This window comes from Phocoena sinus, chromosome 16 (genome assembly GCF_008692025.1).
Source record: "Phocoena sinus isolate mPhoSin1 chromosome 16, mPhoSin1.pri, whole genome shotgun sequence".
NCBI classification, from domain to species: Eukaryota; Metazoa; Chordata; class Mammalia; order Artiodactyla; family Phocoenidae; genus Phocoena; species Phocoena sinus.
Genome location: NC_045778.1, coordinates 38,577,401 through 38,687,348, shown reverse-complemented (window position 1 = coordinate 38,687,348; position 109,948 = coordinate 38,577,401). Strand labels below are relative to the sequence as shown.

The following is a 109,948-nucleotide window of genomic DNA, read 5'->3' as shown; positions in this document are numbered from 1 at the left end:
GGCCCAGCCCTGGCTGCTCAGCTAGAGTGGAGGCGGAGCTGGGGATGGGGAAGCATGGGGGTGAGTCCTGGTGTCTGACCTCTCTGCTGCTCTTTGGGGAGGGCTGGGAGTGGAGGGAGAATCTTTCCACTGCCCCCCAGCAGGGTGTTATCGCATGGGAGACCTCCTGGCCATTCTCTGCCTCAGCTGCAGTTCCGGTGACAATGCACAGCCTGTAGCAAGGGCTGAGTGCATGGTCCCTCTGATAGGGAGCCCTGAAGTGTCCTGGGAGGTGAGGGTGGGGGCACTGGAGGTGGCAGGCACTGGCACTCCAAGGCCCTTGAGAGGCTGTTGAATTAATCCAGAGGGAGGGTGGGAAAGAGATGGTGTCCCTGGAGAAAAGCCAGGCTTCAGGGAAGCCCAGAGGTGGAGGGCGTGTTTGAGGAAAGTGTAACTTGGAGGAGTCCTCCATAGAGCCAGGTGGTGAAGGAAGGGCTACGGTGAGCTGATGACGTGTGACTTTGTTTTTTTTTTTTAACATCTTTATTGGAGTATAATTGCTTTACAATGGTGTGTTAGTTTCTGCTTTATAACAAAGTGAATCAGTTATACATATACATATGTTCCCATATCTCTTCCCTCTTGTGTCTCCCTCCCTCCCACCCTCCCTATCCCACCCCTCTAGGTGGTCACAAAGCACCGAGCTGATCTCCCTGTGCTACGCGGCTGCTTCCCACTAGCTATCTATTTTACGTTTGGTAGTAAGGAAACCATAAACAAGACCAAAAGACAGACCTCAGAATGGGAGAAAATATTGGCAAATGAAGCAACTGACAAAGGATTAATCTCCAAAATTTACAAGCAGCTCATGCAGCTCAATAACAAAAAAAACAAACAGTCCAATCCAAAAATGACGTGTGACTTTGAGAAGAGAAGCAGGAGGGGAGAGGGTTAATGGCATCTACCCTCAGCTGGGACTCTTAATGTGCCAAGACACAGCCCAAGTGTCCTGAGCCGTGACCTTAGCGCAGGGAAACTGCCCTCTATCCCCATAGTCACTGGTTGTCCAGACTTCCCTTTAGCTTATCCAGGGACAAGCCTTCACTGAGATTGTCCCCAGGGCCTCTCGGCCTGGGAGATCTGTGTCCTTCTGTCTTAGAGCCTGTGGCTCTCACTCCTTGATTCCTGAGCTCCTCCTACCCTGCTCAAGACCACTGGGGCTGGAAGCCTGCGTCAGCAGAGAGCTGGCCGCCGGCCCTTAGAAGGGAGCTGGTCAGGACCAGGCCCGAGCAGAACCGAAAGCTGCCAGGGTGAAGCCTGTGTGGGTCTATCTTGGTGAAAATCAGAGATCGCACCTCATTGGTGGAGACTACCACCCACAGCAGCCAGCCCCAGGTTAGGAGATGTGCATCCCAGCTTCACTCACTGGGCAGGGCTGTGTCCTCCACAGCCAGATCAGAGTGGAGGAACCCAGCCGGTCTATGAATGGCTCATTCAGGAGGCCTGGAAACCCCAGGAGACACAGGAGCTGCTGAGAAGTCTCCATGCCTCCCAGGATTCTGAGTAACGCAGGCATCAGGTCCTGTGGAACTGGACAAGCAGGTTCTGCCCTTGACTGATGGAGACACGAGTGACACAGTGAATCCTTCGGGAGGCCTTCCCTTTTAATCGGTTCTTCAGCGAGAGAAGTGGAGTGAGACAATCAGCTGGGCGGGGGGCGAGGGGAGAAGCTACCGAGCAGAGTTGGTTTGGCCTTGCTCTGAGGACCCAAGCCAGGGGGTTGCTGTGGCTCAGAGAACCAGTCTGCGTCTCCAACCCAGGTGCAGAGCCCCAGGTGAGGGTTATCAGACACATCATCCCGAATGATCTTATCTTTGTAGTTTCTAAGGAAACAGGACCCCAGGTCCACCTCTTGGAGAAGACCCCTGTACACAGCCTTGCTTTGTCTTAGCTGTGTCAAACACTGCTTCATCTAGATGTGTTCCTATGCTCCGCCCTTCCCCCAAACTCTCCAGTAGCCCTGCCACTCCTCTGATTGGACACCCACAGTTCCCTACCCACGGCGGGCAGTCTCCCTGTTTGCAGCAAGTTAACTAACAATTTTGTTGGGCTATGGTGGTGCATCCCTAGCAGTCTTTGTCACACGGGCTTTTTTTGTTTTAAGATTTTTATGTGGACCATTTTTAAAGTCTTTATTGAATTTGTTACAATATTACTTCTGTTTTATGTTTTGGTTTTTTGGCCTGGAGGCATGTGTGGTCTTAGCTCCCCGACCACACCCTGCATTGGAAGGGGAAGTCTTAACCACGGGACCTCCAGGGAAGGCCCCACATGGGCTTTGTTATCACTGATTAACAGTGAGGTGTCAAAGCCCTTTCCCACATGCAGTTTCACTCAACCCGCACTAAAGACGGGCAAGGTAGATGTTATTACCTGCTCCATTTAACAGATGGAGGAGAAGAGGCTCGTGTTGGTGACCATAGGGTGCAAGATCTCATGGTGCCAAGATGCAAAGCCAGGTCTGCTGACTAGGGACCAGGCCCTCCCCCCGGGAAGGCCTCCAAGGGTGATGGTTTCAGCTTGGCACAGCTGTGAGTGCCCCGGGGCATGGAGCCCCTCTGCTGTAGCCCTCAGGTGTGAAGGCCATAGCCTGGGCTTCGTGTACACATCTGTATTTCCAATTTCTCTCAAAAAACTAGAAAGTTTGATGACTCAGGTCCCTCTTTTCCACCGGGCAGCAGCCCACTGAGACAAGTAGCAGCATTCCTGTACAGGTAGGCCATGCGGTCCCCTGCCTCTCACAGGCCCCATCTGGCTACTGTATAAACTTCTGTTAGTCTCCGGCATCCTGTAAGCATTTGAGCTTGTCGTCTTCGCTCCTAACAAATGTCTCTGACAAAATGGGCATTGGTCTTTGTTTACATACCTCCCGGCACAGGAAGCTCATTACTTCCTGTGGGAAAGGAAGACTATCTCCATGTGCAGAGAGCCTAGCAGGTATTACATACCATGCTAGACACTGCTTGACAGGACAGTGAACCTGTGAGCAATGCAATTTTAGCTCCATTTCACAGATTAGAAATTGAGGCTTGGCAAGACTTGGTGATTTGTGCATACCCTGCAGAAAGCGGGGGTGCCGAGCCTGGGACGGGTCTGTCTTCTTCCGGAGCCCCTGCTCTTTCAGCTGCTGCACCCAGACCTTGTTCCAAGGCTCTGTGGGCAATATCATCTCCATCTCATCACCTCACTCCACTCATTGCTCGTGCGATACCCTCATGGGGTGTGACTGTGAGTGCTGCCCAGGCTTTCATAGGAGAAACCAGGGCTGACCTGGTGAAAGAAGAGGGCCAGGTCTGGGTGTTCCCTCTAGCTTACCAACCGGGAAACTATGGAAAGAGGGAGTTCCAGGTGGTACAACATCTGAACTCCAGCACCCGGGCCGGGGGTTGGGGGGAGGGTGGGACCCAGGAATGCAGATCCTGCTTCCTGGGGTTGATCACAGGGTTCTTTTCCAAGAGGAGAACCAGGACAAACGGGGAAGATGCTACCTGCAGGTAATCAGTGTGAGAAGCATTGAGGCAGGAGATGGAGGTTAAGCTGGGCAGCCGCAGTACCCAGGCCAGGAGGACAAGGGGATGAGAGTGGCCAGCCTGGGAGCTATTGTAGACACAGGGCTGTGACCCACCCATCCCTTTGCCAGAGCTGGAGACAAGGTTTAAAGCGGCAGGCTTCCAAGTCTGACATAGAGTTAGCCACATTTTATTTCTTTCAAAAATAAGCCGTTTATTGGCTAGGCAGAAGCTGTTTGGTGAAATAAAGAAACATGTAATCAATTCCTACAGCAGTGCCTGCTAATTTCAGAGAAAACTGACCAGGGCTTGGCTGCAGGGTGTCCTGAGCAGGTACAAGAATCATCTGGAAGGCTTGGTAAAATGCAGAGTCCTGGACCCCATCACCAGCAGTTTCTGATTCAGTGGGTTTGGGATTTGTATTTCTAAAGAGATCTCAGCAGGGCTTTGCTCTGGCCTGAAATTATCTTATATGTTTGCTAAACAGGTTGCTGGTCGAGAGTCTGCACTGGCCTGGATGATTCCATTACTGGTCTTTGCTGCCACCGTCTGGTCGCTCTTGAGAATGACATGTTCTCCCTCTGACGGTATCAACATTCAGTTTTGGGCAACAAAAGGTCTCAATAGAAGATGGGAACGTTCTGACCTCTATCTCCTTCTCTGGGGCAACGTTGTGTGTCTACAGTGACAGCTATAAAACATTTCCTTAGTCCTATTTGGGGTATAAAGAGACAAATCTCCCCCAATTTATTTATTAAGGCATATATCAAAAGATTAAGCAGGCAGGATTTTAAAAAATGACTTATTCGTATCTTTATTATATATAATTGACTCAAACTGGTCCATAAACAAAACAAGCAGGATTTTTTTAAAGAAAGAGGATTTCATTATATGTGGAATCTTTAAAAAAGATACAAATTAGGGCTTCCCTGGTGGCGCAGTGGTTGAGAGTCCGCCTGCCGATGCAGGGGACACGGGTTCGTGCCCCGGTCTGGGAGGATCCCACATGCCGCGGAGCGGCTGGGCCCGTGAGCCATGGCCGCTGAGCCTGCGCGTCCGGAGCCTGTCCTCCGCAACGGGAGAGGCCACAACAGTGAGAGGCCCGCGTAACGCATAAAAAAAAAAAAAAAAAAAAAAAAAAAAAGATACAAATTAACTTATATACAAAACAGAAATAGACCCACAGACATAGAAAATGAACTTATGGTTACCAAAGGGGAAAGCGGGGGATAAATTAGGAGTTTTATATATATGTATATATGTGTGTGTGTGTGTGTGTGTGTGTGTGTACACACACACACATATATATATGTGTGTGTGTACACACACACACACTCACATATATATAGATAGATAGATAACCAACAAGGACATACTGTATAGCAGAGGGAACTATATTCAATGTTTTGTAATAACCTCTAAGGGAAAAGAATATATATATTATATATATGCATGTATGTATAACTGAATCACTTTGCTGTACATCTGAAACTAACACAACATTGTAAATCAACTATACTTCAATTAAAAAAAGAAAGAGGCTTTCAAACACCTGCTTGAGGCAGAAGATAGATGTCCTCTCTCAGAGCAGATTCCTAGACCACTTTTCTTTTGGAAGACACATAGAGGTCTTGGTGTGCTTGCTGAGGGGCAAGGAGACAGTTCATCTGTCCCCAGGAGAGGGAGAATAACTTACCACCTATGTTCAGCAGTACCGGCCACATCCAAGGCATTTCCCCAGGATCTCTCATAGCACGAAGCATCGTTATTTCATTCGGGCTTGGGGAAATGCTAACATCCAATACCAAACTATCTAGTGATTGAAATTTGACCTTGGTTTGCCTAACTTCTAATTCCCCCGAACTCTTTGATTTCTGGCAGTGGGCACATCATTTTCTGTAGGTATTTCAGATTGAGGATAAAGGGCAGCGTCCTGGGTTACACTAAACAAAGTAAAACAGATTTGGGTTTGGAGGGTTTTGTTATTATTACTGCATTGTATTTTACTGCAGAACTTCTTGGAAATTTTCATGAGCCTATCCAGTGTCTTCCAAACTTTTACCACTCAGCCTTTTTACTCCTCCTGAGGATCATTTTAAGGGATTAAAGTTGAAGAAGTGCTGGTGTGTTTAAAAAATGGCTTGGGATCAAAGCAGCCAGCAAGCCAATCATCTCAGTGAGTATTTGCTCTGGGACACTTCTTTGCTCCAAGGTTTCTGGAAGGTGACCTGACCTTTTCCTCTTTGACCCATGACCATGCATAGATCATTCCCTGCCCAGGATTCAGGTCCCTGGGGAAAGTGTGACCCTGTGGGAGGTCAGAGGTCAGGCCTCAATGGACAAATCACTTGATGGATGTATTAGTCAGGGTTCTTCAGAAAGATAGAACCAGTAGGATGTGTATATATACAGAGAGGGAAAGAGAGATTAATTTTAAGGAATTGGCTCATGTGATTGTGGTGGTGTGGCTGAGTCTCCTGCCCCTGCTTTCTGCCTTGAGAAGGTCAACTGGCAGGTCCAAATCTACAGGGCAGGCTGGCAGGCTGGAGAGCAAGGGGAGAGTTGATGTTGCAGCTTGAGTCCAAAGACTGGAGGCAGAATTCCTTCTTCCCTGGGGGACCTTGATCTTTTTCTCTGAAGACCTTCAATCCACTGATGAGACCCACCCACAGAATGGAGGGTAATCCTCTTTACTCAAAAGTCTACTGACCTGGATGCTAAGCTCATCTGAAAAATACCTTCAAAGCAACATCTAGACAGTGGTTTGACCACACATCTGGGCACCATAGCGTAGCCAAGTTGACACATAAAATTAACCATCACAAGGGGCCGTGGGGAAGTGAGTCTCCCAAATGTGGCGGTCAGATTGGGTCAGGGAAACAGGGCTTTTTTGTCTTTGCCTGAAAGTATCTTTTACCTTCACTAACATTCTGTGAGCCAGGCACTGAGCCACGTGCTTGTATCAACACAAGTGTGATACACTGTCTCGTCACACAGTCCTGCCATTTAGTGAGATCGACAAGATGGATGGTACTGGTCACGCACCATCTTCCCTCCGTCCATTCTTGCCATGGTTAGCCATGGGCAGAGTGAACCTCTCTGCCCCCCTGGAGTGGGGTTTGGCCGTGTGACTTGCTTTGGCCGGTGGAACTGTGATCAGAGGCTTTGGTGTACTTGTGTGATGCGATTTAGAATCTTGCGCTTCTGCCCTATGCCTCAAGAAAGTCGTGCCCCAGTCGTGCTGGTCCCAGCCTGGAGCCACCCTCCGCCAATCCCAGGTGAGTTGCTCACCGTGCAGAGAGAGAAATAAATGCTTTTCGCTGTAAGCTACTGAGCTGGGGTTGTTTGTGTGCAGAAGGGCTGTGATGGGAGGTGACAGTGCAAACCCTACTCTCCACTGGTCCTTGGAGATATGACAGGAAGCACTGTCAGTACTGACCGAGAGCCTGTCCCTCTAGGACTACCCCTGCTGCTTCTCCCAGGTCTCACCCAGGAGGCAGGCATAGCTTGCTTCTTCCCATAGATCCCACAGACTCATCTGGATTCTTACACGTACTTCAGGATCAGCCTGGGGACAACCTGCATGACCAGTCTCTTTGAGACCCACCCAAATTTACACTCTCATTGTCCCTCCAATCCCCCACCCTCAAATCCCCTCTCCTGATAGCCTAGGGAATGGTTTTTCCAATTGGTGGGAGACAGGTGGCAGAGCAAGGTGGGTGGTATCACTATTCTCATTCAACAGTTTTTTCTCCCAAATCCATGGTCTATGCCGCCGAAGGGCCTTCTTAGCTTTGAAATTCAAAGCCAGGAGAGGGTCCCTTTTTATAATCTTCTTGTGGCCATCCCTCCTTCTGTGAGGCTAAGGCACACAGTGGGCAAGGGGAGGCAGGAATAGTCAGGGAAGAATGTAATCCTCCTTAGGGCCTCACAACACCTGACTTCCTAGGCCCCAGGGGCTCCCACCTACACCCCCTGGTGGTGCTCAAACTCATGGCTGTTGCCATGAGCTCCCTTGAACCGGTGCTATCCCACTATAACCCCGCTCCCACTCTCTGACCAGGAACTCCAATTACTTGGGCTCACCTTTTCTCTTCTTGTTTCATCTGCTTTTCATTCACTTAGATCAGTACCCCTCCCTTTTCTTCCAGTTGCTCCCTTAGTTGGAAGCCCTTCCCATGGTGGCTGAGGTGGGTCAGATAGGCTGAACTACAAGGGTGCTGGCAAGTTTGAGGGAGCACACAGATAATCTGTGAACATTCAATATTTATGTCATTAGGATAAATGGTAGGGGCTGAGCGAGCGTGTAGGCAGGGATTTTAATTAGGAGGCTACTGCAGAAGTCCAGACAAGATATGGTGACTTGTACCAGGGTAGTAGTGGTGGAGATAGAGAGGAGATTAGATTCAATATATGTTTTGAAAGTAGAGAGTACTTGTTGTTGGATTGGAATTAAAGATGATTCCTTGGGTTTTAGCCCAAGACATTGGAAGAAGTGTCGTTGCATTTACTGAGATGGGGAAGCCTGAGAGAGGGACTAGTTGTGTATGTGAGTAGGAGGAAATCAAGATATTTGTTTTGAACTTTTAAATTGGAAATGCAGATAGGATATTATCGTGGTGCTGTTGAGTAGAAAGTGAATATATATGTTTGGGGCTCAGGGGACAGGTCAGCCTGGAGGAAAAAATCAGGGAGTCATCAGCATTTAGATGGTGTTTAAAGAGACAGGATTAGATGAGATCATATTGAAAATGAAAGTAGACTGAAAAGAGAAGATTGTTAAGATGGGACTCTTGTGCGCTCCAACATTTAGAAGTCAAAAGAGGATAGGAGACGACAAAAATGCAGCCAAAATTTGTCTAGAATTTGTCAATTTCACCTAAGTTGTGAATTTATTGGCATAAAGTTGTTCATGATATTCTCTTATTGTCCTTTTAATATGTGTAGAATTTTTAGTGGTATCGCCTCTCTCATTTCTGACATTGGCAATTTGTGTCTATTTTTTTTCTGATCAGTTTGGCTAGAAGATTATCGAGTTCGTTGGTCTTCTCAGGGAACCAGATTTTGATTTCATTGATTTTCTATCCTTTTTTTGTTTTTCAGTCACATTGATTTCTTCATTGATCTTATTTCCCTTTTTTTTTGCTTTGGCTTTAATATGATCTTCTTTTTCACTGTTGTGGCCTCTCCTGTTGCAGAGCACAGGCTCTGGACGTGCAGGCTCAGCGGCCATGGCTCACGGGCCCAGCCGCTCCGCGGCATGTGGGATCTTCCCGGACCAGGGCATGAACCCGTGTCCCCTGCATCGGCAGGCGGACTCTCAACCACTGCGCCACCAGGGAAACCCCTCTAGTTTCTTAAGGTGGAAACTGAGGTCATTGATTTGAGACTTTCTTCTTTTCTAATGTTTAGTGCTACAATGTTCCCCCCTCAGTACTGCTTTAGTGGCATCCCACAAATTTGGATATATATATATATATATATATATATATATATATATATATATATATTTATATTTAAATAATGATACCTTCATTTTTATTTTATTTTTAAAATTTAATTAATTAATTTTTGGCTGCATTGGGTCTTCATTGTTGCACACGGGCTTTCTTTAGCTGCGCCGAGCGGGGGCTACTCTTGGTTGCAGTGCACGGGCTTTTCATTGTGGTGGCTTCTCTTGTTGCAGAACACAGGCTCTAAGCACATGGACTTCAGTAGTTGTGGTGTGTGGGCCCAGTAGTTATGGCTCTCGGGCTCAGTAGTTGTGGCTCACGGGCTCTAGAGCGCAGGCTCAGTAGTTGTGGCGCACAGGTTTAGTTGCTCCACAGCATGTGGGATCTTCCCGGACCAGGGCTTGAACCCATGTCCCCTGCATTGGCAGGTGGATTTTTTTTTTTTTTTTTTTTCCCGATACGCGGGCCTCTCACTGTTGTGGCCTCTCCCGTTGCGGAGCAACAGGCTCCGGACGTGCAGGCTCAGCAGCCATTGTTCACAGACCCAGCCGCTCTGCGGCATGTGGGATCTTCCTGGACCGGGGCACGAACCAGTGTCCCCTGCATCGGCAGGCGGACTCTCAACCACTGCGCCACCATGGAAGCCCGGCAGGCGGATCCTTAACCACTGTGCCACCAGGGAAGCCCTATATTGTGTTTTAATTTTCATTCAAGTCAAGATAATTTCTGACTTCCTTTTGGATTTGTTCTTTGACCCATGGATCACTTAGAAGTATATTATTTAATTTCCAAATATTTGGGTATTTTCCAGATATCTTTCTGTTATTGACTCCTAATTTAATTCCATTGTGTCACAGAACACACTTTGTATGACTGGAATATTTTTTAATTTATTGAGACATTTTATAGCCTGGAGTATCTTGGTAAATGTTCTATGTGCACTTGAATGTTCTATGTGCACTTGAATGAGTACTTTTTCTGTGGAGCATTCTACAGATGTCAAACAGGTCAAGCCGGTTGAGAATGTTCATATCTGCTATACCTTTGCTGATTTCCTGTGCTCTTGTTTTATCAATTATCGAGAGAGGAGTATTGAAATTTCTGAGTATCGTGTGGATTTGTCTACTTTTCATTACAGTTATATCAGTTTAACTTCATATATTATTAAGTTCTCTTATCGAAGGTCACAGATGTTTATGACTGTTATGTCCTCTTGATAGATTGACCCCTTTATCTTTATGAAATGACCTTTTTCATCCCTGATATTATTTTTTGCTCTGAAATCTTCTTTGTCTGGTGTTGACATAGCCACTGCAGCTTTCTTTGGACTAGTGTTAGCATGGCATATATTTTTTTCCACCCTGATGTTTAACCTATTCCTGTCTTTATATGTAAAGTGGATTTCTTTTAGGCAGCATGTAGTTTTGGTATTGCTTTTTAAATCCAGTCTGACAATCCCTGCCTTTAATTGGATGTTTAAATCATGTACATTTAATATGATTTTTTGATATGGTTAAGTTCAAGTCTATCATCCTATTTGTTTTCTATGTATCCCGTCTGTTCTTTGTTCCCTTTTAACTCTTTTCATGCCTTCTTTGGATTGAATGTTTTCTAAGATTCAATTTTATCCCCTCTGTTGGCCTATTAGCTCTTTGTTTTGTTATTTTAGTAGTTGCTCTAGGGTTTATGGGATATATGTTTAACTTATCACAGTCTACCTTCAAGTGATATTAAACCTTTTCACATACAGAAGTGGTTTTCAACTGGGGGAAATTTTGTCCTTCAGAAGACAGTTGGCATGATCTAGAGACTAGGGGCCTCTAACCGATAAAGGACAGGGGTGCTGCTAAAACTCCTACAATGCACAGAATAGTCCCTCACAATGAAAAATTATCCAGTCCAAAATGTTAATAGTGGTTGAGAAACATTGACATATGGTATAAGAGCCTTATAATAGTATACTTTCTGTCCTAGCCTTTATGCTATTGTTGCCAAACATTTTATCTTTACATATGTTATAAATATTATGACATGTTATCATCATTTTTGTTAAACTGTTATCTTTTAAATTAACTTAAATAATAAAAAATCTTACACATTTACCCATAGAGTTACCATTTCTGGTGTTCTTTGTTTCTTTGTATAGATCCAGATTTCTATATGGTATTATTTTACTTCTCTATGAAGGATTTCCTTTAACATTTCTTGTATTGCTGGTCTGCTCATGATAAATTGTTTCAGCTTTCATATATCAGAAAAAGTACTTATTTCACCTTTGTTTTTGAAAGATGTTTTTGCTGGGTATAGAAATCTAGACAGATTTTTTTTCTGTCTGTACTTTAAAGATGTGGCTCCACTGTGTTCCTTGTTGCACTGTTTCCAAAGAGAAATCTACAGTCATCCTTATCTTTGTTTCTCTGTATATAACATGCCCTTTTCCTCTGGCTGCTTTTTAGATTTTCTCTTTGTCACTGGTTTTGAGCAATTTGATTATGATATGCTTTGGTGTACTTTTCTTCATGTTTCTTGTGCTTTGGCTTTACTAAGTTTCATAGATCTGTGGGTTCATAGCTTTCATCAAGTTTGGAAAAATTTTAGCCATTATTTCTCAAATATTCTCTCCTGCTCCTTCAGGGACTCCAATCACACATGTATTAGGCTGTTTAAAGTTGTTCTGCACCTCACTGATGCTCTTTTCTTTTTAAAATTTATTTTTCTCTCTGTGTTTCACTTTGTATAATTTTTATTACAATGTTTACAAATTCATTCATCTTTTACGCAATGTCTGTTCCTCCATTAATCCCATCCAGGGTAGATTTCATTTCATACGTGGTAGTTTTCACCTCAGGAATTTAACTTGGGTCTTTTTAAAAATAACTGTCTTATCCTCATTGTGGATCATGTTTTCCTGCCTCTTTGAATGCCTGGTAAACGTTGATTGGATGTCAGACATTATGAGTTTACCTTGTTAGATGCTGAATATTTTTTATTATTATAAATCTTCTTGAGTTTTGTTCTGGGATGAAGTTAATTTACTAGGAGACAGGTCGATCCTTTAAGTTTTTATTTATGATTTGTTTGGTGAGTTTGGAGCAGTGCCCAGTCTCGGATTAATAATTTTGCATTATTGAGGCAAGATTTTCCTGAGTATTTCTATTGTTAATTATGAGGTATTCCAGTCTGCCTGGTAGGAGCAGGCACTATTCCAATCACTGTGTGAGCACTGGGCATTGTTCCCCCTAATGGTCTTGGATGGCTCCTTTCCCAGACCTGGGTAATCTCCTTACACAAACATGCTGGTCAGTACTCTGCTAAATACTCAAGAGGGACTCGCTGTAAGTCTCTGTAGTTCTCTCCCCTCTCTGGTACTCTGTCCTTAGAACTCTAGCTGTCTGGTTGCCCCAGACTCTCAGCTCCATGTTCTCAAATCAGAGAGTCTTCTGGGTTCTCTGAGCAATTGTAGGGCTCATCCCTTTTTTTTTTTTTTTTCTATTTCTCAGGAATCCCTGTATTTCCTTGCCTGGTATCCAATGTGTTGAAATTCATTATTTCATATATTTTGACTGCATTTTTGATTGTTCCATGTGGGAGGGTATTTATGGTCCTTATTATTCCCTCTCAAAATCTGGTTTTGTTTTCTTCTGAATTTCTCATCATTTCTGACTTCTTAGCATCAAGCACAGAACCTGCAATAGAGCAAGTGATCAATGAATGCTTACTGGATGGGCAGGTGGGTGGATGCATGGCATATTGTATATAGGCTCGTGAATAATTGGATGACTAAAGGCAGAACATGGTCCAACTGAGCTGCCAGGATCAGCTATCATCAAAAAGAACATAAATAACAAATGTTGGTAAGGATGGGAGAAAATGGAACCCTTGTACATGGTTGGTGCAGCCACTGTGGAAAACAGACAGCATAGAGGTTTCTCAAAAAACTAAAAATAGAATTACCGTATAACCCAGCAATTCCACCCCTGGGTGTACATAAAGAAACCAAAATCGCTAATTTGAAAAGACACATGCACCCGCAATGTTCAAAGCAGCATTATTACAACTGCCAAGATATGGAAGCAACTTAAGTGTCTATCAACAGGTAAAGAAGCTGTTGTATATATATACAGTGGAATACTGCTCAGCCATTAAAAAAATTGAAATTTTGCCACTTGCAGCAACATGGATGGACTTGGAGGGCATTGTGCTAAATGAAATAAGTCAGACAGAGAAAGACAAATACTGTATGATGTCACTTATATGTAGAATCTAAAACATAGAACAAACTAGTAATATAACAAAAAAGAAGCAGACTCACAGATATAGAGAACAAACTAGTGGTTACCAGTGGGGAGAGGGAAGGGGGAGGGGCAAGATAGGGGTAAGGGGTAAGGGATTAAGAAGTACAAATTATTAGGTAGAAAATAAGCTACAAGGATATATTGTACAACACGGGGAGTATAGCCAATATTTTATAATAACTATAAATGATGTATATAACCTTTAAAAATTGTGAATCACTATGTCATACACCTGTAATATACAATATTTTACATCAACTATACTTCAATAAAATTGAAAAAAAACCACAGCAGACTACTCCCTGCTTCTTGAAGTAGTCTCCTTTCTTGGCTTTCATGATGTTCTCTCTTTCCCAATTTTGCTCCCACCTCATTTTCTCAGTCTCCTTCACTGGTTTCTCATGCTTGACTTCTAAAGGTTGGGGTATCCAGAGCCTGGTCCATCTTTCCCACTTACACATTGCCTTGAGGTGCTCTCATCTGATCTCACGACTTCACATTCCATCCAGGTACTACTCCGGACCTCTCTCTTCAACTCGAGGCTCATATAACCAACTGCATACTTGGAATTTCTACTCACATGTCTAAGAGGTCTCTCAAACGTACCCCAGCCAAAACATTCCTCCTGCTTCCTCCCCACCTGTATCTGCTTCTCTCCCAGATGTCCCCATCTCAGCAAGTGGCACCACCAGCCAACTAGTGGCTCCAGCAAAAATTCTTAGACTCATCCTGAATTTCCTCAACCCTCATATCAAATCCATTGGCGAGACCTATCGGGTTTTTTCCAAGGCATATTCCAAATCTGTCCCAGCTCTACTCCACTATTTCCATCCTAATCTTTCTTGGACAATAATAGTCACCCGCTTCTATTCCACCCACCCCCACCCCACTACCACCATCTACTCGTCACATGTAGGCAGACAGTAAAGCTCTGAAAACTGAAATTTTGAATCCTTCTCTTGTGGAAAATCATCCAGTGGTTTTCTTGTTACAATTAGAATAAAAATCAAACAGAGAGGACCCTGTAGCTCCCAAGACCCTCCATGATCCAGCCATGTCTTGGACCCACGTCACCCCTGCTCCCCTTCACTCCCTCCATTCACTGCCCTTCTGCTCCTTGAATATGTGGAATTCACTCTGACCTCAGCCACCTTTCTTCTCTCCTTTCACCTTGCTCTAGAACTTCCCACAGCTGGCTTCCACTGGGTCATCAGGCCTCATCTCAAAGATCGTCTCCTCAGAGTGGCCCTCCCTGACCACACTATCCAAGTCCCTTCCCATCTGTCCAGCCACAGTCCCTCTGTCATATGGATTTCCTGCATGGCATTTACCACTGGCTGATGTTACTGCATTTATTTATTTGGTTACTCATTGATTGTTTGTCTTTCTTTTTCCACTAAAGTGTCAGCTCCAGGACAGCAGAGATTATATCTTTGCTATTTGCTGCTGTATCCTCAGTGCCTAGAACAGTGCAGGCACATAGCAGGCACAGTAAATAATCATTGAGTGAGTGATAGATGAGGAAACCAAGGCTCCAAGATATTAACTCACTTGCCAGGATGCACATCAGTGACTGAGCCAGGACACCAGGCCAGGCAGGTTGCCACATTGCTCCAAAGCTTGTGTCCTCTTGTGCACTCAATGGCTATCATGAGCAAGAGTCCCAGAAACCTTTCCTCTAGTTGCATGCATAGACAGAGGGCATGCCCATGGCTCAGGAAAGACGGCCAGGTCTGATGCCCTTGCTGAGGACTTCCAGGATCAGCTGCTCAGGGGAGGAGGGGGGTTGTGTGCCCAGGATGCCGGATGCTGCAGCTGAGCCTTGTGGAATAAGCCAGGTAGCAGGGCTGGTGGTGCATGCAATGGGCTAGGGTGGGTCGGGTGCCAGCACCAGTGTGCCGTGCTGCTGTCTCTGCAGGGAGGATGCTGCTCCCACAGAACCTGGCTGTGGGCATGTGGAGGGCCTGGCTATTCGTTCAGGAGGCTCTAAGCAGATAGGAACTCTCTAGGGCCCTTTGGGGCATGCTGTCCACCATCTAAACGGAATCAGTCAACAGAAGGAAGGTGGGGTACAACTTTTCGGGTGTTTAAAGAAATCTCTCAAAGCTGGGGCGTATCTGGGGAGTGGCAGGGTCTGGCTTGCCAGGTGACCATGATTCCCTGAGGAAGAGGTTTGGCATTTTGACAGCTAAGGGTAACAAAGGTGGGGACATCTGAGACACTGATGTCCCCACTTTCTAAAAGGGACTGTGACTTATGAGGACAGCAGGTCCTCAGCCTGTTCTTGATTGAGTCTGACGATAATCAGGGCTGGGAAGAGAGGGATGTGAAGAGGTTTTCAGGTGCAAAGAAAGTAAAGGCTGTGTGTGAGCAGGTGTTGATGCATAGCAGAGAGAGGGGCTAATTCTAGGTGAGGGCTGGCCTGCAGGAGCTGGTGACAAATGGGGGCAGAGAATTGGCAGCACGGGTGGACACAAGCCCACTCCAAGCTCTCTTCACCAGGCCTGGAATCTTCTGGAGGTTCTGCCCCATGGACGTCCTGACCTGGCCATTTCCCAATCTCTCAGAAGCTTTTGCTGTACCTCAGGAGATCCTGGTGGATTGTTTGTTTGGATGGAAACACAGCCTCCCTGGGAGCTTCATTTGACAAGAAGGATGGGGGTTCCTGAGGGAAGAAGGTGCACGAGCCCCCAAACCTTCATTTTTCTCCACCCCAGCATCCCACCCCAAGTCTCTACAGAACCAGTCCCATGGCAGGTCAATAAACCCCACTGCAGCCATTTTTCTATCACCTTCTCTCTGCTAGGCCCAACGCGCTGAAGAGCCTCTCACACTGCGCACTTGGGCAGCCCCGTTTCACTTCTTGTGAGAATGCACAGATCTGACAGGACACAACCTTGTGGTTTTCAAGTTTTATGCTGTCAAAGATGACTCATTAGGTCGACGCTACCTTTACTGATTAATCTTACTTATGCACATGTCTTATTTCTCCCTGAAGGCTTGCTGGGAGCATTTATTTCTGCTACACTAGGAACAAAATCGCAGGCAGGTCTCCGGAGCATTGCATAATGCAGACTCTATCTCTTTGGCCCTCCACATTAATTTCCTTCAAATGACACCAGGGGGCCAGTATGTCGCACACACACACACATTTGCTTTGATGAAATTTTTCTTTCATTTCTAATCATTTGTGTAAAAAGCTCTGGTTTGGGTTTGTGTAGACCTTTTGGGCAGGGAATTGATCTCCTCTAAACCTTTTTCAAATTGCTTCCACTTTGGAATCTTGCTGAGCCTGACATTTTCTCTCCTGGACCAAAGGCCTCAACTGTTACCAGTCAGAAAACAACACACACCTCACTGGCTACGATTCCCAACCCTCATCCCCAATATGTATTTTAAAATTTTTAAATTAAAGCTGTGATCCCAAGCCATTAATTGTTTGAGAGGGTTTTGCATACTTTTCTTGAATATTGTTTTGTTAAATTAGGATTTTTCCCGGGACCTTTGTTGATTTTTGTACGTTTGTTCCTCAGTCCCTACATGTATCACTTCCGTATTGACTCAAGCTAGAACAGCCAACTACAAATAAAGTACCACATTTCTTTTTTTAAAAAATTTATTTTATTGAAGTATAATTGATTTACAGTGTTGTGTTTAATTTCTGCTGTACAGCAAAGTGACTCAGTTATACATATATATACACATTCTTTTTCATATTCTTTTCCATTATGGTTTATCACAGGATATTGAATATATTTCCCTGTGCTACACAGTAGGACCTTGTTGTTTATCCATTCTATATATAATAGTTTGCATATGCTAACCCCAAACTCTCAATCCATCCCTTCCCCACCACCCCTTCCCCTTGGCAGCCGCAAGTCTGTTCTCTATGTCTGTGAGTTTGTTTGTTTTGTAGATAAGCTCATTTGTGTCATATTTTAGATTCCACATATAAGTGATATCATATGATATCTGTCATTCTCTTTCTGACTTACTTTGCTTAGGTGATAATCTCTAGGTCCATCCATGTTGCTGAAAAGGGCATGATTTCATTCTTCTTTATGGCTGAGTAGTATTCCATTGTATAGATGTACATCTTCTTTATCCATGCATTTGTCGATGGACATTTAGGTTGTTTCCATGTCTTGGCTACTGTGCATAGTGCTGCTATAAACATAGAGGTGCCTGAGATACATTTTTTTTTTTTTTGCGGTACGCAGGGCTCTCACTGTTGTGGCCTCTCCCGTTGCGGAGCACAGGCTCCGGACGCGCAGGCTCAGTGGCCATGGCTCACGGGCCTAGCCGCTCCGCGGCATGTGGGATCTTCCCGGACCGGGGCACGAACCCGTGTCCCCTGCATCGGCAGGCAGACTCTCAACCACTGCGCCACCAGGGAAGCCCTGAGATACATTTTTTGAGTGGGAAATAGGAAAGTGTAACTTTATGGAAAAATATTCCCACTGGACTCCACAATAGTTACTCTGGTGTGCAAAATAGGCCAAGCTGACAGAGGGAGATAACAGGAGGTGGAGGTAAATGTAAGGAAAGGAAATGTTGGCTAAATCTGGGGGTGGGGTGGGTGCATGTGGATGAGGACGGAGGAGGAGAGGAGGTCCCCTGAGGGGGAGGAGTCAGAAGTGCCTCCCCTGGTCCGGAAGTCCTGGAGGTCTCTTCTCACCATGTGTCAGGTCCCATGGAGCTGGGGAGACAGTCCTGTTCCCAGCCTACTCCTGGGGATTCCAATTCTGTGGTCTGAAGGGGGCCTGGGAATCTCTGTTTAATAAGCGCCTGATGCTGATGTAGGTGTGCCTCGGACCACACTTGGAGAAGCACTGTTCCAAGCTAAGAAGAGGGTGCTAGACCCAGGAAGGCAGAAGGAAACTCCCCAGCAGACCATTCCAGGATCTCACGAGCCAGCCTCCCACCCATTTCATAAACACAAACAGAATCACGTCTGAGGCACCCATTTCTGTAATAAATATTTCTTAACACTCCCTGCACACATGCACACAGTTTTTTGAAATCAGTATAATGCCCTAGCTGACGAAAAGGGAAGCAATTCATAATAAAGTAATATTCATTTCAACATGCAAATGCTTGGGCAGGCCTCCACTCAGGGACAAAATGAATCACGAGATGCCTGTATCTGTGTGTAGAATCACCTTGAAAGTGACCAGCTACAGTGCAGGCTGATGCAGGTTTTATATCAGAGAGGTGGACACTGGGAGGAGGGTTGCATTGGGGATGTGACCTTTAAAATGCTTCTCTCACTTGCATGGTCGTTGCATATCTGGAAAATGCCTTACTAAAACTGTGCAAAAAGGATTTTATGATTAAATGGCACTCAGGCCTAAGCCCAAACAGTCATGGACAGGTTTTTACCTACATGAACTTCTGGGAAAGCATTTGAAAGGCGAGTGGGATACAGAACACTCTCCCTTTTGTATCCTCCACATTGAGAAAGTCAGAATTCCAGACTCCTGCCCACTAACTGCCTACAGTATGGCCCTATCATTGTGTCCACTGCTCCCTTCCATGGGGACCAGGACGTTAAAGCACGCCAAGGCTACACAGAGAATGGACTTCCTGTGTGCTACTCTTTTTTTCTTTTTGGAAGGGCCAGAAAACTGGAACAGTTCCTGTGGAATTAGTTAATAAGATACACCAAAATGGGGATTCCACCTACTTCCAAATTGCACCCCAGTGGAGGAGCTCTCTGTGGCCTTGTTTCGGCTGGCCCTTCACTTCTGCTAAAACACATCACTTGCTGTGTGACATTTTCATTATTTACTGCTCTGAGGCTCAGAGAGCAAAGCGGCCAGGCTGGTCTCCACTCACTCGTTCATTAATTTTAATTAAACCCTCTAATTTTATTTATGCTGCCACAAACTGATGAACAATTTGCCAGCAAAGAGCAGGAAGTCTTAAAAAGCATCTTGAGGAATCTGTGAGTCTCTAAGCACAGCCCTAGCAGAAATGAGGTGGGTTGTGGGTAGATGCTCATGCCAGGCTGGAGGAGATAAGTTTTTAAAGCTTCACCACTTGGCACAACCTTGGAACTGCTGATGGCTCTGAGATCTGCGGTCCCCAAGGGGCTGATGCTTTGAGAGGCAGCGGCTGGACCTCTTTATCTTAAGTGCTTGACAGTCCTTGTAGCTCTGGGAGAGGGGACAGGGCTAGGGGTGGTATTCTGAGTCTGTGGAGGGAGAGGTTAAGGTAGTGGGGCAACAGAGGTCCCAGTTCCCCATCAGTGGGGGAAATGGATGCTGACCCAGCCAATTGCAAAGCAGTCTGGGGACTGCTGTGCTGGACTCAGAGAGCAAAGAGGACTTCCTGCAGCCTGAGGGTGGTGGTGGTGGGAAAGCTTTATGAAAGGACTGGAATTTGAGTTAAATAATGGGGGACTCATACAGTATCACCGTATTGACAACCTAGAGAGAAGAAGGACATGAACAAAGACTCAGATATTTATTCTTCCGCTTTCCAAGGGTCAGACGCATTGCTAGCTCCAAATATGAGGGAGAGAAAAATGAATGAGGATGTTAACAGGCTGAACTGGGAGGTTAATCTTGCAATGTGTGTATATGATTTTCCCCCCTCTAAAACCACTACTATCAACATTGCTGTATTAGGTCCTTCTTCTGTTCCTTAACATGGGGAGGAAAGAAAACTGGGTCTCTTACCAGACAATATTACCAAGGTCACATCTGATAAGTTTAGCCAATATTTTTTTTTTTTTTTTTTTTTTTTTTTTTTTTTGTGGTACGCAGGCCTCTCACTGCTGTGGCCTCTCCCGTTGTGGAGCACAGGCTCCAGACACGCAGGCTCAGCGGCCATGGCTCACGGGCCCAGCCGCTCTGCGGCATGTGGGATCTTCCAGGACCAGGGCACGAACCCGTGTCCCCTGCATCGGCAGGCGGACTCTCAACTACTGTGCCACCAGGGAAGCCGCCAATATTTCTTTGAGAAATGTTTATTCAAGTATTTTGCTTATTTTAATTGGTTTTTTCTTCTTTTTGTTGTTGAGTCAGAAGAGTTCTTTATCCTTTCTGGATACTAGACACTTATCAGATACATGACTCGCAAATCTTTCCTCCCATTCTGTGCGTTGTCTTTTCCCTTTCTAGAGAGTGTCCTTTGATGCACAAAAGTTTCTAATTTTGATAAAGTACAATTGATCTATTTTTTCTTTTATTGCTGTGCTTTTTGTGTCATATCTAAGAATCCATTGCCAAATCCAAGGTTATGAAGATTTACCTCTAAGTATTCTTCTAAGAGCTTTAGTTTTAGCACTTACATTTAGGTTTATGATTCATTTTGAGTTGATTTTTGTATGTGGTAAGAAGTAGATTCCAACTTTATTCTTTTACATGTGAATATCCAGTTTCCCAGCACCACTTGTTGAAGAGACTATTTTTTTCCCATTGAATGATCTTGGCACTAGTGTTGAAAATCAATTGACCACTGGGATTCCCTGGTGGTCCAGTGGTTAAGAATCCGCCTTCCAATGCAGGGGATGCAGGTTCGACCTTGGTCAGGGAACTAAGATCCCACATGCCGCGGGGCAACTAAGCCCGCGTGCCACAACTACTGAGCCACAACTACTGAGCCCACGTGCCACAACTGGACAGTCTGCATGTCGCAATGAAAGATCCCGTGTGCCGCAACTAAGACCCAATGCAGCCAAAAATAATAAATAAATATTAAAAAAATAAAAAAGAAAATCAATTGACCATAGATATGGGGGTTTATTTCTGGACTCTCAATTTTATTTCGTTCATCTATGACTATCCTTATGCAAAAATATTTTTAAAATATAAATTTATCGTGTAACTTCCTTACTTTAAACCATCTGATGGATTCGATTTGCACTTGGAATAAAATCTAAATTCCATACCTAGTTTACAGAGCTCCAGGTAACTGGCCCCTGCCTACCTTGGCTTTAGCCACAGTGGCCCAATTTCTAGTGTTTAAATTTGCCAAGTTTGCATTGCCTTGCTGTTGGGCTGCACCCTGCAGACCTACAAGGCTTGTACTTGCCCAGCTTCAAGACAAAAGAAAGAGCCCAGAATCAGCAACAGGGACATCAATGGTTTAATGGATGGGGGGAGCGTACAGGTCTGAAGCAAGGTCCTGGAGCAACATCCCACTGTGTAGGACGTGGCGGCAGTTTTTGCTCCATGAAGGGGAGATGGGCAGTTACAGGGGGAATTGACATCAGGTTGGCTCATTGGTTACCGGGGAAACTAGCATGCCCCTCACTGCCCCTTTGATAAGAACTATCACCAGCTTGGGCCTGGGGCAAGTATGTAGGAAGGTCAGTCAGTGAGTAGGGTATACAAGCAGGCACTGGTCAAGCAGGGGATGTAGAGGGACCAAGAGAAGAGCCGTCTTGAGTAGCCTGACCATACACTTGTCCTCTCTGCACTACTATTTCTCGTCAGGAATCCTCTCCTGCCTAATCCCCACATGGTAATCTCCTTCCTATCATTCAGATTGCAGCTGAACTGTCTCCTATTCAGATACTACTTCACACTCACTAGAAGGGTGCCCCAGTCAGTTTCCAAGATGTTACCCTATTTTATTTTCCTTAATAGCATCTGTTCATATTTTTGTTTAAAGCATTTGTGGCTTCTCTCCCTCTGACATAAGTCCCATGAGAGCAGGGACTCTACCTTGTTCCCCTCTGTGTCCCCCACATTCAGTGGAGCACCTGGCTCCTAGTGAAACGGAGCAGGACCCTGTGGTCTTTCCCTTCCCGTGTCCTGTGCCTGCCTTTTGCCTGCGGAAAAACTCTAGCCAAAGACTACGCTTAATCAGAGAAGTGAGAAAATGCAGAAGCAAGGAAAAGCAGTCAACCGGGACAAGACAGTATTAGTTTAGTCAGTAAGCAAAGTCAAGGACCGTCAGTTCCTTCTCAAGGGCTACAGATAATATTCTGAGCCGTATCCTGTGAGCTGTCTTGTAGATGCTGAAACCCCACCAGGTGGAAGAAGTTAACTACACGAGGACCAGACCAGCTTAGCCATGGCATAAGCTGCCACAATTCTGAGAACTGGCCTCAAAGAAATGGGAACAAACCGACCCTGGAACTGAAGATTAACTGAAATTAAAACAATCAAAATGATGCTGATCAGACCACCGCATGACCAATTTCAAGGTGACTGTCAGAGCTGACTCTGCTGTTTCTGCATGTAGCCCCCTTTGTCTATAAAAGCTCTTGGCCACTGATTGTCATTGGAGAGGGGGAGTCGGCCTGTGGCCAGGAGTCCGCCCTTGGCGTGCCCCACCCCCGCGCCCCAGGCTGCCGGCATCCAAAATAAAGCAAACTTTCCTTTCCACCAACCTTGGCTGTTTACTAGCTTTTGAGCAGGGGGCAGCCGCACCTCCACTTTTGGTTACAACAGTAGCCACTCAATCAAAGGCATCTGTTGAAATTATTCAAACCCAATGGTTGATGCTCTGCTTCCTCTAGTGGCCATTGGTGTAATAGCATTCTCTGAGAGTTGGCTGCTCAAAGGGAGCTGCACTGACAATGAACAAACAAGTGATTGCCCCACAGCGTACAGCACACTAAGATCATGTCAATCTACTTTCTTTCTACGAATTTAAGCTGCAGTTAGATATCCTGTAAACACGTCCATATCCTCAGGTTATCCTTACAATTGCTAAATTCTTCTTTATATTCATACTCTCAATCAGTTTCCGTTGATATGAATAGACCGCTGATACCTTTTCTTCTCATGTGTTCAGAATCATCACAAGTCCCTTAGAAGTCTCCTTAATGTATAGCTGCAGAGATCAGTTATAATGCTTGTTACTAACAATAAAATTACACTGAAATAGTGGGACCTGCTAAAATCAGGGCACACTGAGATTAACTGGTACCTTCTAAAGTTTGAGTAGGAGATTTGCTTATACATATTTGCTCTCTTCTTTCTATACCAGCTTTGGAGAGCAAGGAGTTTGCTGAAGGTTACCAAAATGCCCCTAAAAGATTAGGGAAAAAGCAAGCAACGCCCAAAATTAATCAGGGAGGGATTTGTGAAAAATCAGGGCAACAACAATGTTGGACAGAATATATGAAACAATGAGATTAAGAGAGACAGAGGCACAGAACGCTGTTACAGAGGCATGCCCAAAAAGTAAGGAGACCGTTCCTCATTCCTATTTTATACTCCCCCACTGTACATACCCGTGTACATGCACACATATATACATATAGCTACATTTTTCAATGGAATCATATGGTTTTATATGGCCATTGCTCTTAAAATTATTTGCTCATTTATTCAGCATATATTTAACATTAATTTTTCCAGTGGTTGCCAAGATAGTTCTAAACAATATGCTTTTACCTTTATTTTTTGATTTATCAAATCTGCACAGTTTTCAATGCACTTCCAATATACATTTCCCCTTCATGTTTATGGGGAATGGAGAATCAAACTGATGCATTGTCGCCACCCAGAAGTTTTTAAAAGTGAGAGTCGACATAGTCCTTCTGCTTTGTAAGGGTAGGGGGAGAGTTTCTTACACTGAACACTAAATAGAACGTCAAGGTACGAGGACAATTCTGGTCATATTTAAATGAGTTAATATTTGTAAAGCACTTAGGACAAAACCTGGCCCACAGACAGGGCTATATAAGTGCTTGTTAAGTAGAACACATTAAAATCGAAAACAGTAAGTGCTATAGGGATTTTTGAAATACTGGTTTCGGGGTGTAGAGGAGATGCAAGGGCCTAATTCTGCTGAGAGGGTCAAGGAAAGCTTCAGAAGAAGAAAGTTTAGGCTGAGTTTGGAATAGGTGAGAGAATTCCAGGTGAGAGACCCATGTGCAAAGTCACATGGGCCTGAGAATAAGAAGTGGAGGTATGCTAGGAAAAGATTAACTGCTCCCCTCCCGCCAAAAGCCCTGGCTCATAGAGTTTATCCATTTCTGCAGTGTAAATACTCCTATATGACCAATTTCAAGCTACCAATGAGAAGTCTCTGAAAGCAGAGTGGGCTATGGACTGAATTGTGTCTCCCGTGACCACCCTCTCATGTTGAAGTCCTAACCCCTCACTGTGAATGTATTTGGAGATAGGGCCTTTGGGATGTATTGATACTTAAGGTTAAATGAGGCCTTAAGAGTGGGGTGGGTCCTAATCTGATGGGCCTGACGCCCTTATAAGAAAAGGAAGAGATACCAGAACTCTCTCTCCACTAAGAAGGTGGCTGTCTGCAAACCCGGAAGAGTCCTCATCAGGACTAAATCAGCTGGCACCTTAATCCTGGACTTCCCAGCCTCCAGAACTGTGAGAAAATAAGTATGTTGTTTAAGCCATTCATGTTTTGTTATGGCAGCCCAAGAAGTCTGAAACAATTGAGAACAGATGCACACAATAGGCTTGCTAGCCAGTAGGAGCCAACAGCAGCATACTACAAACAGAAGAGTGTGTAGTTCCTTAAATTTTGAGCATATCCCGGGAGAGAAGGACAGAAATGATGCAGAAAAATCTGATTGGGCAGGATAATAAAATGGCTTGGATAACATGTTAAATAGCTTGGATTTTATCGTACAAGAGTGGGTCTGAGGCAGAGAACAGGATCAGAGTAGCGTCTTAAATCCCTCTGGCAAATGCATGCACATGCATGGGTAGGGAACAAGACTGGAGTGAGAAGACTGGTTCCAACAGAGGGGATGGAGGAGGTTGGGTAGGTGTGTAAGCTATTTAGGCAGAACCAATGGGGACTGAGTGAGTAGGGAGGAAAGGAGAGGTCTTGGTTGATATCTAGATGTCTCAGTTTATAAATGAGTATTACAAATAAGTTACTGAAAATCCCACTATTATATTCGATGTCCATTTAGGCTGCTAACAAAATATAGACTGGGTGGCTTATAAACAACAGAAATTTCTCACTGTTCTGGAGGCTGGGAAGTTCGAGATTAAGATGCCAGCAGGTTCGGTGTCTGGTGAGAGCCCACTTCCAGGACCATCATTTTGTCATTGTGTCCTCACACGGTGGAAGGGCTAAGGGAATCTCTCTTTTACAATGTATTAGTTTCATTTGTAAGGGTGTGGGGGAAAAGAAGGGTCCTGAATATTCAGGTGGGCACAGGAATCTTCAAATTCTGCTGCTAACACGACCTTATTACTACTTTCAGTCTAGAGAGGTCAGAGGAAACTTGGCTTGGGGAAAGTATACACAGATCCTTTAGTTAAATACAAATTCATGTGAAAAGCTTCCCTGAATTAATAGTAACTGTAAATCATTATGCATTTTCTAAATTAAAGGGATATGAAAAGGATAATTACAATTGTGTGGGGTATGATGTGTATCTTGTTTGATGTTCCAGATCCACTCCCCATCTCTCTCTACCCTGCCCTGTGCTCTAAGATACTGATCTATATAGATGGGCATCAACAGGCTCCCTTGCCCTCTGGCTTCGGTGGTTTTGTCCAATGGGATGCACCAGCAGATGAAATAATGGAGGATAGTGAGGTCTGGGTATTTATCTCCCTAGTCCCCTCCTGCTGAGTGATCACAGGTTTGTGCTTTATTCTGGTCAAGTGGTCTTCTCCACTCAGCTACTCTCTTCTGAACCTGTATCCTCCCATTACCCCTTCAGGCCCAGGGATGGTGTATTAGTTTGGTAGGGCTGCCATACAAAGTACTACAGACTAGGTGGCTTAAACTGCAGAAGTTAATTTTCTCACAGTTCTGGAGGCCAGAAGTCTGATACCAAGGTGTCTGCAGGGTTTTCTTCTGAGTCCTCTCTTCTTGGCCTGTAGATGGCTATCTTCTCCCTGTGTCTTCACATGGTCTTTCCTCTGTGTCTGTGTCCTGATCTCCTCTTCTTATAAGGACACCAGTTATATTGGATTAGGGCCCACCCTAATGACCTCATCTTAACTTAATTAAAGGCTTTTAGGGTCTTTAAAGACCAGATCTCCAAATACACATTCTGAGGTACTGGGGGTTAGAATTTCAAATGAATTTGGGGGGATGCAATCTAGCCCATAACAGATGGGAACAGAGGCTCCTGGCCTCTTGCTAGCCCCAGGGTTACTTTGCCATCCTGAGTTGTTTTCCTAAACCCTGCCCACACCTCTGTAAACATTGTTATTAATTCTTCTCAACTACCTAGTCTGAGTGTACCATCTGCTTCCTGTCCAAATTCTGAATGATACATAGGGGCTCACCAAAATAATACACATTAAAAAGTGGACCTCATTCTCAGAATGGTTGGTAACCATTATACATCTGGGAGAAACTGCTCTGACATTCAAGCATTAAAACTAATATCTTACCGATGCATTACTATTTTCAATATTTTATTCAAGAGATGGCTAGAATTTTTTATTCCTTTCTAATAAAAAAGTTATATTTTGATGTGGGATGGCTCTAGGCATACGTAGATTGGCACTGCTAACAGGAGAGATAAAGTGGTATTACTGAGCATTATCAAGTACACTTCCCACCCCCTTTTCCTACCTTCCAACTTCAGGCTTCAAAATGATTAAGGCACTTCCCTACCTAGGCCCCAAAGATCCTTCCCACAGTCACTGCCACTCCCAGAGGGCTTTCTGGCTCTGGCCCCTGGAAAATCCACCCTCTCCCAGAGCAGGAATCCCTGGGCTAAGAAGCTGCTGTATGGTACAGCTACCACCCATCGTGGGCTACTCCTTCCTCAGGTGTAGCTCAATTTCCTCCCTTTGTTCTGAACCCGTGTGTGAACATTTCGTTTCTGCAAATGTTCCCAGCTAAATTCTCACCTGGCTCAAAATTCTCCTTACCTCTTTGATCGGAGGACAAATATTAAATGACTGGCTCACTAATGCAATCAAGACATTGACGTAGGCCCATTATGCACACACACCCACCCCTGCTTGGTGTGTGTGTGTGTGTGTGTGTGTGTGTGCTACTGAAATGTGCAGTGCTCAAGCCAGCTCCCTTCCCCAAGCTCACTTTCTTTTTGGAGTTCATGGTTAATTGTAAGCACTTACATTCGCACGGCACACTAGAATACGTACCTCTCTTTTTCTGGAAACATCTTTTAATTCTTATAACCGCCTTACTACAGAGGCATCTTTCACCACGAGTGAAGCACTGGTCACAAGCCACAGGTCAGCAGCCTAGGCCACTTTCGTACCCAGTTCACAGGTAGAAAGGCGGGGCTGCATTCTTCGCTCAAACCATGTGGTCTCGCCCGCAGTTCAAAATAAACCCTGGAGCCGGCGCATGCGCCATAGGCCCCACACGCGCAAGCCCGTCGGGTCATTGTTGGGGGCGGTGCTTACGGCGGGCAGAAGACGCACGCGCCGCGCCCGGTCCCAGTCCCGGTTGCAAGGCTGTTCGCGAAGGCGGCTGCTTCTACGTTTCTATACGGCTGGTCGTGCGGCCTTGCGGTGAGTGTTCTGGCAGCTGAGTTGAACGTCGGGCGGGAGCTGTCTGGGGCCCGCTCGGGCTGTCCAGGCGGCCGGGAAGGAGCCCATCCGCGCGGGGTGCCGGGAGGCGGCCCTCGGGCCGGGCGCTAGCCTAATACGCCAGCCCACCTGCGGCCGGAAGTGACGCTGCGGGGCGCTCACCTGGGGGGGCCGGGGGTTGTCCTAGCTTCTGGTTCCGCCGCGGGCAGGCGGGCCGGCGTCTAAGCATCAACTTCTTGGCTTTGTGTTCGGCCCCCGCGCGCAGGGGCAGCCCGGCCCTGTTTGGTCTCGATTAAAACACTGTTATTTGAAAGAGAGAATCGGGGTAGGTAGAAGTCAGGCACTTTAGGCATTGATACGGTAAAGTGGGAGTATGTGAAGGAGGATTGAGCAGTACGCATATAAGTTCCGTAACAGAAAGATTTCCCACGTAGCATCCATCTTCAGTGCTGTCTCCCTGTTCCAAGCTTCTGTCACTTGTCACCCGTACGTGTCCCAACATGTCCATGTTGCACTGTTTCCTCTAATCCATTATCTGTACAGTAGTCCAACTGGTCTTTTACAAACATAAATTGGGTCATGCCATTGTCACCCTGTTTAAAACTCTTCGAAGTCACTGCATTACACTTGCAGAAAAATCCAAGTTCATGTTTCCTCAGGCCCTTTGTGTTTCCTCAGGGCCCTTGCCTGCCCCTCCGTCTTCACTTGTGCCCATTCCCCTCCCCAGCTCTGCATGCATTCAACCAAACCTCCCAACCAGAATCCAGCTCATCCCACAGAAGCCCCAGTGCTTAAAGAAAGACAATGAAGATATTGTTTTCTCAGATGATTGAGCCTTGCAGAGTGTTAGAAGATGTTTTGTAGAATTTACACAATAAATGGAGTCTTTATCAGCTCCTTTAACTCTGTTATTCATGTAAAATAAAATAAAAGATTTCTCACAATGCAGCCTTCTTCCATTTTTCCAACCACACCAGCTCTTTCCAGCCTTAGGAATTAGACATGCTATTTCTTTGCAAAATGTTCACTTTTGGCCTGTTAACTCCTATTCATCCTTCATATGCTGGTTCAAATATAACTTTATCAGAGAGACCTCCCTGACCTCACACCTACCTCTGCAATGTCAATTAGGCTCCTCTGTTATTTTGTCATAAAGAATCCTGTACTTTCTTCTTAAGGCAGTTAACCACGGTTACATTTGTGTGTGTGTATAATTTATGTATAAATACATACTTATACGTAAATATGTATATATAAAATTCTTAAAATATGTGTCATCCGCAAGAGCCTCTAAGCTCAATGGGGACGGAAACTAGTTAACCGAGTACATTGCCTGGTGTAATTGACTTTCAATAAATGTTTTTAAAAAATATATTTATTTATTTGGCTGAGCTGGCATGCGGGCTCTTAGTTGCGGCATGCAGGATCTAGTTCCCTGACCAGGGATCGAACCCCGGCCCCCTGCATTGGGAGCGTGGAGTCTTAACCACTGGACCACCAGGGAAGTCACTCAATAAATATTTATTGAATGTCATATAATTTATTTCACTTTGGAAGCTCTTTACGTTCTGAGGAGAGCTTCCTTGTTTTCATCTCTTATTCCCAGGAGACTTGCCCTTTGGTCCATTCTCCAAGTGGCTTCTTGACTGCTTCCTTATTTCTTTTTTCCCTTTTCCCTTCCCTTCCCTTTCTCCCTCCTTTCCTCCCTCTTCCAGTCCCTTCTGGCTTGTTTTTTAAAAATCTACCCAGCTTGGACCCCAAGGTCAATTACTCAGCATCTTTACCCCATCCTGTGATTCCTTTATTATTCCAGTGATCTCCCTGCCATGGCCTAACCTTAAGGGGATAAGGCCTCTGTTTCCTTCTCTACTCACTTCTCATCCCAGTGCAGTCTGGCTTTGTCCCCTTTGCTCCACTAAGGTTTCTTTTACTAAGGTAACTAGCGACCTACTTTCCAAATCCACTGGACCCTTTCTGGTTTCCTTTGGAACTTGCCCTATTATTTTCCATTTTTAACCATTCCCTCTTACTCTTTTTCTGTTATTAGAAGTTTTCTCCAAACATTATTATTTTAACCTTTTCTTTGTACTACAGTGTTATTACTTAATATTTTGATGGATTTAATGTCTTTTTTTAACCTGAAAAGGAAACCTTTATATACATACAAATAAGAACAATGAAAACAGAATTGTTAAATTCCAGCTAGTATGAAGACTCTGAGCCAGAATCCTGCTCTCTCTGTTGAAAATGATAGAGTGCCAGTCTTATCCTTTCTCCTGAAAATAGTCAGAATGGCCCCAAATGGAGGAACTTTCTTACTCTGCTGTTCTCTTTTAACCTTTTCAGTGTTAGCCTTTTCTTACCCTCTAAAAGGATCTTTGGTACCTGTCACAGCCTTGGGATCCCTGGGGCTGTTTACTCTGCCAGTGCATCCACATCTTGTCCAGATTTTCTCTAGAGCCTAGATTTGCATTTCTGCCTGCGTGCCAGCTGGACACGTTACTGCCAGCTCTCCCTGCTTCCCATCTGCTGCTTTTCTGATTCATATTTTTGTGACTGAATTCACGAGTGACTCAGTTGTCCAGACCAGACTTGTTATTTTAGATTCCTCTCTGAACCTTACTTCCTTTCAGCGTGTATGAACACCTCCTCTATATCAGATCCTGGGTCACATGTTCAAATCTCAGTTTGTATGTGTTTTTTGAACTCCAGACCCAGTGCACTGTCCTTTCCTCTATGCCCACCTGGCCTCTTTTTTTCTCAGAAAGAGAAAAACAGATATCGTATATTAACGCATATATGTGGAACCTAGAAAAATGGTACAGATGAATTGGTTTGCAGGGCAGAAATTAAGACACAGATGTAGAGAACAAACGTATGGACACCAAGGGTGGAAAATGGCGGGTGGTGGTGATGGTGTGATGAATTGGGAGATTGGGATTGACATATATACACTAATATGTATAAAATGGATAACTAATAAGAACCTGCTGTATAAAAAATAAATAAAATAAAATTCAAAAATTAAAAAAAAAATGAATTTACAGAAAAAAATATATATGCCCTTGGTCACAGGGAAACAGAAGGAAAAAAGGGAAATAGATTCAATATCTTTACTGTTAGAAAAATATCTCAGTGTATATTCCAAACTGACTTGCTCTAAATACTGTAGGTAATGTTAATTTTGAAGACTACATTGATCAAAGAGTTTCATTTGAATTAAAGAATTTATTAAGTTCCTAAGAAAACTTTCAAAAATTAATTATTTTTTTGGTCTGCATTGGGTCTTGCTGCATGCAGGCTTTCTCTAGTTGCGGCGAGCGGGGGCTACTCTTCGTTGCGGCGTGCGGACTTCTCATTTGGGTGGCTTCCCTTGTTTTGGAGCATGGGCTCTAGGCACGCAGGCTTCAGTAGTTGTGGCATGCGGGCTCACTAGTTGTGGCTCGCGGGCTCTAGAGCGCAGGCTCAGTAGTTGTGGCGCATGGGCTTAGTTGCTCCGCAGCATGTGGGATCTTCCTGGACCAGGGCTCGAACCCATGTCCCCTGCATTGACAGGTGGATTCTTAACCACTGTGCCACCAGGGAAGTCCCCCACCTGGGCTCTTGCCTGTGCCTCTTTTACAGACCTGCCCCTCTGTGTTGTTACTGGCATGCTTCTCCTCCACTAGTGAGCGAGCTGCTTAGGGCAGGATGACACTTAAGTTCCTGGCATCTTTGTATCCTAGTGCTTGGCCACTGGGATCATTTTATTTAATGAGGAATGAGTGGGGCTTGTTGGGGAATTTGTCATCATTTCATTGAAATAAAGTTTTAGTGCTGAAAGAAACCTTAGTTTGTTCACTGTTAAATAAAAAGAAAAGCTGTCACTTTTTTTTTAATGTGTATAAAAGTATTTATTCGATGGAGTTATACAGGCAATATAGTGAACACGTTTTCTTTCAAGGAGTTCTTGATTTCTTGGAGTAAAATGTGAGAGTTCCCCTTTATTCCTACCTGTTCCTTCTGCTTCCCCCTCCCAATTGTCGCCGGTTTAGTTTGTATCCCCAGATCATTTTGAATGCATTCCATACACACAGGTGGTGGATACACATTGTTTTCCAATATAAATGTCTTCATACGATGTGACTTTTTTCGTCTTACTTGGCTTTTATATCACTACCATTGAAAATACTTAATGACTTTTAAAAACTATTTTAAAACATGCTACAATAAATATCCTTATGTATATGTGAGTATTTCTCTGGAATAAGTGCCTAGTAATGTGAATTTTAAATCTTGACAGATATTGCTAAATTGCCTTCCAAAAGAATTTTACAAACTTATGTTCCCACCGGCATTATGTGAAAGTGGATTTTTCTTGCCTCTCCTGGATATTATCAGTCATCATGTTTTTGCCAGCCTGATGGTGAGAAATGATATCATGCATTGAAATGGAGTTATTTTTGAGAATATTTTAATTAATCTTCCTCAGATTCTGATTTGAGTGGTGCTATTTATTACCTCTTGTTCAGAGTTTCTGTTTTTTGGAGTTCAACCTAAAAGTTTTTAGTGTTAGATTTGTAGAGAATCTCTCTCAAGTCACTAAATCTATACTTTACAGTTGATCTTGCCACTATAATGTAGGTCACTTGTGCCATAATGCAGTGAAGAGGCTGACTTGGAAAGCAGCAGTGAAATGACTTCAGTTGATTTGGAGAAGACTCTGTGGGCATCATTCAGGATGCTGGCTGCCAGCTTTCTTAGCTGGCTACCCCAGTGTCGTTTGTTGGTGATACTGCATTTTTTCTTCTTTTTTTTGTTTTTCTGGTTAATTTTTCTCAATTATCAGCACTCAAGAAGATCTATAGCTTGTGCCCATTTAAGAAAAATACTTGGGAACTTAAATTTATGTATAATTGGAGGATTATTTCTTGATGTTTTTTAGAAATTGGTCTGCTTTCGTTATAAGATATTTACGAAACTATATAAATATCAATTCTATGTAACTGAAGGGCTGACTGAAAAATTGTTTTCCTTTTAGATAGTCTGTAGAGGATGCCAAATGAGAGGATCCCCCACTCAAGTCAAACTCAGGAGCAAGACTGTTCACAGAGTCAGGATATCAGTGAGAGTGCAGAGGGGACAATCAAGCAGGAGAACGATGGCGACGTGGAGCTGGGGGAGAGCCTCCCCTCTTGTTCCCCTGCTAATGGACCCTCCACTTCCGCCAAGGGGTATCCCTCGGAACTTCCGAGGAGAGGGCCAGCCCTGCTGCACATCAACAGACATCAGATCCAGGCGGTGGAGCCCAGTGCACAGGCCCTGGAGCTGCAGGGTTTGGGTGTGGATGTCTATGACCAGGACGTGCTGGAGCAAGGGGTGCTTCAGCAGGTGGACAGCGCCATTCATGAGGCCAGCCGTGTGGCCCAGCTTGCCGACGCAGAGAAGGAGTATCAGTCAGTGCTGGACGACCTCATGTGAGTGGACCATCTTCTCTCTGATTATAGAGTTTGTGTTTACATATGACGGAGAGATTCAGACAATAGCTGTGGTAGTCCAGAAATTTAGGAGATTTATAGAACCTTTAATTGGAGGATGGGGTCAGTAAGGGTGGTCCTTGACCTTGTGTCTAAACCCCAGCCCTTTCGCTCAGAAGTGCTGTACACAGTAGTTAGGGGCTCAGTTCAGTTCACAGCAGCTTGTTTACACATGATGTCTTGGAGAGAAGCGCTGTTCTAAGTGCCCCAGATTTTGCAAGCTTGTGCACAGAATGGTTCTCAGGAGAAGTGTTCCTAAAGTTCTGATATGTCCTACTCCAGATACCAGGAACATATCCGCCCCCCCACCCCACCTCCCCATCCTATAATTTCTTTCCCGTTTCCTGTGCCTAAACCTAGGGCCAGTCTTTTGGTACCTTTTCAGATTTGCATTTCTAGAAACAGTGAGAAACAACTCCCTGCTTTTTCTTTCTTTTGTTGTAATTTTGACTCTATAAAGAAAGCTGAAGTCCCGTAGAGACTTCACTTGTGCTTTAGAGGAGAAACAGACCTGGGCCGTGTTGCGCACAGCACACTGGTGGGGAAGGGGGTGCCCTGGACCTGGGTTGGAAGACGGGGCGGAGGATTGAGTTGAGCTCGCTCTCCGTTGCCAGTCTGCCCTCCTTGGCCAGTGTTCTCGGCTGTGTCAGGGAAACAGGAAGGGGAAGGGGAGGACTGGGTGGAGGGATGGTGTGGTCTCAGGTGGGAGTGGCTGGGGGAGGGGGAGGGAGGCACGTAGAGCTTTTGGCTACCCTGGGGTGGGGGTGGGGGGGGGGGGCGCTGTGGTACAGGCAGCTGTTGGCACTTAAAGGGCATGTTTTCTGCTAACAGTTTTCTGGTGTGTTCTTTGGGCCTCTTGAGCAGCAGGTGTTCTCCAGTAGTTGTCGTCTGACCTTCAGGTGTGAGGACCTCAATGCCATGTAATGAACACACCTTTTACATTCGACCTGGGAAATGTATCCACTGCTTGCAGAGGTGACAGAGCAGGGTGCTGCAGTCACCTAACACTAGACAGACGGTGACATGTACTGAGACTGCCAGTAACTTGCATTGATAACATCTTTTCTCCTGAAATCCACAAAGGGTACAAATAGCAAATTACACAAGTGTTGAGATTGAATTTGTGTTTTGAAACTTGGGAGTTACAATTCTATGATGTCTATTTTAGGAGCAATGTATTATAAACTGATTCTTTTTCTTTGCACTACAAAGTGTAAAACGACAGCAAATAAGTCTTCTAGTCATGCAAAAGAAAAATATTGTCACAGTTGCCTGACCTATATAAGAAGATGTTTAAATATTTTTAGTACTTTTCCAAGCTTTGGGAGACTTCCATAATGGCCTTTAAACACGCATGTATGAGTTGTTGGTAATGGGGTACGCTGTGCGTATTTGGGGCAGGGAGTATATGGGAAATCTTTACCTTCCTCTCAGTTTTGCCGTGAACCTAAACCTGCTCTAAAAAATTAACTCTCAAAAAAAAAGTGTATGCAATTTTTCATATAAAGGGACAACTTATTGCCTATTGGTTTTGCACAGTCTCTTGAATAGAGTAGACCCTTAAAATGCTTGTAGAATGAATGAATCTGCTTGCAAATGGGAATGAACTGATTAAAATTGGCCAGATTAGAGAAGAACATGAGCAGTCATCTTAGACTCCTAATAACCCTTCAAGTTCTATTAGTGGCCAAAAAGAATATGTATTCTGGTTTAGTTGCTTTTGTCTTTTAGTTAATAAGAAGTAAAAGGGACATGTTTTTAGCATTTCTCTCCATGTTATTCTATAAAAGATGTTACCACAGTGGAAAATGGACATTTTATCTTCTTTTTCAGGTCATGTACGACATCCCTAAGGCAAATCAATAAAATTATTGAACAACTTAGCCCTCAAGCTGACACCAACAAAGACATCAACAGGAAACTAGATTCTGTAAAACGACAGAAGTATAACAAGGTGACTCCAAATAACACACTAAGTTGCATTTTTGCAAAAGTCATTATTTAGGCTCATTTAATATTTAGGAAGTAGCTATTCTGAAAAGTACTGGTAAGATGTGAAGCAAATTTATAACAGAAACTTTTGAGTTCCTTTTATACGTTTAATTTTTTTGGCTGTTTCCCTTTAACATCCTCTGCTTAAAGAGTGTTTCTAAAAATACGCATATGTACGCATACATACGTAACTGAGAAGAAGTTCCTCTTTTGGCTTTGCATGCCTCCTCACTCGGGCACTTTCATAGTCTCCCTGCGGTACCACTTTCTTTCCCCAGCTTAGGTTCTTTGGCCTGCGGGCCTCTCGTGCCGTCTTCTTGTCTTGCGTGGACTTGCTCTTTTTCCTGCTCAGCTCCTGCTTGCACTGACTGTCTGCAGACGTTTCCCATCAACCCAGCCCTCGCCCCTCACACACTCGTGATCACTGTTCTGAGAGGCTGGCCTTCGGTGTTCAGTCATCACCCAGCCACACTGACCGGGTCTGCACTTAGGGTTAGAGGACTTAAGGGTAGGGAATGTCTGTCACTTATGACATTGTTTTTATGAGGTTTGAAACATTTTTTAGAATTGATGTACACTTCATGACAGTATATCGCAGGAGGTAGAAATGACTAGTTTTGAACATTTTATTGCCGCCATCCGAAGTGACTAGCAGATGGCCTTGCGCTTGCAGTTGGTTCAGTGCAGTGAGTAGAGTCCTCACAGCTCTTTTTCAGGCTCTACTTGTGGGGTGTGGTTAACCTTGGTTCCTCCTTTTGCTCTCCACTCACCGGTTCATGATCTTCTCCGCACTGTCTCTCTCACTTAACTCCACAGCAGCAGCCCAAAGGTCAGAGCTCACAGTGGCTTGAGGCACCAGGGGTCTCCCCAAAGCAGAGAGGAGACCGCCTGGCTTCTCGTGGAGCATGTGAATAGTGGGCTTCTGGTGGGCTGGGGTTTCGAAGAGCAGAGAGGACCAATCTTAGGCCCCTTTAGGTACTGGTCTAACTTGGTTATATATTCCTGTCTTTCTTTAGCAGCTTTTTGCTGTTTAGAGAGAGACTATTCAGAGAGAGAGTGTTCTGTATGAGAATTTGCTGAGAAAAAAACTGTGAGGGCTTCCCTGGTGGCACAGTGGTTGAGAGTCCGCCTGCCGATGCAGGGGATGGGGGTTCGTGCCCCGGTCTGGGAAGATCCCACATGCCGCGGAGCGGCTGGCCCGTGAACCGTGGCCGCTGAGCCTGCGCGTCCGGAGCCTGTGCTCCGCAACGGGAGAGGCCACAGCAGTGAGAGGCCCGCGTACCGAAAAATAAAAAAAAAATTAAAAAAAAAAAAAACAAAAAACAAACAAACAAACAAAAAACTGTGAGATACAGTAAAAGGAATTACAAGTCATTACAACATGGTGTTTATAATCAGGATGTCCCCTTGCTCCACACTCATGTTTGGCGTTCAAGCATTCTTGACCTTGGGAGAAAGAACCACCTACCACAAGCCTAGTTAATTAGGGAGTCCCTAGGAATGGCCACATATCCAAGCTCTGGTGTTGTAGAGGGAGACAAGACAAACGGGGGCCCAGGGAGGACAGAGTAAAAGGGTATATCAAAAAAGATTTTCCCTTTAAAATTTTGTGATTGGGTAGGATACTATAAAGGACAGTCATAAATATGGTAGATTATCAAAGATGACTGACTTTTTCAACTGTTTGAACATTTGTGTTTGTTTCTTATCCCTACAGCCTATTGACCTCATAGCCCATTGGCTGCTAAGGTTAGGAACAGAGAAATTCAGTGATTTACCCAGTGTGTAATGAGGAAACCATGTAGAGCAGTTCCACCTCCCAAGTCAGTGGAGAATCAGTGCAGTGAACTTAGCTGCTCAGGCAGGTAGAGAGCTGTGCCGCCCAGTCAGGAGAGTGGGTGGGGACAGGGATGCTGCCCGATGGACATGCTTTGAGGGCTTCTTCCTGCTAGAAAAATGGCAGTTATTCAAATAAGGTTTTCTGTAGTAATAGTAGTATTTGGTAATTGTTTTATTTTTATTTTGCTCTTGATTAAAGTTTTTAAAATTTTGCAGTGCTGTCGTTTGTATTTAACGTTTAATCACTTCATTGCTGTTTTTTGTATTCAATATCTGCCCATTAAGGAACAACAGCTGAAGAAGATCACAGCAAAACAGAAACGTCTCCAGGCTATCCTTGGGGGAGCAGAGGTAAAAGTTGAACTAGATCATGCCAGTCTGGAGGAGGAGGACGCAGGTGAGGATACTGCGGACGGTGTCTCTGTTCTCGAACTGATGCGTGATGCCTCTCGTCAGTGGAGGGTGTCCCTTCAGTTCTGGCCTGGGTGTTGGGAAAAATACATTTGTTTACTTAGTGACAAAAGAGACACAGGAAAATTTTATTCTCCACACCTGTAGAACCAAATCTATTTTAAGTCTTATGGGGTTTCAGAGAAAGAAAGTAAATTTTTAACTCAGTCTAATGGAGGCTCCTGGTGTGCATTTAGTATTACGTCTAATAAATTAGAAATCTTAACATTCTTTTATAATTGATTGTGTAGACACCTAACATCTTGATTGAATTACGTTTTTGTTTTTTTTTTTTGTGGTACACGGGCCTCTCACCGCTGCGGCCCCTCCCGCCGCGGAGCACAGGCTCCGGACGCACAGGCTCAGCGGCCATGGCCCACAGGCCCAGCCGCTCCACAGCATGTGGGATCCTCCCAGACCGGGGCACGAACCCACGTCCCCCGCATCGCCAGGCAGACCCTCAACCACTGCGCCACCAGGGAAGCCCTGAATTACGTTTTGTTGACCAAGCATCATCCATCAACATTCATAGAATTGCTTTTAAATATCTTTTGGGGACATATTTGGCAGGCTTTCCAAGCATCAATTCTGTTGTTCAAGAAAGGGCATCTTAATTCAGGTTATTTAGTCCATGGCCATGATTTTGTTTATATCACTGACCTGGATGGGCATCTTTTGGGAAGCCTTTTGGGAAGATGCATAAGCTCTGAAACGAAATATCTTTGTAGTCAGTGTGTGTGCATGTGTGTTTAGAAATTGTTGGTAGCTGTTCAGTTATTTACTAGTTGAAGTATAGATTTAAACCCTTCAGGCAAATATTTGCTACGAATTCCAGAAGTCTAGTCAGTAAGACAAGAGAATTGTGAGAATTGAGGCATTGGAAAAAAATTAATATTAGATGTGCTATTAACGTCTCGCAGGATCCATTGGGCCTATGAGGAGTGCTTTCTGCTGCTGAAATGCCGTATTTCTCATTGGTAAAAAAACGATTGTCGTGGTCTGGCTTGACTAGAACTTGCTGCTGCCTTTTGCTACCTATCATTTGTTTGGTAAAACTTGGCCCAGGATTAATTGTTACTTCCCCCATCCAAAAACGCCACTTGGCCTGTCCGTAGCAGCTGATACGTCCCTGCCTTCCAGGATCCATGTCTCTCTTCTGGTTTTCCTTTTAGCCTTCTGACCATTTCTGTTTAGTTTTTTTTGACCAGCTTTTCTAGGCTTATCTTAAATGTTGATTATTCTCAGAATTTCTTGCTGAGCCCTCTTCTTCTTTTTTATAAATTTATTTATTTATTTATTTATGGCTGCATTGAGTCTTCATCGTGGTGCGCGGGCTTCTCATTGGCGGTGGCTTCTCTTGTTGCGGAGCACGGGCTGTGGGGCACGCGGGCTTCAGTAGTTGTGGTGCACGGGCTTAGTTGCTCCGCAGCATGTGGGATCTTCCTGGACCAGGGATCGAACCCGTGTCCCTTGCATTGGCAGGCAGATTCTTAACCACTGCGCCACCAGGGAAGTCCTGAGCTGCCTTCTTCTTATACTACCTCTCCCCAAATAATCTCATCCATTACCTATGGCTTTTGTGGCCACCTAGGTTCTAGTATCTTATAAATCTGTAGACCTGTGGCCTTTTGCCCTTTTCCTGAACTCCTGGTTCCTATTATCCCTCTCCAGTGGGGCTCCAGCTGACACTTCAGACTCCTGGTCTCTCTTATAACCCTTCCTCCTCCATCCCTTCTGGGATACCTTCCTTTTCCGTGGTGCTCTATGCTCTGTTTGGTGGGGCAGGGGAACAGAGTGTCTAGGCTTTGTGTACCCCAGCTCTGTATTGCCCAGGTATAGACCTTGGCTACATTCTTTAACCTTTCCAAGTCTGCTTTGAGATGGGCATAAGCATAGTAGACCTTCATTTCTTTGCTCACATGCTTCCCTGAGGTTTCCTTTCCCCTGGTCTCCACATAGCGATCCGTTTCCTAATTGTTGTGAGGATTATCTGATTAAAGAATCCTTTCCTGGAATTAGGTGGGATAAACTTTGCAACAGTTGGCTTTGCTCCTCTGATCTGGGATGAGATGAGTTGCTTGCTGTCACCTTTCCTGTTCAGCATTGTACCTGGATAGTGTAGTAATGTAAGAAGAGAAATAAAACCATCATTATTTACAGTGTATGTTATTGGTCATATCAAAAATCTGAAAGGATCAATGGGCAGTCTCTTGGAATTACCGTGTGAATTTAGCAGTGTCAATATATAAAAAATCAGTCATATTTCTACATACGAGCAAAAGCAAAAAATAAAATTTAATAAAGATGGCAATTACGAACAAAATCAAATACCTGGAAATAACTCTTAGTAAAAAGAGGTAGTTTTCTTCAGCGCTCTCTACGTTAAAAACTACAAAATGTCATTGAAAAATTAAAGAAGGCAAATAAATGGGGAGATACACCATGGTCATAGATTGGAAGATACAATTCTGTCCACTTATAGTTTCAGTGCAGCCCCAATATAAATTTCAGGGAGTTTTTTGAGGGAGAGGGTATAGAGTAGGAAGAGTAGGCTGAGGGTGGGTGGCACTAACAACCTGATACTAAAATTTATATAAACATGCATTGGGTCAAGAATGGCCAAGGCAATCTTGAAGAAGAACAAAATACCCAGACTTATTACTAACCTATAGTAATTAAGACACTGTAGTGGCATAAGGATAGACAAATACACCAGTGGGACAGAGTAGAGGGTCTGGCAAACAGACCCACCCATATGTGGTCACTTTATTTATGACAGATGTGGCAGTACACTGCTGTGGAGAAGAATCGTCTTTTCACTCAGTGTGCTGGGTTACTCCACATGAAGATAAAGTGAATATTGGCCCATTATACAGTGTACAAAAATAAATTCCAAATGGATTGTAGATTTCACCGTTAAGGATAAAACAAAGCTTTTAGGATATAACATAGGAAAACATTTTCATGATCTTGGGGCAAAGACTTAACAAGGCACAAAAACAAGGCTCACTGTGAAGGAAAAGATTTGATAAATGAACTATGTTACAACTAAGATCTTATGTCGCTGAAAGATAGCATTTAAGAGAGTGAAAAGGCAAGCTGCATAATGGGAAAAGATGTTTGCAATATCTGTATCAGTCCAGGGACTTGAGTCGAGAATGTATGAAGAGCTCCTAGAAATCTTTTTTTTTTTTCCTTTTAAAGACAGACCACATATGAGAAAAATGGGCAAAAGATTTGAACATTTTCTTCACAATAGGCTACCCAAAAGATCAACAGATGTTACGTAAAGATTCCCTAGTTCGTTAGTCACTAGGGAAATACAAATTACAGCCACAAAGTGGTACTACTACATGCCTACCAGCATAGCTAAAGTGGAATGGCAAGAATGTGGACCAGTTGAAACTCTCAAACACTGTTGGTGGAACTTAAAATTGCTAGGACCACTTTGGAAATTGGTTTGGTGGTGTCTACTAAAGCTTAATATACCCAAAGAATTATATACATACATTACCAAAGAATGTGTATTGGAATGCTCATAGCAACATTATTCCTGGTAGCCCAAACCTGGACCCTACCCAAATGTCCAGTAACACTAGAATGGAAAAATTGTAGTGGAGTTATCATAGAATACTAACAGCAATGAGAATCAACAAACTGCAATTATATTCAGTAGTAAGTGTGACTCACCCAAGGATAATGTTGAACAAAAGAAACCAGATACAAGTACAGACATTCCCATTTCCATTAAGTTGAAAGCCAGGTACAACTTGTCTACCATGTTAATAGGTCAGTCAGTAGCTGGTGGGGTAGAAGCTGGGAGGCACCGTGAAGGGCATATCTGGGGGTCCTAGTAATTTATGCTTCCTGGTCTGGATGCTGGTGTTACGGGTTTGTATTTTTCTGAAAATTCACTGAGCTGTACACTTAGGATTTGTGCACTTTCTGATGTATGTTTTTCTTCAGTGCACATTTAATGAAAAACTGCACTGTGCTGTTATTGGCCTGCAAGAAATACAGATTTTAGAATATGGATGCCTTCCTGTTAAGCCTTTACTTCTTTTGGTATTTTGGCTATGGGTAAAGTAATTTTGCTAGAGATTAATTTCAACTAATGAAAGAGGGACGATCTCTGGGTGGCTTTCTATTATTATGGCATAACTTCCAACTTTAGTTCATCCCTTCAGTCAGTTAACTTCACACGTCTAACACGGTGCTGTTTAGTGGACCTTTTTGCAATAGTGGAAATGCTGTCTGTGTCGTCCATTATGGTAGCCTTTAGCCACATGTGGCTGTTGAGCGCTTGAAATGTGGCCAGTACCACTGAGAGAATGAATTTTCAACGTAAATTTGAGTAGCCATATGGTGACTCTCCTATTGGGCAGTGCAGAGGCAGCATTTATGTTTTACCTATTTAGGGGCATGCTGATTCTTTAGATGTCTGTTTTCAGTTCTGCTGTCTCTTGTATTTAAGTCCATCTGAATGCTGGTATTAGCAGTGACGTGGAAACTTGGGAGATTGCTTCCTCAAGGGCAGGTGATAAGGAAACATGGTAAAATTTCTCTGTATGTTACATGTGACTGGGTCTGTCTTTGGATGCACAGAAAGTATATTGGTACTGCAGTGTTTTGGGAAAAGTTATTGAGAAGTTACCTTTTTGAATAGGGGTATACTAAATGCGGCATGAATGCTATAGTAAATTTCACTCTGTTCTTCATATACACTATACTTTAGTACATCAGTGATTTTTCTTTTTTTTTTTTTCTTAATTTACGTATTGAGTAGTGCACATATCCGTTGTTCTCTTGGAAAGTTTTGTGCTGGTGCCCAACGTGTTGTCATCCCTCTTTTCAGAAGCAGGGCCGTCCTCCCTCGGCAGTATGCTCATGCCTGCTCAGGAGACTGCTTGGGAAGAGCTCGTCCGCACTGGTCAGATGACACCTTTTGGTACCCAGATCCCTCAGAAGCAGGAGAGAAAGCCCAGAAAACTAATGCTCAACGAAGCATCAGACTTTGAAAAGTATTTGGCAGATCAAGCAAAACTGTCCTTTGAAAGAAAGAAGCAAGCTTGTAATAAAAGAGCAACTAAAAAAGCCCCGGCCTCGGTCACTTCTGAGCTGAGCGCAACACTCAATGACAACAAAGCAGACAAGAGAGGCAAAGTTCTCTCGAAAACAGATAAGCGCTTGAAAAAACACATCAAGAAGCTCCAGAAGAGGGCTCTTCAGTTCCAGGGGCAGGTGGGATTGCTAAAGGGAAAGAAACCCTCGGAGTGTGGTGTGAGGCCAAAGGCAGAGGGAGACTCTGAGGATGAAGTGTCCGAGTACTTGCCCACGGAGTGGGAGCAGGGGGAGGCAGCAGGGGCTGACCTGTCCGGGGAAGACACCGACTGTGACCGGAGACGGGTGCTCAGTCGCCAGAAACGGCAGAAGAAAGTCACAGTGCAGGAGATTGATGATGACTTCTTTCCAAGTTCTGGGGAAGAAGCTGAAGCCGCAGGAGGAGGAGGAGGAGGTCGGAAAGTAGTGAGATGCCGAGATGATGGAGATGAAGATTATTATAAGCAGCGGTTAAGGTCAGTCTCCAGGGATTGTACTGCTTGCTTTATCGTAGGTGGTAGGTTTATTAATAAATAAGAGTTCTAGTCTAGCGTAATATATTAGACCTCCATTCATCCAAAGGTTGGACTTCCTGCAACCTTAGCCTGCTAGAACCATCAGAGCCCCTGAGTCCTCGATGGAGCTCACCCAAGATGCTTCTACTTCGGGGTCTTCATTGAGATTTGAGGGCAAGTCTAAGAAGAAGAGCTTAGGGGGAGGGCTGGGCAAGAGGCATGCCTAGGACTAAAGCAGGAGCTGTGTGGCTTCACACGGAGAGTGGGTGCCCTGTCACAAGGGGCAGGAGGAGGTTGGCTTGTGTAGTGTATGTTGGGTGAAAGTAATTTTAGGAGACTCTCCTTCAAAAAAGAGCTGAAATTTAAGTTTTAGTGTATGAAAGAATAAGCTGGCTTTCCTAAATCCCTCCTTCCCTGTCTTGAAAAAGTGGTTCTTTACAGAATTTCAACAATACCGTGCCAGAAATGGGCTTCCTATGCCCAGCATACCCTTCCTGTGCCCTGTCTTTTTTTATGCTAGAGACTAACTTTGGCTTCTTATTTCCGTGAATTTGTCAGTGTCTGATGTAAGTAAGTAAAACTTTTTTGTGTGTGTGGTATGCGGGCCTCTCACCCTTGTGGCCTCTCCCGTTGCGGAGCACAGGCTCCGGACGCACAGGCTCAGCGGCCATGGCTCACGGGCCCAGCCGCTCTGTGGCATGTGGGATCTTCCCGGACCAGGGCACGAACCCGCGTCCCCTGCATCGGCAGGCGGACTCTCAACCACTGCGCCACCAGGGAAGCCCAGGTGAACACGTTTGTTTGTGGAGTCCGCACTGCATGTTGCCACACGTCTTCTGAGTCAAGAAAACCAGTGTGTATGCCACAGTCTCCACCGTGTCCCACAGAGCATGACATTGTGCGACTCGGGTCTCACGCCTTAGCTTTTTAAGAGACTCAAAGGGATGCGGGAATCTGCTTAACAGATTACTTTTTTAATACTTGCTCCCAGGGTGGCTTTTTTCCCCAGTCCTCAACAGTTTTTTCTTGTTTCTCAGGGTAGGGAGACCTAGTTTATTATAATTCTTGTAGCTTTCCACTGACCTTTGCGAATGAAGATTGACCTGATATTCTTTTCTTCTGTTATTTAGAACTGCCGACGCCCTACATCCAAGCTGCCACATACATCCTTTTAGAAGCAGGTGCAGCATAGTTCTTTTCACCAATGATTTCAGTACCTGCAACCTAAGTCCAGGTCTTTAAGAGAGCTGTTACACTCTCACTGTGGTAGTACCTTACGCGGCAAGACAGAGTTGAGGAGTGGCTTAATGTTTGTCATTTCTCATTGTAGCTTGCACATCTGATATCTGTAAAGTTGTCTGAACAGTGAGTGGCATCAGTCTTTTTCTTGACTATTGTAGAGAATTAATAAAAGTGTTGGGCTTCCCTGGTGGCGCAGTGGTTAAGAGTCTGCCTGCCGATGCAGGGGGCGCGGGTTCGAGCCCCGGTCTGGGAGGATCCCACGTGCTGCGGAGCGGCTGGGCCCGTGAGCCATGGCCGCTGGGCCTGCGCGTCCAGAGCCTGTGCTCCGCAACGGGAGAGGCCACAACAGTGAGAGGTCCGCGTACCGCAAAAAAAAAAAATAATAAAATAAAAGTGTTAATTTCAACATATTGATTATAAGTGGAATGAATATTCTTCCCATTAAATTGAGTCAATATTAAATATATTTTAAGTATTCAGTATTTTGATCAAGAGCAATTATTTTGATTGAATTTTAAATACAGGTTTAGTTTAAATTCATGGCAATAAGTTTTTCTTAATAATGTTAAGATTGTAAAACTGTTATTTCCAAAGCCATATTAGAAGTCAGTTTTTTGCTCACTTTATAGTAAAATCTCAAATGAATTTCAGAAATATCAATAACTCTAATTGCCACCAAAATACTATAGCTCTTAAAATTTTATAGCTACAGTTATTAAGGTAGATAATTGTTAAATTGCAGATATCCACATTGAAATGTTTATACTGCATCTCCTTTGGTACCCTTTGGATTGGGGGATGTTAAAAAAACAAAATGCTCAGGATTTAGAAGCATATTAAGAATATTTAAAAACTGCCAGTCACTCTATACTTTGTTATTTCTTGTTGTTGATCTTTGTAGACAGAATGAAATTGTAATGGTATCCCCTTGAGTGAAGAAAAATACTTTAGGATTTCTTATCTTAGCAGTGGTTTGTTGATGGGTAAGAAGAATAAAGCCCCATATAGTTTACAACATAGAAAATGAGTTTTTCCTAATGGTTAGAATTTAGGAATATGTACCCAAGGTAGGTACCTTTTGGACTTAAATAGGTGTTGGTTATAGCCCTGTTGATTATAATGCTGTTTTGAACCCTTAGAAGTGAAAGTGGGCGACTCCTAGACATCTCACCCCCTTTATTCTCTCCACTTGGAGAGTCTTAGGTCTTTCATTAGCTCTAGATTAGTCCTAACTACGTGTCTTTAGTTTTAGCTGACACTCAGTGGGAATTTCCTGTCATGCCTTTTCTGCAGCTTAACCTTTTCTGCATCTGGATAGTAGATGATCCTGCTTTCTCTGACTTAGCCCAAGACCTCAGATCAGTCTTGGAAGTTTTAAGCATCTTATAAAATGCTCGTGGTGTATTTTGCCTTTCCAACATTTTTATCCTGCTTTCTTCTCTGTTCTGTTGCATTTGGAGGCTGTCTCCTCAATGGTGTTCCCTGATTTTCATACCTTTGATAATGTACCGTGATGGATGGGCCACTTCTTAGAAGCAAATATTCTGTTGTTTCTTATTCATGTCAATGCTAACAGATCTTACAAAACATCCATTATTTTTTATTTTAATTTTGGGGTGCTCATGTTTCCATTAGGGTATGGCTCTCAGTTGTAAGGTCTTCCTTAAAATCTATTGCTGCTTTAGAAAGCTAGGGTCTGGGAGCTCCAGGTGCCAAACACTTAACAGAAATAACACACATTCAGTGTTGGGTGATGTATGTCCCTGGTGAGCCCAGAGTGGCCTAGAAGACCAAACATTTCATATGTGCACATTTCCCCGCCAGGTGAACAGAGATCTGCAATCCCGGTTCCCTCAGTGTAGTTGGTTCATTTTCCAATGGAGATGTGAGGTCATCTCCATTGCTTCATCTTTGCTCTCATTGCATGAATGCACAGCTCCATTCTAGGACTGGCGTCTAGGGGTTCCTGTGAGGAATCTGCAGTCTTTTAGGGGACGTGGGCACAGATGGGACCTAACCAGTGTGCAGGGCATAATGAAATCAGACTGAGGTATTTGGGGAAGATTTTGTGGAGGACGTTCATCCCAGCACTGGGCCTGGTCTCTTGGGTCATTCAGATATGTTGATACGGACCTGAGGATGCAGGTTAAAACTTGCCACATTTACCCCCGAACTTCAGGTGCATCACTGAACAGGAAAATACTTGCATTGCTTTGGGGGCACGTTGTTTCCTCAAGGGTCTCGTCTGGATTGCTTTGGGTATTGGCATGGTGGCCGTGGTCTGCAGAGGAGTCCGGTTGCTAAGCTGCCACTTCAAGACAGGGAGGGCACAAGCCCTTGCCTTTGCCAGCCAGCTCCCACCTTTGGCAGTGGTAATCTGTTTGGGGGAGACTGAGGCCTGTTTGGCTTCCCTGGGAAAGAGTGCCGCAATGCGTTGGTGATGTCTACCTTGGCACGGGGACAACAGGGGGAAGCAAGCAACATGCTGTTTGCCAACAGTGAGATATAACAAACAAAAAATGTCACCAACTCATGCCTCTTTCCCCAGAAGTCGACGTACTGCTTGGGTCGGACTTGCAGTGTAGGTCCGTTGACACCCCGAGTGAGAGGATGCACTTCCAAATAAGGTCTGTCTCCTGCTGGCACGACTAGGGAGAACATTTATAATTTGACTTAAACCTATACTCTGAATCTCTCCTTTCTATTTCCATTTGCCAGCCATTGTTGCTTAAGTTGCTAACCTAACAGCTGTATTTTCTTGGCAATGAGCATAGGCTAAGGCAAAGATTCCCAGCCCATGGGCTGATCCTGCAGAATCACTGGGGGCTCCACCATTGGAGGTGCTGATTCAAAAAGTGTACGTGGGACTACCAGGTGGTAATGTAAAAGGCTTTCCCAGGTGATTCTGAGGCACTGGCATGTTTGGGAACTACTTTGATATATGTAAGTGGACTTTATATATTCTCTTCCTTTCTGAGGCCGTAAGTTTTGGCAGATTGAGTTTGTATATCATTTTCTCTAAACTTTTATGTACCCTGCACAATTGTGTTTACATACGAGAGGGCCTGGGCAGGAGCTTTGGGGCCAGTTTATTCAGCTCAGTGCTGTGTATAATAGTTCATTGGGTTCTTACCAGCGTGTGTGCTTGAGAATCCCCTGGGGAGCACCTTTAGGGCTTAGCCCGGAGCAGCAGGAGCTGGGCACTGCGCTTGGGCTTTGAGCTCCCACTAATTCTGAGGTGAGGTTGGTAGCATTCTTCCTTATCAGAGGCCCTTACGATGTTCCCATTTAGGAAACCTTTGAGGAGGTTGGAAAGAATTGTTGGTAAGGATGTTGGGATTTGAGGATGTAATGCTCAACTCTAGCCCGAAGTTAGCTTGGTATCGCTGCTGGGATAAATCACCACCACCCCCCATCCTCAATCAGTGGAACAGTAGAATTTAGAAACAGACTCTTCAGTAGGTGGTGCGAGTCTCCTCAGATTATCTGGTACTTTGGGCCAAGCTGCTGAGATCACAGCCTGAAATGGATTTGAATTGGTACCTCCAGATAGTTTGAAGGCTTCCCATACCCTGCCCCTGACCTTTCACTTTTGATAATTCCTTGTTTTTTTGTTTTTGTTTGTTTGTGTTTTTGTGTGTGTGTGTGGTACGTGGGCCTCTCAATGCTGTGGCCTCTCCCGTTGCGGAGCACAGGCTCCGGACGTGCAGGCTCAGCGGCCATGGCTCACGGGCCCAGCCACTCCGCGGCATGTGGGATCTTCCCGGACCTGGGCACGAACCCGCGTCCCTTGCATCGGCAGGTGGACTCTCAACCACTGCACCACCAGGGAAGCCCCCATTTCCTTGTTTGTTTATAGTGAAATTGTGATAATATTAAGATAGAAAAAACTACCTACACCTCTATTTTTTTATTTTTCTATATTTCATTCCAGCCTTTGATCCTATGCATATATATCTTTCAGTTGTTCTAATTATAGTAGGCTGCACAAACACTTTATCTTGGCCCTTTCAGGGTGATCAGTTTGCCCATGATGTCACTGGTTAAGAGCTGGGATTTGAAGCCAGGACTGGGTTGTGTAAACGGCGGTTTCCTTTCATTTGTGGAATTGGGTGGAATGGGCAGTACCTATGTGTGGCCACATGGTGGTGCCAAGAATCAGGACATAGCTGCCCCTACCTCCCTGGGCTGGAGACCAAACCCTAGACCCAAGTCAGCTGGGTAAAGATTTGGGGAGATTGCTAGGGACTCTAGAAAACTTGACTGATCTTGTGTGGATGGGCATAGCATTTGCCTCGTGGTGTGGTGTAACCCACGTCTGTAGTCATGACACCAGTTGATGTAACTGGCTTCTAATACAGTTTTGTCGTTAGAGGTTTTTCTTTTCTTTTGCCCCATTTTGAACTTTATTTACCATGAATAACTTTGAGTTAAAAAAGGTCAGGGCTTCCCTGGTGGCGCAGTGGTTGAGAGTCCACCTGCCAATGCAGGGGACGTGGGTTCGTGCCCCGGTCCGGGAGGATCCCACATGCCGCAGAGCGGCTGGGCCCGTGAGCCATGGCCGCTGCGCCTGCGCGTCCGGAGCCTGTGCTCCGCAACGGGAGAGGCCGCAGCAGTTAGAGGCCTGCGTACCGCAAAAAAAAACAAACAAAAAAAAGGTCAGATGGCTCCATTCATTGTGTAAATCTTACAGAGTATCTTCTAAGCCCCCGTAAGACTTAATCATCTGGGAAAATGGTATCTTTAGTACCCTCTCTCTTGAGCACTGTGGCTTCTGTGGCCAGGGGCGAGTTGGATCCTGGTTTGGAGGGTTTAGCTGTATACATGCATAGTTCTAGGAGGGGAAGGCTGTCGGTATTTTCGGATGCTGAAATGAGTAAAGCTGAGGAGGATGAATGTTGAAAAAAGCCTCTTGGATTTGAAATTTGGAGGCCCTGAGCAAGGGTGGCATCCATGGGTGAGGGAGGAGGTTGTTATGAGAACTAAGATAGCTGACATTAGTGAGTGCTTACCACTTGGCAGTGCTTCACTTTATATGGCTCTATTGGCTTAGTCCTCACAGCGCCCTAGGAGATAGGAACCTGAGCCGAGAAAGCTGAAGTCATTCGCCCAGGATAGCAGCAAGTGGAGAAGCCGGTGGTTTGGGTCATGAGGGAGTGGTCTGTCAGTGTGGACTGGTGTGGTGGGCTCAGAAAGCATGGCCTCAGTGACCACTTTCTCCCGTTGCTTGATGAGGACCAAGCCCACACTTTTGCAGGCCCCATTCCTTTGCTTGAAATGGCGCTGAAGGCCACGCCTCCTAGAACCACAGTCTCAGCTGCTCTGTCTCCATTTTATTGTCTTCACCGAGCCTCTTCTTCTTGCTTTTGCCTAGAGCCAGTCCCTTTGCAGTGCGATTGTCCCATGTTTGTCCTTCAGTTGCATCTTTGTTTGTGCTGCACATGGATTCAGGTCACACTTAGGCAAAGGCCAAATTATTGATACAGTGTAGAGCTTGATTTGCTTATATCTTTTAAAAAAAAAAACAAAACGCAGATCATTTGATCTCTAAAAATCTGAATTTGGTAAAAATTTAATCTAGTTTTGATCCAGAAACTAAGTATAATTATTTGAAGATTGTTCTTGTCATCAGTTTCTGGGAGTTGATTTCTTTCTCAAGGAATAAACTTGTGTTCTTTTCTTCTTCTAGGACTCTATATTTTAAAGACAGAAGAAAAAGTTAACTCCCTTAAGGACTTTTCTTAGAGAGCATCCTGGCTTCTTTTAAATGACGAAGCTAAGACACAAATGAAGACTAATTCTGCTCCGTGCTCTGCACACACCTCTCATCCTCAGCTCCAGTGCATAACTGTCTGCATCAGTCTTAATTTACTCTGTGAGATCTGGACTCCTAACTCAGACTATTTCATCTGCTCAGATGTGCCAATTAAGTCCACCAGATAGACCATAAAAGGGCAGATAAGAAAAGTAAAACACTGAGTATCTCAATTTAGCAAATTAGACTAATCTGTAAGGAATTCTTAGCTGTCTGAAATAGAAAACTTATTGCACTACAGAAATGCAAACTATATTAAATACCCAGCTAGGTGCCTTGAGTATATTTTTAAAAAATCAAATTGTACTCACTGTGCTTCTGTTGTAGAATTTTTTCATGGATATTGCAATAAGCGGAGAATGATCCTGAGATTGAAATTTCACTCTATATTAGAAATGATTTAACTGTATGATGTGTGACTTTTCCCTCACAATCACTACAGATCTTGGTGGCTCTTACAACGTAAAAATGAAAACAGAGCAATAAGGTCAGTTGTAAATTTCAAAGAGCAAAGTAAGTGACTTCCTTGAAATTTTGGAGAGGGCACGTTCATTTTATTATATAATCTTGGGCTACTAATATTTGATAATTCCCATTAATAGGTATATTTTACCTTTTTTGTAGGTTGGTGTAGGCATTTGAGTATAGGCAATACCTCCTTTTATTGCCTTTCGTTTTATCGTGCTTACAGATAACTGCACTTTCTACAAATCGAAGGTGTGTGACACCCTGCCTTAAGCAAGTCTATCATTGCCATTTTTCCAGTAGCGTTTGCTCACTTCATATCTCTGTGTCACATTTGTAATTCTCACAGTATTTCAAACATTTTCATTATTATATTCGTTATGGTGATCTGTGATCAGTGATCTTTGATGTTACTGCTATGACTCACTGAAGGCTCAGATGATGGTTAGCGTTTTTTTGGCTAACCATTTTTTAATTAAGGTATGTACATTGTTCTTTTAGATATAATGCTGTCGCACACTTAATAGACTACAGTCTAGTGTAAACATAACTTTTTTTTTTTTTTGTGGTACACGGGCCTCTCACTGTTGTGGCCTCTCCCGTTGCGGAGCACAGGCTCCGGACGTGCAGGCTCAGCGGCCATGGCTCACGGTCCTAGCCGCTCCGCGGCATGTGGGATCTTCCCGGACCGGGGCATGAACCCACGTCCCCTGCATCAGCAGGTGGACTGTCAACCACTGTGCCACCAGGGAAGCCCCAACATAACTTTTATATGTGTTGAGAAACCACAGAATTCATGTGACTAGCTTTATTGCAATATTTGCTTTGTTGCGGTGGTCTGGAACCGAACCTGTGATATCTCCAAGGTATGCCTGTATATCGGTTTGTCTGGTATTAAGTGTATCTTATGTGTTTGTTCAGCCCAGATTACCTGTAGTCAAAAGAATTACTAAGCTGATTTTACTATTACTTGGAAAAGTTGGCAGGTGTCCAGTGAAGAGTGAGTTTTGACCCACTCTGCACAGTAGCGAGGTGGGGAAGGAATCATGTTATCGTACAAAAACGAAGGCCGTCTTTCCTCTCCTCAAACTTTTTTTTTTTTTTTTTTTTGCGGTACGCGGGCCTCTCACCATTGTGGCCTCTCCCGTTGCGGAGCACAGGCTCAGCGGCCATGGCTCACAGGCCCAGCCGCTCCGCGCCATGTGGGATCTTCCCAGACCGGGGCGGCACGAACCCGTGTCCCCTGCATCGGCAGGCGGACTCTCAACCACTGCGCCACCAGGGAAGCCCATCTCCTCAAACTTTTAGCACTAATGTTTTTTGAAACAAATTTGAATTGAAGTTTTATAATTTGATTTGCTCTTGTGCAGTTGTTTTCTTTTTTTTTTTTTTGTATAGCATTTCATTTTCATTGTATAACATTTAAAGAGGTGATTATTGACCTTTTGGCTGGTGCTATGAGCAAAGGGGTGAATTTTGGAAGTTTGAAAATACTTTTTGAGAGGCAAGATTATGCAACAGTTAGGAGCACAGACTCCGGGTTAGAATCTTCACATTGGTGATCTTGAGCAGGCTGCTTTACCTGTCCCTGCCTACCTTCCTTTAATTGTGAAAAAGGGATTAAGAATAGTATCTGTCTCATAGGGTTGTAAGGATTAAATTATTTAATACATGTAAATACTTAAAACAGTGCCAGCACACAGTGAGCATCGCGGTAGCCATTAGTTGTTATTATTACTAGAGTTTGTTTTCTGCCTCTAAATTTAAAAAATATATACATAATATATATGTATATATAATTTCAAAACACAGCTTGTCCAGAGCTAGCCAGTGTTACTTAAGGAGGTAATATATGGCATAGGGGGTAGAAATCACAGGCCATGGTGTCAGAATGCCAGTCTCCCCTAATAACTATGAGGTCTTGTATATCTCCCCATTTGTATATGGGGATCTTAGCAGTACCTTCTTCAAGGGTGATAGGAGGATTACAAAAGGAGGATTACTAATACATCTCAGATATTTGGCAAATGTCAGACAATCAACAAATATTAGCTACTCTTGTTACTTGCATGCCCACTAGGTAGAACATTTACTACAAAGATTCCATCAAGCCAGTAAGAGGGTCTGTGAGAATGATGAGGAAGAGCTTATATAAATATTGATATGTATGAAGGCGTGACGCTCTTCCAAGGTAAAAAGCACTTGAACAATTGTATGTAATATGCATAGACAACTCATTAGCTGTTATAAACTTAGTGTTGTTTGATGTTAGGCTTTTCTTACCTCTAATACATTTTTTATTAGTATGATTAAGGTCCACTTAGTGATAAAATATCTATATGACTATAAGTACATTATCAGTAATTGTTTGGGGAGAAATAAAAAATTATTTCTCCTTTGAACAAACCAGGGGTCACTAGACATCTGCCCAGGGGGCATTCTTCCAACCTCACAGCCTGCTTATTGGTTCTGAGTGTGGATAGGTCAGGATTACACTTTGGTTCCTCACAATTTTCTCTGTTCTGAGGTCAGTGTTCCAGATGCTTCTCTTGTGCCTTATAAGGCTTAGTTTCCACACTCCTTGCTGTACTAGGTGTAGGACATTGTGCCTAGAGTGACCATGATAATCTTGATCTTGGCTGATAGAACAGGTGCGGTAGCATGATGGCCTTCTAGACTTGGGGGCTGCACTTAACTCCTGCCTGCCCAAGATTGCGATTCCAAGTGTTTTGACACTTGTTACTCTTTATTCACGTTTAACCTACAGTTAACTAAAATTTCTCAATTTTACTTTTTTTGTGTAATCTCCTGCCCGTAATTATAAGATAGTATCTGACATGTATGTAGTATTAAAAAATAGTTTCTAAAGGGTATAGTATACATAGTATCTCATTTAGTCCTATAAGGACCTATTATTTGGCTCACTGTGGTCGAGGAGACAAATACAGTGGTGTTAAATGATGTTTCTAAAGTTCGGACCTCCCCTTACTAGTTATGGACCTGCATCTGGTTTTCCCTTCTCAGTGGGTATCTTAAATCTGTGTTTTTTGCTGGGTTCTGCTCTAATGGCCGCCCCTGGAGTCTGAGGGACTATAGGAGTTAGAAAACCTCCCAGTGAATAACACTCACCTCATTTTATTTGGTTGCAGCTGTGACTATTATATGTATGGATTAAAGAAAAAGATGAAAGTGGGAACACTAGAAACATTATTTCCTTTCTAGTAATGTAAATATAGGGCTAGTTGAACTTCTTTGTTCCTCTGCTAGAAGATCAAGTCTTTCATAAAAAGTTGAACCTTTTACTCAGCCTTTCCCACCTGGTCCTAGGGAGGCTTGGACCCAAACTCAGGACTCCTGATTTCTTCCAATCAGCTGGTGTGCAAAAACCAGTCTTGTTGCAAAGTGAATCCCCTGGGAACCCCCCAAAAACAGACATCAGGGCTTGAAAATAACTTACAAAATTTTTGTCATTCAACATAGTGAGCTTAACCTTCTCTCCTTTTTTTTCCTGCTTATAAAATTCTAAATTAAACACCTGGCTTTGCAGTCACCCTTTGCCAGGCCTCATTCTTTGCAGTGGGCCCAGCCACGTTTAGGCAGTGGCTACAGCTCGGAGTAGTACTTTAAAGTCACGTATGTAGAAGGGGTAGGAATGCAGCAGGAGGCAGGCCCTAAAGGAGGTAGAACGGGACGTTTCTTGAACCCATTTCTGAGGGACCCACTTTGACCGTTTTCAAGCCATGCTTCTCTACCCCTGGTGTCTTCCTCATCCCTAGCCCAATTCAGAACCTCATTCATTCATTCCCTGAGCATTTATTGAGCGTCTTGTGAGGTGGGCATTATACTAGTCTCTAAAGATACAAAAATGACTGAGACAGTCTCCCCCAGTCTAATGGGGGAGACAGATACGGATTTCAAAAGATGCTAACACTCTGGTAGGTGCTAGCGTTCTAGTGGAGACGTCAGGTGTGCCCAGGTGCCACGGTGTTGGGAAGGCACCTACTTGGAGGATGCGACGCCTAACTGGCCGGTCAGGGACGGCTTCTTCCAGAGGTGCTACTCGGGCAGAGCTCTGAAGGGTACACAGGTGTGTGGGGGAGAGAGGTTGGGGACAGTACGGGGCATGCACATGCACAGAGAGGAGGCTCTGAATTTCAGCAGTGGCAGCTAGCTGTGTTTTTCTTCCCTGGCATTTTTGAACATCCTTGAAATGCTGGAGATTCTCCTTCGAAAATAAATTAACTTCTCAGGTGTATTCTAAGGGTTCCATCGACAAGGCGTGCCAGTAGGTTACAACTGAAGGACGTATGTTTCTGGTGCAGTTCAGCTGACTGTGCAGCGTTGCTAGCAGTTTGGCCCTGGGTCCACGTTGCTTCTGACAGATCATTATCGCAGTATCAGCCCCAGGTCCCACAGCCTGGGCTGATTTCTCATTCCTGCGTGAGTGTGGCGAAGCCAAGGAGCATTTGCCCTGCCTGCATCTGATTGGAATTGTAAGTTTATGTTTATTACTGGGTTCTCCTCTGAGCAGCTGCCAGTGGAGTCGGCAGCGGGCTGACTACGGCAGTCGTGTGGGGAGTTGGAAACCCTGCCAGAGAACACCAGGCCCACTTGGTTTTATGTGGCTGCAGCTGTGACTCTTACATGTGTGGCTCTTTTAAAACGAGAGGAAAGAAAACATGAAAAAGTTATTTCTTTTCCAAAAATGTAAATATTGGACTATTTACCCCCCGGCCCCCGCTTTTAAAATCTGTTATCTAGCTTATTTGTCAAAAGAACAGAATTTAGACATTTCGAGGCCATTTCAGAGTTTTAAGATTTCAGATCACTGGGGTCCAGATCTTAATTTTGACCTGCCCCCGACCAGTTTTAGGTCATTCTGTAGCTATCTTTTTGTTACTGTTGCATTAAACGTGGCCATACTTCATGACAATTTACTGTTTACAAATCTGTTATAGAACTTTTGGTACTTCTTGTCGACCAGCACTTGGTGCTGCCTTGCTTCAGCGTGCGCAGGTTAGGCGGCCAGGTCTCTTGGCTGTAAACCACATGAGGAATTACTGCTTTATATACCAGGAGAATCTCTTAGCCTGAGCCACACATGCATGTGGTTTTATAACCCTGGTACTCTCTGTCTTTAATATGTGTATATGATTCTACTGGGGCGATTTGTCTTTACAATGATACAAATACTTAAAGGCAATAATGATTTTTTCCCCACCACCTTTAGTCATCTGTTAGCCAAACTGAATAAACATTTGTCTCTTTTCATCTTTCTTTACAAAGCTGTAGTGGCTTATGTGGTTTCCTAGGTGCTGTGTGTTCTGTGGCGACATGATGCCTGTATGTTTTAGAAGGGAGGGAGGAGGAGGAAGCTGAAAATCTGTTGAAACAGAGTGATGTGGTGGGAAATTTAACAGCCACAAAGACTAACTGGCCTACGTCTAAGGCAATAGCTATCATTTATCAATGAAGGGTAATGTGTGGTACTCTTGTATGTAAGATATTTCACGACCTCATTGTGTCAAAGTTGTTAAGCCAGGATCTTCTGTTTTCTTTTTCTTCCTGTACAATTATTTTTGAGTAGTTGCGCAATGAAGTATTCTTAAGTGGCTGTGATAGGTTTTGTGATTTTTCCACAAAATTTGTATTATCCACATATTCGCTAAAAACAATTATCTTTTAATATGCAGGTGTTCGGTTCTGAGCTCTGATGGTAAGAATGTGGGTACTGAGGACTGTCTCATTATCTGAAATTGCCTGCTTGCTAAACTTCAGATAGTGAGAAGCGGGAATTCAGATGTATACATTAGGAAAACGTTTATACATCATTTTGGTTTCTAAGTTCCAATGGTAAGGGTTACCTTTATACCAGGGTTTCTCAACTTTGACACTACTGATGTTTGAGACCAGGTAACATTTTGTTGTGGAGGACTGTCTTGGACGTTGTAGGTTGTTTAGCAGCATCCTGGCCTCTACCTGCTAGATGCTAGTAGTGTTTCTCCCCTCCCCCCAGCAGTTGTAACAACCAGTTATGTCTGCAGACGTTGTCACGTTACCCTAGGGTGAGGGTGAGGGGGTTGCCCTCAGAGGATGGCCAGATTGTCCCCTGTTGAGAACCACTGCACTTACCTAAATTTGTAGATCATGTGGAACTCAGAAGAATAGCAGAGACTATTATAGCCACTTAGAGGTATTTCATTTCATCAATTGCGTGGTGATTTTAAGGAAGAAAAATACAAATAAAAGGGAGAAAGAGATCACCTTTAGAAGTTAAGCACAAAAAGGCCATTAAATTTTTCCCATAAAAAGACTGTCACATATTAAACCTTATGGTTATGTGACAGCTATTTCCTTAGACTTGGCCATATACTGTCTCTTTCGTTGGCTGTTCTCTGGAAGTCACCAGCACTGCTTATTTATAGGTTCTCTTAGTGCCCTGCGAAGCAGTTTCAAGTCACCAACCAATTCTTCCTTACTGATCCTCAGCTAGCCCTTCCTTTCCTTACTCCGAAGAGCTGAAATTTTCAACAAGACCAGAATTTATCAGAGGACGTGCTTTAAAGGTCCTCCAGCATCTAGTGCACGGGGTTGTGTTTGGCCTCTGTGCTGATTTGGTAGTTGGTGCTGGAAAACATACCATTCCTCCAACTGGACAGGGTGTGTGGTATTATCCTTCCATGTTCTCCTTTACCTTCCCTCACACTTTCTCTATTACTTCTGCATAGTCAGTGGCAGAGAAATGCCTTCTTATTGTGTTGCTGTTCTCACTCCCTTCCTGTGAGCTTTTTACTTGGAAGGCATTTATCTGTGTTATTGTTTTATTTCATTTCCACCATTTTGTGAAATTCAAAGTGTCAGTTGCACGCATACTGAAAAAAGCCATCCTTTTATTATGGAAGTGACTAGAATATGAGGCTGTTGACTTTTTTTTTCCACTTGTGACCCCAGTGTCCATTATAGTTATATAGGTGCAAAATTAGTCTGGCTAAATGGCTGCACCTTCCCAACAGCCTTGCTGTATTGCTAATACTTTCAGATCTTTAGACGTTTCTTTTGTTATGCATACATGGCGTCACCCTTCTGAAATATAAATGTTCATCTTATTTCGCATCTGAAAAGCATCACATAACTAAATTTATAACTTAGGTTTTATTTCGTGGACGCATTTTTTTCTCAGTGGTGTAATTATCAGTACTTTATATTGTTGATGCCTCCCCTTAATTAAGTAATCAGTATGTGAATCTGATATATAGTAATTTTGACCAAAAATTTGCTTTATGTTCAAGATGTGCTGTTTTATGCTATGACCATCGTATCTTTAGCACAGAAATAGTAATTATAAACAATATTTATTTTTTCTTATGTTGTCATTTTGGAGCTATGACGTTTAGTATCTATAAATTTAGTTTCATTGAAATTTTCACTGACTCTTTTCTAGAATTAGGTTCATATATCTTAGGAACTAGCAGAGAAATTTTCCCTTTAGGGTATGCCAGGAGAGGAGCAAGTAGTTTTGATAATGAAATGAGACCTTACAGGAATATTTCTAGAGCAGCTATAATAATTCAAATGAGAATTGAATTGAGGAGGAAGGAAAAGAGAATCAGTTGGTTTTTTTTTTTTTCCTTTGAATATCAGTGTTCTGGGTAATGATGGCAGCAGAAAGCTAAAAGACTGTTCGATTTTGTCTGTTTTTTCCTGTGTATTACTTAGAACTATCTGTTTTAACCTGGTTTGGAACCAAAATAATGGAAATGTGGTTTTTGTTTTCACGGTAGGAGATGGAATAAACTGAGACTGCAGGACAAAGAGAAGAGTCTGAGGCTTGAAGATGATTCTGAGGAAAGTGACGCCGAATTTGACGAAGGTTTTAAAGTGCCGGGTTTTCTGTTCAAAAAGCTTTTTAAGTATGTGCCATGTGTTCCTTCCTTTCCATCTGTCATCAAGCCGTTGTGTACAGATTAATATTTTAGGAACTACATAGTACTTACCTGTGGGCCCTTAAGGTACTTGAGACACAGGTACTGTCAACTGAAATTCTAGCCACGTGCTATTCACTGAAATTAGACGGTAATAAATTGACTAAAGTGCGCATCGGGTATGTTTATAAACTGATGAATCTATGTGGACCTGTCTCAGCAGACTAAAAGCTACACATTTAAAAGCTATCTACATCGAGTTCTTCTCTTGTTGCTGTTCTTAGCAATTTTAAGGGGCCAAACCTCTAACTTCTAAATCAGATTAAGAAGACTTGCTTATTAAAATCAATATTGGAGAGGTTTTTACTTCTATATTGAAATAAAAAACTGTGTAGAGATGATTTTTCTGAGTGTCCTATACTGTACCTAAGGGTATAATACTTTTGAGCTGACCAAATGTGTATCTAAATATTTCCTGTAGATGTTATTCTGATATCAAAAGAGAAGATATAGGCAAACACCTTCAGGGTTGCGTTGCTATTTGAAACTGACTATGTTTCATATGTCAAGTGGCCCAGGGTTGCATATAACCGGATGCCCTGTGATAGATGCGTGCCTGTAGCCTACAAGGTCCAGGCGAGTCTCCGTGATGAATGTAAATACTGAGCCACGTTTTCAATCTCAGTCCTCCTGGGATTTACTAAACAAGGTGCTTTAGGAAGGCTTCCTCGATGCATATAGGAAGTTAAAGCATTAAATAGCTTCTTTCTGTCTCTTGTACCATCACTTGGTAGTTGGGTGCAGGATATAAACTTCTTTCTTTGAGATGGTTATGTTTAATCTCCTTCATAGATTCAGCTGTCAGCCGTGCCCTAAACTTGTGCAAGATGTCTACTTAAAAAGAGCATGCTTTTTATATTTCCTCTCAAAGAGATTTTATTATAGTTTTAATTTTTCTCCAGGGTTGGAGGGGACAAAGGGAGTGGTTATTTTATCCCACTAAACATAATAGGAAAGCTGAATCCTAAATATGTGAACTGTCTTGGTTGGGTTGCTGTACTGGACAGAAGAACTGTAAAGAAGTTCAAACCTGAATCTCTAGTAATTTTCGTAGATGTTTTATAGCCTGGGGAGGTGGCTACTGTGTTTATTGCTTCTCCCAAATGAAAATTTAACTATGGAAAGGTACATAAAGATAATATTTATTGGCAACTCTTTTCATCTTCTCTAAAGTGATTACTTATTAAGAAACACGCCAAATAGTATCGGTGTTAAACTAGCAAAAGGAATACCCAGATTATAGATTAAATTGGTTTAACAAAGACAGGATACTTCTACATGAGTATTAAGTGATTTGGCAAATATCCTCAAGAATAAAGTTGAACGTGCATTTTTGTATAAGTGTGGTATTTTCTAGCAAAGGAGTTTCACAGTTAACAGAACCAAACTTGGCTTACTAGGAGTATACAGGATTTAGTGTATTGACGGTTAACCCTATTGTAGTTAACGTAAATGCACGGTTTTTTTTTTTTTTTTTTTTTTTTTATGCGTTACGCGGGCCTCTCACTGTTGTGGCCTCTCCCGTTGCGGAGGACAGGCTCCAGACGCGCAGGCTCAGCGGCCATGGCTCACGGGCCCAGCCGCTCCGCGGCATGTGGGATCCTCTCAGACCGGGGCACGAACCCGTGTCCCCTGCATCGGCAGGCGGACTCTCAACCACTGCGCCACCAGGGAAGCCCAAATGCACGGTTTTTAAAAAAAAAATTTGTCTTAATTGCACATTCCTGGAAAGTATGTTGTTTTCATTTTTCATCTCTCAAAAACAGGATTTTAAATAGTTCATAAATGTTATGAAACTTCTGTTTCTTTTATTCTGCTACATGAAAAAAAAGTAATAGGATTGGTAGAGTCTCCATTTTTCTTTCATGAGTAAGTTTTAGCCAGGCCAATTTCATTTTAAGCTGTAGATCTATTTTTACTGTACTTACCGCACTCTGTGGAATTAAATTAACAGGGTATATTTGTACGCAAGGGCGTCAGCAGGTACAGTTATCTATTTAAGTGCTGTTTTCTGCAAGATCATGGTTAACTTTTAAAATTCTGTTTTGAAAGTTTGCCCGGAAAATGTATCTGGCTGTGTGATTTAGCAATCAGATGACAAAATTCAGTCTTTCAACTTTACTTTTAGCCACACTAGTAAATGCAATCTTGGGTTAATGTGACAATGCCAAGGTACACCAATTATCTGTGGTTATTTTGTGATGCTTCAGTTTCACGGGGGAAGCAGAGTACAGAAATTTCTTTACTCTTACACAGTAGTTTGTAAAAATCTTTTAACTCTTCCTAAAGAGTAATTTTTATGTCTTCGAAGGTTCTGAAAACTGAATTCCGTAGCCTGCTTTCATTTAAAGTATGTAATTGTTTTACGGTGTTCATTATTAGGAAATTAAAGCAACAGAGCCTGAGTCAGTTAGTGACACTGCTGGAACCAGAATCCAGACCCCCTAACTCCTCATGCAGTGATACATGCCTACCAATCAGTGTGCTCGTGCAGCCTGAGGGCCTTCGTGGAAAGAAAGAGCCGCTCTTCACCATCTTTATGCAACGTCCCCAGCTGTGGTTGGGCATTTCCATGTAGGGATGTGACTTACAGGGCTGCCTGGTAGATACTTTTCCTGAAGTCATTTCTTTAGTGTTGTTCATCGTCTTGTGTGAACGCCCTTGGAAATTACATCTGTAGATGAGGAAACGTCTAGCACAGTGTCTCTGCCTCTCGTGGGTCACCTAGAATGCAGATGTCCTAACTCCCTCTGGGATACCATGCTGGTCACCAGTTTTTATTCCTTTCGTGATTTCTCGATTGTCCCTCTCTTGATTCCTTAAGTTGATTGGCCCCAAACAGAGAGAGGGGTTGGACCTGTGTTGGGTGGAGGCAGTGTTGTATAGTGGGAAAACACTGGAATGGCCACTGGGAGATTTTGGCCCCTACTCTGCCCGGAGGAGCTGGTCCCATAATTGTTCTGTACCTCAGTAAAAGGAGGCTGATTGACTGGAATTTAGTGATTCTGAACGTACATCAGTTTTTGGGGGGAGCTTTTTGGACTACATCTTTTTCCATAGCTGAGATTAGTCCAATGTAAGTAGTTCATGACCAACTTTTATTTTTAGATCAGGATTTTTCATTCTCAGCACAACTGACATTTTGGGCTGAATAATTCTTTGTTGTAGGGACTATTCTGTGCATTGTAGGATGTTTAGCAGCATCTCTGGCCTCTACCCACTAGATTACATTTGCACTTTCCCAGTTGTAACAACCAAAACTGTCTCTAGGTATTGTCCAGTGTCCCCTAGGGAGCAAAATACCCTCTTTACCCCCCATTTACCCCCATACCTGGTTGAGAACTGCTGGTCAAGATTATCTCCAAAGTGGAATCGCTTTGGAATCAGAGGTTCTGGATTTCAGTTCTGACTTGCTCATTTTTTTTTCTAGCAGTGTGACCTTTAGCAAGTTACTTAACCTCTCTGTGCCTTCATTTCCTAACTATAAAATGGGCTGATCCTCTTTGTGTGGGCTGGTTGTGAGGTTGTATCCAAACCTCACCTGGCCAGGTGCCTCCCCAGCAGTAGGCCCCTTAAATGGTTGGTAGCTTGTATTTTCTGATTATATACCACGTGTTAAATAGAATTTTTCCTTCATCCCAAATTAAATGATCTTTTATCCATAGTAGACTTCACTGTGTTTGGATTTTAAATCCTCTCGTCCGCGGTACATATTGAGTGTGTATATTATAATTAGCAAACTTAAGCAGCAAAATACTCATTCAAAGTTTTCCTTATATGATAGATAATAATGGCAACAGCTAGAGTCAAACTTTTGGAATTGATTTGCAGAATACTGGGGGAAAGTTAATTATGACATACTTACTAGGAGAAGAGTAAATAAAACTAGTTTAACAGGGACTGAAATCCACAATGAGATTTTAGATAGACATATCACATACCAAAGAGTAAAAAACATTTGGGCAGTAAAACAGCAACAAAACCACCTCCTTTTAAGGTGGGTAGCTCACTAGCCTTGGTATGTTCTTTCAAAAAAAAAAATTCTTTAGCTTTCATTTTTTTTTTTTTTTTGCAGTACGCGGACCTCTCACTGTTATGGCCTCTCCCATTGCGGAGCACAGGCTCCGGACGCGCAGGCTCAGTGGCCATGGCTCATGGGCCTAGCCGCTCCGCGGCATGTGGGATCTTCCCGGACCAGGGCATGAACCCGTGTTCCCTGCATTGGCAGGCGGACTGTCAACCACTGCGCCACCAGGGAAGCCCATCATTGTCTTTTAAGTGTTTTTTGCTCTAGATTTTTTTACGTGGCATATAATTTTCATACCATTCCATAGTGTTAAATCTTTCACTCTCAGAAATGCTTTTTGCATTATTCCCTTTTTAACTTCATTTTTAGATTATTGAATTAGACATACCATTGACGGAGAAGGGCAAATACCAACTCTTTTTTTGTTTTTAGAGGGGAATATATTATTGCTCTTTGACCTGCACTCCTTATTTAAGATTTTAATAGCTCTGACCTTTTTGTATCTATGATAAAGTCCCTGAATCAAGTTCTACTTTAAAATATTAAAAGACCTTTTGTATTGTTGAGCCTTTAAACTGTTGGTTTTTTTTTTTGCATCTGCTAGTAATATGACAGAATCATATGTACTAATTTTGTGAGCAGCCCTGTTATTCAGACTTGTTTATGGCCTTAAAATTTAATTTAATTTTTCCTATAAAAAGATAATATGATTACCAAGTGACTTTTCAACAGTGTATAGTGTAAATTGTAGTGTTCTCTGTCCTACTTTTTGAAGCTGTTCAGACGGAAAAAGTAAATGTTAATGCATCTTTTCATGGAAAAATTATTGGAACTTTGTATAACTAAAAATATTTGCAGTTTTTTCCAGAAGGATATTGAATAAAAGGTAATAAGTTTATGCTTGTTTACCAGGCTATTTCTAATGTTGAAAAAGAAATGAAATAGTCCCTAATTACCCTATCTATCAGTTTAATTAGAAATGTGTTAATGTTCTGTAAAGAAAAATTTGTGATTTTTATGCCTAGGTAATCAAAAATGTATGACCTTATAAATATAATACTCATGTAAAACACACATCCGGAGTGTTTCTCTGACTGGTACTAGAACCTCGCTAAATGATTAATTCATGAGTACGTTCTGTTATGATCTGTATTATCCACCGTTTGCCATTTTCTTTTTCTTGTTGGTGTTTGTTGTTGTAGGTACCAGCAGACAGGTGTTAGGTGGCTGTGGGAATTGCACTGCCAGCAGGCAGGAGGAATTCTGGGAGACGAAATGGGATTGGGCAAGACCATCCAGATAATTGCCTTCTTGGCAGGTCTGAGCTACAGCAAGATCAGGACTCGTGGTTCAAATTACAGGCAAGTGCTCCTCTGCAGACTGTCAGTCTGTGGAGCTCGATTAATATTTCATCAGATGTATTGCTGTGGAGGAGGGTCTTGTGAATTATTGATGACATTTCAATTACAATATTCCTTTAATTCTTTTAGTGGGGGACATCAAAGGAAAATTTTTACGAGACAATGGAGCTGTAGGGCAGGAGAAATTAAACATGTAACACTTTTAATGAATTCCAGGCATTGATGCTTCATTGTGCAGATGAGCCCCGCTAGGTATTTTGGGTCAATACAGTGTCTAAGGTTAGCTTCTACAAATGGATTGTTTACAAACTCAGTTATGTTAATATCAGTAGTTTACACAATATGGAATTTTAAATTAGACATAATACCTTTAGTTCCACTTATTAAATTTTACATTAAAATATTTGTTCTGGCAGGAGACCGGGTGAGCATTACAGTAAGTACAAGGTCTATTCATGGGGAAAGTTGAAGCTTTGGAGAATTTCCTTTATAATCATTTACACGTGATAGCTTTTATAGATAGTGCTTTTTCTTTTTCGAATGAAGCTACGTATTTGTCTGCTCACTATGCTTTCTACTTCCTCTCCTAGTCTTTAATAACTTTATATAAATTCTAAAGCCAAAGCCTAAGTGACTGTAAAATGATACAAAAATATTTTTAGGTTGTAATCTTTATTCTCTTTAGGAATTTAAATAAACTATTAAAACTTTAATATTCTGAAAGAAGAAGCATTTAAACTACATTTGTTCTGTGTGGAAGGACTGAAATAGTTTATCTTGAAATCCAGTGAGCTTTTCCGTATTTAAGCTGTAAATTGACTTTTTATGTCAATCAGTATTGGTAAAAATAATGCTAGGTAAATTATGTGGGATCTTTAATCTTGAGCCCAGGTGATCGAAGATGTCCTTGGATTCCAGCAGGCTGACCTAATGAGTACCAGCAAGATACTTACCAGGTGCTTTTGTCCTGGAAACCTCAGGCACTCACAAGATGTGATTCAGCGATCCCTTTAAAAGAGTGTCAGTGTGCCTGAAGGCAGCAACAGCAGAGTTACTGCCCCACACGCTGGTTCACTGTCAGAGAAGTGTTTGCGAGAGAGCCAGATACGAACCATAAACTATTGAGTAAAGAACTTGTTTTTAAATCTTCAAAGTCTATTGCTTTGCTTTTATTCCTTACTCTTTTCATTAATTTAGCAGATCCACACTTACCAGGAGCAGTACTGAAGCTTTAGAAAATTTTAGAAATACTTATTTAGCTGTAGGAAGGGAAAAATGTATTTGGAGATTTTTAAATACGAAATGTTCCATTGTTATTACAAGGAAGTTGTGTTGAAGCAGAGTTTTTTCTTCAGATACTGGAATTCTATTACATTTCATGTGAAAACATTCCATCCCAGTGGAAGAGTCAGAGTTGAAAATGGGCATTTAGGGTTTCCTTATCTATGTATGTCATTAGTTCACCATTTAAAAAATGCTTTCTCTGTTCTAAATAAGCTCTTTGGTCGGCTTGGCTCTGCACCTCTTGTTTTTTTTGTTTTGTTTTGGTTTTGTTTCTGTTAACTAGAATGCCCTAAGCTGCCCTAGTTTCTAAGACTGTCTTTCTTTCCTTAAATGATTTCTGGGATTTTCTTATCTCCCATCTCTTTTCTTCCCTTCCTGTTACCATGAAACTTGTGTGGAGTCTAATATGCTGGGCCTAGGAAACCTAAAGTCATCCCTGCAGTGTAGTTTTGGTCAAAAAATTAAAACGTGCTCTCTCGAGTGATGACAATCCTGCTAGGAGTGAAGTGAGGGCTAATAATGAACAGCAGCTGTAATCAATTAACTATCAATGCGCATCTCCTCTTTTCCATAATGAAAGAGTGTGGCATGTTGGATTATAGCCCAGATCGTCCTTATTAGAATAGTATTGGTAGAAGTGGCTTCTCAGAATGCAGTTATGTATCAGCTAAACAACCGAGCTCTTTATGAATAGTGGTGTACGGAGGAGCTTGGTCCCTTCCACGTGCACGTGCCAGAGCAAATTGTATGACATTTTTCTCACAATTTTGTAATATGTCCTCCTCTGAAACTAGATGAACTTGGAGTTCTCCTCTGTGTTTACGTCCTAAAGAAAAATAGCCAGATGCATAGTCAAACGAAGTTCTGCATGAGCCAGCATTGCTTCATGGACTATGTACGTTTCCTCCGAACTCTTGCAAGCTGTAGATTTTGGGGCCCTAATTTGAGATGGTCTTAGTGTTGTAATTTTAAGGTCAACGATCCCTGAAACCATGGAAGTCTCTGGGATACCAGGAAGGAATTTCCTGGTAAAAGAAGTTTTTAATTTTTGTTTCTTTAATGTGTTTTATATGTGTGTTTTTAAAAGAGAGGGAAAAGCATATTTACATTTACATGTGGTTAATAAACATCTATACTAGTTGCTGTGTTCCCAGTTCATATTGTATACACTACCTTCTTTTCACTTTGCCATTCATATTATAATGATAGGCCCCCTGAATTTTGTGATGGAGAGGAAATAAATTATTTACCTTTCAAACTTCAGTTAATACTCTGAAGTCTTGGATATCATTTAGGAAATTCCTAGTTACACATAAATGGCCTGAAAAAGGTAATAAACTTTCAAAGGTAAATGTTTTTACTTGGTAATTCCTGGTAAATTCAAGGCTACGAATGGCAGATTTCCATCCTGCAGGTTGAAATATTTGACCATGGAGCCGTTGGCTTGTCGTAAACTCATTAGGTAGACAGTGATACTCAGAGATGAAAAGAATTGTAGCCAGTTTGGTAATTGATGCTAATCACTCTAGTACATTTAGCCATTTCTTACACTCATCTCACGGGATTGAGGGTTGGGGAAGGGTGGTGCAGTTGAAGTGACTGTTAATGGGTTTGATTGCCCCTTCTGTGGTTCAGGGACGATCTAGGTCTGCTCCTAGATTCCCACTCTGTGTGAAAACCTCTGTAATCTTCTAATAGAGTGGCAGAAATTAAAGGGCATAATAATGCCAGTTAGATGTTCAGCCAGAATAAAATATTGGCCTTAAATGACATTGTGGCAGTTGGCAGAGAGTGTGTTATAAAAAGAGCACAAATACTATATAACCTCCAAAAGCATATGTACCTATTTATGTTTATTTGAAAGTGAATTTGTTTTTAAATATTTTAGATAGGTTTTGATTGGTTGTTTCCTAATCCCTGCTAAGTGCATATTGATGATAACTCTCTTTAATTCCCCTTGGAGGATATAAAGAAGTTGGTGCATTTAATCCTTTTAGAAAGGAATATTGTCAAGGAAGGGGCCAGGGCAGAGTCATGCTCTCCCCGGGGAGTTTGAAGGGGCTCTTGCATGGGCCCTGCCCTTGGGGAGGAGCAGAGCATGGCTTGGGAATTCTTCAGGAAGTGTCAGCACCTGGCTTCTTGCAATCTGAGCCCATGCTGTGGAGCAGAGGGGGCAGGGGCAGTGACTGTAGCTGGAGGTTGGGAGGATTTAGAGTGGGTAGAGGCATTTTGTTACATTGGAGTATTATAAGGGTAAGCCTCATTTAGGCTGTGGCTTGTTTTTCTACTAGAACTACAAGGTATTTTTCAGTTGTGCAGATTATTTTTAATATTTCAAGTACTGTGTGATTTACTCTAGTTTTCAAAAAATTTTAAGTTCAGGAATCATTTATTGAACTGTAACAAGAAAATAAAAATCACTCAGGATCCCCTAACTCAGAAATAATCTCTTTTAACGTTTCAATACAATTTATTCCAACCTTTAAAAAAAGTTTTCATTTAATAAAGCCAGTATTTATTCATTACCTCCTGTGGTCTAGACATTGAGATCATTTGAAGAAGAGGCTGTCCCTGTACCCTGAAGGACCTTAGGAAGGATCTAGCAGACAATTACAGTAAGGGTGATATGCGTTATGACAGGGTTAATGTGGGGTCCTAACTTAGTGTGGATGCACCAAGGAAGGGTCCTTGACCTACCTGGAGAGAAAGGGACGGGAAGGGAAGAAGCTGCGGGCTGATGGACAGGTGGCTAGGAGAAGAGGGCAAGAAGGGACAAGGCGAAGGCTGAGAGGTCAGAGGAGTATGCACTTTGTAGGAACTGAAGACGGTGCTGGTGGGGGAGTGCTGAACCACCGGGCCAGTGTCGGGGTAGGGGCCCTGAGAGAGGAGAGGCTGAAGAGGTGGGCCGAGGTCAGATCCTCCTGGTCTCATATGCCAGGGTGAGGTGTTTGGACTGTTTCGAGAGCAGGGGACAAACGGGAAAAGGCCCTTAAGCAAAGGGATGAGGTGTTCAGATTTTCCTTTCTTGAAATGATCGTCCTAGAAAGTGCAGTAACCCAGGTAAGATGATAGTGGCCAGAAGTGGAGTGTTAACAGTGTAGATGGAGAGACAGGGTAACTTTGAGAGGGATTTAGGAGGTAGATGTGACATGAACTCAGTATAGGTTGGATACAGTGGAGAACAGGAGAGGGGCAGAGGCCCGGATTTCCAATTGGGGTACCTGGAGAATGGGTGACAGTTCTTTCCATTGGATTAGGAAACATGGTAGGAGGGCCAGGTGGGGAGAGGATGACGTGTGGTGCCGTGGGGACATCTGAGTGGAGAGATCAGCCAGCAGTTGGACATCCAGGCATATGGTACTTTGGAGTTCAGGAAGGAGATTGGGGTTGGAGACCTAGATGTGCATCAGCAGTGCAGAGACAGTAATTGAGACTGGGAGTTAATGAGATAGCATGGGGAAAGTGTGTGCAGTGGATCTAGCTTCAGATATTCAGTATCCTCATTGGGCAGAAAAAGGTAGGAGGCAGAGAATGACAGTTTAAAAGGTGCCAGTGACTCTGCTCCAGGATGAGTGAGAAGGTAGGCCATGTGGGGCACCAGTTTCCTCTGTCAGTCTTGGCTCCCAGTTGCCTCTGGTGGCATGAGCTGAGTGTGAGTCTAGTGTTGAAGAGACTCCCATAGTTAGTTTGACTTTGCTTTGTTTTCATTTCATTGATACCCACCTCCCAGAAGGGCTGAGGATGAAGCAACTCCAGTAGTAGGAACATAGATGTAGTGGGGGTATGGGCTCAGACAAGAAAAGGGACACCTGTTCCGTGGTAACAGGAGGGAAGGAAGGCAGGATGGTACTGATTCAGTCAGGTGCCTACGGTGTACAGTGGATCAGGGTATTTTGACTTCAGGTAAAAAAATCTTGGCCTCAAATTGGGTTAAATGTTCACATACCTACAGAGGGGGTAGGTTGCAGACACAGCGTGATCAGAAGCAGCCCAGTGATGTCATCAGGGGCCCGGGTTCTCCTGATGCCAATTCTTCTGTGGTCATAAGATCTCCTTGCACCGTATTTCCTTGTTCACATGCAGCAGGAGAGACCAAGAGAGGAAGCTCTCCCCGACCTAGAGTGTAAGTCCTTCCTTAACCGCGAGCAAGCCAGTCTTCCCACGCCCCTCAGTGGACAGGTGATTGTCGCCAGGGGAACACTGTGTGCTGACAGACAAGCTATGATTCTGGCTTCTCCCCTCTTCGCCATAGCCAGACAGTGATCAGAGTCCCCTCGAGTACACGTCTGGGAAGGAAGAGGGGATACCTGCACAAAATTGTGGTTCTGTTCGGAAGGAGAGAGGGGAGATGTGGATGTTGAGAGAGGGGGCCATGACCAGTTTACTGGCTACCTATGTGTAAGTGAATTGGGGTGATTCCATAAGTAATTTGGTTTCTTAAAAGACTTACGAGCATCTTCCAGATTTTAAATATTCTTCAAAGACGATTTTAATGGTTATATTATATTCCATCTTATTTAACAAACCCTAATAGTATTTACTGTGTTCTGTTCTAAGCACTTTATAGATGTTGATTTAATCTTCATAGAAATGGTATGATCACTACTGTTATTATTTTAAGATGAAAAGCTGAGGTTCCGTTAGTGTGTGCAGAGCTGGGATTCAGACCCAGGCAGTGCTCCTAACCCCCAGCCTGTAGTGCTGCAGTAAAGATGGTTTATTCAGCCCTTCTCTTATTTACAGACGTTCAGGCAGCGCCCACTTTTTCCACAGTATAAATAATGCTACAGTATGTATCGCAGTACACAAATGTTCGTCTTGGGATCGCTTGGTCAACATGCGACTCTTGTTAAAGCTCCTGCCATGTAGTGCTCAGCTGCTTTACACAAGAACTGAGCGGCTTGCCTTCCGTTGGCCTGGGCTTTCTGGGTCACTGTGATGCTTACCCACTTGTTTTTTATCACGTGGAGAAGAGAGCAGCACCATGTAGTGGAAGAGCAGGCTGCAGCGGTCAGAAGACCGACTTGAGGGCTTGCTCCATCTCCTGGTAACCAGGGGGCCTCGGGCACAGCAGCCTTCAGCGGCCCCGAACACCGCAGGATTTCTGTCCTGCTTGCTTCCCGAGGCAGTGAGATTGATTGAAATCTTGTGGGTGAAAACTCTTGGTAGACTATAAAGCTTCAGACCAATTGAAGACACTCTTATGTTCACTTAGGTTAAGATATACTGTACAATGCCTTCACTAATCTGGAAGAAGAGAGAAAAGTATTTTTGTTAGGTAATTTTTGTTTGTTTTTTTTTTTTTTTTTACTTTACTATAGACATTATATTTTGATATGTAGTAGCTGGTGTTTCCTCTTAATACCTGCACTCACTAATTGATGAATGGGGTTGTAGGGATTTCACTTGGTGGGTTTTATCCTCTATAGCTTTTTCTTTGAAGAAAATATCAGTAAATTTCCAAAGCTAGGATTTTCTTTTTTGAGCTGTTAAGTTTTTGTTTGTTCTTTTTTGTTTTTTGGCAGTTGATCATCCATATGCTGTCCTTCATGGTTGTCTTTTCTTCTTGGACATTTTGGGTGCAGGTTCGAGGGGTTGGGTCCGACTATAATTGTCTGTCCGACGACAGTGATGCATCAGTGGGTGAAGGAATTTCACACGTGGTGGCCTCCATTCAGAGTGGCAGTTCTGCACGAAACTGGGTCCTTTACCCACAAAAAGGTAACATTACAGTACCTCAGAATCTTTTTGCTTGTTTTAAAGCCCTCTATTTGACATAATTGTTTTTGCTTTGATCCATTTATTTATTAAGTGTATGTTCCTGTGTTTCTTTCTTGCATTTAAACTTATTGTTATTGATTTAATTTAGAGCTCTGTATTTTTAAAACAATTATGAATGCAGGCTTTGTCATTCTAACAGTCCATGGTGGTGACATGTTCTTGTCCCGTGAAACACAAGCCTGATACCCTGAGTGGGACCAGAAATCAGGGGGCTTATGCAGCAGTTAACTGGCTGGATTTGGGGCATTAGAGGCTTTAAACAGTTTTAGGAAAGTAGGTACAAAATGTAATAACTCTTAATTGATAAATGAATTTGTTAACATGCTTTTAAAATGTATTTTAAATGAACAAAAGAAGAGCCTGCCATTTTGTAATTTGTACTGTTGCCTTTTAGTTAAGTTTTTTGTTCTCTGAATCATTGATTACCATTTAAGTCTAATCACTGTTATTTGAAAGTTGCATTTTCTCACTTACTTGTAGTTTTACCCACACATTATCAAAAAGGTTTATCATCTCTTCTCCTCTGGGTAGCATAGATAGGGTGTATTATGCTTTTTTAATCCTCATGTCTGTCTACCATCTAGACTGTAAGCTCTGCAGTGTGGAGACTATGTCTTCATCATTATCGTATCCCAGGGGCCTATAGACAATAGATAATAATTACACATTTTCACTGTGGGTTTGCAGGTTTACTCTGTAGACAAGAAGTGGCAGTTTGCTATGAGTTCTTTCTGTCCTGAGTTTCACAGCTCTTGAGTGAGGCCTCTGTGCCCCCATGAAAGCAGTGCCAGCTGAGAGAGCTGTTGAATGTTTGCCTCACTCAGTTAAATACGTGCGAGCCACTAAACCCCAGTGTCTTTATGATTCTGCCAGTACCCCCTTTCCTCCAAATTCCCATTTTGTTCATGGTCATGAGTAAGCAGAACTTTTGATAAAAGTGAATCAGGAGTATCTATAATTTGGTAGCTCAACTTTGGTGAGATGGAATCTTACTTTTACTAGCTGTTGTTAAAAACAGCATACTTTGCCCTGAATTTTAAATGATAAATAGAAAACAAATGAGTTGAAATAATTAATAAAGTGGGATAAACACTGCAATCAAAACAAAATAAAAAAGTGATTTTTTTCTCAGCAGCATGAAAATAACAGCTTAGATTGTTTTTCTAGTCAAACTAAATTGTTGTGACTATCCTGTCATCATTCTTGTAAAACATTTTTGATTCCTTTTTTCACTTCCATTGTCTGTTGACATTTCTTAATATTTTGTATTGCAAAGTCTTGTACTAGGATTCATTAGTTGATGAATGTCTTTAAAAGGCAAATTTTTCACATGTTCCTCCTTATCCTTTTTTTTCTTTTGTGCTTTTTCTTTTACACCTTTACCATATCATGGCTCACTTGAGTCTCTTCTGTTATTATAGCCTGAAGAGCAACCTTCATGTAAATGAAATACATTGACTCGTGAATGAAAATAGAATTGACATTGGTCAGTGTCTCTGTTGGTGAGATTTGCTTCCTTAACTTGCTTAGAGAGCAAACAATTATTTCACTTTTGTTTACAGTGATTTGCACCTTCTGAGGTGTCTGGTTATGCACAGACACATGCATTATATGATTGTTCATAATTTTTTTAGTACTTAATGGTTTACCAAGCGCTTTAACTTGAAGTTTCTTAACTTTTGAGGAAAAGCAGTAGACTTGTGTTTTTACTCTGACCCTTAACTCTTTGGACAGTTCCTTTTTCATTGTAAAGTATCTCAGATCTCTAAAGATGTAAGCTGTTATGCAAAAGATCGAAAAGATGTTCTTTCGCATCTTTCAAACCGTACTCTCTACTTAGAAACACAATCAGTTTATTATTAATATTTAATATCAGTTTATTATTTGTGATGACGACATATTGAAAATGTGTTCATTCCTCTGCACAGGCCTTGTTATAACACTTCCAAGATCAGAACTCTGGCTTCTGGATTAAAAGACTGAGTGGCATTTGATCCCTTTGCTCCTTCCTTTTGTATTTGTGTGTACAGATCTTTGTTACCACTCCATGCACACCTGTTGGCTTATAGGTGTGTGTTAGATTGCAATAGAGTTTACATTTCTTAATCACATTTCAAATATTCTGTCAGTGCTGGTCTGTCCTTTAAGCCAGCACCTAATGTGTAACTTCCTTTCCATCCTCATAGGCTGAAATTTCTTTTTTCCATGGGGGAACTTTCTGTGCGCACCAGCTGTCCCGTCTAAATGTATTGATAATAGAAGCACTCTGGTGTAGGGTTATTCAGTGCTGGAGAAAATAGGGAAGAGAAGAGAATTTCTCTTTGGAAAACTTAAAAAAGTAATAATGCCAGAATTATTCTGCTTATCATTCAAATAGATTATTTTTATTTTTCTAATGATTTGTTGTAGCTGGTAAGATGTCAAACTTTGAAAGTTTTTCATTTAGAGAAGAGCTATCAAATGATCAAACAATTTCTAAATGGAGATCATCTATCATTTTTCTTCCCTAAATTGCCTTTTAGCTTCCCACCTCTCTCACCCGGTGATCCTATATTATCTTTGTTAATATTCTCTTTGGTTGACAGCGTAATTTTGAATTATCAAGTGCACACCCAGCGACCTTGCAAAAAAATATGTGGCTAATATTTTCAACCAGATGATCAAATCAGATAAAGACATTTTCAGGCTCTGAATCTCCTTTAATGGTCAGTCGAAATCTCATTTACTAGGAATCCAAGATTATCCTTTTCTCATGTTTTATGATCCCTTTTTTCTAATGGAGAGAAACTTGATATGTAAGTTGATTAATATTTATTTGTTGAATAACTATAAACATAACATTGCAGGTATTTGATGCTATTAGGACTTCAAAAAATGGATATGATGTTTTTAACTGATCTTGAAAAGCTAACCATTTTCTTGGGGAAAGAAAATATATGAAAAGATAATAAAAGAAGGCAGTTTTGTAATTCTTATCCCGTAACTCACAGCAGGGGGTGGCAACTTTAGCACTGTGTTGTAAAGTTTATTTAATTATTAAGGACCCTTTTTTCAATTTGTTGGAAGATGTGTAATGAGAAATTTCTTGTTTATATTCTGAAACAGTTGTCACTTTGTAGCTCTCCCACCTTTCCCTGCCTTGTAGGATATAGTAATTCTGTGGAATAGTTTTGATAATTCAAAGAGATCGTTTTGATCCATTCATGGTATTTAGAGGCATAGGATTAGGAAATGTGACAATGGCATAAAGGCATAGATTTTGTAATTACCAAACCAGGGTTGGAATCTTGGATCTGCCATCGTATAGCTTTGTGACCTGGTGCAAGTCACTTAGCTTTTCTGAGCCTAGTTTGATCTCCTGAAAATGGGTTAGTTTTGGTAATTTTTTGAGGATTTGTTGGGTTAATATGTGAGCACAATACACTTAGTATGGTCCCCAGCATACCATGTCTACTCAGGTAATTCCTACAGTTAGAAACGAAGAATGTGGTAGACATCTTCATCTCAGTACTTGAGAAAAGATGCTCTGACATTTCTGAGGGATTCAATATAAATACATTCGAGATAGAAGGTTCAGACCTGCTTTATCAAAAATATTCATAGTCATTCACGTCTAGACCTTTCTCCTTCGTGTCTAGATTCATTGGCCCCCAAATGATACGGTGTTAAAACTCTTTTTGGGAAATGCAAGGTATGACTAAAGAACAGACCACAGGAAAACATGGCCATCTGATGCAACTACCATCACATGTTCTTTAAAAAGGCCCGTTTTCCGAAACACTAGCATAAAAAGACTTGGCTTTTTAAAAAGCTGGAAGGGAGACAAGTAAAAACATAACAAATAAAAGTAGAAAAGGGCCACATGGTCCCTCAAGCATCCTGAATATTTCAGACCCGCTCCAGGTACACAAATTACAACACAATGTGGTGTAGTTCCCATTAACTTTCGAGACGGTGTATACACCTGATACAAGAAATGATAGATGCTATGCTCGGTCTTTGAGGGATATTGTAAAATTGTGTTGCTGGAGCCCTTTTTTCTTCATTGTCAGCACAAATCCTTGTTTATTAAAGATTTACCTTGAAGGAAATTTTAATTAATTACAGGTGCAGTAAATCCTGCCTGGGAAGCTGCTGTGCTGTGTTTACCGTGAATGGCCTTCATGTGCCTGTGCTCCACTCCGCTCTCCCTGCTGCCTGACAGTGTGATTTATGGCTGTTGTTTTCTACCAGTCCACTGTTTGCCCTCTAGGAGGGATTGGTCTCCTGAGCCTCCGTAATAACAGCAGCACTTTCACAGACATCTTTTAATGACAACAGCACTGCATTCAGTAAGTCAGGCTAATTGCAGATGTACCCTATTAATTGCAAAAACTAGGAGAGGTTACATATTTTACAAGCTTTTAATTTGAAACCGCCCGAGATGATTTGTCTTAAGTGTTTGGATAGAGACGTCCATAATATTCAACAATTCACCATTATTGAAACTCCGGTCTAGGCAGTTACAGAGTTCTGAGATTGAATCAGGTAAAAACAAATAGTCTTAGATGTGTTTTTACCCAGTGGCTGTTAAGTGGAGGTTATGTTTTCAATGTGGACGTTAAAAAATTTTCTTACTCTTTTTATAAAAGCATCTTTGATTCTTATCATCATACATCTTTTTGAATATGGTAGAAATTTTGTATTTCTGTAGTTAATGTTACAGAATTTTCCAAATAAACTTCAATTCTTAGACATGTCGAAGAAGCTAAACATAACTCTGGTGGTGTGTATTTGAGAGGCATGGCACCTCGTTTGTTTAACTGTGGTAAAGTGATGTCCCAAATCCAGTTCAGGGTGGCGTTCCTTGGAGGGTAGTGGAATGACTGTGGTGAGTCACTGCATCTAGCAGTTAGGAGTTCCAGGGTCATGAGCAAATAGATCCACATGGGCAGGGTTTGGCTGTGATCCAGCGGACAGTTTATAAAGGTGAGTGGTAATTTCACTTCTGCTGTATTTCAGGCCCCAAACAGTTGTCGTTGTTTTACTCTCCCATCTCTCTCTGGGCACATAGCTCTATGCCTGGAGTAGCACAGGGCGTGGGGCATTCCTGTGTGTCGGTTTGCTGTCGTTCCACGCCCTACCTGCTTCAGGACTTCTGGAAGCCACTGCTGTCCCAGGAGGAGGAAGAGATGGGGATAGAGTTGGGATAGCTGCCTACCCAGACTCTCAGTGGAAAATTCAGATGTGGAGGAGCTATTGAAATCAGCTCTGGCTTCTAAAAGTCTCAGGACTGGTGGGATGCATTCGAGGTGGAACAGTGCATCTCCGGACAGCCTGCTTTTCTTCACTGGACACTAGCCACTGTGGCAGAGCCGGTGGCAGTGGAATAGCAGTGTAATCAGGGAGAAGTGGGTAAGGCGAGGCATGGGAGAGTCTATACGTGTGTTTGTAAGGCTGTGAGCCTTGAGGTATTTAGTGCTGCATTCATCATAGGTTAAAAAAAAAAAAAAGTCAGGAAATGGTTAAATCAGGTGTGGCCCTCGATGAGTATTGCATAGGCGCGGAAAATCATGAATAGGAAGATGGCAAAACAGTAGTCATATTAATAACAGAGCTCTCACCTGTTGAGCCTTTACTAGTACCAGGTGTTATAGCTCTTAACTCTGAAGTTTTGAGTGTATTATGACATGAGAAAAGTTTCTCTTTTCCTCTTTCAGAATTTTCTTGGCCATTGTTACACCCATTTATATTCTATTGAATTAAAAAATATTTTAACCCTTGTTTATTAAGATAATATTTTTAAGATGTTGAATTTTATAAAATTTGTATGACTATGATTACATGAATTATTGTATTAGTTTTCCTAATATTTAGCTATTCTTCTATTTCTGTGATGCCTTGTTAGCTTAATATAGTGCTAGGTTTTATTTATAAAGTAATGAATCTCTAGTTGGGGAGTACGCACACTGTGTGAGTATGTTGCTTCTGTCAGTTTTGAAAACAGGGTTTTGCTAGCCTTCTATCTTTTTCTGTATTTTGGAACCGTTTAAATAACAGGATTGATTCCTACTTCACTCGTAAAACCCTTTGGGTCCAGTAGACTTCTGGTGGGAAAAGCATAACATCCTTTTCAAGTCCTTCAGTATTGGTCTGATTGGTTTGTCTCATTTTTCTTGGGTCCATTTTGGGTAATGTTCACATTCTCTGTCAAAGTTCAGATTCTTTGGCATTGGATTGCACGTGGCATTGGCTAACATTTTGTGTTCTCTGCCTCTGGGGTGACTCCTTTAATGTTTTTCATGCTGCCCATCTGAGTCTGTTCTTCGGGCTGACTTTCCAGAGGTCTGTCTGTTTTTTGGTCTCTTCAAAGAGTTACTTAGTTTTTTTCTCTATCAATTTGTCCTTGAGCTTCAATGATTTTTGTTTTTATCTTACTGTCTCACTGTCTTTATTTAGCCAATTGTATTGGCTGCTTGGTTTGATTTCAGCCTCAGTAGGGTGTGGGGAATGAATATCTTTGTGTGGGTTAAGGCTCTGCTGAGAGCTATTAAAAGGAGCTCACTGATGGAGAGACTCAGATCCTTTGGATCCTAACTATAAACTTTTAGTTGCCTTTAGTCTTCCTCTGTCTCTTCTGACTGTTGAACTCTGAGAAGCTGTGGCCGTGTCCCCGGCCGGCTGTGGATGTGCTACTTTGCCAGCATAGCTCTTAAGGGCTGTGCCTTGGGCTCTGGTGCAGTGCTCCGGGCAGGCAGGTAAAGGCCTGGCTCTTCTCTCTAGTGTGTTGTCTCCTTAAAATACAAAAGAGGCCCTCCTTTTCCTGTTCACTTCTTGTTGTCTGATACTTGTATTTCTGATCCTGCCCTGTTTTTGTTTGCATTTCCTTGGGATATCTTTAATAGTTCCCATACTCTTAACTCTCAGCACCAGTCTAGTTTGGGTCTCATCTCTTAAACACAGGCCAGGTTTTGGCCGTACTTTCCTAGTGGAAAGGGTCACAGCTGACAACCCACTGTCACGTGGAGACCCTGACATAAATGTTAGGTCTGAAGCCAGCTGTCTTATTTTCTGTTTATTGTATTTTCTGCTTTTTATATTTTCTTAATTCTTTTTCTATTTCCTATTAGAAAATTTTCTATTCCTATATCTATTTTTTTCCTGATAGTGGTTTGATAGTTCTACAGTCTATTTCTTTTCTGGTATTTATGCTGAAGTAGCAACTATTAATCAGTAAATGGGCTTAAATTTTTTTTTTTTTTTTTTGCGGTAAGCGGGCCTCTCACTGTTGTGGCCTCTCCTGTTGCGGAGCACAGGCTCCGGACGCGCAGGCTCAGCGGCCATGGCTCACGGGCCCATCCGCTCCGCGGCATGTGGGATCTTCCCGGACCGGGGCACGAACCCGTGTCCCCTGCATCTGCAGGCGGACTCTCAACGACTGCGCCACCAGGGAAGCCCTGGGCTTAAATTTTTTATGAATGTATTTCAATCTGTTTTTCTGTCATGATAAAGACATGAACAGTGTTCATCACCTGTGCCCCATTCTACCATTGATAAGGTGGGATTTTTAGTACACTCAGTTTCCCCTGTTCTCACTCTAGGTTTGTTAAATTAAACTGGAATTACAATCATGCAAAAATAGATCCCTTTTTATATTTTAGATAATTTCATAACAGTTTCATTAGTATTTAAAACAATGTTTTAATATTTACTTAATTATTATTTTAATAATTTTAGAATGGTAGGTATATTACATGTAATCTTCCCTTAAAAATATTTTCTTTTACAGTAAAGTAAGAGGCAGTGTTGCCTAATATTCAGTTAATATTAACTTTGGAGTTGGCTGTTTTTCTATGCTCAGATCCTACCACCACTTTACCAGTTATGTGACCTGATAAGCCACAGTTTTCCCCTCTGTGAACTGGGGGTAAGGACCTCTGTCCTCTCTCAGAGTTGCTGTGAGCACTCTGTCTGTGATGAGCATGAGGCGGGGAGCTCTGCCACCTGCTCTCGTGCAGAGTGCGGGGTCCTGAGCACCTTTCTGCTCCCACCAGGGAAAGGAGCTGCATTCTTTTAGTGACCGCACCCCTGCACCGGCTGGAGGTAGCATGCTGTTCATAGGCCATCTCTTGCTGGTTTATTTTCTCTCCTTGCCCAGCTAAAGGTGGAATTTGTTCTTTTTTTCTGTCAAGCGTGACTGCTAATTTGGATCAATGCAGAATTCCAGGGTCTTTGCTTTCCCCCTAGAATTATGGAAAGATTTGCCCTTCGTTTTCCGACGTATTTAGTGTTGCAGAAAAGATATCCAGCACAGATTTCCTTTGCAGGGAATCTTTTTTCAGTCTGTTTTGTTCTGACTAGAAGCTACAGCATTTTCTCGTTTTCCCTTGTTTTGGGGATTCAGACATCTAATAGGTGTGTACCCAGATGTATGGCTGTTTCGGTGTTTTGTTCTATAGACTCTAGTCTCTCCTCAGAAGTTTTTTCTATCATTTTTAAGATCACTTCTTTTATATCCTTTGTACTCTGTCCTTGAATTCATGTTATACATCATCAGAGCTCCTGGATTTGTCTTTCTTGTCTCCTTGGCTTTTCTCTCATTTTCTTTCGTTTTTAAAAAAAGACCGTTTTCCATCTACTGTGTTGTTTTTAGTTTAACAAGGATTGACACAAAGGATGTTTTGGAAAAATAAAAATTGGGTAAGTGTTTACATGCTATACCTTTTTCTGGTCTTCTTATGAGCCCTCCTCCCCCACAGTAGTGGACATACTAGTCAGTGTTTACGACTTACAGATTAATGAAACATAAACTTCCACTGCTGATAATGTATAATTCTGTTGTATATATTATGTTTGTATACATATTTATAAAGTGCCTTAGATTGTATCATGATTGAAAGGTTGATATTTTTTAAATTTTTAAACATTTTATTATATTTATTTTTCCTTCCAGTTTTATTGAGATATAATTGACATACAGCACTTTGGAAGTTTGAGGTGTACAGCATAATGATTTGAGATACATACACCATGAAATAATTATCACAGTAAGCTTAGCGAACGTTCATCCTCTCATATAGATACAAAATTAAACAAATAGAAAAAAATTTCCTGTGATGAAAACTCTAGAATTTACTCTCAACTTTCATACCTAACATACAGGAGTGTTAATTATATTTGTCATGTTGTATATTACATCCCTAGTACTTAGCTTATAACTGGAAGTTTGTACCTTTTGATTGCCTTCATCCAATTCCTCCTCCCCCCCCATCTTCCACCTCTGGTAACCGCAACTATGATCTCTTTTTCTATGAGTTTGTGTTTGAAGTATAATTAACCTATAACACTATGTTAATTCCTGTTACACAACATAGTAATTCAATATTTCTATAGGTTTCAAAATGATCTTCATGATAAGTCTAATTATTATATGTTACCATACAAAGATGTTGCATAGTTATTGACTACATTGCCCCGCACTGTACATTTCACCCTTGACTCATTTATTTTGCAACTGGAAGTTTGTACCGCTTAATCTCCCTCACCTCTTTCTTCCCTGCCCATCCCCTGTTTGTTCCTGGTACCTATGGCTATTTCTTTCTTTTCTTTTCTTTTTTAACATCTTTATTGGAGTATAATTGCTTTACAATGGTGTGTTAATTTCTGCTTTATAACAAAGTGAATCAGTTATACATATACATATGTTCCCATATCTCTTCCCTCTTGCGTCTCCCTCCCTCCCACCCTCCCTATCCCACCCCTCTAGGTGGTCACAAAGCACCGACCTGATCTCCCTGTGCTATGCGGCTGCTTCCCACTAGCTATCTGTTTTACATTTGGTAGTGTATATATGTCCATGCCACTCTCTCACTTTGTCACAGCTTAACCTTCCCCCTCCCCATATCCTCAAGTCCATGCTCTAGTAGGTCTGTGTCTTTATTCTTGTCTTACCCCTAGGTTCTTCATGACCTTTTTTTTTTTCCTTAGATTCCATATATGTGTTTTAGCATACGGTATTTGTTTTTCTCTTTCTGACTTACTTCACTCTGTTTGACAGACTCTAGGTCCATCCACCTCACTACAAATAGCTCAATTTCGTTTCTTTTTATGGCTGAGTAATATTCCATTGTATATATGTGCCACATCTTCTTTATCCATTCATCTGATGATGGACACTTAGGTTGTTTCCATCTCCAGGCTATTGTAAATAGTGCTGCAATGAACATTGTGGTACATGACACTTTTTGAATTATGGTTTTCTCAGGGTATATGCCCAGTAGTGGGATTGCTGGGTCGTATGGTAGTTCTATTTTTAGTTTTTTAAGGAACCTCCATACTGTTCTCCATAGTGACTGTATCAATTTACATTCCCACCAACAGTGCAGGAGGGTTCCCTTTTCTCCATGTGAAAGGTTGATTTTATTTATTTGTTTTTTGGCCACGCCGCATGGCACGTGGGATTTTTGTTCCCCGACCAGGATTGAACCCGTGCTCCTTGCATTGGAAGTGGGGAGTCTTAACCACTGGACCACCAGAGAAGTCCTTAAAAGGTTGATTTTAAGAGTCATCCTCGTTTAACTTCTTATTTAAAACTGTCTTTACCATTTTGTCATCATTTTAGGAGAAACTAATTCGAGATATTGCTCATTGTCATGGGATTTTGATCACTTCTTACTCCTACGTTCGACTGATGCAAGATGATATTAGCAGGCATGACTGGCACTATGTGATCTTGGACGAAGGACACAAAATTCGGAATCCAAATGCTGCCATCACTCTTGCTTGCAAACAGGTGTGACCTTTAATAACAAGGAGGGTTTCCAGGTGGATAATATTTAATTGAGAATAAACTCTGCTTTTAGTAACAGACTTATTTAATCTTTCCTTGTGCTTTTTTTTTTTTTTTTTTTTTTTTTGGGGTACGCGGGCCTCTCACTGTTGTGGCCTCTCCTGTCGCGGAGCACAGGCTCCGGATGTGCAGGCTCAGCGGCCATGGCTCACGGGCCCAGCCGCTCCACGGCATGTGGGATCTTCCCGGACCGGGGCACGAACCTGCGTCCCCCGCATCGGCAGGCAGACTCTCAACCACTGCGCCACCAGGGAAGCCCTTTCCTTGTGCTTTTGCATAAGGAATTTGAAATACACATTTTGCCTTAATGCAGAACACTTTTCATTCTTGCACTTAATCATGTTTTCTAAAATTCTAATTGTTCACATTACTTAATGTCTCTTATAGGGATCAGTTGTTAGAATGTAACCAAATCCAACTCTAGTCCATAGTCTTCAGCTTGAACAGTAAGAAATTCTTCCCTATATATATATTTTTTTAATCTATGTGTAATTGAAGAATTAAAGTTTCATAAAATGTCTGCGTTTTAGAGGAGACCAAAAGAATATGTAGTTGTGTTAAATAATAAGATTGCATGGGAGTGTTTTGGGGTAGGGTTGGTGATCATCTGCTAAAAGGTGTATTTAACAGAAAAGTCCTTGCTTTCCCCAAACAGTTCCGCACCCCTCATCGCATCATCCTGTCTGGCTCACCGATGCAGAATAATCTCCGTGAGCTGTGGTCACTCTTTGATTTCATCTTCCCCGGAAAGTTGGGCACGCTGCCTGTGTTTATGGAGCAGTTCTCAGTCCCCATCACCATGGGGGGGTATTCAAATGCCTCCCCAGTACAGGTAATGTATCAGGCAGGTGACACTTCTGGTGTTTTAATATTTAAAACGTTCCTACTAAATACTATACTTTGTAGCCAAGTCATTCAGAATGTAAGGGAAATGACCAAGCTTATAAATTGGTATCTGATAAATAACCACAAAAGTATTTTTGCTTGATAGTGCATAATTTTCCAGATGAGTTTTTAAAAAATCATGTAAAATATTCAAGAGCAGTCAGAAATTATGAGATAAGAGTGAGTCACTTCTGGACAGCATGTAATAGCATGCAAATTGGGTAGTGCATCTTATAAAGTACTTTACAAGCTTAGCAAAGGGGGCACCAGGGAAGACTTAACAAGACGTATACCCTTTAACCTGATCCTGGGAAAACAGGTTGGGAAAAGTGGGACATTCTAGGTTAGAGCAACAGTATAACGCAGCCACTCTGTGTGACCATGAGCAGTGAGGAGACATGCTTGACTGGACTGGAGATGCTTTTGGAGGAGTTGCAGGAAAGCTGTGGATGCTGGCAGTGGGGGCCTTGAAGGGAGGCAGGAGCGCTTAGGCAGGGAAGAGCCACTGAAGGTGTTTGAGCAGGAGGCTGGGAGCAGGCTGTTCTTGGACGGTTACTCAGGCTGCAGGTAGTTGTGGGAGGGAGGCTGGCATTGAGGGACCTGCAGGAATTGTTGGGGGTGAGGGTGATGAGAGCCTGGACCTGGATGTGGGTGATGGTCCTGAGAAAGCAGGTCCAGAGCAAGAGTCCCAAGTGGCGTTTTCTAGGCAGAACAAACAAGATGTGGAGGTTGGTAAGATAAAGGAGATTGGTGGGAGAGTGGTGAGCTTGCTGTAGCTAACCCCTGAGGCTTCAGGCCTGGTGACTGGTAGAGTGGGCTTGTCACAGACAGGAACGTTAGGAGGTGAGGCCAACTGGAGGGCGGTTTATGGAATTTGGGGGCAGGCTCTAGCCTCCATGAGAGGCTGGGTCTCTGCACAGCTCTCAGGTGGGGGCCTGTACCAGCCAGGTTATGACTGAGCCAGAAATAAAATACATAACTAGAAAAAGAATTTTAGACCTTTAAGATTAGAGGACTGTCAAAAACCATTTTAATACCTTTAAAAGTTTGAGATTGAATGATTTTTAATTAACTTTTGCGGGAGCTCTCTTCCTCCACTGAATCCCCGTTATCCTTCATGTATCTTGTTCTTTTTTTTTTTAACCCTTTATTTTGGAATAATTTCAAACTTAACAGAAAGTTGCAAGAATTGTAAAAATAGCTCCTAGATTCCCTAATTGTTAGCATTTTGCTAACATTTTGCCATATTTGCTTTATCTTTCCTTCCCTCCCTCCTCCTTCCCTACCTGTCTCTGTCTCTGTCTCTGTCTCTGTCTCTCTGTCTCTCTCTCCCCACCCCCCCCCGCCGTATACACACACACACACACACGCACACACACAAATTTATGCTTTTTTTTTTTTCTGAATCATCGGAGTAAGTTGTAGACACGATGCCCCTTTTCTCCAAATCCTTTAGTGTGTATTTCCTAAGAAGAGGGATGTTGTCTTACATAACCATGGTGTAAACATCAAGATCAGGAGGAAGTGTAACATTGATGTAATTCTGTTATCTAATCTATTTGCCATGCACATTGTGCCGGTTGTTCCAGTAATTTCTGTGTCTGTTTAGTCTCCTTTAATCTGAAGCTGTTCCTGTGATCTTCCTTTTGCCTTCATGACTTGACATTTTTGAAGACTACAGGCCTATTATTTCATAGAATGTGCCTCACCTTGGGTTTGTTTTCCATTCTTTGTGATTGGAATCAGCTTATTCCCTTTGAGCAGGAGTACACAGAAGTGACCTGTCTCTCAGTGCTTTACTCGTATCTGGAGGCACATGCTGTTGGTTTGTCCCTTCATCGGTGGTGGTCTGATTACTGGGCAAGGTGTTGTGTGTCAGACTTCTAAACTCTTTGAAGCTACCACTTCTCCTTTATAATTAGTAAGTCATTTATGGGGTATACTTGGAGGCGGTGCAAATATGGTCTGTTTCTTCCTTGAAGTCCTCGTTTCAGAAGTTTGTGCACTTATCTTTTCCCCCTTTTTAGACTGTAAAGTCCTTGGGAGCAGAGGTACTGCTTTTATTTGCTCCTTTTTGTTTTAAGTCCATAGCTGCCATGAAATAGTGAATCCCAAGAAGGTAGTCTGTCAGCAGATATTTTGTGTGTCAGGCTGGGGCTAAAATGATGGGAAATGGCTGACAATCAGAGCCTTCCCTTGAATAGCATTCCTGGTCCAGTGGAGAGTGTGCAGGGGGGAAAGTGGTAAACAGATGATCATGGTATAGGGTAATGAAGACTGTGCTCAGGGGAGACAGCCAATACAGAGCTTGTGGGAGTCAAGGCAGGCTTCCTGGGTGGGGATGATTAGGATCTAAAAGGCTGCGGAGGGTGAGGGGGGAGAACATTAACTACCCAAAACATGGACTGCCCCTTGGATTTGTACATTGAGCCTGTGCAGGGGATTTTAGAACTGAAAAGAGCCCGAGGAGTCATCTAGTTGAGCCTCCTCATTTCATGCTCAAGGTTATTATTGAGACTGAGCGTTTTGGAGACTTGCCTAAGGTGACTGGGCTCTGGGAGAGGCAGAACTGGGGAGGAGTTATCACTCTGCCTCCTCAGGAAGAGGAAGGAAGCGTGAGCGGGCTCAGCAAGGTGTCCATTTTCCATAGCTGTGGGGAGGTGGAGTGACGAAGGAACACAGTTGGATCCTCACTGTGCATTTTTACTCACAGAGAGGCAGACACAAGAAGCAGAAGGGCATTCAACATAGAATTGGCTCGAAAGTTGCACTGGAGAATGTGGCGTGATGTCAAAGCTAAAATAGGGTTTCTTGGTCTTCCCTGCTCTCACATCCCCACCCCAGTTTAGAGCTTAAGATCTTCCTCTGGGGAGAGTGGGGTGTGAGAAACAGACCCGTCCCCAGCCACTCTGAGCTCCAGCCCTTGCAAGTTCAGCACAAGTGAGCTGGGGGCGGGCGGACTTTCCAGAAGGGTAGACGGGCAGGAGAGAGTGAGCTGCCAGGCCACGCACCAGCCCAGCCCTGGGTTTCCAGCGCCATCAGCATCTCACTCATTCTTCGAGAGGAGAGAAACGGAGGTAGACGTGAGCATGTGGGCAGAGTTTCCTTAACACGCTGTATATATTTTTAGGAAGATTTTAAATAATGTACTTGCTTCCTTGGTAGGACTGCAATGTCTTGTTAAAATTTGAAATTTATCTCAGCATTACAAGCCACAAAATGTACCTGATTATCATCTTCTGGTAATTTTTATCAATTTCTGAATGATACATTTACAGGGTTACCTGTAACCAAAAGTCGTTGATGAATGGAGTTTCTTTGTTATTGTCTGCTGGTCCAAGTAAAACTGTTTTTTTGTTTTTCTGTCTTTGTTTTTGCGGTACGCGGGCCTCTCACTGCTGTGGCCTCTCCCATTGTGGAGCACAGGCTCCGGACGCGCAGGCTCAGCAGCCATGGCTCACGGGCCTAACCGCTCCGCGGAATGTGGGATCTTCCCGGACCGGGGCACGAACCCGTGTCCCCTGCATCGGCAGGCAGACTCTCAACCACTGTGCCACCAGGGAAGCCCCAAACTGTTTCTATGTCTAGACATACAAGATATACACACATACATGACATACATGTATACAGACTTGAGTGAGGTGTTCTTAGGGTCTTTTAAGGTGTTTTCTTTTCTACAATGTTAATTTTTTTTTTTTTTTTTTTTGAGGTACGCGGGCCTCTCACTGCTGTGGCCTCCCCCCGTTGCGGAGCACAGGCTCCGGACGCGCAGGCTCAGCGGCCATGGCTCATGGGCCTAACCACTCCGCGGCATGTGGGATCTTCCCGGACTGGGGCACGAACCTGTGTCCCCTGCATCGGCAGGTGGACTCTCAATCACTGCGCCACCAGGGAAGCCCAACCATGTTAATTTTTTAACTTGAATTTTTCTGTGTTTATTCAAGCTCCTTTAATTATTCATTTTGCTGATAACTTTCTTAAATTTAAGCTTTGGTTGGAAATTTTCTTGTTCCATTAAATAGTATTTACTAGGTTGTTAAGCCTATTTAGATTTTTTTCAAAGTATCAATAATTTATTGAATTCTTTGTTTGCCTTTAAGTGAATTGCAGAGAGAGTGGTTTCCTGCACTGTGGGTCTTTGTTTTTCTCTGGACAGTTAATACCCATCTCATGTGGCTGTGCTCCATTACAGAGCCATATGCTCCATTTTAGGCTGGAGTGACCTTTCATTTCTGGGATCATAGGGCTTTTCTTGAACTTACTCTCTGAGTCTCCTGTGGGCAGTAATCTCTGCTTATTATCTGCTGTTCCCCTTGCTGCAGCGTTTCCCTGAGTTAGTGTTTGATCTTCAGTCTTGCAGAGTAGCAGTTCCTTTGTGGCTATTGGAGAGTACAAGATTATAAACTGAGATTTGTTTGAAAGCAGTTTTTTTCCCTAGAGGGGGTCAAGCACTGAATAAATCTCCACTTTAGGGTTTAACTATATAATAATAATTAAATAGAGGTGGAACAGGGCACAAAATTACCAGTTGTTCTTTCGTACATTTTGGTTAATGAAAAGTTTTGTTTTGTTTTTTTTTATTGATGATATTATTATGAAAGCTACTGCGTCCTGGAGTATATGGAACTTAAAGTTTTACAAACCATTTTCCTACTGTTTCCCACAATTTTGTAAACCATTGGTCATTCTTTTAAAAACATTTTTTTAAGCATTGGAATCAATTGAGAGGTAAGAACAAATGCGTTCCTCAGATGCACAGTAATTGTTTCCCCTTTTCTCTTATTAAAGGTTAAAACTGCTTATAAGTGTGCATGTGTTCTACGAGACACCATAAATCCATACCTACTGCGGAGAATGAAGTCGGATGTCAAAATGAGCCTTTCTTTGCCAGATAAAAATGAACAGGTCTGTAAATACAAGAATTATCAAAACATTCCTAAAGCACAGGTGTACCTGGCATTCACCCTGCTTTTCACACACAGAATAGGTGAGGCTAACAGGTGTGGTCTCTGGTGCTGTGGGGCAGGCTAGTCTACAGCTGTATATACCTGCCTACGACAGGTGAGCCTGCTGGGCTCAGGAGTGACCGGAGGGTGGGGAAGTGGAGGTGGTCATTGTGCACATCCTTTCAGGGAGTTTTCCCCCCTCAGTTTTTTTTTTAATTTATTTATTTTTGGCTGCATTGGGTCTTCGTTGCTGTGCACGGGCTTTCTCTAGCTGCGGCGAGCGGGGACCACTCTTAGTTGCGGTGCGAGGGCTTCTCATCGCGGTGGCTTCCCTTGTTGTGGAGCACGGGCTCTAGGCACGCGGGCTCAGTAGTTGTGGCTCACGGGCTCTAGAGCGCAGGCTCAGTAGTTGTGGTGCACAGGCTTAGTTGCTTCGCGGCATGTGGGATCTTTCCGGACCACAGATCGAACCCGTGTCCCCTGCATTAGCAGGAGGATTCTTAACCACTGTGCCACCAGGGAAGCATCCCCGTCAGTTTTTGGAGCATCTAAGGTGTGGAGCACTGATCTGAGGAAGATGAGTGGGTTTTCAGATCTGGTGCAAAGATGAAAGGGTTGTCCTGGATCCCTTGTAGGGACCTACTGGTCTGAGAATAAAGGAGAACAACCAGGTGTGACAGATGAAGAAATAGATACATTTTACAGAGTGAAAATTAGGAAATCAGGCCTGATAGCTTCAGTTTCTATTTCTGTTTTTTTGTTTTTGATGTTTTTAAATAGAGGTGGAGACACAGGTGGTGGGTGGGTGGCTTGGGGAGAGTGAGGAGTGTTGTCACGGCCATCTGGGTTTGAGCAGGTGCTGAGTGGAGGGTGGGGGGGGGGGGGGTCCTCTCTAGGACGCCGCCTGGTGGGACTGTCTCCAGCGGCACTCAGCACTTACCACAAAGGAGTGGAGAAGGCAGGCAGTTGAGTTCCTCTTCATTTGGAAGTTTGCAGGGCAGGTGCAGTGGGTGGCAGAGCGGTAGCTGAAGGAAAATACCGTGGGTTTGTGACTAGCCGAGGAACATAGGCCGTGAAATGGTGGCAGTGGTCTTAGAGAAGGAGAGGAGGGTTGAGAAGCAGAATGTCGGGGGGTGAGGGGAACGTGGGGGCGTGGGTTAGTAGATGCTGTTGGGCTGGCAGGGTAAGGGGTTGTCAGAGGTGAGTCTGGTAAACTTGGGGATGGTTTAGAACTCCAGGAAGGGGAGGGGGTGTGCCAGGTAAGGTTAAGGTCCCTGGTCAGGTTTGCTGAAGTGAAGAGTGGGTTGAGGGGATTGCGAGCTGAGATGTTCTGAGCACTCGAAGGCTGGGATGGAGGAAGCGCTGTGCACCTGGTCCTGAATTTCCCCATGAGCAGGAAGCCAGGCTTCAGGGACTCCCGGGATAGTGGGGTGGGGACCATATGCCATGGGGACCAAAAAGTGGATGGAAGACAGAAACGGAGGGGCCTCTTGAGAGGAGGGAGCTCTTCTTTGCTCAGCTCTGAGATGTGGCTTCTTTTTGTTTTGTTTTTAATAAGATGTACACTGAAAATTACATACATTGTGTTCTTTTGATTAGTAAATTTTGTTACTATTTGAGTTATTTTGTTTTGTTAAGTTTTTTTTTTTCAGCTCTGTTTTTATTCTCCCCTTAGGTCTTATTTTGCCGTCTTACAGATGAGCAACATAAAGTCTACCAAAATTTCATTGATTCCAAAGAAGTTTACAGAATTCTCAATGGAGAGATGCAGGTCAGCCAAATAATAGAAGCTGGAGAAAGAATTGTGGACCAAGGAAAGTGGGGGAGGAAAGGAAACTAGTACTAGTCAAGGATTCACTATTATTACCCTCTGGAAAATATCTGGGTGTGAACCTTCCCTTCATTTGAAGCCCTTCCAGAAGTAAGAGAACACACAGTTTGAGCATGCTCCCTTTTTATCTGTACCGCAGCACTGTTACACTTGAACCCAGCACTGCGTGGTCCAGTGGAAGAATGCACTAGACAACAGGGTCTGTAATGGTGGGTCCTACAGGGATTGCTGTTCCTCTGTAGCCTGTCGGGAGCAGCCCCGGACTGCTGGGCTGCACAGAGGAAGAATTATTGTTATACATTTTTGTATAAGTAATAACATTTTAGTTATTGGCCATATTCAGCAATATATGTGGGTAAACGTCTCTTCATTCAGCACATGTAGTAAGTTTGTCATCAGCTTTAGTCAAAAGCTTCACGTAGACTCTTCAGCTTCTTTGTGCTTCAGTATCTTGAAGCGTGAATTGTATTTTTATTTGACAGGTAAGACTTCCTTAGTCCTTGGTCCATCCTCGTTGGAGGTACAGCTGAGCAGCATGGGGTGCTCGGAAACACACTTTGCTGCCTCCTGCGTGGAGCCAGATAGAGATGAGTGTGGGTGACGAGGCTGCCTGTGTTCCGCAGTATCTACATGGTTTTTCCTCCAGATTAAGGCATTTTCGTTCTTTTACCCAGCTCTTACTATTTGTTTCATCTGTCATTGGCATCTCTAGGAGGTTTTGAAACCATTCACATTTATTCATCTCTCCTGTATCTCCCCTTAAGTTATCTTCACGTGTCTCCAAGTTGTGAAGCCTTAGGTGGTCTAGATCAGCACTGTCCAGTAGATAGAGAACACAAGCTACATGTGTGATTTAAAATTTTCTAGTACTCACATTGAAAAAGATTAAAAAGCAAAACAGGTGAGATCAACTTTGATAATATATTTTGTTTAGCCTGATGTATCTAAAATATTTTCATATGTAATCAAAAATTTTAAACTACTGAGATATTTTACTCTTATTTGTACTAAGTCTTCAAAATTGGGTATTTTACGTTGGTAACACATCTCAATTTGGACTACACACTTCACGTGCTCAGTGGCCACACATAGCTTGTGACTGCTGTGTTGGACAGCAGAGATGTCCAGGAAGAAAGACAAGTAACAGATGACTCTGGGGAGTGGTGATGGGGTTCCTGCTTTGTTCAGATCGTTTATTGTTTATTTGTTTGACTGCTTACTAGTTAAAACTACCATACTCTTTGGTTTTTGGCTTAATTTATGATTTATCTTTTTCCACTTGAGTTTTTATACTGGTGAGTGTGACTTGAGTCAGGGGTGAGACCTGTGAAAGATTCCCTCTTGTTGGGGTGGGCGGGTGGGCTCTCTCACTTTGGGTCTCCAAGCCCTTCTGCTGCGTGAAAAGTCCTGGACGTCGTTCCCATCCGTAGATTTTCCACGTGGGTATGTTTTCTGATAAACTAATGTAAAGGTAAAGGGAATTTCAACCTCCGACGCACATGTTAAAATACAGAACTTCTAGTGAGGTACTTAGGAGTATAATATTTAAATGCATTTGTTTGTAAAATAGATAGCTAGTGGGAAGCAGTCACATAGCACAGGGAGATCAGCTCAGTGCTTTATGACCAGCTAGAAGGGTGGGATAGGGAGGGTGGGAGGGAGGGAGACGCAAGAGGGAAGAGATATGGGGATATATGTATATGTATAGTTGATTCACTTTGTTATAAAGCAGAAACTAACACACCACTGTAAAGCAATTATACTCCAGTAAAAATGTTTAAAAAAATAATAAATGCATTTGTTAAGTTACATGATAGATTTCCCTAAATTTTAGATGGGCGTGATGTTTCTTATTTATATTTAAAAGGTGAGTCCGTATTTTATATACTGTGAACTGCATACTTTTTTTTTCTAGAGGGAAAATAAATCATCAGCAGTTGAATGTGACCCTGGTAGATATGTTTGGTCCAAAAGGATTTTTTTTGTTTTTAGAGAACGTGCCCTATCAGGAAAAGAAGATGTGTAAAGGTTGATTTCTTCCAGCTCCTAATATGCTGTGGTTAGGGAGGAAACTAAGAAGCTGGTGAAGAATTACTTTTTAATCTGTGTTACATATCAAACAGCCTCCTTCCTTTCCTTCCGGAGTGAATAGTATTTTACGTGGGGTAATCTGAGTGCACATAATTCTTTTGTACCGTAGATTTTCTCTGGACTTGTAGCCCTAAGAAAAATCTGCAACCACCCTGATCTCTTTTCTGGAGGCCCCAAGAATCTTAAAGGAATTCCAGATGAGGAACTAGGGGAAGATCAGTTTGGACACTGGAAACGTTCTGGGAAAATGATAGTTGTTGAGTCCTTGTTGAAAATATGGCACAAGCAGGGCCAACGAGTATTGCTGTTTTCTCAGTCCAGACAGGTGAGTATACAAACCTCATACAAGAAACAAGTTGGTTCTTTATGACTCACAACCATTATTCAAAAAATGAGGTATTGTCTAAAATACTGATTCCAAAGGCAAATCCACCCATTGACCCTGAAGTGGCAGCCTGCAAAGCTCTTTGGGAGATGGGACCTTTCTCTAGAGTTGGTGCCCAGAAGTCGGCTTTTTAAAAAAGGTTTATTACCATGTGATTATGGGGTGCAGGTGAATTTGGGTCTGAACTCAAATAAATGCTGTGCTGATTACAAAACTTGTAAGAATTAACAGTATGGAAATACCAAAAATATTCTTGCAGTAATTACATTTATCTTCCTCGAATCAGGAAACCCCTTTTAATATAAGCCTTTTGGGAAGGATGTGACTCTTTACACAAATGTGGAGTACTCACTGGAGGTGTACATTTGATTTTTAAACTCTTATATCCTCCACCCCTTTTCCCAAACAGATGTTGGACATATTTGAAGTGTTCCTTAGGGCCCAAAAGTATTCCTATCTCAAGATGGATGGTACCACTGCGATAGCTTCAAGACAACCACTGATTACAAGATACAATGAGGTAACAAGTGAACAGAATGATGAAGTCACATGGTGCTGCTTTGTGCGGAGGGGAAAGAAGGAGAGGTCTGCACCCACAGTGCTACATCTGGGATTGGGCAGTGGGTGCTTTTAACTCAGTGCATTTCTGGATTATTGGGATGTGTTGTGTTTAAACAGAGAATGTGTATTCCTTCTCGAAAACCCGGGTTTAAATATTGCTAATATAATTGATATTAAAAGTAGAAGCTGTGAGATGGGATCTTGGCTGACCAAAGGTTTCTGGGGCATAACCCATTGCTTGTATTGGGAACAGGCTTCCGTGTGGAGAATATGTAAAGGCAGAGGTGAAGAGCTGTAACTAGTCTTCCATGTGCATACTGAGTGTTGTGTGTCTTACCTCTAGGACACATCCATATTTGTGTTTCTTCTGACCACTCGGGTGGGTGGCCTAGGAGTCAACCTGACGGGGGCAAACCGAGTCATCATCTATGACCCTGACTGGAACCCAAGCACAGACGTGCAGGTCCGTTTATTTTGTTTAAAAGAGCGTGTTGGTGACATACTATCTGATGGCTTGCACTCGGGAGCATCCTTCGGTGCCACGTTACCCTCAGCATATAGCCCACATCTTGGTTGTAGCTTGTCTTCAGCTTGGAGTAAGGGTCTTCACAGTTTTCCCGTAGCAGGCACACTAGACATGGGTAAAAAGAGAACGTGGGAGGGGACAGACACACATTGTTTTCCAGGTAGAGTTGGCTAGGTCTGTTTTGTCACCTGCCTGTTTATCTTCCTTAATAGGCCTTGGTTGTACTTAGCCTCATTAGCCAAAATTCTAATTTCGGGGGTGGAAGGAAGCGACCGGCTATTAATCAGTGCTTATCGCTGAGAAGGGCCCTTGTTGAGCTGCATCTCTTCTACCGTAGGCCCGGGAGCGAGCGTGGCGGATAGGCCAGAAGAAACAGGTGACGGTGTACAGGCTTCTGACCGCAGGCACCATTGAAGAGAAGATTTACCACCGGTCAGTACACGTGGCTGTGCTCCTTGACCGGAGGGTGCTCTCCTGGTTGCGGGTGTGCAGGAGGGAGAGGCACGCTGCCAGGGTTTGGAGCAGGGGATTTTTAAAAAATAGTACTTTAAGAAGTCTTGGGACTTCCCTGGTGGTGCAGTGGTTAAGAATCTGCCTGCCAATGCAGGGAACATGGGTTCGAGCCCTGGTCTGGGAAGATCCCACATGCGGCGGAGCAACTAGGCCCGCGAGCCACAACTACTGAGCCCGCGCTCGGCAACAAGAGAAGCCCCCGCTCGCGGCAACTAGAGAAAGCCTGTGCACAGCAGCGAAGACCCAACACAGCAAATTAATTAATTAAAAAATAAAAAAGAAGTCTTTCCATCTTAGAGCAATAGTTGCTGTAACTGAGCAATATGTGTTTGGGGTTTTTTATCTTGTTTTTTTTTTCCTTTCTCATTAAAATAAGCTTAGATGTCTTATTGTGTGTTTTTTAAAAATGTCTTTGAACCTGATTGTTTTTCTACCTTATTAATAAACAGTTACTGTATGTTTAGAATTCTGAGGTACAGCTAAACATTGTTTCATACCAGCTTGATTTCTATCTTTTTAGACAAATCTTCAAGCAGTTTTTGACAAATAGAGTGCTAAAAGATCCAAAGCAAAGGCGATTTTTCAAATCCAATGATCTTTATGAGCTGTTTACTCTGACTAGTCCTGATACATCCCAGAGCACTGAAACAAGTGCTATTTTTGCAGGTATTCCATAAAGTAATTTAACTTAAAGTAACGACATACATAAGAATTACGCAGTATAACACTAGCATGTTTTTCCCTTTCACAGGAACTGGTTCAGATGTTCAGACACCCAAACGCCATTTAAAAAGAAAACTTCAACCGGCTTTTGGAACAGACCAGAACATTCCAGTAGGTAAAAAGTTCCCTGGTTCTAACACATCTGCAAACGTTGCCACGTCATCTGAAGAGAAATCTGCAGCTCTAGGACCTGAAGTGAATGCAGTAACTTCTAATCTAGGTGGTCCTTTGAAAGATGACCCTCAAACGTCTTGTAGTCTAACTAACAGTGAGAGGCTTGGAGAAGAGACAGGTGCAGTGTCCAGACTGCAGGATTCCTCAGTGATTCATGGAAACAGGGAAGGTTCAGATTCTCCAAGAATCAGCAAAATGTACAGGATGTCTGGTGAGGAAAGCATCGATGAAAAGGAGGGTCTTTCTGATAAAAGAGAACGCTGCCGGGTTCAAACAGAACCTCTTTGGGAGAGTGAGCAAACAGAAAATAATTTTTATAAGCACAAGTCGAAAACGAAACATCATGTGGCAGAAGAAAAGACCCTGGAGAAACATCTGAGGCCGAAGCAAAAGCTTAAGAGCTCTAAGCACCGCAGAGATGCCAAGTTTGAGGGAACTCGAATTCCGCACCTGGTGAAGAAGAAGCAGTACCGGAGGCAGGACAATGAAACTGAGAGCGAGCCCAAGGAACGCAGCCATGACGACTACGTCCTGGAAAAGCTTTTCAGAAAATCAGGTACTCCTTTTGCTGACCTTGCCACAGGTGTGCTAGGAATAGAAATGAGGGGGCCACTTCTAGCGGAAGCAGCCTTTCCTGACAGTGCAGAGTGTGTGGTCAACTGGAAGTATTTTTCCTTCTAAAACTCAGATTTGAAATGTATTGACATTTTTGAAAATCATTTTCACCTCTCTTTCCTAGGAGAATTTGAACCTTGGAGAACAATAGGACTCGACTTCTAACCACATACAGGAGGGGTGCAATGCTTAAAATAGATTTGTACTACCTGAACATTCATAGGTGATTTCTCTGCATGCTATATTTATCTGATTTAACAAACACAGGAGAGTAAAGTGACAGATCATGGGGGAGAGAGACAGGGGCATGGCCAGAGGCAGGCACTCTGGAAGTAGGAGAGCTGGTAGCTAATATCAAGGGAGAAAAATTAGGAAAGCAGACTCAACAATTGCTCAGGACCCTGGAGGGACCGGCCAGCCTGCACAAATTAGTCATCCCTGGGACTGTCTTACTCAGGTCTCACCAGTCACTGTGTTCCCAAGGTGACAGCCTTGACTTTCCAAAGATTGCTGAATCGGTTTCTGTTCAGGAAAGCAGGCTTACATATGGCATCTCAGAAGGAAACCACCTGGGCCTGATGCTTTCTTGTAAGGTAGTTCATTGGTAACTTGCTCTGTTTTTTTCTACAGTTCTTGGTCTATTTTCCTAAGAAAAGTTGTTTGTCTAGTTTTCAAGTTTATTTGCATGGAGGCATAGAAAATACTCGTAATAATTTTTTTTAAATTGGCTTCTTTTTCAAGATAATTTCCCCCTTGTCATTTCTAATTTTGTATATTTTTCCCCCGTTTCCTTTGTCAGGTTAAGCTAGTAGATTGTCTATTTTGTGATTTTTTTTCCCCAATAAACCAGGTTTTTGATTTATTAATTAGATCCATGGTTGTTCTCTACCTCATTAATTTATGCTTTTATCTTCAGTATTTTCTTCCTGTTGCTTTTGTTTTTGTTTTGATGAGTTTTTTTGGTCCTAATTTTTATAAAACTGTTTGACTTGGAATTCAGTTCCTTTATTTTTGTTTTCATTTTTATTGATAGACATATTTAGGGCTATGCATTTTCCACTGATGACTGCATTGGATTCTTCTGATATGTAGTGCTTCCATCATCATTACTTTTTAGAAATTCTGTAGTTTTATTTTATATTTGTATATTTTCCCCCTTCAGTAGAGAATATATTAGTAGAAGATTTTAAAGTTTTCCAGGTAACAGTGAAGAATTTATGTTGAAGTGTGGTTATTAAAGCATTATGCTTTGATTATACAAAGCAGTGACAGTTGATAGTCCCTCCCTCATCGGGTAGAGATGCAGGTGAAGAGCAGCAGCATTTGTAAAAGTTCCTGGGTCCTGGTGATCACGGGTGAATAGCAGCTAAAAACGTTCATGATGTTTCCTCTACCCACAACACTCTAGCCTATACAGAAGAAAACGTGTGATTATGTACGAGCTGAAATAACATGTTCACTGTTTCCTTTGCTCTTGTCAGTGGGTGTGCACAGCATCATGAAGCATGATGCCATCATGGACGGAGCCAGTCCAGACTACGTGCTGGTGGAGGCAGAGGCCAACCGTGTGGCCCAGGATGCCCTCAAAGCACTGCGACTCTCTCGGCAGCGGTGTCTGGGAGCAGCATCTGGTGTTCCCACCTGGACCGGCCACAGGGGGGTGGCTGGTACACCAGCAGGAAGAAAGTAAGAGGTTGCCACCCTGCCATGCTTGTGAGGAGGCCAAACCTGCTGGGCTGGAAGTAAAATCAGGGCAGGCGGGGATACCTCCTCCCGTTTATCTGAAGCAATAGAAAATCTCTCAGGGAGGGATTGGGTCAGCCAGATGTATGTGACTTGGGGAAAGACTTTTATCATCTTACCTTCTTCTTTGCTTTCACTCCCTCCTTTCCAAAGCTGATTTTTCAGGGAAAGGAGAAATCTGTTTTGCTTAAGAGGTGATGTCATAAAAAATAGTAAGAGGTACAGAATAACGATTAAACTTTAATAAGATGATTAGCTAGGTTTCAGCAATCAGTAATTACTATGGTATTCAGTGTGCTCTTTTAGAATAGTTTCCCTACCTAGAATTCAAGGGTAGTAAGTTGAGCAAGGATATTGAGTGGTTTTTACTTGAGATGCAGTAATAATTTCTACTACTTTACTAGGAGAGTAAAGTACGGGAATCTCAGGGGATAGAGCAGAAGCATCATGGCTGTGAAAGAATAACCGTGCAGAAGAAAATTGCTCCAAGAGGAGTTTAGTTGTTGGAAGGGCATTCTCATCTGTCACAAAGTTACATTTTATCAACTATGACTCTCTTCCGTATTTAGGAGAAGATTTGGTCAGAAAAGGAACTCCAGCTTCTCTGTGCAGCATCCCTCTTCAACGTCTCCAAAGGAGAAATGCCAGGTAATCTGATAGCCTATCAACTTTTCATTTGTGAGATCTACTTAATTGAATTGCCATGAAAATTTCACTCGATTCTGCATGTGAAGAGCGTCACTGGCACAGTGACATCTGATGTTTGCATTGTATGTATGCACTTTCATGCATTTATGAAGTACTTTTGTGTGAATTTAAAAGGGCCAGCGAACTTCCTAGAAAAGACAAAGTCTTTAACCCAAGATCCATAGTAGAATCGCTGTTTCGTCTTCCAAAAGTTCATATAAGGATGGGTGATGTGTGAGTTGTTGCCCATACCGCCTGCCCCATCCGGAGGTGAAGTACTAGCTCCAAGGACCACTGCCCTCTAGACTAAAGGTCTAGAGGGCCTTTATTGAATGTTGTTTGTAATTTCCTAGCTGCCAGAGCATTGTGCCCTTCTCTGCCTGTCCTACAACCCCGAAGGCCTTGAGCGCTTCACTGAGAGTAAATAGTAGGCCGTACTCTTTATCATTTAATACTTTGTTTTTTTCTGCTTAAGGGTCATGTTACTTATAAAATTTGAAAACTCCCAGGTTCAGATTCCTGTTTTAGATTAATATGAACACATTTAGGAATAGAGAACCTTTTTTTTTGACTTCCTGTGTTATGTTCTTTTAGCAGTAGGAATGTGAAGAAAAACTAGATTTATGTAGCTGTTCTAAGGAAACTCACATGAGGTGTAAAGTAGTAAAAAGATTTAAAAGTGAAGGAAGTACAGCTCTGATATTGTTTCTTATCCCACGGTGCTCAGATCCGGGAAAATTTGGGAGGAAGAACAGTAAATGCCCACAGAGCTCGTACCTGCTGGAGACGGTTTCCCTAGAAGCCTTCTTCGGAAGCCCGGCCCCACCCTCTCTGCCCTCCCTCCACTCTCGTCCCTCAGGATGGTGATGAAGCAAATAGTGTAGTTTTGGGTTTTTTAGGAAATGTTTTCTAAGAGTGGGTGCATTTAGACACTTGACTCTCCTCCTTTCCCTTTCCATTAGATGGTGTATCATCCATTCTCCATCAACCTCAGTGCCCTGGGCATGTGTGTTATCTTATGGCCCCTCAGAGCCTTTGGAGAAATAAGTAGTGGGAGCGTAAACTGGAGATTAAATATATCGATGCACTGGTCTTCTTTCTCCAGGACAGCACTATGAAAAAGGATGGAAAAGATAATGTTTCGGAGCATTTTAGAGGAAAAGTTGAAGACGCAGAGCCTTCATCCGGGGCCCTCACTTCATCCTCACTGTTGGCCAAAATGAGAGCTAGAAACCACCTAATTTTGCCAGAGCGCCTAGAAAGTGAAAGTGGGTACCTTCCAGAGGCTTCGACTCCTCCGCCTTCCAGCATGGAACACGATGACCTTCTGGTAGAAATGAGAAACTTCATTGCCTTTCAGGCCCAAGTTGATGGCCAGGCCAGCACTCGGGAGATACTGCAGGAGTTTGAATCCAAGTTATCAGCATCACAGTCTTGTGTCTTTCGAGAACTATTGAGAAATCTGTGCACTTTTCATAGAACTTCAGGTGGTGAAGGAATTTGGAAACTCAAGCCAGAATACTGCTAATCAATATTACCTTCTGAACTTTAAATTGACTTTTTCTAGTGGAAATTTCTGATTATTAATCTTATGATTAATAGTCATGTTTTGTCAGTGGAAGTCGGCTGCATTTGATGTTTACTTTGAATGATAGCTACCTCATAATTAAAACGTTAAGGAGGAAGAAGTTCTTCTCTGAAACTTAAAAAATACCTGGATTTCTTTTTTTTTTCCAAATACCTGGATTTCTTTTTTTTTTTTTTTTTCCAAAATTAATTATGAAATCAGGGACCTAACTGTCAATCCTTGGAACACATTTGTTCTTTTACCCAGAAGATGCTGTCAGGGAATACATTACTACTCATTTAGAAGTTTATAGACCAGAACTCTCAAGAATTCTTTTTATTGGTGCTAAAAACATGTCTTATATTCAGTTAGACCTGTTCAGTAAATCAGTTCGTCAGTATCTGATAACAGAATTGTTTGGGGTACCTAGCTTTTAAATGTTTAAATCGATCATTTGCCACCCAAAAAAGAGATCAGACTTGTTACCTTTTGAGTCCTATTAGTTGCCTTTAAACGATCTTCTGTTAAGGTACTGTTAAATTGACAGGTATTTTTATTAGTAAAGCATGGAATAGCTTGATAGTAAATGATGAGACATGTATTTTCAGAAACTTGTAGTTTTCTCAGTTTACACTGGCTTTATTTTAAGCAAAGGGCACCTTTCCCCCCCGCATAGTGAGTAGTGGTTTTAGGAAAATATATGTTATCTTAAAAAAAAAACTCAAGCAGAACCAAAAGTAGGTACAAATAAAACCACCAACGCACACACACACGCACACGGACATTGCTCCAGACCACACCCGGATATAGCATCGTCACCACATAGTGAGCACCATTCCAGCCCTCTCTCTGCTTACATCCTGGGCGGGAACTTGGAACCTTTTTTACCTTATTCATTGTCTGTCTTTCTAAGGATGCTGGTAACTTTATATCAGACATCATTGTTCTCCTTATTCTGTCCAGTCATCTTCATCTCTCTTTTCCCTTTCCGTTCGCCGTGACTCTCCTGTTTTAGAGGTTTGGTTTTCAGCTGCATCTCTTTCTGGCTGTTGTTTATGTGTTTAGAGTTTTGTGATGATGTTGTTTTGATCCTTAGTTTGTTTTCTTAGCGTTGTTTTTCTTTCCTTGTCATTGTTTTATCATCACAGCTCTGAAGTCCTGTTTTCTGAAGTTCATTGGCTTCCTTAAATGTCTTCTAGAGCTGTCACGGTGCAGTTCGTTTCTTAGAGTTGTTTCCTCTGGCCTGCTGTTTTCACTCTTTCTGATTTTTCTGTATTGTACTCTCCTTCCTCCCATGCTGTTTCTTTACATCTAGCTCATGCTAAAATCAGGCAGCTGGGTCCAGATCTCCTGTATGCTCTTCCCTGCCACCCAGAGAGAAGGGGTGTGGGTTTGGAGGTCGGGGAGAGCCTCTGCTGGGCAGCATGCAGCTTTTGGTTGGAGGACTTGGGTTTTACTTTTCTGTTCTGAGATTTTGTTAAATAGCTTGGGCCATGAATCCTTCCCCTTAGATTAGGAGATGTCATTGTCAGAGTCATAATTCCCACCAGAATTTTCTGCTTCTGTTTTTGGGTTCTGGCTTTTTTATTTTATTCTGTTTTTAAAGTAGTTCGGTATTAGAGGAAGAAGATTCTATTATTTTCTTCATTCTGCCATCATTATCTAGAAATAATAGAGACTTTTAAACAGGTCAGTACATCCTAAACTTGACTACTTGGCTCAGAAGGGAGTCAAAATTAATGACTTTTGTTTCTGGGAGGTTCTTTTTTAATTTTTATTTTTGTAATCAAGTCATTAATTGAAATGTAATCAATTTCAATTAAGAAAATTGCATCCCTTTTGTTCTCGGATTAAAGTACCAATGCAGTTCACGAATGTGAAGTGCTTTGGCATCCTAGCTCTGTTGTGTGAAATCTAAACTCTACCAAGCTAGGGAAGTTGTAGCCTTCTCATCAAGTAGAAAATGCCAGCAAAAGTTATGATACAGTCACAGCAAGGTGGCCTTCACTCCAAGCCTTGTCTCAGCTCTGCCACCAGCTGAGACCTTGGGTAGTCACCGCCTTGCCTGTGTCTCAGTATGGATACCTGTAAGCATCGTCATCGTGCCTCTGGGTGGAGAGACTTAGAGGAAGATGCTCTAAGTCGTGGTTTTAACAACATAGAGTAACTTTTTCATTTAGATAATATCTAACTTTTGGAACTTTAAAAGCTTTGTACAATATTGATAATGTATTTAAAATGTTATATTGGTATTAAGCTACAATAAAGGATTCTAAAATTTTGTGAAATTTTAAAAATTTCAGTTAAAAATTTTAGTTAATACATGAATATACTATCACTCTTTAAAAATTTTCAAGCCGTACTCTGCCTCCCCACCCCCTCTTGTTCGTTTTCCAGAGATAAGTACTGTATTTGGTGTGTATTCTTCCAGGCTGTTTTCCATGCCTTTACAGATGCGTGCAGCCGACTGCTGCTGTAATGTCTGTTTTCCCCTTCTCCTTTACTGGTAAGATTCCTGCTTTTTACCTGAACACGTGGCTGCTCAGCTCACGACTCTACTTGCCAGCCTCCCTTATGGTTAATTGTGGCCACGTGACCAGGCAATGGGCTACAAAGAGAACATCCAGACTGGGCCCTTAAATAAGGAATTGGGTGTCCACTCCATTCGGCATTCCCCTTTGTGCTGGCCGAGATGCCTGTGGGAGCTTAAGCAGTGACATGCGGTGGGGAGAGGTCGTGTGCTGAGGATGGAGACATTGGCCTGCCCGTCTTGAACTGTTTCCCTTTCACCTGTTAACTTAAGAGCAAAATAAATTCCTGACTTGTTTAAACCACTGTCTTTTGGAGTCTTTTTGTTACAGCAGCTGGTTTTGTTTTATTTGTGATTTACAAAAATGGGATTATCATCTTTATTACTTTGCAACTATTAACTTTTCATTTAACGTTGCATACATACAACACGTCCTTTCGTTCCTCTAAGTATAGCTCAACCTTCATGTAATTGCTGGAATTAAAATTAGGTGGATTTTTTATTTTAATGGTTGTAGTGAAAGTGCTTCCTTCAATTCATACTCCATAAAAGGACCATTTCTCCACACCCTTGCCAACAGTAGGCCGTATCAATCTCGGAAGTTTGTTTTCCTAAACAATATTGTGGTTGAAAATACCTTGTTTTAGCTTGAATTTCCCTGATTACTTATAAAACTAAACATTTCCATGTTTTTTGGCCATTTGTAGATCCTCCATTACAAGTTGCTTGTTCATGTTATGTTGGCCTCGCTTCACTATAGATCATTTTCTCTCTTAGGGGTTTTACCCTCTTTCCCAAACAAAAATGAAAAGGCAGTTTGTTCCTACCATTATTGAATAGTCCAATCTTTTCTCCATCCATTTGAAATGCCTAGTTTATCATATGCTAAATTGTCTGTTTCTGGACAGTGGATCTAGATTCTATTCTAGTGAACACACACTTCCCTGTCCAACTTTGTACAGTGTTTTGCTATCTGTAGGCATGTTTCCCTTCCTTTTTCCCCCCTCTTCATTGTCTTATTCTTGTGCATTTTCTGTTTCAGGTGAATCTTAGAATCGGTTTATTAAGTTCCACTAAAATTGTGTTGCTCTTTTGATTGGGATTGTATTAGTTTATACATTACTTTGAGGATAATAGGCTTCTTTTAATTAACGTAGTTTTTCCCATTAGCATCATGATAGGCCTCATTTTATTACAGTATGTTATATTCTTGGATAAAATTTTAATAACTTTCTTCATGAAGGTCTTACACATTTCATATTAGGTTTATTCCTAGCTATTTTATAGATTTTTAGTTTTGTGAGGGATCTTTTTATTTTGCATGAAAATATGGAGGATTAGAACACAGAACTTTTTTGTGACGTTTATCATACAGTTTTTAATTTAAATATAGTCAAATTCAGTCTTTTCATGTTTCATTTTGTTTCCTTATTTAAGAGCCCCTTTCCTAACCTAAAGTCTTGATTACATTCTCATAAATTCTCTTGTAAACACCATGTGGATAGTTGCTTTTTCTAGCACCTTTTAAAAAAATAGTTCATCCTTTCCCTCCTGACTTGTAAGCCTTCCTCTATCACTATATCTAATTTCCATGTAATTATGGGAATGTTTCTGGGCTCTGTACTCTGTTAAATTGGTCCACTTACTTAACTTTGCCAATAACCCACTGTTTTAATAATTGTAGCTTTATAATTGGCAATCATATATGGTAGAATGATTCCCCTCATCTTCCAAAAAATGTCTTAGTTCCTGAACCTTTGTTTGGGATCAGCTTGTCGCATTTGGATTTTGTTGTTTTTGAAATTGTAATGACTGTACAGATTACTTAGGGAGGATTCTTTACTGAGTTTCTCATCTATGAATAGGGCATATCACTCTGTTTATAATATATATTATAAAGGCATAATTCCATTATGTCTTTCACTTCTATAAGGCCATGCACATCTTACATTAACTCCTAATTATCCTACAGCTTTTGTTGCTATAGTAAGTAACATTTTTAAAATCACATTTTCTAGTTTATAAGAGTATTGTTGGATTTTACATATTGGTCTTATATTTAGCAACCTTGCTTGAACTCTTATTAATTCCAGTAAGTCTGTAAATTGTCCTGTGTGTTACAATCATGTCAGCTGCAAATAATGACAATTGTATTCCTTCCGTTTCAATGCTTCCACCATGTATTTCCAATATGATAATGAATATAATTGACAGCGGTCGACATCCTTGCCTTATTCCTGACTTCTAAAGTTTTACCGTTAAATATGCAGTTGCTGTAGCTTTCTGGCAGATGATCTCTGTCAGGTTAAGGAAATGCTCTTTCTGGGCTTCCCTGGTGGCACAGTGGTTAAGAATCTGCCTGCCAATGTAGGGGACACAGGTTTGAGCCCTGGTCCGGAAAGATCCCACATGCCGCGGAGCAAATAAGCCCATGCGCCACAACTACTGAGCATGCGCTCTAGAGTCCGCGAGCCTTGACTGCTGAGCCCACGTGCCACAACTACTGAAGCCCGTGCGCCTAGAACCCGTGCTCCTCAACGAGAAGCTACTGCAATGAGAAGCCCACGCACTGCAACAAGGAGTAGCCCCCGCTCGTTGCAACTAGAGAAAGCCCACGCACAGCAACGAAGACCCAATGCAGCCAAAAATAAAGTAAATAAATTAAAAAAAAAAGAAATGCTCTTTCCAATCCTGAATCCAGTGCTGAATTTTATTAAATGCTTTTTCTGCACTATTGATTTAATTGTGTAGTTTTTCTCCTTTAAATCTCTCTCAGTGTTGTAAAGTACACAGTAATTTTCCAAAATTAAAACATCTTTTAGACTTCTACTTCCAGAATGGCAGTGTGAAGGACCCTGCAGAAGTGCAATCCGGAAAATGACTATAACTGGACAAAATTCCAGAAGACACACACCCCCCTCCCTCCCCCAGAAAATTTAATATATCTGGAAATAATCCTAAGGGTATAGTGTAAATGGAGAGACAGTCAAGAAAATCTACTAAACCTTAGTAAGAACAGCAAAAGTCTGTGACTCTTGAGCCACGACCTATTCCTTCCCTGCTTCCTCCTCATCTCAGTATGATGACAGTCTGTGATCCAGGTAGGTTTAGCCAAGAAAATGTGGCTCCTTCCAGCAATTCCCAATCCAGGGATACAGTATCTCACTGGGAGGGGCATGCTGGCAGCCTTTCTCATCCCCTCCAGCTCCAAGTTGCAGGGGCTAAATTCATGGAGTTAAAAAGCATAATAACAAGTGAAAAATTCACTAGACTTGAACTGGCTGAAGAAAGATTCAGGCAATTTGCAGATAGATGGATAGAGATTATACTCTCCAAAGAACAGAGAAAAAAGAATGAAGAAAAATGTACAAAGCCAAAGGGAAACGTGATATACCATTAAGTGCACCAGTATGCGCATAATGGGAGTACTGGAAGGAGAGAGAAAAGAGAAGAAAAAATATTTTAAGAAATGATGCCTGAAAATATCCCAAATTTATTTTTTAAAAACTCCATGAAACTCAGTGAACTAAATGCAAAGGCTCTCACTGACACATCAGTAAAATTGCTGAAATCAAAGACAAAATCTTGAAAGTGGTGGATGAAAAATGCATCATTTACAAGGGAACTTCAATATGATTAACAGTTAACTTCTCAGAAAACAATAGAGGCCAAGAAGGCAGGGATAACAAAGTCCTCAAAGAAAAAATCTATCAACCTAGAATCATTTTACCAGCAAAGTTATTAAAAAGTGAAAGCGACATAAAAACTTGCCCAGATAAACAAAAACAAAATTTGTTGCTACCTAGTAAGAAATACTAAAGGGCAAGGGGAGTGAGGAGTGAGGCCAGGCTCCCTGGTTTTGGGGGACTGAACACCCCCCGAGACCTATCACTTCTCTTCCACTGACCCAGCCACCCTCTGCCTTATCCTTTTCATTACCCAACCCCACCCAAGGGAGAGAACAAAGGGCAGTGACTACTGCCCCACCCCCCTTCCCAATCTGCAGCACCTGTAGTCCAGTCCACTTTTTCTTCAACATCTACTCAGAAGGCAAACCCCAGAAGTTCTGAGTGCCACGCTCTAAACTCCATCATCCACACGGGACTCCTGCCCATGACAAGGCCCACCATGACCCCAGGGCGAGCTGGGCCTGCCAGGGGAGCAGATAGCCCACAAGGAGAGTGTCTGGGAAGGGATAACCAGCTTAGGCCCGTCTAGATGCATTTCCCCTGAGCTCTCAGTTTGCCCACAGCCAGTGGGAGCAGAGGCAGCAGGACCTAGGTGTCTGGTCTCAAGCCTGGCTCAGGTAATGCTCTGGCTCTCAAGTTAATTGGGGAGAGCATGGGGAGAGGGATGCCATGGAGGGCAGCTCCTCAGGCCACATGGGCCTTCTTCTGAAGGAGACAGGGTGGGCATCCTCAGCAGGGGGCATCAGGGTGGCACAGGGTGCATTGAGGGCAGGTGCTGTGTGTTTCTGGGGTGAATTTATCAAGTCCCCCAATGCACCTTCCTTCCATTATTCCCCCTTCCTCCTCCTCCCCCTCTCTCAATCATTTGGTCATGTTTATTATGTGTCAACAGTATGCACCATTAATCTGTTCTCTAAGGGTAAATAAAGAAGGTAGGGGGGCTTCCCTCGTGGCGCAGTGGTTGAGAGTCCGCCTGCTGATGCAGGGAACATGGGGTCGTGCCCCAGTCTGGGAGGATCCCACATGCCGTGGAGCGGCTGGGCCCATGAGCCATGGCCACTGAGCCTGCACGTCCGGAGCCTGTGCTCTGCAACAAGAGATGCCACAGCAGTGAGAGGCCCGTGTACCGCAAAAAAAAAAAAAAAAAAAAAGAAGGTAGGGACTTCCCTGTGGTCCAGTGGTTAGGACTCCGTGCTTCCAAGGGTTCGATCCCTGGTCAGGGAACTAAAGTCCCGCATGCCACGAGGCGTGGCCAAAATAATAATAATAATAAAGAAGGTAATGGCTGTATTCTCAAAGAGACCCAATCCTGGGGGAGACAGGCTCTCAATGAACTATCAAGAGGCAGGATGAACCCATGCCCTGATAGGGGTCTCAAGAGACAGGGATTCCGGGAGTTCCCTGGTGGCCTAGTGGTTAGGATTCTGGGCTTTCACTGCTGTGGCCTGGGTTCAATCCCTGGTTAGGGAACTGAGATCCCACAAGCTGTCTGCATGGCCACAAAAAAAAAAAGAAAGAAAAGAAAAGAGAAGCAGGGATTCCAAGGAAGGCCGGTATCGAAGGCGACATTGCACTCATTCATACCACAGTCCTCTATTGGGCACACTGTAGTCCAGACAGCATCCCCAGAAAAGTACCTGCTGTCTAGGCTGCCTTGGCAGATGCATGGACCTTGCTAGGCAGAGAAAGGAAGATGTTCCAGGAGGGGAAACACAAATGTCCAGTTCGTGCTGGGACATGGGTGGTGGGTGGTTAGAGGTAATCCTAGAAGGCCTGGAATAACAAGGATGGAGCTGGATTTTATTTCATAGGGTAATAAGGACACAGAACACATGCTCACTGGGGGAAATCTGGAAATTACATAAAGTATAAAGAAGAATTAATAAAATATCCATAATCATATGGCTCATGGGCAACGATAATTAACTTCTAGATATATTTCCTTCCAGTCTTTTTTTCTTCTGAATACTTTTAATAACAGATTATATTACATATATTTTTTCATTTGGTGTCTTCATTTAATCACTTTCCCATGTTAAGAATTCTTTTGGGAAAAAAAAGAATTATTTTGGTCACATAATATTGTCATATGCAGATATATCGTAATTTATTTCATTTATTAAATAAATAAGCCTATGAGGTTTAAACCATTTTTATCAACTTAATATATCATAATTTAACATCAGTTTCCCATTTTCTCCTGTTATAAATAACACTGGTGGACATTTCCATGCATGACGGTTTTCTCTCCCTTCTCATTCTGGATCAGTTTCCTGGAAGGATTCCCAGGTCAGAGACCTTCACATTCCCTGGAAAGGAAGAGGCCAGTTCCTTGGCTGGCGTGGCGTTTCTAGGCATCTGGGTCTAATTTCATACTGGTGCTATGTGGAGCTTTTGCGAATGTGGGCTCAGCTCGTGGCAGGGTTGCTGTGTCCCTGGTGGAAATCCCTCAGGTCCTGGGATCCCCCCATAGTTGGAGGGAGGTCTCCTCCTTTCAGTCATGGACCTGCCCCTGACCCTGGCTGGCTGCTATTTGGTGTCACCTGGATATAAGTGGTGGAGGGGGCCTCAGCCCTCTGGGCTGGAGGGGCTGGGGGCCCAGGGAAGCAGCGTGGAGTGTGCTATGTGCCAGGCACTGCTGCCACTTCACGTGCATTGTCTCAGATGGACCTCCTCCAACACCACCCAGGCTGCTCTGACTCCAGTTCCCAGGTGTCCAGGTTAGGCTCTGGTGTCCCTGGACACCACACGCAGGTGCTGGGCTGCAGGGCGGCAGTCAGCCATATTCTCTTCTCACTCTTTTGATGATGCCCAAGGCAGAGGATCTGGGTCAGCACAGGGATAAATACGCTTAATTTCAAAATCGTGCTGTTTTGAAATAATTTCAACATTACAGAAAAGCTATGAGAATGTCAGAGAACTCCCTTGACCTAGATTCACCAACTGTTTACATTTTTGCTCCATTTGCTGTGTGCACACACACACACACTTTTTCCTGAACATTTGAATGTAAGTTGTATACATGCCCCTTTACCCCTAAATATTTCAGTGTGCTTTTCCTAAGAACAAGGCCAATCTCTTAGATACCCACAGTACAGTTATCAAAGGCAAGAAATTTAACTGATGCAATATTATGATCTGATATGCAGGCCATATTTGGATTTTATCAGCTGCCCCACTCTGTCCTCTGCAGCTCCTGCCACCCGCCTGTCCAAGACCACACACTGCCTTTGGTCATCCATTCTTTTAGTCTCCTTTAAGTGGAGTAGTCCCACCTTTCTTTGGCTTTCATGACCCTCACAATTTGGACATTGCAGAATGTCTCTCAGTTTGGGTCTGTGGGGTGTTTGCTTACGATGAGGGTTTGGTGAAGCATCTTTAGCAGAGGTGGTGTCTTGTCCCCTCAGGGCATGGCCTTGGCAGGCTTGATGAGCTTCCGACCCCATATTGGGTCATGCTGACCTTGACCACCTGGGGAAGATGGGTTCCCGCCGGGCTCCTCCCCTCTATGTTACCCTTTACCCCCCTCTGTAAGCTCATTAAGTATTTTGTGGGGAGCTGCTTTTGAGATTATATGGCTATCTTGTTCCTCATCAAATTCTTGCCCACTGTTTTTAACCTTCATTGATGAGATTTGCCTGGATCCATGACTACTATGATGGTTGCCAGAGGATTTTCTAACGTCATCATTCCTTCTATGTTTACTATTGGCATTCACTGGAAGGAAGAGCTGTCCCTGCTTATTTTTTTAGAGCAGAATGGACTTATGGAATTTTATTTTGTTCAGTAGATTATAATCCATTAGTATCATCATTTAGTTTGATGCTCAGACATTCCCAGTCTTGGCCCGGAGCTGCGTTAAGTGAGTGAGCTCTTATAGCTTTTTGACGTGTTCCCATAGTTTTTGGCTACTTGCTTCCCTCCTGGCACAGCAAGCTAGTTCAGGCTCACGCTGTACTTTTCTCCTCTTGAGTTGGAATCAGCCATTCCTCTGAGTCGTGTTCCCCGCCCCCCCACCTCTCTCTCTTTCTTTTTATTCTGAAACAATTTCAAACTTACATAGCATTTGCGAGCCCGACTCCTGTTTTAGTGGGGAATGGTACTGAAAAACCAAACACGGTATATGCTCATTGCTGTTGGAGCATCATTTGTATTCCATATTTATTTTCAGTCTATCCTCAGGAACACAAAGATACTGGGTTTATAATAGTGCTTTAAAGTGTTTATTTAAAATAAATTTTGGGTTACCAAAGTGATATGATTTATAGAAAAATATGAAGTCAATATTATGCACTGAATTTGTTGTATCACATTGCGAAGGTGGGAAATAGATGAATGAAGTCAGGAAAACCCCAGACCACATTGTACTGGACTTGGTTTTGAACACCAAGGGGCACTTTGGCGTCCCCCCAAAACACTGAATGCTGGGAATGCCCAGCTCGTGGGGAAGTTGGCTTGGGCTAAGAAAAATAGCTCATTCATATCAAGTCAAAGGAATTTAATGTTCTCAGCAAGCCTATGAGATTTATACCATTCTTGTTGCCATTGTACAGATGGGCAAACTGAGGCACA

The 109,948-nt window shown here is 42.7% G+C and overlaps 1 protein-coding gene across 4 annotated transcripts; it reads left to right on the top strand.

Moving 5' to 3' along the window:
* Positions 1-27,352: 27,352 nt before the first annotated feature.
* ERCC6 (ERCC excision repair 6, chromatin remodeling factor) lies at positions 27,353-101,988 on the top strand. Of its 4 annotated transcripts, XR_004346204.1 has the most exons (22): positions 27,353-27,695; positions 32,734-33,169; positions 35,063-35,183; positions 37,346-37,457; positions 42,366-43,086; positions 58,429-58,557; positions 63,859-64,017; positions 70,887-71,022; positions 81,683-81,853; positions 82,566-82,742; positions 87,584-87,700; positions 89,417-89,512; positions 91,773-91,988; positions 92,458-92,568; positions 92,953-93,072; positions 93,473-93,567; positions 94,169-94,314; positions 94,400-95,101; positions 95,285-95,383; positions 96,642-96,846; positions 97,473-97,551; positions 98,696-101,988. XR_004346204.1 is itself a non-coding variant. In XM_032608317.1 (21 exons), the coding sequence occupies exons 2-21, from the start codon at positions 32,748-32,750 to the stop codon at positions 99,116-99,118; spliced, it is 4,458 nt and encodes a 1,485-aa protein (XP_032464208.1). In that variant the 5' UTR covers positions 27,355-27,695; positions 32,738-32,747; the 3' UTR covers positions 99,119-101,988. The 4 variants fall into 4 exon arrangements, 2 of the variants coding, with proteins under 2 accessions (XP_032464208.1, XP_032464207.1); XR_004346203.1 differs by having other exon boundaries at positions 95,285-96,846; XM_032608317.1 differs by lacking the exon at positions 95,285-95,383 and having other exon boundaries at positions 27,355-27,695; positions 32,738-33,169.
* Positions 101,989-109,948: the final 7,960 nt, after the last annotated feature.

Bases quoted from the DNA above. Each gene is read 5' to 3' on its own strand.
- ERCC6 (XM_032608317.1), top strand. From the start codon at position 32,748: ATGCCAAATGAGAGGATCCCCCACTCAAGTCAAACTCAGGAGCAAGAC. The intron at 35,184-37,345 runs GTGACTCCAAAT...CTGCCCATTAAG, and splicing joins AACGACAGAAGTATAACAAG to GAACAACAGCTGAAGAAGAT. The intron at 82,743-87,583 runs GTAATGTATCAG...CTCTTATTAAAG, and splicing joins CAAATGCCTCCCCAGTACAG to GTTAAAACTGCTTATAAGTG.